The sequence below is a fragment of the Sitodiplosis mosellana genome, unplaced genomic scaffold (genome assembly GCF_009176505.1).
Source record: "Sitodiplosis mosellana isolate CC-2019 unplaced genomic scaffold, AAFC_SMos_1.0 Smas_scaffold_18, whole genome shotgun sequence".
Lineage (NCBI taxonomy): Eukaryota > Metazoa > Arthropoda > Insecta > Diptera > Cecidomyiidae > Sitodiplosis > Sitodiplosis mosellana.
This window is the reverse complement of record NW_022595260.1, coordinates 1,835,799-1,979,977: the sequence shown is the minus strand read 5'-3', so window position 1 is coordinate 1,979,977 and position 144,179 is coordinate 1,835,799. Positions and strand designations below refer to the sequence as shown.

At 37.4% G+C, this 144,179-nt stretch overlaps 1 protein-coding gene across 3 annotated transcripts; it reads right to left on the bottom strand.

Annotated features, from left to right (window-relative positions):
• Positions 1-53,195: 53,195 nt before the first annotated feature.
• On the bottom strand, positions 53,196-118,494 carry LOC129568281 (B-cell lymphoma/leukemia 11B). 3 transcript variants are annotated; one of them, XM_055445955.1, is made up of 5 exons: positions 117,280-118,494; positions 68,642-68,797; positions 68,343-68,540; positions 68,027-68,230; positions 53,196-57,035 (listed from the first exon to the last, which is right to left on the bottom strand). In XM_055445955.1, the coding sequence occupies exons 1-5, from the start codon at positions 117,314-117,316 to the stop codon at positions 54,751-54,753; spliced, it is 2,880 nt and encodes a 959-aa protein (XP_055301930.1). In that variant the 5' UTR covers positions 117,317-118,494; the 3' UTR covers positions 53,196-54,750. The 3 variants fall into 3 exon arrangements, with proteins under 3 accessions (XP_055301930.1, XP_055301931.1, XP_055301929.1); XM_055445956.1 differs by having other exon boundaries at positions 68,642-68,794; XM_055445954.1 differs by lacking the exon at positions 117,280-118,494 and adding an exon at positions 81,569-81,869.
• Positions 118,495-144,179: the final 25,685 nt, after the last annotated feature.

Genomic DNA, 144,179 nt, shown 5'->3' with positions numbered 1-144,179 from the left:
TAATCAAAGTAATTGGCATTATAGAAGGACGTAATTTTTTACCAAATTCAGAATCAAATAGTGGTTGTTTTGTAAGAACTTTGATCTTCTTAAACTTTTGATACGCTGTTAATATCCATATGAACCTTTAACCTGTCTCCCTTACAAAAAAGTTACATTTTATTTTCTTGAAGATTGAAATTTGTCTTTTTTCAACTAGATTTTGTAATTCTTCTTCAGTAATACTTGCCTTTTAGCTGCGTAATACAGATGTTCTTAAGCATATAGAGGAGAGCGTGCTTGTTCTCTTGCACCATTTAATACGTAGACCTTAAAGTGAGTAAGTGAGTGAGTTCAGTTCATGTGTGCGCGTGCATATGGCAAGAAAGATCAGTGTGTAATAGATGACCGGCTTGCCGCTACATTAATTCTAAATCATGTTTCGATACATGGGCATGCATGTGAATGGCTTGGCATGGCTTGGCTTCACCCTTTGCTATCGTTCCACATAGTTTGCATTTTACACACACTCTGTACCCATGATATATGTGGCGATTTTGATGAAATGCCGCACCAAAACGACTTAGATTTTTTCTCAGTTTATTTAAAGCTTGTTTTCGTATAACTAAATAAATGCAGGACATTTAGGTTCATCTCTTAAGTTGGGTGTGCTGTGCGCGCTGACATTCGAACATTTTTCTTTCCATTTTCATCCAATTTCGTTAGGAAAAGGGCAGCACATGGAATGAGGAAAGTGGTCCGTTTCGTCTTCGAATACAATGAAATCGGTAATGTGTGTGAGTGTGGTAAAGGTATGGGATTTAGTGATTTAGCTCAGTTAAAATATGTGATATATTAACTGGATCGAGTAAATAACGGCATTGGCTGGCATCGGTGATGGCGTTGATGGTTGATGGCATCACATTCGAATCGGCTCGGGCCTCAACCAAAATACCATGCTCACATATTTTATTCGGTGGGGACAGTTCGAATAATGCTTTTTTCATTTTCGTTTCGCACACTTCGATTTGTTTTGTTTTGCTCGTCGATGGCTGCCAACATTTCCCAATATTTAAATGGACGAGCGTCCCTCCTCCCGACAATATCTGTATTTTTGTACGTTCATTCGCATGCAGAACATCATCGGTCCTCACACAATAGATGCTATTTAGTTTTTATATCTGCTTAAGTGTGTTCGGCAAAGAGTAGAGCTAAAGAGACATTTATTTATTATCCATGAGATGGTTGTGTTGTTTTAGGTTCGACCGAACTGTGTGCACTGTGCAGTGTTTTGAAAACCCTTTCTTTTTCTTCCAACGTGCATGCTTTTCCGCCAAATAACGACCAACGTAGCCATCGACCGATCTCTTTTTCAATGTCAAATAAATTTTCTAATAGACAAACACTTTTATACAATGCGCAAACACATCGGAATCGAGCGCGTCAACCAGGCCACACAATTTATTTGCAACGGATAAACTTTAACATTACGCTCACGTCTAATCAATGATGATGGATTGAAATGGTCCGATGAATATTGGTCGCTTGTATCTATCTTCTCATCATGAATGCGATGGAGTGACGACGCTGGTGCCATCAAAATGAGGCATTTAAATACCAAGCAGAACCGTAAAACACAGAATACACTTCGTGAAGAAGAGAGAGAAAAATGACCCATAGCATGAGTTCATTTGCATTTGTTTTCTTTTCTACTTATGTCGTGTCCTTCTTTAGCCAGCAATCAAATATGCTCCATGGTGTGTGTATGTGTGCATGTGACAAGCACTGACACAATGCTGAAAAAGGGGTTATTTATTTTGATTGGACCTACGTTTCAAAAGCGTCTCCCAAATTAATTATGCGGATTAAGGAAATTAGTTTCTATGCACAAAAACAAAATGGACCAAAACTACAGCATGAGCAATTTTCCCAAATCAAAATCGAATCCATGAGCGAAAAATCACGTAAACTGAACTCAGAATGTCGTTGTGCAGAGGAAAAAAAGGACTCGGTGGATAAAACTACAAATAAACTACCGCGAAATCCACCAGCTATAAACAAAAATTTTATTCGGATTTTATTCAGTATCAGGCTTATCGTATTGTTGTGGTTATGCACATCTGATTCGCGATGGTGGCGGTTTGATGTGCGATGACGGCCATTGAATGATAATTCGATGTGGATGCGAGTAGTGTGTTTGTGTTGGCGGGCTCTAAGTGAGCTCGCGACCAAGAAGCAAGTGTACGCGACACTTCGATCTGAGATTGCATTTTACACCGAAATACGATGACTCTGTCTTTTATTGTTATTATGGAATTTTATTACATCGATTGAAGTGCCAACCACGCGCGTTTCTCTGAGCGCGAGACTCCGGTAATCATTGTTTATCCGAGAAAGCAACCGAATAAAAGTCGCTCAATGCGATGCACATAGCCAATTCGCCGAAGGATACACACAAAATGGGCAACACCAAACACACCGTCTTCGATTCGCTCCCGCAGAAAATCCAATTCATAAAATACAAAATAAAGCTTTGTTCTGTTAACCAATCGCGCATTTTTATGGGCAGAAGAGCGAATCAGTGTTTTTCTGTTCGAACCAAAAGTAGAGGAAAAAAATCATATGAAAAATCGCCATAACAATGGCGCTCAGCTACACGGAATTTTAGAACGGAAAAAGTGCGAAATCATCATTTTTATGTTCGCATTCTATGTACTCCGATGGGGATATGTGTTCGGTGCTCGCATATGGCATGGACCTCTGCGAATGATGAAACATCATGTACGGTTAGTAATTTTCCTACGTGATTTGCGTATGAAAATTGCCATTGAATTTTTTTCTCTCTCGTTTGTCGCGGTCGGTGTCATGTTTGGATGCATGGTGGTAGACACTACAGTGGTGGTGGTGTTGGTATCAGATTGTTTTCTTGTTGTTTCCATGCCAAACACCGAAAACGCTTATGATCATATTGAGCTGTTATTGGCAACAATATTTATATTCAAAAATCTATTGTAAAACAAGCAGAAAAATCGCTTTGCCATATCAAAGATTCCACTCCTCCACATTGGAATTACCACAAAAAAAGTTGTAAAAGAAATATATTATACATAAAACGAATACCACACTCTAATCGTAATACCGTGAGTTCATTTCTCGATGAAGTCGCATGAAGAAAAAGGCGAATCAAGTACGATTTTACAATTGACTCGCTCACGTCTTTGGTTTGCTCCTATCACTGTTTACTAAACATATATTTTATTAACGGATTTATAGAACCGATGGGTTATTCATCATTTCCATTTGATATCTTCAAATTTGAAATGAAAGGAGTCATGACTATCTACCAAAGATTATACCACTGTAATCCAACCATAAAAAACTGCGTTCGATTTGGTTTATTTATTAATCTAATCTTTTTTTATTTGGTTAGTTTTTTTATCTGTGATTTCCGCGATATTTTTTGTTCATAACTCGGCTGACATGCATCACGGGGTCTCATTTGAACGACTTCAACTGGAAAGAAAAAAAATGACTTGAATCTGTGGAACAGGAAATAAAACGAAAAAAAACTGTGATTCTTCTTCGTTCAATTTAGTTCAAGCTGACCTTTTGATTTTTTAAATGACATTTTTATTTCATTTCTCAGTCAAAATTTCCCATTTCCGTTACATGAAATTGAAAATTCTAAGGAAGCGTATGCTATTGAAAAGAAGAGAAAAAAGCAATAGGGGGGAACGAGTACATCAAGAAAACATTTACAAAAAATTGAAACGGTAAAATTTAATATCATCTTTCTGGTTGTCGCGATGCGAACAGATTTACCAAGTATGGGAAGCGAACCTAAGAGTAAGAACGTTTACATGATTTAATTGAAACCGAAATAAATATTTTTGAGAATATGTGGCATTTGAGGAAGTTTTGAAGAAAAAAATGAACAGGGACAAAGCTACTTACTTTTAATTAATAGAAATAATAAAAAATTAATGAAAAATGTATCTAAAATACGTAATAGATCAAGCAAATGAAATGATCTTTTCAAAGAACTTTTACCAGATGGCTGTAGAATATTAGTCCAATGATTCCCTACCGTACTCAATGTAACTACACACTCAATATAAAATTCTAGAATGTAACTGAAAAATTCTTCGTACAAATTGTAATGAAATTCTTACATGACATTCACAAAATCCTTTATAAATGTACTACTACTCAAAACATGTTTCTAAATAAATCAAGTGTAAATCAATAAAGAATGTATTATAATTAACGCATTTCACCAGTTATACATTCTGAAAATAATTATTTTCAGTGCGATAATATTATTGATAGCTTCCAATGGGTTGAGACTAGATCAGTATTTTTGAACAAAATTAATCAATATTTGGCGCTTATTTAATAATAGTTCATTTATTTATCTGAATGGAGTGTTTTGAATACCGAGTGCGAGGGCAGCGAAAAATTTGATTGATCATGCTAATAATAAAATGAAGCCTGTATTCGGCGGTTTTCTGAAATGGAAATAAAAATAACAATTATCAACGTCTTTTGAATTCACAGGCTCATAAGTGCTATAGATTTATTCTTTGCAATAAATTCATTGCAACGAGTATTTACGAAACAATTTATTGCAACTTCCAAGACGTATTCACGTACGGTGATATTTCGTGACTACGAAATTGGTTAACGTTTCAATTCTATGGACGCTGCCATATTGTAAATTTACGTGCGATATGGTGCACGCACTCAATAGTTCCACCTATTTTAATAAGGAATCTATATAGGTGGCGCTGCCACATCGTCATTTACATTGACTCAAATATCGTCAAATATAATAACATTGTTTATATAGGCTTTTAGCGCAGTACGCTTATTCAAGTAGCAAATGTTTTCGTGATAGTTTTCGCTTGCAAAAGATGACAAGTTCGTTCAAAGTCAAAGTATTGCTTAGATATTTAATTGTCAACGCACAAAATATTTCATATTTTATACAATAATCAATGTATATTATACATATGTGCGAGATATAAGCAACTAGCCCATTCAATATAGCATACACAAAATTCTTCTTACAAAAGAATCTTGTCTTTGGTTTTCAGATGGAACAACCGTTGCTGGGCTACTTTAATACTGAAAAGTGGCATATGGAATTGATCACTTGAAATTTGTTTGTGCGTATACTGCGATGCGGAAGGGCTCATCGTTCGCCATCGCATGGGTGAGGCCTGTTTTTTGTTCAAGATGTCTTGTCTGATTTCATGGTGCTTGAATGTTCTCTGCCAACATTTCGCCGAATATGAAATCCGTTCAATTTCGTAGCCATTTCATATACATCCATATTTATTATTTGTCTTGCAACCTGAAGAGAAGAAGAATTTCGTATTCAATATTTTTTGCAGCTTGCTTTGCTTCCACGTCGATTTATTCAATTTCATTTCATTTCATTTCATTTTTCGTTTGGCTCAAATATGAAATTTTGCACCCTTAAACTAGCCAAGCAGACATATACAACGATACAAAATATGAAAGTGTTTCTTCTTATTATTTTTTTTCTCACACTCATAACGACCACGCGATGCACAGTCTATTGAATAATATGAGAGAACAAATAAAGCAGAGAGTCGGAATGAACGGGAGCGAACAGAGGAAAGGAGGATAAAACGCGTCGAAGAACAGTTAGCATAAGTCAAGATGGTGAATGAAAATTCAAAATAGATTTCATGGTCCAGCGATGTGGATATGATGGCTTAGCTATTTCGATGCCATGCCATTTTCGCCAATTTTCTTCCGTACTTTTCAAGTTCCCTGGACTCGTTGTCATGGATGTTTTCCAACGAATGAAAAGCCATAAAACCTGTCTTTTCAATAGAACTCCTATCCATTATTACTCATCGTCTTAAACTTATAACAATGAGCAGCCAGCTCTGGCTCTAACTCTGGCTCTCGAATTAAGATCAGGGTGATGGTGAAGAGAAGAGCGGCATACGTCTACGTTTGCCAAAACACAAGGATATCGAAACTATAATATGAATGTCTTACACCATCTACAACTGTCAAATCAACGGCCGTTGATGCGAAAAATACATTTCATTCGAATGCACATTTTTCTTGTACAAAATTTTTTTTCTATACGCTCAGTCGCCGGCACATGTTCGAGATTTAACAATTCAAAGTTGAATCGCAAATCTTAAGATATTTTCAGGAAGGAAGAGATTGTGCTGTGCACCGTTCAATTCGAACATATGACGTATTCGGAATGAGATTCATGAACATGCTCACAATGAATATTAATTCCATATCATATGCCTCGATTTGATGGCACTGGCTTTCGAAACTTGTATCTGTTGTGGGTGCATCTGCATATTGAATAGCCGTTGATATATTGAAGTGAGCAATTTTTGATCAAATTGACAGGCCATTGATCTGAAGATGGACGAAAGACCCTCGACAAAAAATAATACTAAAAAAAATGGTCGCCTACTGCATTGACAGTAACTGCAATTATACAATTCTGTTACATTAATTCACCTCGTTTGCTACTTTCTCGCTCATGACGCACTTTCCACAGCTTGGCTTCAATGTTTCGATGAGGTTGGGCAACCATCGATTTTACGTCAACGGTTCAATATATCTCCTCCTGTACAAAAGGCGTATATTTTTTGCAGTCCATTATTATACCAATATTCCATAGCTAATGCGCGTTTTTTGTGTGTGCTGTGCATCGAAAAAATACCCTTCACTGGCCGTTATGATGCTGCAACAAAAAAGGGTGTATTCTTCTCGAACTGTGTCTATGTTAACAATAGCCCACAATACAGAATGAAAAAAAAAACGTGGAAGGATAAAAGAACACACCACTCACGCACATGGACGAAATCGGCATCACGAAAAAAATGATGCACACAAGAAATATGTCTCCCATTACTCAAATAAAAATGGTCAATTCATTCTGCGAAATGTACAAATATTGTGTATCATTTATATAACATTCTTGGCGTCCGCATTTTTTCCCTCCATCCCACTGCTGCCACACACACATTTTTTTATTATACACATATAAAACATGCATTACATTTTATTCATTCGTTTTCCTGCTTCGGCTCACCCTCGCAGCACATTTCACGGTACACATTCGGTGAAGATGATGCATATCGATGTGCGTGTTGTTTGTTATGTTTACAATTTTCTGTATTTTATGGAAAATGCAGAGAGAAAAAAAACCGAAATAAGACGCGCTTAAACACACACACGACGTAACATTGTCTCCTTTTATTTGCCTATTTTGTGCTGATGCATGGTCGCTGTGGCGGTTTCATTTTTCTTCAAATGGGTTTCGTTGCCATATTTGCTGGCTATCTTCCATTTGTCGTAAGCACAACCAAAGACATATATTCCACACATATTAAAATTGTGTACAACTCAGCATTTTCGCATGAGTGTTTGGCAAATGGAGTTTAAAACCAAGTGTCATGGAAACACGTGTAAATATTTTCGCTTCTCTTATTTTCTTTTTGGTGGAAAATGGATAAAATGCTGACACACGGTACGAAACCAAAAATTCACTCCACAGCAATTTCCAAGTACTAGCTTGAAATGTCAAATAATGAATTCCACGATCCGCGATGTGTTTGATAATTTGATTTCTGTATTTTCAACTGATTTTTTAGGATAATTTCAGCTACAAATTCAAATGAAAAACTTACAACAATTTCCAGTTGCGACTTACATCGATGAATCCCGAGCAATAACTGAAATCGAAAGTACACATTTTTCAATCTAATCCATCTGAGACAAAACCGATGATTTACTTACAAAATACGGCAAGGAACAGCTGCTGAAACTCTTTTTGTGCGTGAAAAAAAGGGCCGAAAGACAAATAAATATAATTTTAAAAGAAAGCAATGAACTATTGTTTGCGAAAAGAGCGTAATAAATAAAAGACGATATTATTATGATGAGAATCGTTAACCCTTCTTGTGTTAATTCCTGCAAGCATTTTCCTACATATTTCTATTGTCTTCGGTGCTTGGTTTCTTTCCGCATTCAATTAAATAAGTCGCGTCAGGTAGCATCAGCTTCCCCTCGGTCGAAATTTCTTTTAATGCTCTTCTTCTTTAAATTCAAGTTCGTCTTCGCGGGTAGACAAATTGCACATCCGCATAGCATGTTATATCTCGGGAAAAGTAACGGAATGAGGAGAACTTTTACGGCTACATTCATTCGCTTCGGGAAAAAATGCCGCTTCTCTTACCGTGTTTTTATTTATGCTTTCTTTAGTTACACACTACAAAAGATTCCTTTTTCTCTCGGTGAGAAATTGTTGCATTTTTAAAAGTGCAGGTAAACATTTTCATTGAAGTTCCCCTTTTTAGTATTTAGAAGCATCTCCGGCAAACCGTGCGCTATTCTGTCTCTCCGTCTGTTATTTTGATGCTGTGACTGACAATGTTTTATTAGCGATAACTTTGTGCAGTCTGAAGCGGTGATTTGTAAGGGTGAGGAGTTGTTCGTTTAACGGAGACGAAGTGTGAGATGATAATTTATTGGTTTTCAATCTTTGGCTCAATAGGAATCGAGTTCCTGGGAAAGTTTGAACTTCACCTCGAGTTCATTTATTTCTTTTGTCGTATTAAGCATTTGCAAAGCGAGGATTAGGCCGAATTTACAAAAGAGTTATGTCTAGCAGCGTTAAATTTCTGCTAAAAGCAGCCCGCAACTAATGTTGTGCGTATTTCAATCGAATTCTTGAAAGTAATCAAAAATAAGCATCTGCTTGTTTGCTTATTCCTCATAGTAGTCAATTCGTTTTTTTTTCTTTTTGCAAAAAGTCCACTGGACCATAACTTCAAACTCATCGACCACGAACGAGAAAAGAAAGTGTTTTTCAATGCAAGGGCCATTGATTCCGTCTGCCGTGTGTTCGACTCAATGATTCCGAATAAATTCGTCTATGTAAATTTCGAAGCAATGGAGATAAAAAAGAATAAAACTCGTACACAGCAAACAGAAAAGAAACCACAGCAAACGTTATCTGCACTCGCCACTCTCGCCAGACAACCAAACACATCAATCAACTACTTAAATTTAATACAGTTTTTTTCCCCATTTTCTCTCTAACTCGACCGCATGCAAAATATGCTACGCTCCTCGCATTTTTTCTTCTTCTCCGTTCACTGTTGGCTGTGCGCTCACAACGACCATTTATCCAAATTTATATTTATAGTTGTGTTTGATTTCTTCGTATGCGTATTTCGATTACTTCTTCCTTTGCTCGTGATATATTTCGTTCCGTATACACATCTCTTTGTGTCCACATCGCAAGAGGCAAAGTAAATAGTGCGGTTTCAACAAAATACACACATTTTTTGTCGTTCTTTTTCCTTTTCTCCGGGGTTGTCGGAAGAGTGAAGGTGAGTTTTGGTAAATAAAAGCTCTTTTCTTCCGTTACATCGCCACGGCCACCTAACAGGATTCGACCATGATCATTCCTCAGCAACATGAAATTTGTAGACTTCTCCAGCAATCGCTCTACTTCCCTTTCTAACGTTTGCGCTGCAAATTGCTTTATCGCTTAGAAAATATGATTTTTTTACTTTAGTGTTACTACATATATCCATGGCGGCTATAATGAGATGGCGTATTTGCATATGGTGTGGTTCATCTTTTACGGCACTCTGTGTGCGTGCGTGGTATTTTGGTTAAGGGACAAAATTCACCCGAAAAAAATAAGAAATGATTTTGGTCATAAATTTCGTTGATGTAACATCCATTTGGACTTTTCTTGTATCGTTTAGCTGCTTGCCTCGGCAAAACTTCGACGTTTTTATAATATGAATGGATATTTTCCATGTTGAATGAACCAATGGAAAGATCATCGTTTATGGTGGACAAAAGTGCACATGTCTTGGACGTTTGAGATTCGTTGAAGTTTTGTGAACTTTTTACGGAAAAAATTTCAACAATAGAATTCTGTTTACTAATTATAATTAGTACATATTAGTATAATTGATAATTATCAATGAACAATTTTTTTTGTTCAATGGAAGATTGGGACGAAGTGAAATATTTTTTTTTAATTTCATAGACAACTTGAATGAATTCACAGTTAAATGAAGAATATTCATTTCCGAACATTTTTGAACCAAAGAAGAAATTCCCACGATCACAGCGTTTCACTTGACATTGAATTATAGTTAATATAAAAGTTCACATATACAATGGATTTCTGAAAATGTTCGAAAAAATCTCGAAAGAGTGAGAAAATGCCACTGAGTGTTATTATCTTTTATAATCTACTAATGTTTTTAACCCCAAACAGCAGCATCAACCAAAAGAAAAAAAGCTGAATTTCCAAAAAAAACAACACAGAGTACAATTTCAAGGGTATAAATTACAGGTAATCACATAAATTGTCGATTGTTAGGTTCATTTTTTTGGTATTTGTTTGCTCTTCCGATACGGGTTGCGTTGCCACTTTTTTTTACACAATTTTGGCAAAAATCGATGCAGGAAAAATCCATTGTTAAATAGGAAACATAGAGAGAGAAAAAGTCAAAAGGGCGTTTTATTGTGTTATTGATTCAGTTGTCGAGTATCTTTGTTTACACATCTCACTTACTGCCGTAAGTCAGTAGTTTTTATGGATATTATTTACTGTATATTTTGACTTTTATGAGTATTATAGTTCTTTATCTGCCGGTTTTTGGGTGGAAATGGTTCAATTTGAAATCGATATTGAATTTATTTGTAATGCTGCGTATCAACGGTGACAAATTTGTGTGATGTCACATCAATTTGAAACACAAATTTGTAGAGGACAATGATCGTTTTTCGGGAATGTTTTTTTCCTTTTGTCAAGTGTTTTTCGAAGTAGTTTTATGTAACTGGAAAAGTTTTATACTAATAAAATTATGTAAAATAGAAAAAACGCTTTTTGGACAAATATTCAACAGATTTCGAATTTTTACGATATACATCTCACAAATCTCACCGATGTGTCGGTTGTGAAGGTAGGAAATGAACTGATTTGATGAATCGAAACTCTCGGTGACTTGAACGAAACTAGAAATGGAAAAAAATTAAAATACAACCAAACACCAAAATATGAATTGAGTTGAATACCTTCATTTAGAGCGCGACATGGGACATCTGATATTTTGCTTTTTACATTTGGTTCTTTATTAACAGTTGGCTGTTCATAGGCACGATGATTCCGTTCGTTCATTCGTTTGAGTTTGTTTCAGACATGGGATTACTTACCTGAGGTTGAAATTTATTATAATTTTTAAATGTATAATTCGATGTTCGAGTGAGAATGGAATAAAAAGAGCGAGCGTGTGCAAAAAGGGTTGAATTTCCGAGCAGTCAAACAGTTTTCTGTCTGTTAATGCACATTATAATTTTTTTCCTGTTCTGATAATAAATGAACGGCACACACATTACATTGCATCACATTTTTATTTTATTTGGTTGAAAGAAAAAGGAAACGCAGGTACAAAATTCGAATTATTCGCTATTGAATGTTGTGCGTTGAGCGCATATGTGCTCATGGCAAGGGTTCTATTGTGCTTTGCACGTTCTTCGTCTCACCGTTGTTCATGCTGCAACGTCACATGATCTTGTTTTCATTATAGGGCTGACAAATTCAGATGCGTTCATTAACAACAAAAACAGTGCCGAACGCACATTTAGACCCGTTCGCACACTAAATGTACGGACTCTGTTGTATGTGTGTGTGTCGAAAATTAAATTCAGTAAAGAGTTTAAAACGAAGTGGAAGGAAAATTGCATGTCAAACTCACAATAAATTTTATTCGTTTTTGTTTGGTTCTTTATTTGTCTCTCGGTTGGCTTTGCGAAGTGGATGCAAGACGACAACTGATCGTTTTTTTTGCCAAAATGAAATAGGTAGAAAACAAAACCATCGACATTTGTCGCATCCAAAGCCAATACGGACGTGTGTACTTCATCATCAAAAAATCATTGTGACATCCGCCGCTCACATTTTTCAACTCAAATATTACACGCTTATATGGCTTATCTCCGTCACTATGACAATTTAAAAGTTTTTTTTTCCAACAACCAATATCCCGATTTGCGATTACGAGCACAATTCTTTTCTATTTCGAAAAAATGCCTTTTATTTCTATTGTTATTTCGTTCGGTTGATGTATTTTTCGAGAGCTTCGGTATGGAGCGGTGAGAGATGGTGGTAAATTAGAGCCGGAATGATTTCGATTCAATATTTTGATAGCGATCATGCGGTGATTAAGTAGCTAATTCTCTAACCACAATTTAAAGCACTTTATCGTCTGATTTATTCAATTCTCAATGGACAATCACAAAAAGCGCACCGTTTTTTTGCCATCTTCTCAGCGGTTATCTCGTTGTTGTTCAAGTGCATTGAAGCACATTAAAATAAATAGTTATCTACAATCGTAATTAAGTGCTGTATTTTTTTCAGTTTTCAATGAGCTGATTGGGTTTTGATGAACAGATAAATGTGAAGTAGTTGACCTTTTTTGAGAATATTTATCAGATCGGTACAAACAATGGCCCGAAACAAACGAAGTGATTTCGCACTTGATTTTGATTTTCACAGCGACCTGCAGTCACTTCTTCATATTTTTTGTTTATGTCGAAATTGGGTAATATTCGATGAGGTCAATGTATCAATTTGAAACCAAGAATCAAAATGATTATTAAAATTTGAAGAAAGGACGTGTAGTTCTTATTGCTGAGTCGTGAGTCATAACCCTTATAGGAGTTACCATCTTCGAAATGTTATGACTTTTCGTCTTGTCCTTTTTCCGATTTGATAGGGTCGACAAGTATATGCATAAGATATGTATGTCTGAAGTGATCCCTTTGATGATTACACAAATGCGAATGAATGGAAAATTGAGAATGGAAAATATTTTTATTCGTTTATTACGATGCAAGTAGTCTGATCTGCATACATGCTACATTGAGCATTGGCCACAATAACATTATTCGTAATGATATTTGATGTTCTTTTTCGCATCCTTTGGCCCGTCTAATTCCAATGAAAAAGGAGCTACTCAAAATTCTTTTATGCTTGAAATGTCTTGCGTAGTAAATATTGCAGTGCTCGTTCTGTTTTTCTCCGTATTCTAATAAGGTCTTTTATTCAATTTGCATATCCCAATCTATCGTTTCTGTTGGTCGCATGTGCTCACAACTCATATGCTCTCCGAACCACACGAGTACATAATGGAAATTTGACCTTTGCATTGTAAAGATGAGATATTGCGCAGCGGTCACAAAAATGAGTACTTTCAATGGCAGATAAGATACCAGCAGCTTATTCGTTCATTTCAACGAAAAGGACGGCGGTTCGGGATCACAAAGAATTTACCATTTTTTGAATGAAAAATTTAATATTAAATTTTAAAGCTATTTTTGGATATGATTTGTCCATTTTTTTTCAGTAAAGTTAGGCTTTATCAATTGGCAAATAGCGGTTTGCTAGAATTCTTGGCTTGAAGTATTTCATTTTTTTGTAATGTAAGAAAAAATTAAACGCTAGAAAGTTAAGCCAATAAGAATATTATTTTTTATGAATGGGTCGAAAATAAAAATTCAGAGAAAAGTGGTTCAATTGCAATGTGATATAGAAATAGAAATAGTTCAAGTTTCCGACAAAGACTCGCTGGTCGAGCCTGGCATACGAAACACAATTCTAACCATCTATTTGACAGACATGCACGCACAGACAGTCTAATAAACGAAACAGGGAACTAAGGTATTTTAATGAATAGAATGACGACATGGTTCAAAATGCTTGTAGTCAAACGACGAAGATGGATGAGGGCGGAAATTATTTGTTACAAATACGTACGGCACAGGAATATGCAACATTACACACATACACTATTTCAGTGTTGACTGTGATGATGATAACACGAGAGCAGACCATCGCGTTACATTACACACAATATTCATCATCAGAAGAGAGAACATTTATTGTTCGCATTCGTTTTTGTTGCAATTGAAAAAGCGAAACGTTAAAATGGGAATTGAAGACTTATATGCAAATGTACCGGGGAGCCCAGCAACAATAATTGCGGCTATATGGTGGCATAACCGTTACAGAGGACGTCGAGGATCTCAAGTACAATCTGCTTTTGAAATTGTTTTTGCTGCACGCTTAGAATGTTACATGGTCCTTTAAAAGTGTATCGTCTCCCATTTCGTTGCATCCGTACTTCGGCTCTTTCACTCACTCACTCTCCAATTCTCTCGTTCTCATTGTGTGAGCTCGCCGACTATTTGCTGTTATTGTGATTGTTGTCGTACGATTTGTCAACAGCGTTGTCAGACCATGTAGAGCATCTATTCACGCTCACTCTGGTCGCATCAGTTTTTGTGCTCCGCAGCAATTAAGGGTAATTATAAAATTGATGACAACGAACAAAAAAGAATCCGCAAATAAAAAAGTAAAAAAGTTGGGGAAAAATAAAAAAAAAAACTTGATGTTTGGAGTGAATTCTCCAACTTTTTTTTCCCGTGTGCTGTTTGTCGAATCGACTTTGAAGTTTTGTGGACAAAACAAATGTCAGCAATGAGATACAAGTTTGTCATCGTCAATTCTGCTCAACTGACTTTTCATGGAATGTTTTGCATTGCATTCGCTACGGGAAAATTGCATTAGTAAATTGTTGTAAGATTGAAGGGCATTTTTTTTCTCGCTCATTGTTTGCTTCGAATAATTACTATGAAAAATCCACTGAAATTCGCAATCAACATTTCAAATCATCAAAAACAAACAAACAACTCAATTCATGCAGATAAATTACAAGTTTGGTCGTTATCTGTTCAAGCATCTCATTAGTTGCGAACATTGTTTGCTGCCCCGGAAAAAGTCAAAATATTCGGCTCCAGCCGACCCGAAGTGGTATAACTATCCTTCGATACTTTTGCTCGAAACTATATTGCAAGGAATCAAGATACAATCGATCATCAATAGAAAACCCCCACAAACTCTATAAACAAAACAAAAAGAAGGTATATCGCCGCTCCCATAAAGATCCATCGTGCAAAACCCATTTTACACCTAAATAAATAGCATTTCCTTTTCGAATGTTTCAGTTCCTCTGGAAAGAGCATGAGTAAAAACGACGGCTCAGTGGGCAACTAACAGCAAATGGCTATCAGTTTCCATTTCTTAGTTACTTTGCCACTTCATTTTTCATTGTGCGATAAATATATAAATGTGCCGTTTGATAACCGGGAAACGAAATCCGAAAAATGGTTGAACGCTTTTGTATCTATGCCATATCTTATAAGTTGGGAGCGTACGGTTGGGCAAAAAAACGAGCAAATGACATCGAGTATCCCTGCAAATGTGTGTTATCTCACCGTGAAGAGCGGGAGAGAAAAACTGTCAAAAGATAAAAATCAATTAAAGTAGACGTAAACAATTTTCCATTTGACTGCGGTGTCGTTGCTGCCAAGTCGCCGTCGTTAGAGCCATCAAATAGTGTGTTAGCATCACTATGCCCGTTGCACGCGCACATAATACATGTAGCGTCCATTTGGTTTTAGGTCGGCAAAACAAACAATTGTACAAAAGACATGGAAATACCCCCAATGAGATTTGTATCAAGTGTACGAATGGCAAACGCATGAAAAACACATAACTAAATTTTGGTATCTTTGAATCGTTGGGTAACATGGAAAAGGTTTCGCATCGCCAAGCCACACATGAAAGAAGTCGTAAAGAAAAATAACAAAACGAACCAAAGAAATGGGAGAAAAAGGCGAACGGCAAAAGAGCAATAGACCATTTGAAATTCGTCACACAAACACACAGACAGACAGAAAATTGGTGGTGAATAACACACCGGTTTCCGAAATAGTTATTCCATTCGACGATGACGACGACGACTACGGCGACCATTACATTGTGCCACATATGTATCTCTATCTCTATATGCAGCAAATGTATATGACTGTGGCTATCCCTCCTACATTTTGTGCTGCATAAAAACTTTGCAAACAAAACTTTTCGGAAAAAGGTTCGTTTTGCTCACTCACTCTCCACACATAAACACACACACATACACACATCCTCTACGTTTCGGTCGGTCGGTCGGCCGAACGACCTCATACCACCATCACATCACATCGCCCGTCCGTTATATATGGTTGTTACGGTCGCCTGTCACTGCTGTTCTATTATGTATTCGTCGTGCATGTCCAACGATGCTAGCGAGAACGTCGAGCAAAAAAGGAATGATGGAAACAAAAAAAAAGCAATCCCCTGTCATATCGTTTGCTACATTCGTTTCGTTTGGTCCTTTTGGGGCGAGTGTATGTGTGTGTGCGCTCACGAATCGACCAATTGTGTACGTATTATCTCGCATGGATGTATAGAGGTTCGCATTTAGGGTAGCGATAACAGTAGTAGGTAGCAGCAGTTAAAGTAGCCGTTTTCCATTTTGATGTGCTTTATATAAAATAGCCATTGCCATACGTTATTATGTAGGGCTTAGATCTCGGAGCTCTTGCTACCTCTCTCTTTCTCTATCGGTTTCTCTTGCGTTGGCTATGTACGTCAAATGTGCAGAACTTTATCTAAGAACGTTCGTTTCGCATCCAAGACTACGAAAACTTATCCTTCTACCGACCACACTTACACCATCATACACTACACTTTCGGCCAGAGCATACAATAAATGTTTTGGAAACTATGTAATTTCTGGTCATATTTTTACAATGGAAAACAACTGACTATCTCCGACCAACTTTTGGCTCTCATCCATGGCGATATTACGCAAGGCTCCAATTTTACGAATAACATATTGGATTTTGTACGACGTCATCGTGAACGACAAAGTGCCACAGTGAATAAGAGGGGAGCGAAAAAAACCCATAGCGAACAAGGTAAAAAAACATCGGCTCTTACCTTGTTGCAGTATAAAGAGAGGATGGGAGATAAAGGAAGAGAGCGTAGCAAACTACCAAAAGATTAGTGAAAATCTTTCTGGTAAATTTGAAGGGAATATATTTTCATATTATCTTAGTCGGTAAGTGCACAATGTCAGGATGATTAGTAGCCTCAAGTAATGCGCCTTCGTTCGACTGCAGTATCAATACACGCGACAGAGTTTCGGTCGAATATTGCAAGCATAAATCGAAATACAATCCACTGAATTCGAGGTTTGTACATGTGAATGCTTGGTATGGTCATTTCAAGAAACATCGTTACATACAGCAGAAAACCAATTTGAAACATAGTAAAAGAAGGGAATGATAAGAAAATGGTTGGATCAAAAGTATCGGTATGCCAGACTTGAGGAACAGACGACGGGCCACTCTCTATATCTGGATAGCGTCCGATGTGAACGCTGAATAAAATTGGAATTTCGGTAAAAAGAGAGAATGAGATATTCAACGGCCCATTTTATATATATACATTATGGCATCATCGACTTGAAAACATGGAAAATTGGATGAAATTGAAATTGCCACGGAGGAGGATAAGGAACAACGGTACTGAATTTGTATGTGAGTCCGTAGCCACACGTGTAACTGAGTTCGAATTGATGGCGGAATATTTGCATGGCCAGCAAAAATTATATCCTTTTTATGCGAAATATAAAAAAAATTCACATTCAAAACGGCATACGGACCGAGAGAAACATTCATGAATTACAAACACACAAGAACAAGTGAATTCATGAATACGGCATAATGTACGGCAGTGAAAGGACATTGATGTGATACCTACCCATTTATGGTGAAAAAAAAAGAAAAAAAAACTCTTGATAAAAATACAAACACACACGCATAAACTGTCAAGAGCTCAGAATATGTTACCTTCTTTACTGGCTATTGGTTGATATTCGGAAATGGGAAAGAAAATAAAATAGAAATGGCGCAACCTTCGTCTGACCATCCGATGATGAAAAGTACAATTTTACCAAAGCCTTTCTTTAATATATAGGTTGAACACTCTTCGTTTTCCTTTTTATCTCGGACCATTTTCCCAGCTTTCAGAATACTTGACGGGGGCCCTTGTCAATGCAAAACTTCCGAAATGTATTCAATAACAAAATTGCGGAACATTAAAATTATGTAAATTCGGTCTTTAGTTTTTCTGTAACGAGCCACATTTTTGTATCAATTTTCGATGGCACATTGTTTCGTCGCATTACACGTTTAAACTTTTCCTTAAACTCGCTCACGAATTTGAATAAAATAGGTTGTGCCAAACTTGTTTATGGTGAATTAATAGACACGCATGTCTCCAAAATCCGATGGCCGAACATTCCGCTTCGATAGACAACGAATAAATTATGTTATTGGTATTGGCATTGGCATTGGGACAAAGAAGAATCCATCCAAAGAACTTTGTTTCTCGTATTTGTCTGTTGTTGTTCAAAGAGCTGTGCGTAAATGGGCTTTTAAACACGCATTCGCACTAATCGTGCGTTACGTTGTACGTTTATGACAAAATGTGTATACTCTATATGCATAGGAAAATGACTATCCTTTCTTTTGTGGTGTTTTCGATTGTTATGAAACTTTTGTGGATCTTCTAACGGCGATTATTTGCTGAGCTGTGCGATTCCGGTGAAAATGGCCTGAATGACAACGATGATCAATCGAATGTTGTGCATTCATTCGGAAAAATGCTCATTTAATTGCTTTCGCTTTAGAAACCACAGTGATTCACGTGCAAAATAAATGCGAATGAGTAGCCATACCACGCCGTTGGTATTGCAAGCCGAACGATGAAAAAAAACGTGGAAAATTAAATGACACTTTGACAATGACTGACAAACCGTAACAATACCGAATTCCATATTCAAATTGACGCCTTCAAAGAAACTTAAATGTAGATTAATCTATACACCGTTCACATTCACTCATTCCGACGAGCATCGAGAAATGATATAAATATATAGACTGTATTAGCGAAGCGAAAATTCATGCAAATTAAATCGTAATGTATCGCCAGGCGAGTGGTGTTTTGCAACTGATAGGGGTTCCGAAAAAAACTGCCAGTGCAAATAATAGTACGATACATCGTCATTTGGCCTGTTGGTGATTAAATTTATTGCGGCAAAATATCATAGCCAACTCGTTAGCATACTCTTTTTCCATCGAAAATTCCATTGAAAATTCACACAATGGCGAACATGTGTCGCACATCTTTCGAAATATCACTCGCAATGCACGGCTCGCAAATCGATTTCATGTGGCTCACCCTCGGCCACGCTGTCATCGCATATCTATTCAAATTGATACAAGTTACCAGAAATACACGCACGCACCACATAAATGGCTTCATTTCCAAAGAGCGACATGGAGCTGATCTGAAGGAACATTAAAGAATCGTTTTGTATTTATACAAATGCGAATAAAACATATTTTCTTCCAAAAAGAAACATATTCATTTGAGCAAATCAATCGATATTTCCCTCCCGGTTCGAATTCAACAAAGAGAAAGAAAGCGAATGCTTGTTTTATGGTTTGAGTTTGAAAAGTGCATGGAAATCGGCAACATTGAAACGAAGGCGACCGCATGTTTTACATTGAAGCGTATGTAAAGTTGGTTCGATTTGTGTGTTCTGCCTGAGTTGAAAGCAAACCAGCGGCTCTGCCATATCGAATTACCGAATGATCAAATGGACCGTACATCCGAGCAAAAATAATATAAAAAACAACAGCCAAAAACTTTTCGCCATATGTAAACCATGATGGTGCGCTGTATTCTTAGTCCATTTTTGCTGCCTCCGCCAATTTTCCTTTCAAACTGTACACGAAATTCAAACAAGATGTGCAAAGTGAATGGCAATATTTTCCCTTTTTTTAGAATTCCCAGTGTACAATAGACTTCGAAGACGAAGGAAAATCGAAAATGTCCAACTTTTGTCGTCGACATTGGCAATTTCGAATGGTTTTTACGGGTGTTTTTCTCTTTGTTTGCAATGGATTGTTGGTCGGTCGACTTATTTGGTTCGTTGCCGCATCCAAGGCGAGAGTGGGCATCATATATGTTTAATGGTGTATTGTGCATACATTTATATTTATTGTTATTGTTATTGTCCGCGCTGGAGAAGAGACGCATTGAATATTTGCAGCGTTCTCGTTTGCCGTTACCATTTCAATGGCATTTTATCTATACTGTTTGGTTCGTTCGTTCGTCCTTTTTTTCCCATCATACTCGGGCAGCACTTTCAATTTGCTGTCTCCGAACCGACTCCTTTATACCATATTTATAGCCATTGAATAAAGAGCTTACTTCTGTTAGCCATCAACAAATATCATTCTATAAATACACGTAATGAAAGCAATGAAACGACACAAGCACTTCCACCAGCTTTTCATCGTCAAAATCGCTTCCATTTGAATGTCGTCATGTCTTTTATTAGGCACATTTCATTTCTGCATTGCTCAATGTTTTCCGCATATGATGTGTAGATTTTGTCTTTCACTTGCTCGCATCGAATGAATGCGCTCAATGTGTGTGAGCGGAGTGAAACGCAATTGGCACGGAGCTGGCTAGCACGAACACACATATTGTCCATCCATTTCCATTTTCTTATATTTGTTGAGCATTTTCCATTAGGAAAATCTCCATTCAGACTTTTGTAAATAACCACTTGCTTGCAAACCAACTACACGTCTTTCGATCTATTTATAACGTTGCTAACAATACGCTAATAGGATTCCATTCAGACATTCTGTTTGCGTGTAGTTTATTTGCGAACAAACGAAAACATATGTAATGCAGAATGGAATGTGCTCACCATTTGAATTTGGGTTCGGGGCACACAAAAGCCGAGATGGAACTCTTGTGTTTTGTGGGTTTGTCGCGCTCACTCAACAATGAAAACAAAAGAAGAAGAAGAGGAGCGCACATTTGAAATGCGAAGGAAAATATTTTAAAACAAAAATTGGAAAAGGACATGAAAGGGACGATGAGTTTCATTTTACAAATGCAAAAGAGCTCCGGAGTGAGCATGAATGGTCGAAACTCGTTTTGCAATAGCGATTGGCACCATTTATAAATCGGCGAAAATTGGAATTGTTGCCGTCAAAAGACTTTGTCACTATTCACCGTTTCGCTACCTTATTTTAATCGAGTGCCATGGTTCCATACAGTTCTCCAAACTAAACCAATTTCCGTGGTCTCTAGAATGGTTTCTCGTCTTTCCACACTCCGCACTGACAATTCCAAGTGGTTTACTTTAATTCGGTTGAATAGTCAGGACATTGTCAGTTCAGAACAAAAAAAATGAATACAGACAAAAAGCGATACAGTCGAAATGATGATGACGATGCAAATTTTTAGTTTATAAATGCGACCCAGATTGGAACAGCTATTCCGTTTGGGAAAAATCTCCGAAAGGGAGATACAATTTGAAGTAGTCGGGCCAGAGCAGCAAAAAAATAAGTGAATTCGGCGACCCTCATGATTTTTATTCTGAAATCATAAGCCAAATGCTTAGAATGTGACTCTCCAACGGTCTTAATCTCCTTTTCTCATAACTTCCAAACCGATAAAGCCAACGACTTCATAATTTCGATGGGCAAAAAATAGAGATAGAATTTGCCTGCTGTTGTTGGTGGTGGTGTTGAAATCCTTTCGCCAATAGCCATTGCTGAAAATATTCGACGCATGCCAATAATCTTAGAATCTTACCCTTGCTATGTTTTGCCCTCCATGTGTATTTTTGCAAGTAACAGCCAAAAAATTATTTCATTTTATTTTCTTTTTAGGTCCGCTTTCGTTATCTAACTTAAACAAACTTATAGAGTCGCTCGTCTCACCACAATATACAAATGCAATCAAACAACGTCGCCATTCGCCAAGCCACTCAAAATGCGGTGACTAGAGAAAAAAACAGAATCCGTCGTTTTAATCTTCTTTTCCACATTTTCGACTATCTCTTTCCCAAATAAAATGAAGAAATTGTACACATATTGGGATAGTAAAAGAGACCATTTTGTTAAGTGGGTTGTATGGATTCATCTTTCGTCGAAATATAATATTTTGCGCGTGAATGTCAGTATTGACGCAGAGAAAAGAACGAGAGAAAAAGGAGTCCGCCTAAGCAAATACGATACATAAACAGCACAGAGACGTAAATCTGATACGAATCGAAGAGTTGAGAGTAAAAATTGGCCCCGCATGTGCCAAAATGACAAAGAGACAAGAAATCGGCACAAAGTGAACGGGGAGCAAACTGTGGCTAGAGAAGAAAAAAAAACATGGCAAATAAATATTTGAAAGACACTTCACCAATGGCAAGAGATCCGCACTTGAGTTTTTCTTTTGAACTTGGCTCATAGCTTCATATGGAATCGAATCTCGAGGCTGGGCCGGTGAAGTAGCGCGCCATTCTTTCATTGCCCCGATTCCATTTTTGCTGACTACTAGAATTTGTTCGAATGACCCTTTTATTATCGCATATGTGTTTATCGCGATAAAGCCACCATTTATCAGAAACAGAAAGAAAACACCGTTGCTCCATTGCTGCCAGAGTTTGTTTATCATGTCATATAAATTTTCGCAAATCAAGCAATTCCATGCTATATCAAATGATATTAGCATTCCATTATAATCCGCGCGTGTGTGTGTGGGTGTCGTATATGTGGGCCATAGCAAAAGCGCACCATCCACTCTCATATTCACTGGATGAATCTGCACATTACATTTCGTTTTGGTGTGAGCGCCCTGTCGACCAAAGCAACATTGATGAGCTGCCATTCGATTTTTTTCTGCCAGCGTATTCATATTTCTGATGTTTGTTTGCGTGTTAGCGATTCAATCTCGATTCAATTTAAACAGAATTTTAAGTGGTTCTTTGTTATTGTCGCTGCCATTGTCGCCATTGTCGATGCTCTTGATATCATAAAATACGAGTGCTACGCTAGCACATCTCCACCGAAAACCGAAAAAAGCAAACTTATGATTACACGAAAACGGAGACACTTCTTCCTTTGGATGCTCAAAGAGGAGGACAAAATGTTTTGCAAGGAAAAAACCAACTTTTTCAACCAGATTTTATTTTCATCTTTTGAAAGTTCTTCTTTTTATTGTAACTTGGGCTGTCTCCATCGTTTGTCAATAGAAAGAAAAATGGTCTTAAATGGTATAAATATTTATCAAGATGTGAAATATGAATCGTTCATTTTATTCGAATTGAATCGGGCAATGGGAAAAAAACGTCGGGCGTAGCTAATCGCAGGCGACTCTTGATCTCTTATACTCTTTTACTTCTCTTTCAATTTTATCTTTCGTATAAATTTCAGTATTTCCATTGAAGCGCGCGTACAATTCCACTCATTGCAAGTAGATAACAAAAGAGAAATAAAATCTCAAACGCACAATAGTTTCGAATTTCATTGAGTAAAATGCCTGGTACGAAAGCCGAAATCAATATCCACACTATATTTTTTATGTTATTGAATAAGTTCGGCAAAGCTGCAATAGAAAATGGTTGCATCAATGAAAAAAAATCTCATTGATTTGAAGGTCTTCTTTTTGTGTTTGTGTACTACATACAAATTGAATGCCCGCCCCGATCGAGTTAAACATTTAAACAAAATATTTCGATCGTTTATCAGAAATCTGTGCGAACTAATGTTGTCGTGTGTGTGTGTCGTTTTTCTTTCGTTAATCCGTTGAGCGATGAGGACAAGTGGTAACGGTCATACGTGTATCATGTCTCGTTTTCGCCGTAGCAACCGAATCATCGATGCATGTGGTAACCATGTTCGGCGTATCAATTGAAATGTCTTGCGAATTATTTATAAAGAGCATACGAGCGTTTTACATGAGTTCAACAACATCACCATTGGCAACAAATCCTATCTTCCGCATTCGCATCGAGCGAATGCCGAAAACATCAATCGATTTATCATCACATTTGCAATTGAACAACTGAAATCGAATCTGTTTAGCATTTTCACTGTGAAATCAAATTAGTGCATCACATTGCCACTGCCATTGCCATATTGCTCCTTCACACAAAACGCAGCAAATGTTTTATTTACTTTTGCAATGTCCTTCCGCTAAAGTCGTTTCAATTAAATTAAATGTTCGAAACGGTTGCTATAGTTATTCTGTACCATGCAAGTGGAAAATGTGCGTCGAAGGTGAGTAACTGCTGCTGACACAAACACGGACAGTATGCGAATGCTGTTCTTTTGTTGAATTATGGGTGGTTCTCCAACATTATTATTACTTCTGACACTTTCAGTTTGATTGAATTTACTTGCGTCGATCAATTCAACGGCACTCGTATCGTGCCGTTCACATGTCGTTCGAAAAAAAAAATCGGGCGATTTGTCTACTTGCGTGTGATTTGTGAATGAAACCAGCCGCTTTCTTGTTTATTCTTTGAATTTTTTTTCATTCCAATTTTAATTTGTGTGAAATTGAACACCGTAGGGAGTCTGTCATTCCTCCTCTTTCATTCGTCACTTATTACCGGCACGATGTCGAGCATCGATTTGTGCAAACAAACCAACAACACACGTATTATTGTTTGGAGAAAAGTCAAAACCGAAATGTTTATTCAATTTATATATTTTTTTTTCAAATTGAATGATAAAATTCGTTAGAAAAAAAACCATTCGTGAGGGTTGCATCTATAGTTGTTTTTGCGTTGATATTTGTTTATTTGGTATTGTTTTTGTTGTTTATAATTGCAGGTAAAATGGCAGTACTACAATCTATTTGCACTTTAACCTCAACAAACCAAATGAAAGTTAAAAAAATGCTCTATTTACTCACCCTATTTACGGAATCATCTTGTTTTCATGGAAATGAGATCAAATCGCATCAGAACAGAATCTCTAAAATCCACTTTTGACCTAAAAACGAACTCTGTATAAACGATTTCGATTAACGTATTCATTGGCTTAAGTCGATCTTCAAACAGAATGCAATTCAACGATGTGGTTTCCATGAAACCGAGGAAAAAGTTGAAAAAAAAGCAGCAGCATCAATGATCTAGTTATTCATGCAAATTGATGTATTCCAAACAATTGAACAGCATCCCTTATTATTTTTCCCTGTATTTACGTTAAAACTGACCAATGCTGACCTCGCACACGCTTCAACATCATTGTCAATCTCCTGTCCATTTTTCTCGTGCCTGTTGACAATGTAGATTCAATAAACACAGAGAAAACGAGAGGATGCAAGAGGTCAATAGGTAAAAAGTGTGGCGAAAAAATGGAATGAATACGTGGAAAAAAGCCAACCAAATAATATCCTCATAAAAATGTTAAAATATTAGGGCAGTTTTTTAAATGTTTATGCAACAATTTTTTTTCCACTTCCTCAAACTACGATCATTATGGCGTATGTAATCCGTTTATAATGGGAATTTTGTGGATTGACCAGTTTGATGTGATGAATTTGAGAAAAAGGAAGCAACTTCTTTTGGAAAGTGTTGAAGTGTGTACTGGACGTCTGATGATGAATAAGTGAATTCTTCGAGGAAAATCATAAAGTTCGTAAGATCTTCTTCGGTGTCACGATGAGCGTGCGCATTTCACTTGGAATGGGTTCGGTAATGAGAGTCATTGTCAAACCAGTTTTCAGCGTGATGGGTTGAACTCAAGGGGAAGCAAATGACTACAGTTTCGACATGAACATAGAATTTTTGAGAGATAGCACATTTTGTGTTTTAGACAAATTTTTTTCGTTCATCATTTTTTCCTAATTTCATGGTAAATATTTGCCGGCAATAACAATCAGGCCGCATCAAATTTAAAATTGAGCATTCATTAGAAGCAACACTTCATGCCGTTTGCAGAGCGTGTAACATAGCTGTAGCGGAAGAGTTGAAATAATGTAAAGGGGTTTATAAAAAATGTATCGATGTAAGCGATACGTTTTCAGCGTCAATATGTTCAATCGGAGATAGAGGAAACGGTCTCGTGTTTAAAGCGGAATTGAAAATCGATTTTAAAACCACGTTCGATGATAATGCCGTAATTCCGTCGAGAGACCAGTTGCAGCACGTAGACATGTACGCACATTAGAAAAAAGTATCAAGCCATCACAGTCAAAAAGGGATTTTTTGATTAATGTGCAAAAACTAAATGCAACAAAACGGTACGACGTGTGTTGTTCCGTTTGTGTTGGTCGTTTTTTTTTTGCACTAACTTTGAAAGTGAATCGCATTTTCTATTCGAAAAAAGGGTGTTTTATTTATCGTCACTCTTTTCTTTGTTGCTGGATTTTGTAGTGTCAATACTTTTGTTTGGGATGACACAAAATATCGACTTGCCAATGTCATTGTCACACGGAAAGCATCACATTGCAAAAAAAACGATTCGGAAGAATGGAAGCAATGCAATGGAAACAACTCGATATACGATAGAACAGTCTTTCTCTCAGACTTGAGCTACTTTTTCCCATCTCAAATCATTTTCGCTTCATTTCATCCATAAATCCATCAAAAATAAAAAGAAAATCCGCACTTTTTTCCATTGAAAAAGAAAGTTTCGATTGATCGAGTTTAAACAATGTGGCAAAAAATGAATAATTACCGCGAAACGAGTTCACAAAAATAGATGTGTGCCGCACCAGAGTCAGTTAACCGAGCGCAACGACAATTAATGCAATTGAATGAGAATCGTAATTCATTACATAGGAAAAGGATAACATGGCGTTGTATTGATGTAGCGCCAACACTGGAATCAACTTTCTATCAACAAATGGTTTAAAAATATCGAACAATATTTTTGTGTGACATACGAAAAAAGGGTTAAATAAAAAATAGAACCCGACGTCTTCCTTTTTGTGAAATGCCATCGATGTATTTTTTCCATTTATTTATTTTGTTTTGAGTTGTAACGACTTTTTATTGCCGCTTCGATAGACTTTTGGTGCTTGTTAAACAAACAGAACAACCAGAATGGTATGACCGGCGCCTAGAACATTGTTGTCTCTTCCATCGACGGAATGGTGCATTTGTGTTGTCATTTTTTTTATTGCCTTCATGAAACGAAAATGGGAAAAGGGTAAAATGGTTTCGGATAATCGCAATAAATATTTGAGTTATGAGCGCAATTTAACACTTTCAAATGACATCGATACGCTGGTTCATCTGTGAATGGCCAAACGAAACTATCGTACTCTGTCCATAGAACCGAAACATCTGAAATGAACACCACTCTATTTTATTTGTGCTCGTCAAAACTTCACTTGGAAACTGAGCGAAAGAGAAAACGGCAAAGAAAACATCGCCCATTCTACCTTTTGCCGGTTTTGGCAAATTCATTTGAATTTGAGGTTTTCGTCGTGCTGTTTTTTTCTCTCTCTTCCAATCCATTTTCACTTGGAACGCGGTCTCGGATCGGTTGGTTTGCTCGCTCACTTTCAAGTGGTTTTAAGTCCACGATGCGGACGCTATATGCAAAAAAACGTCACGGTAATTTATAGCATTCCAATCGAAGCGAAGTTGAAAATAAAAAATGATACATTTTCCGACGACGAGAGCAATTTATGTGTTCGATTTGGTTTCCATACTTAGAAAGAAAAAAAAATGTTAACAATCGTTGAGAAAAAACGACCACATTTCTTTTTGAGAGCGACCAACGTATTTGTTACCTAGCTCCTGTTTATTGCCGCAAATTTAGTTTTTTGTCAACAGCACCGAGAGCGTCTCCGTGCAAATAAAAGGGAAAAGGAGAAAAATAAATAAATTGAACATGCCAATTCCATAATATTCGCATCAATATTCTTTCATTTGGCTAAAAGCAATCATTCAGTTGATGGCGAGCGTGCAGCTGAATTGTTGAAATGAGCTTCCATCAAGAGCAGCAGCACCGATCGGTGTTGGATCGATCGATTGAAATGGGTCCATTTGCTTGCATGCTCAATGTGACCTATCGAATTTCCCGTTAATTTGTTAATGCATTAACGGATAATGCACAACGCAACCGAATCGGCCAGCCAATCCATTGATTTTCTACTTTGGGCCCTTTTTTCTCATCTGCTCGTTTTTCTTTCCCATCGCTGAGCGGCCGCGTTCGAATGCATCACAAGGAATTACATTTACTAATAATCCGCCTGTCTTTGATTTTATGTTTCAAGAAACCGATTCGAAATAGGAAACACGAAGAAAAAAAACATTTATCTACGTTTGACCCTTTTTAAATGCAATAAAAATAAAAGAAAGTAGCAAAGTTAGACAAACAGAGATAGAACAAAATTGAATGGAAGAAAAAAAAACGAATAACGGCAAAATAGAAACCATCAAACCGACTATGTTATGCGTCGTAGATTTGTTCAGGGTAGCGAAAAAAAATCGAGGAAGAAATTGCGTCGAAGACGCTGGCATGGGAAAGGGGTTGATCGGTATTGAATTTCCGTGTTGCTTTTGGCTCGTTACACTGTTGCCGTTTGCAATCGAGTGTGTTTCAATGTACCGTTGTCTAATTCCATTTGACCGGATTTCGGGTCCAACAGCAGCAGCTATCTGTTGCAGCACAGCCATTATTCACCGTCGCACAGGGAATTGAAAAGTATTCGATTGCAAAACTATGGATTTCGGTTGTATTTTTTTTATAGATTTTAAATTATGATTTACCGTGTTAAATGACCGAAATAGAGAATCAGTCTGACGTTGTCAGGGAGTATCGAATGGATGGCGTTACATTGACACTTTTCCATTTAAATCAATCACAATCAAACACACAATGAAAATGAATCACATGTTCCATTTTTGAGCGTATATCGTGAACATTAGTAGGTCATAGTTATAATAGTGTCAAATGAACTGTTAATTTTTCACTTTTTTGGGAAGACTTCGAATAATTTCAAGGCATTCATGTGTTTTGGACGTATAACATTTAACTTCGCTGCCAGAAACTCAATCTGCCTTAGAAAATAAGGAACATTTAAATATTTATCAAGTTATGGTTCACTTTTTCGAAATGCTTTGTCAAAAACACACACACGCATACATACATATATGAAACCCTCATGCGCGGTAGAAGGATAAACTGAACCAATTCGAATTTAAAATTAAAAATAAATGCAACCTCGAATAAAACCCTTCGGACGATTTGGGAAGCGAGTTTTCTGCCATGTGTTCCAAAATCGGATGGTAAAATGAAGTACGCATATGCGATGAGCGTCGAACGAAAAGGTTCAAACGCGATTATTTTATTTGGCCCATTTTCCGATTAATGGTAAAACATTCATTTCATCCATTTGACGGCGATTCAAACAACATTTTCGGATTTGTTTTTTTTTGGTCGAAGTCTGGTGCTGACCAAGCGAATAAAAATATGCTAATAAGGATATACTTCTATTAACAGAGCGACGAGGCGCTTTTTCCTTTGCTGACCTGAACACGTGCATTCAATGTTTTTTCCAGAACCGGCGGCTATTTTCTACATTTTTAATTTCCTCCACACTCAACAGTGTCGAATATTTCATTTGTACACATTCTGCATTCAACAAGCAATTAGCATACCTAAAAAATAGCTTAGGAAACAAAGCTAAACTATGTAATCACTTGAAATAGCCACCAACCGCGAAATATTGAAATTCAAGAATCAATAAAATATGCAAAAAACATAACTTATTTTGCTTCACATAGAAATTCGTATCAGTCTCAAGATGTTCAACACAACAAAATGTTTGCAAAAAAATTATGCTCTCAATCTAGCGATTTCGAATGAAAGTGAAAAAAAAACGTATACACCAACTTTTTCAATGCTCATCGAAAAGTATCAAATACCATTTTGGATTCGATTTATGGCTTTCATATGCAATAATTTGTGCCATTCTCGACGTGAACATGTTAAAACCATCACACATTTCTGATGAAACCGACTCTTAACAATTTTTGGCAAAATCGTTTTTTTTTTCGATTGCTAAACGAGTCTCACGTATGCGTCTACTTACCATAAACGTTGAAATAGCCATGAAATATTAAGAAGCACTTTAATATCCATCCGTCGGACGTCTCATAAAAGAGCAATTGCGTTCGTTGACGGTTGATGGCAAGTGGAGTTTTCTTTGAGAAATTCCATTCATCTGGTTTAGTGCATACAAATCCAAGTCGGCTACATAACAACGCAGCATACTCCACGCGAAAGCGTATGTTTGCATTTGAATTTTATTACATTTCAACGCAATCCACACTCTCTTCTTCTCTCCATCTCATGTTTCGCGCATCGCGCGTTCCACATTAAATCAGCGATATGCAAATTGGATGTCGTCGTAGGTCAGGCATCATGACATTCTCCATAATTTCGATACGAAACACACAGTACCTGTTGTAATTTAGAGCATCTCAGCCCGAAACTGAGTTTAGTATCTCATTTCTACAGATGATGTTCACCACGACCGTGTCTCTCATTTAATTAAAAGTGTTTTCTGTGGCCATTCTAATGTCATATTTTGGATGATAGATTTCAAAAATCTACATTTTCGACGAAAAGTAAAAAAAAAAACAGTAAAATAAACCAAAAATAATGGTCATTGAGTTACGTTCATAACAAAACAAAAAATACGGTAAAAGTCTGCTTTTGAAACCATCCGATTGAAAACAAAATGAGACTGTTTGAAGTAGCCTACAGAGAACCACCCCTCTTGCAGTATTTGGCCTGAACAAAAAAATTCACTCATCCCTCTTTTTCGGCTTATGTGCCCATTTATCGTTCTATTTGCTGCAATACGTGTTCATGCTCACAAAACGATAACCGTTTCAACATTTCGAAGTAGCAATAACAACTGTTCACCTATACAATCGCTCTGTGTCCATTGAACTACTATGAGAAAAAATACAATAGAAATTACGTCCTTTATTCATTGTTCACTGGCTTTTGTTCCTCGTACAAATACACACACACTCACAGATTGTACTTTCATATTGGATGTGAAATGCCAATTGGAATCGCTTCATTTTATGTCTATATACGTCGTAGACGCATCATGTATATAACCATCGCATAGGGATTTGCCATCGCGGCGCAAAGTACCGCATTTCAGGGCTTAAGAATCGCACAGAGTGAGCCCTGTGAGTAGCGCAGTTCACAAGTTCTCAAATACAAATGAGTTTACCACTGTCCGTTCAATGTGCGCTCAAATACTCACAGCAGACACGCAGAGTAAAAAACATGTTTTTGCCTATATTTCGGCTATGTTGGACATACTACTACCACTATTACTTCTTCTTCTTCTTATTTTTCTTCGACCAAACGAAGATCCGCACAAAGCAGAGGAGAAGTAGGTGCGCGGTGCGCACACAACTATGTTGTTACTAAAAAGACCATCGCACACGAGCGCTGTGGCTCTCACTGAAATGAGTTGTACTGTGAACTGAACGTGCGATTCTTAAGCCCTGCCGCATTTCGAGTTGTATTTTACCTAGTGGTCGTTTCGTTAAACTCTCTATGCAAATCTATTGGACACATTTCAATTCCAATGAATTTTTGAATATAAAATATCTGTTCCTACGCGTATACAAAAACCATTATGAATATTTAAATTTAAGGCATTTTAACTTTGGATGACCAATTCCAATTAAACAAATTATGTAACGTCAATCATGTTTCAAATTAATTGCTAGTTCAAAGAACTATCCGATTCAGAATTTTCCACTCTCTTAAGCATTAAATTACATTAGCTCGAAATTGACTCGAAATTTTGTGAGTTGATTGATTTGCCGAAATTGATTATGACAGAGTTTGATCGAATGTAACTTGGCATTTCGAAAATTTAGTTTTCATTTGAATTGAAAATGAGGGAATACTCTTGAAACGGAACTAAATACACCAATCGAATGCTCAAGATGGATCAAAAGACTTGAAACGTTTCAGTTTAAAACAAACAACCAAACACAAACTTGATTCACAAAATAAGACAAAAGGCCATATTCATTTCAAATGGTTGAAAGAGAAGATTGGGTTGGTAAAGTTGAATTTGAACAAAAAAAATGTCTTCTTAAAATAGAAAGGCATTTTTTGGATGTAACAATGAAATCGTTTGAAGTGAACAATGAATATATTTTGTTCTAAATTTGTGTATATTTTGTGTCTGGTGAAAACTATGACGAACTATTTGTAATATTAAAAATGTGTCGCTCAATAATGCTATCGTTAGATATTCGTCGGAATGGAAAATGTTCTGTGAGTAGACAATCAAGTTCAAACAAGAAGTGGCTTCTTGTGCGTCTATTACCGAGCTTCAAAAGTTCGTATGCAAAGCCTCACGTTAATTAAATCATCGTTGATTGTCAATTTAATTTGCTTGAAAAGTGGTCGGGAGAGTTGGCGTAAAATACACGGAACGGATGCGATGTGAAGTGGAAAAGAGTTTCAAAGCACTGGAGATGCTATATCAATCGCATTGAACGGAAGACCGCTCGAAACAGGCGAAAACTCGCAGCTGATTCGATTAGAATTTAAAATCTTCATTCCGTCCAATTGGAGGCGGTTTCAAAAGTCATACCGCCACCCAGCCAGTCGTCGTACAAATTATGCTCGGTGCTGCTTGATTTTTGTTCTATTGATTTCGATTTCGATTTCCGAAAATTGTGTTGAAGAGCCCCAACAATTGTATGCATAAATTTTCAATTCTAAACTTTCTCAAAAGTCAACAGAGGAACATTGGCCAAGTAGTGCACCGCACAGCACCGCTAATGCAAGCGTCCCGAAAATATCCATTATAATATGTTTGCTGCATGAAAAGCTGTCTTAGCCATTGCTCAGCTATAACATAGAGAAATGCTTAAAATGCACTTTGGATATATATGTATATATCTCTGTGCTCGTTCGCTTAGTCGCTCGCTCGCCGAATGCATATTCTATTGAACTTATTACCTACAAAACGTTGAAATTGCATGAAATGAAGTCGCCGCAACCAAAGCATGTTCGGTTCGTAGCGAAAACTTTTTGTTCGCCGGGCCCGAATGTATTTTATTCGACGAGCTCCGTCTTAGTGTGGTACTTGTTCGTGTCTTTCGGTTTGTTTAAATTACAGTTTATTATTTGAATTTCTCTTTTGTTCGAAATTTGGTGCATTTGCAAGAGTCCACCCTTTGGCTAGTTGTGTTTGTTTACCCGTATTTCGTAAATGTGTGGCCCATACTCTTGCCAAACTCATACAGATGAAGACGAGAAAAAAAAACTTTTCCACAAACTTGTACTCAATGTAGTGTAGCATGCCGCCTTCTCCTCGATCTCTTTTCAAACCAACTTCCCTTATTCGTTGGCACTTACATTTACTGTGTATTCCTGAATTGCATGGCATAAGAAGAAAAAGTTTTTGGTTCGACTCGGTTTCTCGGAGGAAAATTAGGAAAATTTGCTTGTGCGCTATAGAGATAGACTGAGATAGACAGACATATTCAAGAGTATATTTGCAATAGTTGCGTTTCTTTGTGCGAGAGAAAATTTACTGATTTTAATGATATCATGGGCATGGGCATCTCAGGCGTGTATTGCAAATTCGAGACGGTATTTTGTGCTTGAACAATAACAAAGTTTCGAAACTTCTTCATAAACTAGACTATGTTTTAAGTCGAACCACATTTTAAACGCCATCCGTTTTGTCTTTTGCCTCATTTTTTTCCACGTTTGTCTTAATTTATCTCTGTATATTGGATGAAATCTCTGCACACTATACTGCGCTGCTCACATTTCGCAAATTTCATGGATTCCAAAAGTAGAAAAAAGCTACCAACATTTTTTCTCCAGCAATTGACTTCCTGACAAAAATTATTTTATTGAAATTGATTTCCTAAATAATTAACGAAAAACACGTGTCCAATTTTTGTGTAACACCACAACAAATGTCGCGGCAAAATGAAAAAAAAATCCAATTCAATTGGATTGAATTCACGGTAATCGAATGTAACATGTGTATTTAGGACGAATTTGTGTACATTTTGCGTTGTAGTCAACTAAAATGGTATTTGCACCGCGCACTCCCCATCAAACACACAAAAATGAAACTAATCAAATATTTGTCTTTTTCCTTTCTTCGCAATTCGTCGGAAAGTGTTTCCAACATTGACACCATTTCAAAGAAGCACGAGATACGCGCGACGCGATGAGTTTGTGTGCTTTCTGCTGCTGGTGCTACTCGCAATGAATGTACATCGACAATGGACACAAACAAGAACGCTTTCCATTTTAACGAATGTCTTACAAAACTTTCGAACACGAACCCGATCCCATGTCTCATTTTCAATGGAAAATAGAATAAAAACAAACAACACTGCCAAGTAACTGTGTTCCGTGCATTTTGTAAAATGTATCAAATAGTATTCGCTTACCTGCTTTCGCCATACAATGTTTTGCCATTCGAATTACGTTCATGCGATACCTTCCAGCTTGGCGTAGAATGTAGTTTGACCACTAAACAAACAGTCAGCAATGGATCTTGTCAATTCATACGCCTCGTTGAATTTTGTTTACACTTTTCAAATGACAACCGAAATGGAATTGGTCGAATTTGTTCGGTTTTTGTTATGGACACGAATTTTATATACACAATTTCATACATTTTCCGGAAAGTTTTCTTCATAGAAAACCACGTAAAAAAAATTCGTTGTCCAAGTAAAGTCATTCGAATAAGAATTCTTGTGTATGAGTGTATATGCGACAGAGAAAAAATCCGGTGTAAATAACAACGGAAGCCGACGTGAATAAACCCTCAAGAGTGCGACATTTGTTTGTACACAATTTATGTACAGAGAGTATGTACTCTCCATGTGAATGCAGTTACGTCGAACAGCCGTAGTAGATAAGCGCGTCGCCTATATAAGTCTTATGTATTTCAACCGTCTGATGGTCATTCCGAGGGGAAATCCATGCGTTTGCACACTTCTCCTTCAATGTGGTTGCGTTCGAATGCGTTACTTCAGCTGATACATACCAGTTGAATAGCTGATTTGACCATCTACATTTAGATGGCGCTGTTCAACTATGCAATTTTCCACTATCGAAACAACATTCGAAACATAAACGAAGAAAGTTCAAAATCGAACAAACGATTCGCTGTTCTCATTTGAATCGTCCTATTTATTAATTATTCGATGGAAAAAATTAAAGTTAATGCCAATCAAATACAACTCAATTTCCATCTCCGGTTTGTCCCGAAAATCAATAAATCATTAAGAGAGAGTTTTGGGAAAACTTTGTGAATATGGGCAGCACCTTACGTAGAACCACCAATTATTCTGGTCATGTCCAAATCATTTATAAAATACACAATTTTCCCTAACATTTGTAAAATGAGCCTCTCCTTTCGAATGGATACACTGAGTCGTGCCGGCCGCTCAACCGACTCGCTGAAGGTGGAAAAGAATGTACGTCGAATCTGTATATCGCGCGTACAATCAAACGACGAAGGTGTGAGGTTCAACAGTCAAACAGTTCTTCACATTGGCACAACAAAGTCGGGTCAATCCATCTCAATCAAATCATTCGACGCTGTGCAATTGTTTTGGCCGCAGAATACCGAACAAACGGCATCGCTCGTACGATTGTGCATAAAATTAAATATCAAACTCAATTCAGTTGAAATGGTTTTGTTATTCTGCTTCGTTATTTTTATTTTTCAACGGGGTTTTGTGTGGTCTTTTTTCTATTTCTGGCAGCAATACCACAATTTGTTGTGCCCGTTTCGTATTTTGTGCGCTTCAAAAGTAAATTAAAGAAACAAAAGTGGCTGTAAAACACAAAAATACTCAATGGTTTTGGTGTAGTCGTTCCATGCAAACAGCATTCCAATCCAGGCGAATAATAAATGTGGAGCATTCAAGAGCAAACGAAGTCGAATGGAGAGCATGCTTAGCCACATGTACAATAGATTCACCGCATCCATATTTTTAAGCGGGCGATACACCATCATCTCGCCGCTCTCACAAGCTACAACAACACAGCACCCAGCTCAGCATAGCACAGCACAGCACAGAGCATATACACAACGCCTCGCCTCTCTGCCGTGAAACATGCCATATGAAATAGCAAAGAATCCAAAATGCTCATTTATCATTGCCAATGCTACCGGACATTGTGTAACTACAGCCTCGTTGTTCCATTTCTATATGGCATCGAGCTATACGTATCTATTTGCGTTTTGGAGTGTTGGAAACAAAAGAACACACAGCCATCGCTCGTCCACAATATACCGTCGACATTCGCTTTTGTATTTCGCATAGAAGTGTGTATTCTTAACTCTCGGGCACGAATTTCTACCGCAGCAGCGAAAAATGAAATGTATTCGAGCGAGATATAGCACGCCGAGAGGCGAGCGAGAGCAAAGGCAAGAGAAAGATCCATTTCATAGGGTTCACCATTCGCCCGGTGTATGTGGTTGGTTTTTGTTTTGTGACGTACATACACATGCACACAATTTTCGATTTATAAATAGCACTTGGGCACTAGAAAGCAGCATTTTATCTTAAGCCAACCATTTGCTCTGGTTGTTATTCGCACTGCCATTCGGAGGTAGCAAAAGCAAACTCATTTATTTTCGATGGTTTTTCAGGCCATACAGTGTGTGCGCGCAAGAGGGAAAGAGCGTGAGTTCCATGTGCGCCAATCTCTATTGCGCTCAAATGTATTGGTCATGCTGGAACGAAACGGAACCACTGCCACACTGGTGGTGTATACTTGTGATTGCGATTGCGATTTGCTGATGTGTGAGTTTTACGACCTTTTTGATGGTGACTTATTGTACACAATCCATTCAGATATTAGTGGATAATGCAATGGACTACGTTGCCATTCGAAATGCGTTTTAATGTTACTTTTTCCATCATCAGCAATAGCAGCTACGGTGGCGACGGCGGAGGCAACGGCAGCATCGAGGCGTTGGGGTGACAATGGAACAAAAAGTTTTTTTTCGTCCGTATTGAATTACATCGTCAAGCAAACGGGGAATCGTAATATATCGTTTCATGCGGAATATGTATAATTACTTAATCCAAAATGGCCGAATGGATGGTCCTTGATCCCTTTTTTCTCTCACACTCACTACGTGATGCAATTACAATAGCGAATCTCACACAGTTCCGCATCGATTACTTCCATTGCTGATACTAATGATGCAGTGGAACTTCAACGAAACTCCAACCATTTTTAGGATCGCTGAGAAAAAAAAACAACAAAACTAAACATTGAAATTGTATTAGCTGGCAAACGTTTTGAATAAAAAGCGTTTAATTCGGTTTCAAAATACGGCCGGCAAATGATTTTATGAGCAACAAGCTCGCAAAAAACTGCCGAAATCAGAAAACCGCAGTGAAAATTTGGCATATAGTCAAGATGAACCGTAGTCAAACCACTGTTGACTTGAAGTGTTCGGTCTATGAAATTTTCACAACTCGAAAACAGCAATATCCTGTTATGGGCGGATTCATTGAAAATTGAAAAAAATTGCAATTTTTTTTGCTTTTCATATTGCTATGAAATGGCGAATGCGAAAGCCAACGAAAGTTTAAACAAAACGTCCGTACTATAACGAGTACGAGACTCCATTTAGTTTTCATCAATATATAATTGATGAGCGGAAAATTGATGCATTTGGTTCAAATGTAATGACATAAAATCCGTTTCGAGCGCGATTTGAAATTAATCCACGCCCTGAAGCTAAATTGAAAATTTCGCAAATTGGAAATTCAAAAGATCAATATCCTAACTGCATATCCAATGCAAATTGAAAACACAAAACTAATGATGTACATGAATGGATTTTTAGGAAGTAATTTAAATTAGAGAGCATCAATCGAGCAACAATGTATCATTTTCAATGGAAAACTAGATTTGGTATAAAACAGAGTTATTTAAAAAGTGAACCACGAATCACGGTCAATGAATAAAAAGCAAACGGCACTTGGGTTTTATTTCATTTTTTGTACACATTTCACTAGGAAATCGTACCCAGACCGTTTGAAGTAAATTACCTAACATCTTTTGGTCAGATGTTTTAAAATTGTTCTGAATGAAGTGTTTCATGTTTGACATATTTTCGGGGTGTTTGGCAGTTTATGGAGAAAAGTTCGTCAAGTATTCTTTGTTGAGGCCTATAGCTGCACAGTTAATAATATATTATTAATAATTATTAATACTATATTATTAACTAGGCGGTATTAACAACTGATACGTTATTAACATCGCCTGTTAATATCGCTATTACTTACTAGTTAATACCAGTTAATACCGGTATTATCATACTAATATATTATTAACATACGATGTTAATACCGATAGTATGATCATACTATTACTTTACCGCAAACTTTGTTTGTTAGGTAAAGTATCGGTTTTACTAGCCAAAATTTCATGACATCTCCTCTTTCGGACCACTATAACGTCACGCCAAACTTGAAAAAGCACATATCTGTACACTAGGCAATGTAGATGGGATGAAATCCTATCGATCAAGACCTATCTACCCCCAAAAACATGTTGTTTACTATGAAATATGTGCAAAATAGCGATGTGCGTATGGCGTCGTCCGCGTTCGCGTCCGCGTCCGAGCTTTTTGTTCGCCGATTATCTCAAAAAGTTGACAAGATAATTGAGATCTGTAAAAGCCAAAAGTTTTGGCATGTCGAGACAAAGCTTCGGATTGATTTTGAGCCCATTCTGATATACCAATTTCGTACCATAAGCCTCCGACTGAGGACCTGAAAAACCTTGAAAAATGACACTTTTGTACGGGAAGTACCCGAAAAAGGCATTTTTTTATTATGATTTTCATGATAATATTTTATTAACATCCATGTTAATAATTATTAACATTTCTGATGATATTTATTAACATCGCTGTTAATAATATGTTATTAACAGCCCATAATAATATCGCAAATTTTCCCATTTTTTGTCGCGGTTTTTCACGGTTTCCGCGAAACTGATAAGAGATATCAAGTTGGTGTCTTCGGCAAAAAATCGCAATTGTACAACAAAATTCGTGTTTTTCGCTAAACGGATAAGAGAAAACGACTTGGCGTCTGCAGCAAATTTATAGTACTCGAGACCTTCCGCAACTTTGCTTCAGACAGTTCTCACTTATCTCCCATGAGTTTTGCAGAAAACGCGTAGGATGATAAGAAAAAAAAACATGCCATAGGCCGATGTTTTTGATTTGCGCCCAACTGATAAGAGATAAGAGATAATTGTCTTCAGCAATGTGATAGAGGACCTCGAGTACTACAACTTTTCCAAAGACACCAAGTTGATATCTCTTATATGTTCCGCGGAAGCCGTGAAAAACCGCGACAAAAAATGGGGAAATTTGCGATATTATTATGGGCTGTTAATAACATATTATTAACAGCGATGTTTATAAATATCATCAAAAATGTTAATAATTATTAACATGGATGTTAACAAAATATTATCATGAAAATCATAATAATATAGTATGATCATACTATCGGTATTAACTGATACGTTATTAACATCGCCTATTAATATCGCTATTACTTACTAGTTAATACCAGTTAATACCAGTATTATCATACTAATATATTATTAACATGCAATGTTAATACTGATAGTATAATTAATAATATATTATTAACTGTGCAGTTATATTGAGGCCTAAAGACGCTTGAATGAGGTAGCTGGATAATTGCTTCAACTGTGTGGCGAGTGCAAATTATTTTCTTCTCTGATTATTGAATTTCCACCGGCAGCACCATTAAACACGAATACTATACACTTATAGACACTTGTAGATGAATGAATGCATAAAATGTGTTAAGCCGCTTAGCAAGAAAACGGGAGCTATACAGAAGATCGTTCAACATTGACTTCTTATATAGAGGTCGATGGAATTCGTACTTTCAAACATTCACAAAATAACTACGATTCCCATTTTTTATCCTTTCTTCACTCAAACGGTCCAGTGTATGACTCACCATGCGCATTATTGATTTATACCGTAAAATGACTCAATTAGACCGAACCAAGACATTGAAGACGCGAGAAAAATGGTTAAAGCCATCATTCATTATCCATCCAATTAATTTCTACGAAATTGAATTAAAAACCCATGTTTTGATGCACAAGTGTCATGACTGCGAGTCTCAGTTCACACTTCACACAATACCGAATCACAGTTGAATGCTCGAAAATAAAAACAACAACAATAGCTTTATTTTTCAAAATACACTGTGGTTCACTTTATTATGGAAACGAAATGACAAGTTGTTTCTATTTCAGAGCATCCAGTTTTGCAACAAAAATGTGATGATGTTAATTCGTTGACCCGAATCTGTTCTCCAGATTATTTGTTTGCATTGTCTGCTGTTTTTTCTAAAAAAAAAATCCCTCTGAATTTGTACAGCATCTCTATTTAATCAGTCATAAAATAGCCAGTGACATATAAGTTCAAATGTTAAAAGTGTTGCAAATTATGCGTACGACATTCATCAGTCTGATCACACTGCTGCATCACACAGAAGCATCATTGCTTCTGAATTGTAGTGAATGCATGATCTCTATAGGTTTTAGAAATAGGGCCAAAACCAGAAATTCGGTCCAAAATCCAGTTTGACTGCTCTGAAATGTACTAATACTGTATATTTCTGGTCAAACTGAATGAAATATCAGATGAAGAGGTTAATCGATGTTGCAACCTATTTGGCCACTTTCATGGAAGAATTTTCAATTGGAACTTTGGATATAAGATTCGGATCGGGAAGATTTCCTGACAATTATTCCCACATTTATTTCAGTTGATCATACGACAATGATTGCATCAAAACAAGAAATGACGAAGTTTTCGTCGCAACTTCGAATTCGTATCCATTTTGTGTAGTTGCAATAACGACGATTCAATAGAATTACTCGCAGATATTCTAAACGGCTTGCAGCTATTTCGGATGTTCGTATTTTTGTACAAACGGTGGGCTGCGCGCTTCAATTGGTTTCAAGCAAACGTTCGAGTAGCACCAGCAGGCACAACCAGAGCGACATCCACAAAATTTACATAGAAAGCGGACGCAATTATCTATTTATGTTTTTGTCGATATGTGAGCGTATTGAGCATCATCGCCAGCGGCCACTTTCCAAAGAAAGACCTTTGTTATGCTGGCAAATAAATATTTCTTTTAGCGTTGGCTTCGCAATTCATTCAATGCAAAAGAATTCATATCCAATGCAAATTCACTGTTTACTTTTCGGTTTCGTTCGTTGAAATTTGCCTTTCAGCGAATCAATTTAATTTCGATACAAAATGCTAATGGAAAACCGCAAATTCTGACCTAAATGAAATTCATTTGGACGTAAACTTGGAGAATTGAGATGCATTGTCAGCAAATTGTAATTGAATGCCGAAATTTTCGAGCACAAATGAAAATTTCAATTCAATTTTCAATTGGACGATTATCTTGGAATTTCATCCCAACACATTTTATGTGTTGGATTGAAAGAGTTGTGTGAGTGTGGCGAATGTGAGCTCATGGTTGGTTTGGACTATTTGGATTCGTCCGTTGTCGCGAGCGAGCGAGATAGCGAGTAAGAGAGTATAAGAGAGAAAGTGAGACAAAAACAGCATAGGGCACATAATAAAAAGGTCCCGTAATATGAGTTTTATTTCCGTTTTCTGTCATGCGTGCCGCATTATGGTCGTAACTTTGAAAAGTATTTTAAACTCATGCTCTAGGTATAAATTTCGGTTGGATTTTGAATGCGAATGGTTGGTTGTCTAGCACAGGACAAAACATCGCCCCGTCGAATGAAAGATATCTTTTGTTTGGGAAAACAATTTTGTGAAATTGTTATTATTCAAATATTCACGTAGATGGTCGGTCGGATAGGAAAATGTGTTGCGAAATACATAATGTCGGGCAAAAACATACAGATTCAATGGGAAAACATGGTAAATTCCGAAATTTTATTTAATGCGTGTGCTGTGTGTGTGTGTGTGTCTGTGGTGGTATCTCGATGCTTGGTCCGTTGGCCTTTCAAAACCGACGTGGAGAGTGAGAGAGCGCATAACAATGACAACGACATGCATGTGTTATGGATGTTAAAATAGGAATGGTCGTCACTGACTGAAAACGACGGTAACCATTATGTAAAATTAATATGTAGAAGGAATGCATGTTGGATATTAAAATCCAGTGTACATTTGTGCGCCTACCCAGCGGTGCTGGCTGAGGAAAGACAAAAAAGGACGAAAAAAACATTTTATTTGATATTCACCAGGCTCTCGTCGACAGTCTTTCCATTAGTCCGAGTCGAGCTGTGCTATTATACATGGTCTCAGCGGCCACGGAACGCGTACGCTCAATATTTTATTCGGTGATTTGTTTTTTTTCCTTTTCTTTTCGTTTCACTATTACACATTCGCACATCTACATCCACATCCACATCCCAAATTCCCAATCCAAAAGGGTCGATACACAAAATAGCTGACACATTGTGCAAAGCGAGCACATTCAAACCGTAGCTTTCTACCTTCTTTTCGGTTGGGTAAAGTTTTCCAAAATCCAACCGTGGATGTGGCTTGTTTATTCAACTATCAAAATTAATATGAAACAAACTACGAAGACGCTCGAGATGATTACTTGAGCGAATAAACTGTTTTATCACTAAAAGTCAGTCATTCGAGTCAATTTGTCCAGTCGATAATGGTGATGACGATGATGATGATGTGATGATGTGAGAGAGATACATACATTGTGACATCATGTAAGTAAATATGCAAATCGGTCATTGAAATTTGTTCCATTCTGCATATTTAATTACGTCTGTCTAGCACGAACAACGAGAACTAGTGGATTTGTTAATATATAGCAAAATGATTCCTTTTATACACATCACGTCACAAAAATGCGTACCTCCGGGGCAAATGGCTATCGTTTGAAGATTTTGCATATGTGCGATGAATGTGTGAATGTTTAACGAGCATCGCTGACGCACCGAAAAATGAAAATTACTTGTTGTATCTCAATGCTCAACGAATATTTAATTCATTTAACTGGCACTCGTCGCACATTTGCCAGCGTCCATAGCATGTAATTCGGCTCTTTCAATGCCCATTACATAATGTAATCACGGTTTATGTTTGATTTCTACTGCCAAACCTCCGGCGATGCGTTCATCCATTTTAATGCTGCTATTTACTTGATTCGTGTGTGCAGCAACCGACCGACCGACCGACCTACCGTTATGTGTAAATGTATCGAAAACATTTGACCGAACCCTTTCATTTCACATCTCTTACTTATTTGGCATAGCTGACATTTTTAACCATTCTGCAATTATTTACTTTTGTCACTTGTCGACTGACGCGCTTAAGCGCCTCCACACGACATTCGTTCCCTCATTTTCGATGCGATGTGTATTGTTGTGCGGGAGAACACATGAAAATGGTCTTCTTCCATATTTGTTGAAAGCCAACACCACAGTCTCATTCATGGCCGACGAGCGTTTCTCTCGTGCTACTGACTTTGGTTCGGCACAGGCAATTTATAACTGATAAAATATTGTTATTACAGCAAATGTTAAGTGCGAACTTCAGATGAGTGTTTAGATTATAATGCCTGAATTCAAGCCGTATCGTACTGGGATGAGTGTATCGGCTTCAAAATAGCATCATGTTTGGTCAAATTTAACTTGAATGTTCGGTACAAAACATTAGTTGTCCAATGCTATACGATCTTACTCTGTTGTCTACTTTTTCTCCCTGTTAAATATATCAGAAAAGCATACTATAATTCGAAGAATTCTGGACGAATTTGTTTAAATAAAGAATGTCTAGTCTATCGAATGCATGAAATTTAGTTAAAATTTCATTTTTTCCATGTTTCCGTTGCCAACCAATTTTATTGCAGGAACAATATTGCCGCTTAAAGAAAGAAAAACCAATGAATCGATTATTCACGCACAAAATGGATCGAAACGCGTGCTTCTTTCGCGTTCAATGGTAAATTAACCACGAAAACAACCGCCGAATTGACATTAAACAGTAGTAGTAGTAGCAGATGATAATTTATAATCGTTGTTTTACATACAAAAGTGTTAACCCTTTTGCCATTGAACGTCCGCTAAGCGCGTCACAATAAATACATGGAACATTGGATTCTTTTGGCAATAAAGTGTTTCGGAGTGAGTACGAAGTCGTAACCGAAATAAATGACGACATCACAACGCAATGAAGAACAACTGATGCAAAGAAGCGCCACACACGATGACACCAACAGCAGCAGCAGCAACATTAAAAACAACACTACGAAAAGTTTTCATCATTTTCACTTTTATGACATATTTCTGTCAACTCGGCATGAAATCATAGAAAAATGGCATAAAACAGCCAATAAACCATCGTTACGAATGTATGTAGGCTTATCAAATGACAAAAGTTCATTTATGATTTTGTTTCGCCGACGACAACATAAAATTACTGTGAATGTTTTGCATGAGTTGTTGTGGCTAAAGTTAGTTTAAACAAAGTGAGGACAAAAATGAAACAGCGTTCGGCGACATCACCAATTTGTATGCTATAAACGTTAAATCAATAAACTGACAAAAAAATGAAAAAAACAACTTCCCAGCGACTTTTCTTTTTCGTGCACACACTCACACACGTACACTGCCACACACGCACACGTGTATACTGTAGATAATATGAAATAACAATTTCAGAATAATGGATTTACATAATTGGTCATACCGCACTAATTCCAAGAAAAGGTTATGTTGAATAACCTCAAACACGGACACACCGAACTCACAACAAAACTGGAAATAAAGTTTTTCACAGCATGACGAACGCACAGGGATCAACGTGAACACATTTGTTTTGCACCGTATCGACAAAAAGTACACGACTTTGAATGGCGTGATGACAAACTAGTTTCACTCGCTGTCCGCAAAGTTTTGAGTCGAGTCGCCAGTTTCCAACCGGATTTCAACAAATGTTATTCAATCACGAATATTATTTATAGACTCTCCAAATGAAATGTGCAGCATAAATTATTAAAAACTAGTAAATCATATATATATGAAAGGTGCTGAAAAACCCAGAGTTCATCGGAAAATGCTTAAATCTCGAGCGTAATAAATGGCTTGTGCTACGCATATTCGAATCGCGAACGCAAAAGAAAGTCTTCTGCTGGAGAATTGCGTCGAGGGAACGGGTTTGTTCTTGTTTGTATATCGTATAACTCAGTTGGATAAATATTGGGTGTGAACTTGTGAGCGTCTCTGCAACTTTTCGACAAACAATAAGTAGTTTTCAGAAAAAAAAATCTCTGCCAACAGACTTGTTTTCAAGTATTGCTCTCAAAGTCATTTCAAAACGGTTTTCTTGGCCTTTTGACTGGCTCACGCACATAGGCGAAATTGTGATTAATTGTCAATTTGCGGGTAAATTTCCATAAAATATTTAGAAATAACAAGACACATGTGCTTTAACCTTGTGTAAAACTATTAAAAATTAATTATCCTCGCAAGAAAGTCTAAGTTACTGTTAAAATTGAATTTGGATTCGATTTGGTGGTTTCAATCGCGGTTATTGATTGGGAGAAAAAAAACTTGAAAGCAACTTTTCTAACATTGACTTTTTGGTCAAGTTGAAATTGACGAAGTTCGTGTTCTTCGAATATGCAATAGCATTTCAAAATTGCCCGCCCTAAATAAGATCTTTCTCAAGATATGAACAGATGTTGTCAGCATACTGCCATAAATCACGATATTTTGCCATCAACTAATTACTATTTGTGGGATGATTTTCGCTTTTATTCGCATTAAAATTCACGCTGGTTTCGTCATTAGTGGAAGCGACACCCGAATTCACCTCATTGGTGTTATAAAAAAACGTACGACGATATGTTGGATGTTCAGACCAATCACACCGTTAACTGCTGTGGCTTTCCGATTGATATTCAGAAGAAAACGTGAAATTAGTTTTAAGACTTCAGCACCATCGAACCAAAGAAAAAGATGTGAGGCAAATGGTTATGCCCAAATCGAACTGGCTTCTTGTTTCGAATCACAGAAGCGAAATAAATCTGTAGGAAGCTATGAAAAGGGTGCCGTCTTGTATGCCTTTCCATTTACTAACGGCTAAGAAATAGTTAAAATAGCATTTTATAAGAGATTTGTCATTTACTCACGCGCGTACACACAGTTTAGTTAGATTCGAAAGCCAATACATTACCAGGCAGTATGTTGGGCACCCAAACTACCGTGCTAATGATTGGCAAGAGCACCATCGTTGCCACGAAGCATATGTTTGATGAAATTATAGTCGTTTGCTCGAATCAGATTCGAGCATAAACAAACGCCATGTATCGCCACATCATCAGCAATGGAAATACCCGGTGCGAGTAACATGCTTGCTAAAGTCCAACCGATTTCGATCGTAATTATTGTCTCGACACTTCTTGAAAAGTGTGAGACGAGCGGAAGAGGGTGTAGACAACAGCGGCCAAATCTTTCTATCGTTTAGACATAAAATCACCACGAATGTCGTTGGCTGAGCAAGTGCGAAAGAGAGGGAGAGTGCGCGCGTTGGCAGGCGAAAAACATGTGGAACATATGAATGCTCGTGTGTGTTGTGAATGTGCGATCAAGCAAACTGGTGGGTATTAACAGGCGACAAAGTTTCATTCAAAAAAACTTTCCATCACACAAAAACGAGGTAGCCAACCACTTTGGCGCGTGTAAAACTTGCTGCTAATTTATCCGAATAAATGACGATAACAAATAGAATGTGCGCGTGTGTATCCGCGCCAAAAGATAAATTCATTGTCAGCGCTTCGGATGCGAGACAAGCAGTAATCATATAATCAGATTGTTTTGAAGCATTATCTTATGTAAAATATTAATGTCATTAAGCAAATTTGTTATTATGTTATGTCACTATCCAGCGATTTTAGGCTCGCCCATCCTCTTCTTAATGACGCACTCACACTAGCACACATGAATGTGGATTATAATTGGCAACTCATCGTCGTGTCAAGTTTACGAAGACTGAAAAAATGGCATGGAAAATCAACAAAAGCCAGAAATTGACATAATTCTTTTCGTTCGTTCAACGCTTGGCAGAAACGATCATTTCATTTATACAGCGTAACCTTTCATCCTTTTGCATCAACGTTGAAGTGTTGTGGCATAAACAAATTAATAACATGTGTAACTTGAGCAAACTTCGGCCATTCTTCATTTTTAAATTTGGATCGGCTTCCTTTACCATCGCCATACTGGAAATTAGACGACGATCTTTGCGAAAAATAATTAATTACGGCGACACACATTAGCAAATGTTAGTTACGTACGAAACATACGTTTCATATCAAAGCTTAATTACTTTTTCAAACAATACCGTGATTTTCTAAGCGGTTTCGTCTGAAAGGTCACCCAAAACTTCGATTTTCCCATTAACAAAATCCGCCGCTGATTCAGCTTCAACAAATATATAAACTTTTCCCTGGTTAAAGGACACATTCAACACACAAAACCAATCGAAATTAAATTGCTGCACCAAGTTCATTTCAAAACAATATGTTGCCGTAACCAGTTTACAAGTTGAGCGAATACAATTTTGCTTGCACAAACACTCCAAAGTGGTGCACATGCACTTTGATTGAAAGAATTTGACGAAGTGCAATTGTCTCAAAACTGCTAGAATTAATGCACCAATTGTAAGCTGTTTCGATTCAACTCACTCGCTCGACAAGATAACTTGAAATAGTTGCTTTTAGCCTCTGGTGGTTGTGGCTGAATAGTTTTGGAGAGTAACTTTAATCGCAACAATATCTTGAGGAGAAAAAAAAATGGCAAAAATTGTGCCGAAAATCGTCAACGCACGGATTGAGCAAAAATGTTTAGAGAGCAAGAGATCCGTTTTAATTTTCCGTTTTCCATGAAATTAAAAAAATCGGTCAACGAATAAAATCCTCCAAATACAATTTCGACAAAATTGAATCAGATCCAAGGAAAATGTTCTGCGGCGTCCAACAGAATTATTGCTTTTCGCATATTCGATGTATTTTTATTCGAACAAAAATTTTGATTTGTAAAATATTCCTGCCAAATTCTTTATGCTCGATGGAAATGTATGGATTTGAACGGTGAATGGTTTGAAAGGCGCAAGGCAGCCAATTTATCTGTTGCCAGGACAGAGTGGCCATTGTTTCAACAAATCCTATTCATTTGAGCGCGGTGCAATAAAGGGTCGAACACATTTATTTTTCCCATACATTCATCGGTGGAGCGTCGACGTAACGAGAGACCATTATTAATATCTTTGGATCGTGTATGCTTGTGCTGTCATTTTGGTGCGCTATTTGCTTCAAGTTTTTGTTGATTCGCTATTGTTTTAGCAAATTTAAAGGCGCCCATTGTTTATTTGTATTGACTGCGATGTATGTACGATTAATTGTCAGCATGAATACGCAAAATGTTCGGGGCACCGACACTCGATGAAATGCCACGTCCATTGGTGTGCATTGAATATCGTGTGTGTGTTTGTTTGTTGTGTGGATGGATGATGGAAGAGAAAAAAAAAGAAATTCTGTGAGCTAGACCACTTATCAAAAATGTCATCCGGATGTGACATACAGTACACTCAGTGAGTCAAACAAAAGCACCGTTATATGTCTGTTCATTGTGTATGCTCTCTTTCACTCGAACTCTCACACATGCGGATCAGATCGCGTGTGCAATTGTCGTTGGGCCGTTTTTCTAACACTTGGAACTCGCCGTAGACGTGTTCGTTCAATTAAAAATCGAGGCGGAAGGGTCCTAACAAAGACAAAACAGCATTACATACGCACAAATGATGGCAATACACAGGCGCATTCACATTGGAGATTTTCTAACCCTTTTAAATTTAATGATAAATGCTTTCCGTTTCGGTCGCTTCCGTAGTTGCTTACTTGCGCAATGTATGGATTTGATGGCGATGGTTCTATTTTGCATTTCTCGGCATCTCCTCTCTTTTTATTCATTCTCTCTCTCTCTTACTCTCTCGAGCTCTTTCATATAGTATATCATTGTGTGCTACGGCCTGCGAGTGTAATACGGATAATCACCAACGCCACTTTCATCCTATTCAATTCATATTTGCTCTTTGCTAATTTGCCCGAATAAATAATGTGCAAACGGAAACAACTATGGTGATCACATATCGCTCTAACTACAAATATCCCACCGAACTAAATGCATAAATCATATCAAGTCTGCGCCCGAACAAACATGGCCGAAACTTTACATTATTTATGAAAATGTAGAAATAGTCATAATTTCGGTTGAAAATTAAAGGAATTGCATAGTAAAAAATAAGAATAATTTCTGCGTCGACTGCACATTTTAATTGAGAGGTTTAAGTTTGATTGAGCTGAGTTCTATCGTTTGAGTATTCGAATCGTTTGCACAAATTTTCAAGTAAACACAGGTTGAAGTGCTTGGCTTCTGCCTTCATTATTTAATTACTTGAAAGCCATACATCAGAGTTTAATAACACGAAATGAAACAGTGTTCAGCAATTATTTCGTAATTTCAATACTGGAAACAAATTACTTTTGGCCAATTTGTATCTCAGTGTTTTGAAAAATTACAGAAACGTTCTTGGCAGCTGAATGAAGAGCGACCGTTGAAACTAGTTCCGCTACAACTATGTTGACTGCCTATAATTATGCAGAATGTTATTATGATATCGAGTTTAATATGAAGCAAAGAGTAATTTGAATAGAATCCCGAAAAAAAACTTTTACCTGACTTATATCTAACAGAAATTTGAATATGAAAAAGGTTCCAATATTCAGTGTAATTGTCTGTATGGAAAAAATTTACCTGAGATCAAAATAATGTTGTATAACTCGATACCTTGAAACCAATTTTCTTGTTAAGATATTTTAAGTCAAGTTTTAGTTTAAAATCATTGTTCAAAATCAAAACTTACTCTATCAATAAAATATTTGAAGAATCGAACGTCACACATATGCACGAAACCGCTTGAATGGTATTGACATCCCCACTCTTACCGAGTTGAGCCGGTAAACAACGATTACAAACGAACTGAGTCAATGTGAATGGTCAGTCGGTTTCTTTTTGTTTCGCTGTTCGTATCAATTGAAACTGCACGTTTGCCTGCGGCGTTGTATCAATAATAAATAGTTCGTACAGTAGGGGACAAACAATCGTTCTCATTGGTCAGCGGAATACACTGCTGATTGCTGTCGAACACAATAAAACGCACAACGATTCGGTATCGGATTTCAGTGCGTTGAATTATGTAAACGACAGGAAACGGCTTAGACACATACGTTTACCGCACATACATACATAAACGCACGCATTGCAAAGTAGAAGGGGAACGTGTCGACAGGCTTATTGTGAGATACACAGTAATCGTATAAGAATTAGTGTTGCCAAAAACTTATAACTTATTTGGTGGGACTTTGTTTAACTTTTGGAAGAATAACTTTTTTTGAATAAAAAACCAAAGAAAAAAAAATAATTTGAAGAAACAGGGTATTGAATCGACTAGTAGTCTGAATCGGACCAAAACATCGCAAAACTCACTGAAAACGCAGAAGATTCTCCAAAGTCATGGCTAAATTGCAATTTAAGATTGAAACTTACCACAGAATCAATATCGAATGGAAATTATGTGATGGCGTGCATTTTGCACATTTCGCTAGTTTTCTAAGCCGCTTTTATCGGAGCATTGTGTGCTATTTAATTATGAAACCATTGGGGCAGAAATGAAATTGAATTTCTTTTTCTGCGAATTTGGTATGCATTCATTTGGCGAGCGGGTGTGTTTGGATACCAAGTGCATTTGAAGCCGATGATTTTTGCAAGTGCAAAAACTCTCAAAATCTGCGTCTGTTTCAGTGAGCAATATTGTGCAAGTGTTGTCTGATAAAGTGCCGACTCAAAAACCAATATGCGTCGTTCGCCAGAAGAGCCACGACCGAAAAATAAACTCGAATGTGGCATCATAAAACGTCTCTAGCAGCAGTGGCGGCAGCATCGGCAGCAGCAGAACCCTTGTTCTCGCATTGGTTTGCATGCATCAATAACCGGAACACTACAGATGCGTTCGATGGTGCAATTTCGTTAAAATTCACCATTTCGGTGGTTACAAAATCCATTTTAGCGTAAAATAATGATAAGAAATTTATTTGTATGGCACGAAGGCAGTGAATTGCAAGCACTAGCACATACACTTGCACAAATAAGCGATGAACTCTTCTTGCCAGTGGTTATTCTCTGCGAATTGCCAAAACACAACAGCAACAACGGCAGCGAAAACAGTGACGGCCAATGCGAGACAGATGCGCTAAAAGTGCTCTTTATATGCGCTAATTTATTTCGATTTGGTTTAGACTTTTTCCGATTCTGTTGTGTAAAAGGAAAACAATTGAATTGCTTTTCATGACTTCACTCCAGCGTTTCATTAATCAGATTCATCTATTGATTCATGTTCAATGTGGTTATTCACTTGGCAAATATGTTCGAAAAGCTTCGTTCATTTCGAATTGTGGTATCAATTTTGAATTGGCTCAGTCGATTGGCTTTTTCGACAATATTGAATTGAAAATCCAATGAACCGATTGAACGCTGATAATATCGTTTAATTCATTATAAACATGAATAAACTAAGCATTCTAAAATGCGCCCGAATTTATGCTACAACAGATATAGTCATTTACCTTTCTTACCTGGAAATCTAATTGGAAAAATTCCATCACATACCTGGAAATAGACTGCATTTAACATAACACGAAGCCCCTGAAATTATGCAATGTGATACACAATGAAATTTCCAGCCGGATGATTCTAATATGATAGAATTGCAGAATGTTCAATGAAGTGGAAATCAGTGTGATTACATTATGATCAGTAAAATGTTTATTTTGTTTTTATACCATGTTTTGTGAGTAACAATCAAAATTGCAATGAAAATTAAGTAAATATGATTTGGTCACTTAAAACTTGTTTTCCTATTAGTTTTCTCGTTGTTGCAATAGCCAGTTTTGTTCCAGTGTTTTTCTTTAACGAAACATGTTCGTAATCCTCAATTAAAGAGTGGAGAAATTATAGGTAGAAGTTTTCGGCAAATCCAAGAAATGATCGTTTTCGTTATAGAGAATATTCGGCATTTTAGTTAGTTTATTTGGAATGTGATATTCTATTAGATTGGTATATTTTCTTCCTAGAGATTAGATAAACAATATCTTCACGTATATATGTATTTGATTTCGTTTTTATTAATGTCAAAAGTACCCTGTCTTATTTTGTAGTTTGTCATTTAATGGCTATGACTATTACCTTTTCCTCTTAAAATTTTTGCATAATATAGATTTGCCTCGTTTTGTTTGTTCGGAACAATGTGTTCAGCGGTAGCGTTCCCGAATGAGTGTTCAAACACCCCTAATTCATGTCAATTTGTTCTTTTACCTGAAATGTAATATCAAATTCAGCCAATGTGATCAAATGGAAATGAACCAAAACCAAAAGGTGTTTAAATTTTTCCGAAAATTTATTTAAATGATCTGTTTTGCATATTTTTTTTCACATTTTTTTTGTCTCTCTCTCATTAATACGTCTAATTGTTATTGAATCTACGTTTATCATGTAGTATTCAATGGGATTATCTTGTTGTTTGAATTGATTACTGCATTTTATGTCTAACAAAATTGTACACAGATTCAAATACACTATAGGTGTCGGTGTCTACATCATTCATTGTTACTTATCAATTAGTGATATATAATTTCATTTGTCGATAATCTTAATTCCATTTGTTTTTTTAAGAAGAACGTCTATTTATTGTTTGTTTTCTTGCCTTTTCTTTTCTTTTAAACTTCTATTGGGACTGTTTGTGGTGAATTGAATACCACAACATGAAGTCATCTTATCGATTTTCCTCGTCAAAATTGATCCGTTTCAAAACTGCAATCTATCGAATCGCATAGTTTTGTAATCAATGCGTATAAACTGCAGGCTCAAAAGTGATCGAATATCATTAAGTGAATAACAGGAATAAAAATAAGTAAATAAAGAGATTTTTGGTAAAAACTATTTTAAGAAATCAAACAATTAAGATTTATCTTGCGTGCAGTTGCTTACTGTATCAACGAAATAACTTTGAATAGCGAATGAAATCATAAAACAAGTTAATTTGTTGTTGTTCAAAGTTGTATCAGTCTTAAAAAAATACAATGAAACGAACAAAATCAAAAAGTCACACGCAAGTGAAATACCATTCTTTGTTTCAATTTTTAAATACCTTTAACTTTTCTATCCAAGTATTCCTTTCACCATTTCTTTCTATCAAATAGACAACGATACATTCGCATTCTTAATTTTCCAGGTTGCTTAATTGTTGTGAACGTAAAAACAACATCATTTGCTCCTTATTTCTTACTTAACTGTATGCGTTTACCTTTCGTTCAAGTGTACGGTTTAACTAAAACACGAATAAATAAAACTTGCAACATTAAAACTAATCAAAAAGAAACTATGAGGTGTCGCAAAGGCAAAGTGAAAACAATATTCGATGGGGAAAATCGAGGAAAGGACTTCATAGTAAGTAAGTGCATTCTTGGAATCGCATTTTTTTCTGCGTGTGTGTCTATTAATATGCCAAGCAAATCTCGTGCATTTGGATTCCGAAAACGTTATCATCAAAAAATAAAAAAATAAAAAGAAATTAAGCCAACCGAATGGAGGAGGAGAAAAATGAAACGAAAGCAAACAAATAAATTGAATGGGAAAACGGTGATTTTCAATGATTCAAATACTTTATGTGTGATTTTTATTAAAAATCCATCTTTTTTTTTATACAGAATACACTACGATTAAGAATACGATCTAAATTAGATTTAAAATTGCTAGTAGAATAGATACGAACAAGTGGTTTTGAAACTGCTTTCTTTTTGTATAGGGTGAAAAGGAGTGAAAAGGGCAAAGTGAAACGTTTTCTCTCGCAAAATGAACTAATTGTTTTCTCCAGTGGATGTGTATGTGTGGTTTTCATACAATTGACACTACGTTTAATATTGAATTCGTCTTACGTTCAAGTTTTTCTTTACATATACAGACATGAGAATGTTGATTTTCTTTTTTCTTCTTTTTTTTTCATTAAATTGGATTCATTAATTTAAAAAGTTGTCTTGAACTTTCATTTGTTTAAAATGTTGTTTGTGTGTGTGTGTGTGTTGATCTGCAAATGCAGAATGCATTGAAATCATATCAATGTATCGAATTATAATCAAATGCCTTATCTAGATTATATTGGATTTAATATTTACAGTACGTACCTAGTGATGCTTAATTTCTGCCCGCTAAATGTTTTATCATTTCAATTAACTATGTATTTAATATGTCTTTTTAAAATTACGTTTCTTTTGCATGATTCCTCTCGATTTACTGTCGTAATCATCATTAAATTATTAAAATGGAGATGTGCCTCATTTCTTTGACTTTGGTATTAATGCCTCTGTATTTCATTTCTTTTTTTCTCTTCAATTCAGCTGGTGATTTTTGCTTTTTCTTAAAACGAATTCAACTAAAAAAATACTTGATTACTGAAAATAATAATGATAATAATAATTATAATGATAAAAATGATTCATTTTGTTTTTCTCAAAGTGCACACGAATTATAAATATCTAATAACCGATGTGTATTGCCGCATTTGCAAGGGATTGATTGTGTTTTTTTTTCCTTTCAAAATAAATAACGTTTATGTTCAGTTTTCGATCGTTAGAAGATGCTTGACATCATTCGATTTGGAGGCAAACGATAAGCAGCTGCCCAATTGGAATAAAGTCAAGCTTCCTCTTTGATAGACATCGGTTGCTGTTGATGGTGCTGAGGTAATAGTGATGACAATGACGGCGATGAAAGTGCTGACGTCGGCAGCGATACTGGCGTCGATAGACTGGATGAGGCATGGGCCGATAAATTCGTTACACCGTCGTCATCGTTGATGCTTGGAACGCTGTTGCATAGGCTGGCATTCATTGCGGCCAGCGTTGGAAGTGGAGGCATTGGGAAGTGTGGATTCAATCCACTGGCCGCTGACATATTTTTCAAATGCTTGTTCTGATTCACAACACATTTGCGCATATGTTTCTCTAGCGTTGATGGAACACTGAATGGCATATCACAGAATCGGCAGCGATAAACGTCCTTACCCGAACGACCATGTGTCTTCATGTGACGCGTTAGTTTGCTGCTCTGAGCACATGCATACGAGCATAATTCACATTTGTACGGCTTTTCGCCGGTGTGACTACGACGATGTACTGTCAAGTTTGAGCAATTTTTGAACACTTTGCCACAGTATTCGCACGTATCATTTCGTTTGTGTTCTTTTTTCATCAACGGATTGTGCATGAGATTGGCCGTCGACGTTGGGATGATGTTGTGCGTTTTTGCCTTGAGATTTTCGAAGAACGGATCGTTGCGGTGCAATCCGGGCAATGACCACCATTCGTTGTTGTCGAGTTTCATTCGTTTGGCCGAATCGAACGGGCTTTCAAATGGATTCGGATTGTACATTGGTACTTGGTTTGGTGTTTGTGCTTGTTGCGATTGTAGCATATTCTTTGCGAATTCTTCGCGTAAGCGCAATGCGGCCGGCAAACCGTTAAGTTTGTCGGAAAGTGGAGCCATTGCACTGCTATTGTTATTGTCACGATCTTTAATTGATAATTGCATTTGAAGTGCTTTGTTGGATTCTTGCCATGCCTGTTTCAATGCTTCCGAATACTGTGGAATGTTCGACAAACCGAACTTATCCATGAGCTCACCAACCAACGATGATGGTGGATGTCCCATGAGCAAATCACGTTTCATATCGAATTGCTTCTCGCTCTTGCTGCCAACGCTCAAGTCCTCAGCCTCATATTCCATTTCTTCATTTTCATCTTCTTCGTCGTCGATCTCTTCGACATCTTCTTCATCTTCGGGATTCGATTCGTCTCCGTCAAATGTCTCAACTGAACCAGCGTTGCTGGTACGATCCTCTGGTGTTGCGTGCACTTTCAAGTGTTGCTTTAATTTCGATGCTTGGAAACAGGTAAAATCACAGCTGTTGCATTTGTACGATTTGTCGTCGCTGTGAGAGCGTCGATGTATCAATAAGTTGGCTTGGAATCGGAATTTCTTTCCGCAAAATTCGCAAGCGTGCACACCATCGTTCGATTGCGATTCCTTTGGTGGTGTGGATGCCGAACGTGGTGTTGTGATGATAGTACGAGCTTCATCGTTGTTTACATCAGTTGTGTGTTTTTCGGGTGGCGTCAAACTCTGCGGCCGTGAGTTATTTGTCAACGGAGTCGGTGGCAATTGCGATGGTGATGGGCTAGCAAACGTTGGTGATTGCTGTTTTTGTGGGCTTGGTGAGCTTGCGTTTGCTAAATTGTTTCCTGGACTCGTTGTGCCGGCCAATTGGCGCAATCGTTGTGAATAAAAATCGATTTGTGGTTCAATTGAGAGATTCGGATTTGAAGCTGATGCAGAGACTCGGCCGCCAGTCGATGCTGGTCGCTCACTTCCAGGCGATTGAAACCCCGCATTGTGTGGAGCAAGGGAATTGGCTGCAGCAACTGCGGCTGCTGCCAAATTGAGACCATGATGACGGAATTGTTCGCTGACGAGTTGTTCCATGCGGAAATCATGATGTGATCGTGACAAGAATGGACCAACTGGCGGTGGCGGCAATGGCATGCGCAGCAAACCGAATGGATTGCCGTGCATGTCTGGTGGCGGCAACAACGGGTGGTGTCTTAAAAGCGCTGCATTTTGTTGGTCGTTTGGTTTCTGATTCGATATCGAATTCGATTGATTGCTTGCATTGCTCAAATCGGACGATGAGCTGGAATTCTTTGAACATTTGTCTTTTTCTTTGTCTTGTAGTTGCTGCTGTTGCTGTTGTTGTTGTTGTTGTTGTTGTTGTTGTTGTTGTTGTTGCAATTGGGCTTCAATCAAATGCTTATTCGATGATTCTACGTAGATTTTAACGCCGTGCGCATGTTGAACATGTTGCACGAGACGCCATGCTGAACTCAATTTTGTTTTGCATGTCGAACAGACGTAGTTGATGGGTTCTGAAAAGAATAAAAGGATTAAAGTTTAAAATATTGATTCTAAATAGAATTTCGACGGAAGAAAAAATTTAGATGACCACAAAAAATATTCAAAAAAAGCGGGATTGAAACCATTCGATTAGAAACAGTTATTTAACCCTTTCGGCATACAGTTCAGTGCAAACGAGCGAGTAAAATAACGATTGGAAAATCGAACCATATGGAAAAGCTAGAGCGCAAGATGAACGCATCTAAACTTAATTATTATTCCGTGGACGTAATAAGGTTTGAGCGTTCGAGTGCAACTGCGACTTTCATTTCATTATCCACGCGCATCTAATTTGATATTCATTTCCACATTTCTTTTCACCTCATTCTATATAGACAGGGCGTCACTGGCGACTGTTTGTACAGTGGATAATAACTACATTTTCGAAATTATTATTTCGTGGATGTGTTTTTCTAGCTGCGCGAGCATGCATTTAGCGCGATAATATAGCGTTTTTTTTTCGATATGAAATGATGGTATTCAAAATAATAAAGAACCATTGTGCTTGAGTCCATATGATACGAAAGGATGCACAACAATACATTTCACTCTATCCTGGTGAGTTTTTTTCTATCTCTCTCTCTCCCTCTTTCACTGTATTGATGTGCACCAGCAGCCGGCAAACAGTTGATATATCACAACAGAGAAAAGGGTGTGCATCATAAAAATCGTAAAGTTTTTAAAATGAGCACGCGCGCGCGAGCGACTCGATAGATCCACAAACGCAGTTAAGCTGACGAAATGTGTTCTAAGAACGGTTTTCGTCTTTTTACCTCCACTCCGGAGAAAGGAGAGACAAACGAAATAAAAAAAGGGAAATAATAGATAACATTCAATAAATGCGTTGCCTACATCCGTCGACGATTGAAAGCTGATCAGCATCGTGTGCTCAAAAATTAAACAAAGACTGTAGAAAAAACAACGAACAAGAGACAAACAGTTTTTTCTTTGGTTTCTCTTAACAGATCGCCCATTTGGTGTAAACGACGTGTAGGTAACTATCAAAATTGTACACTCTTCAAGTCTGACGCATTTGACGAATTCGAACGAGAGAGAACGAGGGATATAGAGAAAAAAAAAGTCGTGAAAAAACGGAAGCACGATCGTCACGCGCATTTAGAATTATTAATTGAGGGTAATATTTATGTTGGGATCAACATTCGTGTGCACAGCAACAGGCCTCTCGATTACAAGTCATTACATAAAACAACGTCAGAAGGAAATAAGAAAAAAAGGTAGAAATCGAAGGAGCAAACAATAAAATGAAATCAAACTTTCGCCGCTCAACATATTTCCATTGGAAAAAGTGATGACATCCGAAAAGGATATTCAAAACTATTTTTTCTCGTTTCACTTTTGTTGAAAAGAACCCATAATTTCGAGCACACTTTTGCTTTTCGACTATGACAGTTGCTAACAATGAACATTTCTATAGGAGATTTTGAACAGGCAACAACAGAAAAAATTTATGGCATTAAACCGTCAATCGGGTCTATCGTTAATCAACTCGGATCGCAAATGCACGGAATAGCTTTTGAATTTATTTTTTGTTTTATTAAAATTGTTAAATTTAATAAAACGAAGCAAATGATGGTTTGTGTTTGGCTGTGGTCACAAAATGGCAACTATCAATGGATTATGTGGTGAACATGTTGCAAAGTCATTAACACCCTCGAGGAAAATGCGTTTCGCCAACAGCAAAACCGTGAAGAGTGCGAGGGTGATTCGATAGAGTAGCATGCATTTTTCACACGCTTTCACCAAACACACATACAACACTACACCAAATTTCGATTTTCCATTTTGAATTTAAAATATTTTTTGCCAATGGGTGTAACACATGCGAAGCTAAAACAATGTTGCAACGGGTGTTATTCTGGCCATTTTTATTGGTTTGCGCACATATATAGAACAACAGCATCCATATATTCACCATAATGATTTATCTTTTGCATCGAAAGGACATGGATATTTGATGTCAAACATGCACGAGATGACAAAAAAGAAACAAGATGTTATTGGCTTTACCATCGGTCGTATATTCGAAATGTTAGTTTTACTCTGGTATTATTGTCACAAATGTCCGATATTTTCAGATTTCTCATTTTGTCAATTTAAAAAAAGTGCTCTCATTTCGGTGATATTGCTTGTGCAAAGAAAAGAGAAATCGTAAAAATATGCTGTGTTAAACGACACCATCTGCTTGCAGCGGCCACATATTTGAATTTGAATTTGTAACGGAACCGAAATATTTTCTTGAAAAATTCATATCGCCACAAAGCAAAGCACACAATGCTCGGCAATGGCAACGTGGACGTGACTCAGATATGGAATCGATATTGTGATTTGGCTGGATGAAATCGAATATTGGACCGTTGTCCCTAGCAGTCAGTGTCTCTTCACAAAACTGAGATTAGATATCGCTTTTTTGGAGGGATGATTTCAAATATTAATGCCGTCAATATTTTATCGAAATTTTTTTAGCGTATCAAACGCGTATTCGCGATGTCCGATTCAAAACTGTACGAGCATTTGTTCAGCAAACGGTAAAACTTTCCATCTGTCAGTTACATTCGGATTTTTCAATCACTTTTTACAAAGTTTTTCGGTTCCGTTATGAATATTACCGTCGGAACTAGGTTAACTGGTACTCTGTAATTTTCCGACCCACACGCGTTTCAATGCACATTTGAACGTGCGGACCAATTTCTTTTGTTGAACGCATTATTAGTGCTCATCGAAGCGATTTACCATTTCAATCAATTGCTCTGATATCCTCCAACTCTCAATCCAATTCAAACGATATGTACGCTTTGCTTACGTTTCATTTAACATATTTACGGTAATAAATACATTTCACAGCTTTTGCTTTACATAAACAAACCAAGCAATGAATAGTAAGCATGTCGCAGTGTACAATTGAAAAGAAAAATTGTTGATGGAATACATTCCTTTTGGTTTTGTTGTTGAATCAAATGCAATTCAACAAGTAGTCCTTGGCATACTATTTGGGGTAAGTTTCACTCGGCGAGCGATTTCTTTTCAGTTAGCCAAATAAGGCAAATGTGATTATAAACTGTGTTCAACACAATGCTATTCAATATACATATAATCGATCAACCCCAAGTTTTCTGCTGTTTTTTTATGACTACTTTCCTTTTTTTCTGTCCAGTTAGCCATCGAAGTTGATTCATATCGCACGATATACATTTTTTATGGGCATTATCACTCACATAATAAATATGTTATCGTATCCATTTGATTGGCGTATGGATGTTGATTTTTTCGAACATGGTTTTTATGATCAAATTTACATAACACTAGAAGTTACATGCAATTTTCGACATTTTTCCCCTCCCCAATTTTGCGGTCAATCATAAACAAATCCATCAAAGTTTCGCATAGATGTTTGTGTATTGGATCATGTTGAGAGCTACTTATTGTCACCCGATCAAAAGATGTTGCAACGAAGTTTGACCCTTCCGGCCAAGTGAATTTCTTCACGGACTCTTTTTTTTCAATCAAAGTCACCCTTTTCCATATCATCTTTCATCTTGTGTCCGCTTACTGTTAAATCTCATGTTTATTCACATTTCAACAGACTTTTTTTCAGTTCGTTAGAGAGCCGTAACCCGTATCGGATATTCTTTCGCATTAAAATAAATAAGATGAAAAATGTGAAAAAGATCTGTTTAGTGGTTTGAACACCATGGAAAATAGCATCAGTTTTGAGACGAGATAAAGAGAGCGAAAGACCACCGCAATCGATTATCGTAAGGAAATCCAGGAGTGACATGGCCACACATTCGATGCATGCATTTTTTTCCAAATGGGGTCGATTTGCTCTCATGTGACATATTCATTGTTTTTTTTCTTATATTTTTTCTGCTTTATATAAATTGAGTGTGTATGGAGTAAAAGAGATTTTTGGGCACTGACATATCAGTAGCATGCAACTTATCAGATTCCAGCTGCTCGCCCCTTCAATGAAAATCAGGAAGAGACCACTGAAGGAAATCAGTGCTTATTGTTTCAATTGCTATAGGAAATTGCCTATAAAATATTCGCTTCGATCTTTTTTTCTACATATCGAACGTTCTACATAGTTTGTATTTGCATTTGTTGGCCGATTGTGTTGGGCGCCTTCATGCAGAATGTTTCCGTTGTGAAAATAGAAAATGTTAAAAAGCTGATTACTTCGCATAGAACCGAGAGCCATTCTGTGTGTTGTTGTCATATTTGTTGAAAATTACTGCGGGCGGTAGACAATTTCGTATTTATTACACACAAACACAAAACCAAGCGAGAAAAAAGTTTTTCCTTGTTTTCTTATTTATTTATTTTTTTCTTTCATATCTCATTTTTTATGCGTTCGCAGTTACATTGCTTCTGACCATTTTCGGTCATTCAAACAGTGTGTGTTTTTGTGTTGTTGAAGAGAATGCGCGGCGTTTGCATGCCGCTGCCAACATTCCTTTTTTGTGCATGACGCGTCTGTTTGGATTTAGGGTTAGCTGTTGCTGCTGCCGTTGCTGTGAAATGCAAAACCATTGTTAGATTCTTATCGCCGAATCATTTTTCGTTTTGCGGTTTTACTAACCAAGTTCTTCTATTATTGCATAATAATGCATTTTATGCGGACGTTGTGCAGACGATAAGGAAATGTGACAAGAGAAAAAGAGAATGAGAGGAAGACCACTTGCTTTTATGACTACAGCATGCATGCCGGAAAAAAACACACAGACACACACCGAGAGAGACGAGAGACTAGCGCACTGAATTTCCCATTCACAATGCAGTGGCGCAATAAAAATGCTGAACATTAAAATGTCATATCCATAAAATTGTCCAGGCCATCGAGCCAACAACAGCGACCATGGTCGTGCCTCATTCACCAAACAAAATATGATATGATATTTTCTTCCCGCATGTTGTGCACTTTTGCATTGGGTCATTTTTGTGACTGGCACAAAATATCACATTTCAATTAGACATTATTTTGAATTCTGACGAAATCCAATAGTTAAATTGCAACCGGATGAAATTAAATCGTTCTATTGATAAATTGATTTCCTTTTTTTCGGGAAAAAAAATTAATCGAATTGGTGTCAATTGCATTGAATCTACAGATGGACTTCTCCGTATCAAGCGCCACCTGGAAATTTTTGCTGATTTCATTTCGATAGAGGCACTTCACTTAATTTTTGAACGTGTCAATCAAAAATTGCTCAGGATAAAAACAAAAGTTTTTTTGTACGTTTACATGAGGTGTACATGTTCTTTTGTTGTGTAAAGCGACCACTGCACGCTTTATTGTCACGATAAATCATTGAGATGTGAATCTTGATGCGCATTACCATCGGCCAAAAATGTATTCGTCTCTCTTTTAAATTGAGGCAATTAAACCCTTTTGTCTCTGGTTCAGCCGTACACACATGCCGAGAGAGAGTGAGAGAGAGAAATGCGAATTCACGAGTTTTTGCGTCTGGGGCTTTTGAGGACGAGGTTTATCATCGGATTAACGCACATTTGACTAGAAGAAAATCAGCCAAAGTATTACATGCGCATATTCCTTGAAACAAAAATTGAGTCCACATTTGTTTGAGCTCATTTCGAAAATGCTGTGACGAATACACGACTGCATTCACACTAAATAACTGAGGGTGCACACAGTATGATGAATATGTTGAATAATTGCTGCTAATAACTCGACTGCACTTCATATTTGTTGTTGCATAAGCCGTCCGCACTTACGTAAGGGCATTGTGATTGCGAAATCCATAAACGAGAACGAGACGGAACACAAAGTAGAGAGAAAAAAAAGAAACGTAAACGTGGAAGCGAAGCGCGTTGGAAAAGGCCCACGTATTCAGCATATTTATGTCGGATAGCCATTGAATGATGAGAGACTATGTAAGAGCGGACCTTTTGTATTCTTTGCTTTGTATGCACGTTGCATTTATCGATTCAAATGGCCTTTAGAAAAAGCCGTTCTATTTAAAAGGCAATGCAGCCGACCGACCGACCGACCGAACAAGCGAGTGTGCGAGTGAGAGCCAGCACGAGAAAGAGAATATCGACGAACTTTGCATGAGTTTGTTTATGAGGGTGAAAAGATACCACAATTCCGTTCGAATTTTTTCAATGTTCATTGTCACTTTTTCCATTCGAATGTGAAACAAAAGCCATCAAAAGTGCCAAGAAGGAAAGGGAAAAAAACTGTCATCGGCGACGTCAACGAATGCAGTTTCACACAATGGAATTATGGTGGTGGTATGATGTGCCGTTTTCTTTGTACTTTGAAATGCGAAAAACAATGCAAAAAATTATCCGCTTTTGTGATAAACATTTTTTTTTCTTCATTTTACTGGGCTTTCTGTTTGTATGTGCAGCGAAAAAAAGGTGACTGAACAAGAGGATTGGCGCTTCAGTGCAGCGCAAAGTCGAAGTTATGAAAATAGACTCGAAAACCGGAACAAATAAGTGGCCACTAAAGATTAAACCGCATGAATGACCCTTTTCTTTGGCGTTGGCACATCGCAGAAGCTGCTCATATCTTGCACACAGGGCTGCCTTTTATCCGCGCTTTTCTTTTCAATCCATTCACACAGACACACACTCACTCACAGAGGCGCAAAGGCACAAAGGCCGTTCGGAATCCGGCCGTTTGAGTCGCGCTCGCTCTTTTTTTCTTCGACATTTTGAACTGATTTTCTTTTTCGATAAGTTTCTTTTCTTCAAAATGCGCTTGAAACATTTCTTTTGATTGAATTTCGGCCCATTCGACAATTGTGCAGCGTAGCTCATTCGGCGAATCAAGAATGTCACATTATTGCGTGAAATCGAATAATTTACGAAGTTCCACCATGAAAAGAGGAGAAAAAATAACTGCAAAATAGAACACACATTTGATTTGCACCGACAACGTGTTAACGCGTGATTAATTTATAAGCGATTGACAAATGAGCAAATGACGGCAATTAAAGTGACTGTAAACAACGCCTCAATGATGTAAGTGCTAATTATTTACAAGTCGTTCAGAATCACTTTTCCTTTGTAATGCACGACAGGGCATAAATCAAAAAAAGTCAGCCGCACATTTATCTTGTGTGACCAGTGCAGCTATAACACACTAAATAGACTTCGCACCGCAAAATATTATTTCAATAAATCGCTTCGGCATTTTTTTTTTTCATGTCAATTTTTCCTTTTGAACAAATAAAAAGTACGCGGAATTTGAATAAATATTCACGCTTCGAGCCGCGAATTCAATGCATGCAAATTGTTTATGTAAGGCGCACAAGAACACCGAGACCATTTGAGCTGGTGTGTGTGTATGTGTGCAATGTTTCTCTTTCTGGATAAATTATGTGTGCGACACATTCTAAAGCATATATGTATGAGCGCACCGATCACCGGCAATCACTCTTCCATTCGGTAATAACCATAATTTCAGCATCGATGCACATTCGGCAATGTTTGCCTAAGAAGAACCGCATGTCAATCGACATGGCGATATATTATGTAGTGCATTACATTGATTGTGTGTCGGCTTGACGCGTCTCGCTGCAATCGCATGAAGAAGATTTAAGCGATCATCGCGAGAGCCAACGAGAAGAGAAAAAAAATGCAAATCAAGTGTGTTTCGGTGTAGCTACACTTTATACGGTGCCATTAATACCATTTTTATGCACTCGATTTTGAGCACTTTATTTACTTGTAACGTTGGTTGCATTGCTCAAGCCACAAGAAGATCATCGATTTATCCATTCTCCGTGCCAACAATAAATTCAACAGGCAATGTGAGCGTTGACATCATCATCGTATTTTTCCATTTAATACGAATTAACATACAAAGCGATCATAAATTTTCGTGTAAATTTGAATTAGGCTCTCACTTGTGTGAGTGCGCTCGTTGCCTTTTATTTGCGCTTCGCCATTGGCGTTGCGTTCGGATCGTTCGATGAATGGTACTAGTTTTTGTTTTGTTTTCATTTTCGGTTAAACAATAATATACGTGTAAAAAACAATCAACAAACACACTTGGTCTATTTGGCAGTGAGAATGCAATCTCCTAACCGAAAAAGAAAGCAAAATGTCTTCACCAAAATGATCTTCTATCAACACGTAGTACGTTCACATTTTGCATTGATTTCTCAATGGCTCGGCATCGGCTTGTTTCTATTGCCATTTAATTTGCATATTTAGACACGCCGAATAAGAAAAATTTGCTTTGAACTATTGTAATGAAAAGAGGCCGTTTTGTTGTTGTTTTTTTCTTTTTCGGCCGTCGCCATTCACCGAACGCGATTAATAACGTAACAGTGGTAAGTGTTTGAGTTGCATGCAATTTCTTCTCTTCGTGAATGCGCACGCTGACATTAAACAAATAGTAGAAAATGATTGAGGCTGCACGGATTGAACGAGGTTCTGTCATCGGAATCGATCGTTTTGGTCAACATATATTGTTATTAAACGAGGCTGAATGAGCCGCGATATGCAAAGTGAACGTGGTCGGTAATGACGATTCGATGCAAATACTTCACAAAATCGTTCATCTCATTTAAAATTCATCACAAAATAAAACCAAGCGGTCGCGCTCACTCCAAACAATGAGCGTGCGCTCGTATGCTCGCTCGCTCCCAAGAAACAAACAATATGACCGCAAAATAATGGAAAAAACATGAAATTATTTCCAACGAATTTATCATTTATCGATATATTATACAAATAGCCTGTATTTATAACTGTGAAACACGTAAAATCGAAATGTGCGCCGGTATGTGCAGGCGGGTAGATTCAAATTGTGTGCGCGGTGCATTGCCATCGAAAACCGAATGACACCAGATCGGTCAAAAGAGAAGACAATAATGTAATCTTGATTTGAACTCCTTTTGCCGCATAAATGAACCAAATAATGAAATTCAATTGTGCTATTGTAAAATGTCTGTATTTACACTAGCACACACACCTCGTCATCTCTTATAATCAAGAGCACTGCAATCGATGATGAAGGGAATTGCAGCGCGTTGCCCATGCGAATGACTACAAAAAATATAAATACACTCATCTCGCTCACTCTGCGGGCAAAAAATGCTATGAACAAAAAAAATTGGATAAATTCTGTTGAATTATTAATATTTGCGTCGTTTCTTTTTCTATATTTCACTTCTATTTGGTGTGTGAGTGGATGTTCGACGCGTAGATTTTGCGATGCCGACTGTTTGGTTTGCCTGTATAATTTTACATGATTTAGATTGAGTCATTACATTTAATGTTTGAACGGAGTGTTTATGAGATACATTACAATGGAATCGATGCGAGAGACCAGTCGAAAATGTTGCTGCGTATGTGTTTCCGACGCAGTCAATAGCCGTGAACATTGAGTGGGTTTTTTGAATGTAGCCGCACATCGACTTTAATTATTGGTTGAAAGAGAAACACATTTAACCGAGACAATTGGGAAAATTGATTCCAAGGTGTGCGAATTACGAACGCAACGAATGTGTATTAAATGATAAAATGTGTAATTTTGTTTCATTTTTTTCCTCTCTTGTTGCGTTCTCCATTCGAATTGATTACACGTTTAATGTGCGGCATCGATGCAGCAAGTCTCCTCGAGTAAGAGGTGGTCGAGCATAAAATCACGGGTTAACCAAGCGATTTTATCATTTACTTCAACTTAATTTGTTATTTTGACGGCAAATTATTTGTCTGACACTCGAAATCTTCCGACACATCCGCCTTCCTTATCTCTTCTACATTTATAGAAATAGCTTCAGTTTGAACATTTTCTTTCTTTCTGGGCGTCGAGTGTTTCTTTATTGTATGGACAGACACTACGCGCATAACGCACTGAATTTTAATGACACAATCTTAAGGAGATTAAGAAAAAATCGTGTGGTTAGAAAAAACTTTGTGAGCGTGCGCTTCTCCCTTGAGTTTTAAATTTCCAGGAAGAAAAAAGAAGGAATAATTTAACGTTTTTATTTTAACGTTTTCCATCGTAAATGGTATGCCTAAGAAGTTCTTAGATTTTTTATTCGGATTTCACTTTCTTTGGAGCATTTGGTTCTGACGAGAAAAAATACGATGATTGCTTCGACAGTAGCAGATGTGCAGCGATACTAATGACATATATTTCCGTTTTTTTTTCTGTGTGCCGTAACCGCAGCATTGAAAATTGTCGGTTTTTTATTTTTCATTTAAATTCAATCAAAACAGAATGCTGTCATATGTTCAATGCAAAAAAAAAATACGTTTTAAATAATTAGGCTCAAAGTATCGACGGAAAAATATGAATTTTGTTCAAGTAACTCCGGTTTGCTTATGGTCACTGAATAGATTCATATTTCGCTTACGTGCTTCGCTACAAAGAGAATATCATGTCATGCTTCAATTACCCGCCAACAATGGCACTGTCAGAGATTCAAATCGTTTCAGCACCTTTGTGAATATTTAATTCGCAGTAATTGGTCGCCGTTGCCGTGCAAAGTCGGCAAATGGACAAAGGCTACTTTGTGAACCCTTTGCCATCCATTCAAATTGTAACACGAAAAGTTCTATTTTCTTTTCTTTGAATAGTCACGAGCCAACTAGACGTGCGTTTCGTAACTGATGCAACCAAAGGGGTTGCGTCACAAATGACCACTTTCAAAGAAACACTGTGAAACTGTTGTCTCTTTTGTAGCAACTGTCTGGTGGAATTCTTCAAAAGAACTTTGAGCTACAAAAACACTGTGTCGCACGTCTATTTGTCATATTCTTTATGTGTTAGGGGAATCGAAAGATCAAAGGGAATGATTTATTTTTCTCAAACACCAAACAAAAGTGGTCACTCTTTTGCCACGGTCAATTCGTCTTCGTTGAATATTTATGTGCTCGTTAGAAGGAGAACAAAAATGTTGTCGTATATTTTTCGTTCTCGAAAGATATAGAGAAAAAAGCATCATGTTTGACTTACCATTGTTTACTGTGTTGGTTTCACCGTCGTTTCCATCGATTTTTGTGCTGCTGTTTTCGTTTCGTTCGCGTTTGATTTCTAAACTGTTACTGCTGTCTGCGCTATTTCCACGCTTTTGTTCATCATCTGAGTTGCTGTTGTTTTCTAACGAATTGAGTTCCGATTGTTTTGATTCGGAATTTTCATTTTCGTTTTCGTTTTCATCTGCGGTTGATGAATTGAATAGAAAAAAAAATCGGTATAAAAATAACTGTTCCTCGAATACGGGTGCGTATAATAGCTTAACCTAGAGATGCCATAGAAAATTGATGCTCACCATCAGGTGTTAGTCTTTTTGGTGTGCTCGATGCACCGTCACCACTCAAGAAACCAGGACTAGCTAGAGGTGGTGTGTGAACGCGTGACGATGAACTGGATGGTTTTCGTGTGGAAATTGGCGCTGAAATCGACGGCCGTCGATTTACAAGACTCAACGGTCTACCATCTTCTGAGTCTCTGTCACCGGTTGTACCACCTTTGAAAATTAAGTGAAATGAATTTGTTAAAATCAATAGTTGAAAACGTTTTTATTCTTTTCCATGTAGGTGACCGAATGTGAGAGTGATGAATTCTTACCTTGTGGGAAGCACTGGCCATAATTTTCTTTGTTGCACTGCAAAACTTTGTGCTGAATGAATTTAACGATGTCGCCGAGTGCAAATGTTTTTTGACACGAGCCACATGTTAGTATATCCTGTATAGCTCCAGGTTCTGCTGTTGATTCAGATTCTGCTGCAAAATGGAAAAGAAGGAGAACGAGAGCGGGCGTTAGTGATGTCATTGGATTGGTATCGATTGAGAATAACTACACATAGGCGAATCAAATGCGTTTGTTAAATGCACACGAGAATAAGCCAATCAAATATTTATTCAATATGTACGGGGCAAATGTGACACAGGGATAAAATGAGAACAGTCGTCTCTCTTTCTCCCTCTCTCTCTCTCTCTCACTCTCTCACTTATTCTCAACTGGTGTTGCGACCAATTGCACAAATAAACAAAATGTGAGGATGTGGATAACCTCGCGGATTTTAATAAAATATAAATACATATCCAATAAAATACAGACGCTCACTGGTCCATATGTCTAAATGTAACATTTATGGAATTTTCCAGGCGATGCAAGCATCGACAGAAGCACACAGCAGTATAATCTCTTTAAGTACTACCCTTTGGCCGTTAGTGTCAGAAACCGTATGTCAAAATTTATACGGGTGCACAGGCGAAGTGAGGGCATCGAGAAAGCGAAGCATTTACGTTCATTTTCACACATTCGACGATAATTTTGCTTGCGGCTAAGCAATGTATCGTGTGAGTGCGAGTGCGAGTGCGAGTGAACACTTTGCAACTAGTAAAATACAATCGCAGCAACCAACCAAACCACCTCCGAATTCGGTAGTTTTGTGTTCCGTTTCGCTTTTGTGGTCGTTGTTCGTTCGAAAGCGATATTCCTAATAAAAGTCCTTTTTGCTAAGTGCTACTTTGGCACAAATTCACTGCGAGATTATAATTATTACCCCAAAATAACCATTTTGGTATTTCGTCGCATGCATGGACTTGCGATACCAGTCGCCTAAATACATGGATATAAACAGCGATGAAGAAATTAATGGTGCAATTCATTAGAAGCATTTCGATGGTTTTTATTTTCGCACCAAGCGAAGAAAAATCACTTCAAGTGTCTTAAGTGATTCGGTTTTTCTCGCACCCATTTGCAGTGAATTATTCGTACAGTTTTTCCGATTAATTGAAAACTATTGGCTGGGCGCGCTTGTGCCGTGGCATCGAATGCAGCAATAAAAACCAAAACCAAAAATATAAACTGTGCTGAATAAATTATGAACGGATTTCTGTTTGTTATCGATGGATTCGACGGTCGGCATTATGTAATTCGATTATGTGCGCTGATGGCCAGAAACTCGCACAACAGTATCAATGAAGAGGATTGCCATCCGAAGGAAACCGAACGCTATGCGCTTTTATAACAGTATTAATAAATCCCTGACGTCGAATACTTATCAAATTATCGTCGGCCCCAGTCTGTGAGCCACCAACCAACATATCTCCAGATGTATTTGCGTAAGCAATAGAAGAGGAAAAAAAACGCATTAAATTGGCCACTGTTGAGGTAGAAGAAAAACTTTCCACTGATGATATATTTGGTGGTGAGGGATTTGATTCATTTGGAGACTGTGTATTTGTGTGTGTGCACGGACACCGAACTTGTAATTCAATAAAAAATACGACGTCTGGGAGATGCGTATTGGCACTTCGACGTCAGCAAACTACGTATTCCATCGAATTGATTTGCCACGCAAAACGAAGCTGGTCCTTGATCCGCAAATGAACACCTTGACAAATGACATACTTCAAAATCAAAAGGACGTTTTTTTTCATAGAATTCATACACTTTGCTTACTTCGAACATATTGAAAAACTGGTACACACATTGCAATTCCAAATATTGGATAATATTGAGTTATTTTTTCTTCATATCTGTCAATGTTTGGTGTGTGTGCCTGCATAAAAATGTCGTATGGTCTGGTCTGCCTGTGCGGCTGTTTACCCCTTTTTCCGAGCATTCATTTTTATTGAATGTGAAATGGATATTGACGGCATTACATCAAATCGATGCACTAATGCAATTGACACATTTCGCTTTGGTTTGGGCAAAACTGTCAAAATCAATGGGAAATACATCTGATACACAAAAAACAATTCAGTCATGAATAAATAGAATCGTCTCACTCGCTCGTTGCATATACTTTCAGACATCGGATCAATCCACCCTTTCCCGGCAAAAGGATTAATAGATACGGTATTTTTCGATATGGCCATTGGTTTTTCCATATTTCTACCACATTATGATGGCTTCGAAGCGAATCGATTGAATTGATTGCAAGCGGTTTACGTCACATTGCGATTCGCTATGCAGATAAAATCGAACGCATTCGCCAATGAATATCAATGGCAGCTAATTGTAATTTCTATATTAATTGCCACGAGAATCTTAATGAAGGCTATTAAATAAAACCATCAATTTATGGAGTAATGTCGCGACCGAGAAAATATTATGCTGATTTCTGTTGTTTCGAAGCAGATAAATGTGTGATTGGTATAATTTTCGGTGCTATGAACTATTAAATTATGATTTTAATCAGAAGAAAAGTAATAATCAAAGTCATAAAGTTCGAATCTATGGCGATCTTTGCTTGATTCCAATCAAAATAGTTGCGCTACATAAGTATATTTTCATTTGATTGTAAAAAAAGTTTTTGTAGCAAATGAATTGTGAATCGTTGTGTTAGCTCAGCCATTTTCGATCATCAAAAAGGGTTTTAGCGCTAAAAGTATTAGCTCTAACTTCTGAATCATTCTAAACAAAACCAAATCAATTGTTGGATTTCGATTGTTATTTTAACGCGCACATCAGCTTCTGTTGGCTTAATACTTTTCACCCCACAGTTCGATTGTGCGCATTTCTATTAATTGATTGCTCAATATCGGACCTCCGTTCGGCTCGCAGCAATACTCACTCAACCGAAACTGCCCTTTTAACACATTTTTCCCATCCGAACATTTTTTTTCGTCTTTGTACGACAAAAAGAGCATTTTTACTCAGTTTAGATTTGCTATCAGCTTTAACTAACGAACCAAATAATTCACATTTGTTTGACTCAAAATGACTAAAATAACTGACCCGAAACACACAAACTGATTATTTCGGGTAGATGTGTGGATCAAACTCCAACAGTTTGTGGAAAATGTTTATACTGGAAAAAACAAGTTCGTTCCATTCGAAAAAAGCGCGAACGAAAATGATGAAAAAAATTGTGCGTCAAAAATAGTTTTTAAGCCACTGCACCGGAAAAACTAAAATAAACATTCAAGTACTCGAAGTGAGCCATTAACATCGACATATATGAAAAACAAGGGAAAAACGCACAAAACCAACACAGCCGATATAACTGGATCAAAGATAAACCGCTCCATTAAAACGGTAAACATAACCCAAATTCGCATTGCGTTCAGCTGAGAGAGTGCGTCGCGAGCGTTATTATACTTTTTTCTGTTATGAACTTCAGTTTTATTATTTCGCCTCGTTTACGATGTGATTGCTTGAAAAACAGTTTAAAGAATGTGTTTTTCTCTCTCGTTGTTGATCGTTTAAAAGGTATTTTCGCAACCCTAATTGCATTCCGGCAAAGGCAAATCTCAAATCTCGGTGAGTAATGTTTTGTAATTGAAGGTGAACCAGATTCGATGGATTTCTTTTTTCTCTTCACACATTTCGGAATGTGTGAGCATTTGTGTGTGTGCCTTATGCGTGAGTTGAAAAAATGCGGCACGGAAAATTGCATAACGCAACGACTCAAGCGACAATTATTAGAATGAATGGTGTATGTGTGTGTGCATCGTAGCCGAAACCCCGATTGAGATCGAAAAGGTGCAATACCGTTCAAACAATATCAACATTCTGTGCTTTAGTATTGTAATTGGAATCATTTTGCGTCAGGGTTTTCTTTCTGTATACCCATTCAAAAAATAAAATTTATTATATTGTTAGTGCTGCTATGAAAGTTTTGTTATTACTTTCTGTAGTTGACTTTGATTTTATGTGCATTTGGGTTTAAAGAGATGGGAACAAAAAGAGGAGAAAAAAAGAAGTGAACTCAACAGCTAGTACATGTTTGATGTAAACCGACATTTTGAAACAATTAGTAAATAATAATTTGAACAGAAACAATAACGATTTTTTGTAGCACACAATTTAATAAGAGCAAAACTTGTTTGGAGTCTCGTTCATTCGTTCAAACTGCTGTGTTCGGAATTGTTTGCTTTTTCTGTTTTTTTTTGATGGTCTAATATTTGAAATTTTCGGGCCCACAGTATTATCGAAAGCCACACAAGCAACATGTGTGATCACAAAATGACCCACCCTCATTTCGGCAACAATACAAAAAAGATATTCCATATTTTTGGCTGTGCGGCGAATTGCCTATCGCCAACCTTCCTTCCTTCAATTCAATTGAACTGAATCGAACCTGAAATACATCTGCGATTGTTCAGCAGCCAAAAATGAGAGGGAATGTCTGGCCATTCGTCACGTTAAATGAATCCATTCGGAAATTCATCGAAAATTGTAATAGGTTCGGTGCGTCATTACGGGATGCCACATGAATTTCGTCAATTGGAATAAATTCCCATTTTTCGTTTGAAAACATCTGCGGTCAAAAAAATATCATTCTATACCGAGCAAGCGAGTAATTTCGCAAAAATTTGCTGTAGAGAATTTCAGCCAAAGTGAGCGCACGACGAAATGAAGTCATCAATGATAAATGTTGCACTCAACAAGGAAATTCATTTGACTGCATGCCGTTTAATTCTCTGCTAAAAATAATTTGATTTCATTTGTGGAAATATCTAAAATAAATGCATTTCAACCAATTCAAACCGCCAAATTGAAAATGAAAATTTAAATGGAAACTACAATTCAGCAATTTGAAATGAAATCCTGCATTCCCAATTAAACACTGCTGTTACATTAGTGGTTTTTTGTGTAGCTTGCGTGGAAACTGCATTTTGAAATGGAACACTAAAAATGCGAGTTGCCATGAAAACACAACTTTGCCATTTCGTTGATAATGTTTAATATTAGCGCATTTGAAAGATCCGAATTAGCAGTATCTACCGTTTGCATTTTTTATTTTATCAAATAGACGCGGCGTATATATATACAATCATTTAGTCGCTCTGTCAATTTAAACTTTTCCGAAAAAAAAAGTTTTGGTATATCTCTATGACTCCGTTTTTTTCAGTGTCTCATTTTTTATGGCAGCATTTTTGGTTCAGTATCCAACTCACACGTGTATCCGTACGGTAAGTTTTTTTTTCACTTTGCTATTGATTTCTTTCGTCTGCAGCGTGTGGATGAGCGGAGCGAAGCAAGGGGGTAGGTACAAAAATCGCTTGGATGACGAAAAACATACATTCACATCCATACAATGAAACCAAATATCCAAGGGACACTCACAATACATACACGCCGCAGACATCAGTCGACTTTCGAAAACTAGCGACTGTGCAGTGTGCACACATATCCAATCCCATGCTCTATACTATGGAACGTTTTATAGCGGCTATACGCATTGGTCAGTAGAGGAGCAACACCAATACATTAATCCACGCTTTTTTCCAAGTAGTTTTCAAGGCTTAGGGCCGTTTGAAAATGCCATAGCAGCAGCAACAGTAGTAGTAGAAGCAGCGGCAGCGTTAGAGGTGTGGTGAGCGGAACGGATAATGTAGCAGTGAAGGAATAGACAAAATCGAAGCCACACTGTCCATGTGGTGGTGTGTATGCGTCGGTCATATGTGTATCTCGCCAGTGCTCGGTGTTTACATGAGCTGGTACAAGCGGTCAAAGGCAGAAAACAAGTGAATGGCAAGCGTTAGTCGGTGCTCGTATGCGTGTAGTTCGTTCATTGACCATTGGTCAGAGAAATGCGCATGTATAAGGGTTGGTAACGCCCTTCAACTATGTAAAAATCGATGCGTTATTGAAAACCTATTTCATCAACACTTTTATTTCAGCATTTTTTTAAAAATGTGATCTTTTACGGGTTTTTGTTCGCCATGGATTTGCACGTGTAATTTTCTACGTGTCAATGTAAACTTATAATTGAAATGAAAATCCCAAAGGACCATAGAAGCAGCTTAACTCTTTCTTGTTGTGCGCACGATACTGCCGTATTCATTTGCCGCGACAAAGGGATTATCAACACTTTGTGAGGATTTTCCAAAGTAAACTCTTCTGCTTCGGTTGAAGTCGTTAACTTATCGTTTTTTTTTCTTTGCAAAAACTTTTTTTTGACAAACTTTTGCATTGTTGAAAAAAAAATGCAGAGAGAAAAGTATCACAGTATCAATGGTACCAATTTTTATGCGATGAATAAATCCGCAAATGAAAAATAGTCCATGGTAAATTATACGAAATCGGCCTTGAATAAATCCATTTCCATACAAAAACTAACATCACGCCAATCATTTTCGGAGGGGTGCTAGCGATTTGTTTATATCGATCGAATGTATTGAGAACGTGCTGAACAAGTGCGAGCAATTTGCATTGCAAATGTTCGGCTTCCTCTATTTTATGTGAACCCGAAGAATGGGCCAAGAGTCAATGACAACCAAAACACACGAGACCGTTGCACCATCAGAGCACTATACGCAATTAAATCAAATCCGCCTAATCAAATTAATGGCAACTTCGAACTTCGACGGATAGGAAGTTTGACCACCAAACCAAATTTAATAAAGAAGACGCCAGATCAAAAGGGGCTGCATCAAATGCTAACAAGAACCGAAAAAAACCATAAAAATTAACAAATGCATGTGAAAATGATGCAGTTGATGTTGCTTCAGCAGCACAAGAAATATGATATTGATTGGGATTTCTAGCATTTCTCGTATTTGCCGCTACGAAATGGACCGCTCTGCGTCTGGTTATTTATGTTGTGGTTGAAATCAGATTCTCGAACAACAGCTAGCTGAGTACCAAGCCCATAAATTCAGAATTTCGCTTCAATTTATCCGAGTCTAGCATTATCGTGTGTACGCGGCTAATATTATCCAGCAATTTATGATGAAACCGCCAAATAAATGTACTCTCACTACTCGGAATGGATATAAGTTTTTCGATTTGAACCCAATAAAATTATGTGTTTGATAATAATAAATTTTTTCAAATGACTTCCCTCCGTTTACTACAGCAAATCGGTAATTGCAGCCACAAGCGGAATTTTCGGATTCATTGATATGTGAATGTGTGTGCGAGGCATAACATTTTACTGAAATAACGTAAAATCGACAATTGGCCTGTGAAAGCCATTTGAGTGTGAGACCATGCACAGTTTGTACGCGTAACAAAATGATGAAACCACGCACACCCTTGATATTTCCTCTTTTTCGGGTATGTCATTGGCAGTGTGCTACTAATTTAGCTACTCTCACTGGATTTAATCAAATTAGCAAACAGTTCGAAATAGGACAATTTTTGTTAAATTCGATTAAAAATCCAAAAAATTGGTTCGATTTTTTTTATACCAATGCAATGTTTTCAAGGCTCATTTGAAGTTTTAGTTTTTATGGAAAACGGAAGTTATATATCATGAAATATGACAACCAAATCAGACAAAAATGGATCTAAGACAAGAGCGACCGAATAGCAGTGCCGCTCTGATTTCAATATGTGTCGCGCACGTTTCAGAAAGTGGAAAATAAGAAAAGAAGAAAAAAAACTCGATGGTATTGACATCAATTCAGTTTTCCCATGCAATATCAGAGAATCTGCGTCCTGATTTTCAACGTTGTCGGGTTTTTTATTTCATTTTCTCTCCCTCTCCCCCTTCTCGCTCACCATAACGCGCATCCTATTCTAATATCCGCTCAAATGTGAGATATCTTTCACACATGTATGTTCTTGGCGCATGGCGAACCAGAAACAATTTCGACCATAAAATTAAATTCCGTATGTGTTTCAGTGTTTGATGTACTGTCTCACTTATTCGGATCACATACAGCACAGCAATCGCCATCGCAAGGAAGTAGTTAATATTACATAATGTAATGGACTTGTCTTCCTCTCTCGGCGATGGCTAATGACTCTTCGCTTTTGCCGTTGCCGATTCCTTCGCATCGCATCATATTGATGGTTTTTCAATTGCGACCATATTTTCCGGATATCTTGTCTTTTTTTCCGAATCGAAGACACCGAATCGACTCAATAACAAGACGTCGGATATCAATATGGACGCATCCAAATGGGTTTTCATTTGCCCGTCCACATTTCGACTGTACGACGTAATGTTAGCAATTTAGAAGCAATTTTTCGTGTTCTCTCCATCTCACACCATCAAAACCATCGCAAATCGAATCATACGGTCTTTGGAATTGGTTTTGTTACCCGTTGTCTTTGGCGAAAAATACAAAAGAATATCAAAAATGGGAAAAAATATTGCCGACCTCTGCGACTGATACTATCATCGAAACAAGTATATACATCACTTGTGACAGTAACGGAATAAGAGTTGCCGACGAAACAATCACAGCAAAACGCAAGCACATCGTTCATTGCTATTCGATCGAATCCATTTTCCATAACCAGCACATCAAAAGCCGAAATACTTGTCAACACACAACCACACACACACATACTGCGTTTACATTTCCATCGTCGTAAATTGGTTTCGCTGCTAGCACTATTGTTTCGTATTTCGCTACGCGAGTTTCATCAATTTGGTTTTTATGCTAATGAAAATTCACAAAATAATTTGTATTTCATTTCGAGATTCCTATCAAAACTCGAAACGTTTGCCAATTCTGTCAAGAGTTTGCCACAACAAAGATATGGCTCGACTACTCGCTCTTTACATAATATTAACTTTAGTGGCTTATTTACTGGTTTTCCATACAAATACATGGGCAAGTAATGAAGTCAACTATCGATTGAAATGGATCGCAATAATTTGCAGAAGAAAAATTAATGCATGCCAAAATGTAGCTAGAGAGACAAGAGCATTGTGAATGTGAGAGGCCTGCGTCATTGCACCGCTACTTCGCCTTTATGATAACATGATGAGTGGCATTTTCCAATAAAATGCAATTCGTTGGCTAATAAGACGGGAGTAGCGCCTAATTATTTCGATGCGCAATAGAATGACTCTTACTTCAACCGCAACGAATATTAAATCAAAGATTTTTACGAGGCTTTTTTGTGCTTCTCGTTTGAGTTGCAACGTGAATGATGCGAATAATTGGCGACGATAACAAATTGGAAGGCATTGCATCGATTGTTGACAAATGACAATATCGATATCGCTCTCGCAGATTCCGTTTTATTGACAGTGAAATTGCCATTTACTTGTAAATTAGTTGCAATTACGGCTCTTGAACTAACTTCAATTTAATGGATTGCCGCCATAACGGGAAATTTCTCATAAAACTCAATTTGTGTCGTGAATTACAAAGAAAAGAAAATTATTTTCCGATTTTGGATTCGAATCGTTGAGTGGTTCAGCTGCGTTTCATGTCTATCAGTATCGAAGCCATTGTCGCTTGTGCTGATTTCGCCTGCATTTCGAATGCATTTATTTGAAGCACGTACTTTTTTCGTCATTGTTCTCTTTTTGTTCGGTATATATTTTTTTCGGTTTTACCCGACTCCGAAGAGATAAAGCGCCAATAAAATGTGTGCCCGTAAGCAAGAATGTTGAAGGCGTAATAAAGAACGCATGTATCGAAAATGCTGAATAAAATGTAGTTCAAGGTGCTTGTTTACAAACATTGATTCTATTTTCATTGTTTTTTTTTCTGTTGTTGTTTTTGTCAAATGCAATCTCCAAATGCGTAGAAGGGTTTAAGCATTGAATATTGAACACTCTGAATATCAAATGAAAAGGTGTTTGGATTTGGTGCTTTTTGTTATTCAAAATCAATTCTTTTTTTTCGTTGCATCAAAGGTCACGCCACCATTGAGTTGGAACAAATGTAAACAACAAGTAATAAATCAATGGGTTTGAATTGAAGCCACACACAAACTGGCAGACACAATTTTTATAAATGATTTTTGGACGCTTTTGTGGATTATCACGAAGGAACTGGCTTGAAACGTGACATCCAATCTAATTTTTTGCTTATCACTCCGAAGTTCGAACACACAAGGCAAAAGAAGAAGGTAAAAGAACGCATTCAACCCAAAAAGCACCAAATTGACATTGTAAACGGTGTCGACCATAATTAGGCATCCTGTATTCTGGGATTATGCCAAAAATATACTTGACAATCCACAAATTATGGCATCCAAAAAGAGTGTTGGAATTTTCCTTCCGTAAAATTGTGACCATGAGGTGCATAGCGTTGTTGAGACATAGCAAAAAGCAAATAAAGATATTACTTGGAAATTAATGTTTATTGTCTGTTTCGTGCGATACAATTAAATCTAAATCACCGCATTGCGGGACAGAAATCAAAGAACAAACAACCTTCTTTTCCAGCTTGTTTTTCTTTTTTGGGACAAGAAAAGCAAATGGACAAACAAAGCGAACGAAAAAAAAGAAGATTAATATGAATGGAAATCATAAAAAAAGAGTGGTGATGAATTGTTGTAACATCTTTATGGCGACTTGAATGATTTAATTGAACACAAACGGCCCTGTGTAGTACACGGCACACAATTGCCAGCGCGGCAAAAGCGAAGAGCACGAAACAGGAACAAATATTGGAATTAACGAAACGAGCTGTCGTCATTTTATGAATATGATAATTCATTGCATTGCAACGCGAGACACTTGGTTGTGTGTTTGCCAAGCCAGGATGTTTTTTCTTCAGTCGTTGCACTGTCGGCCTATATTACACTTTGTGATGGTATGCACAGAAGAATGATACGACGCACGCACGGTACCCCGTAACTCAGCAACAAGACAAGTCTTATGATACATTTCATTCTTGTTACAATTTATGTGGGTAATTGAGATCTTTGTGCAGAAGTGTGCGATCACCTTTGTGCCGCGCGTGAAGAATAACCGTTCATTTTCACTGGTTTTGCGGAATTCAGCATAATTATTTGCCTTGCATTTGAAAAAGAATTGTTTTTGAAATGTTCAGAGAATGAAAGGTTAAAAGACTCGAAGAAGATACAATCAAATTAATTTATTTCGCTCAGATTTTTCCCACACACACACATACATTGCTACTTGAAATGCACTTATTCCATCATCCGTTAGCAATTTTTAACGGATGCTTGAATACTTTTCTTGCTCTCGTTTCAGCTTCGTGTCTAATTTCGTTTTGAATGACGCAAATGATCTCCGCCAAACCAGTGACGGAACTTTGCGGAACTTTTTCGAAATAGCAAATTTGATTTTTGAGATTGGGCATTAAATTTTACGATTGTTCTTTATCACCGAATAAAAAGAATCAAGACATCGTGCTTTCGTCAAAAAGAGAGAATTTTTTTTTTTAAACCGCAAACAGAAAATGAACAATCATTTGAATTGCCCATCGTAAATATCACAGTTGTGCTACGATATGGCATTCACGTGGCGGCACCAAAAGACCAGAGTAACCACAACGGTCACATGAAAAAAAACGGCGCTGATTCTTTATCTTCATTTCTTATCGCATCGAATATTTAATATCCGATAAAAAGCGTATAATAGAAATGTTAAAAACAACGGTTGTGTTTGAGTTTTCCATTTTCGTAAATATGGAGCGATATTCATTCGAATAATAAGGTTTATTTTGTTTGGTTTTTGTCTAACTTATCAAAGTTTATCAGTTGTTGGCTATCATCGTTTGTCGTTTGTTGCTGTTCGGGATCGCATTTTCATATTTCATTTTTTTCCTCCTTCTTTCCATTCTGTTTTTTCCTTTCCAAATTCATTTGTTTTATTTTTGGATATTTATCCAAACAAATGTCGACGCGATCCGAATAAAACCAAAATTAAATAAAACTCCAGCCAACAACCAAAGATATGGCCGAAAAATGAGGTAGAGAAAAAAGTGAGACCGAAATGACAATCTGGACGTTTGGTTGTGCTCGGCACAGATGAAAACAAGCGTTACAATTTTGTGGTCATAAAAAGATATATAGATTGTGCGCTTGATGATTTTGTGAGTGTGTGTGTGTGTATGTGTTTTGGTGGCCGATGTAATTCAGTTAATCTAGTTTACGGATAGAAAATGACGCAGTGTCAAATCAAAACGCACGTATTGGGCAAATGATTGTGTTGTCTTGCTTTTTGTGTGATTTTATGATACAATTAAGATATAATATTCGCTCTCCGTTTGTCCCTATGATTTCGACGTACGTGTCATTTTACACAATATATTATTCACCACATAAATTCGCGTTTATCACATGCAAGACAACCGAACGCTAAACAAACACGACCGAGTAAAATGGATTACTCGGCGAATACAAAAATATGGAGCGAGGTGATGGACTTTATCTTTCCATATATATATTTCCCACTTTGTCACTTGGTCGTTTCATTATTCTCTTTTTTCTCTCTCAATTTTTCTAGTTCATTTAATACTTTTGTTCCACTATTTCACGCCAATCGATCGAATGCAATTCCATAATTTTTTTTTCAACGACATGAGATCGATTTCGCAATGCACGTCTAACACGAGCATATAAAAATCCAAATGATACTCAAATCAAAAACCGCAAAATCCGAGGCCTTCGAAGTTCTACATTATCGTGACGTTTTTTCTTGCGGTGGTGAGACTATTTCAATTGCTCAACGTGCGCTCCACGTTTTTGAGTTTAAATTTCACAGATCATATTCTCCACAAACACTTTGAACACAGTCGCTGGCCAACATTCGTTTCGACAATGTCGGGGAAATAAAACCAAAAACAGCAACACTGACGAAGATCGCCTTTTTTCACAGATCGCTTTCGAATTGGACTTCGTGGGGAAGAAATAAATTTGGAACTTACGCGTTATCGAACGAAATCCAGCATCTTCACTACTCGCGGACATCATCATTAATGTTTGCACTTGCGCCAAATGCTTCAACAAATACTCACTCAATTGATTATAAATCATAAATAACACTATTTAATTTCACTGTTTAGTTCGAAGAAATTACGACGTTTTCTGTCGTCGTTCGGGATTTTGTCAGATTCACGAAAAAATCCAACTCGTTTGAAATTTCAAGCGAAAAATTATGTGAAAATTTCGTGAAATGTTCAACAAATTGTTCGAAAAATTAACGAAAAAATAACGTATACAAAAAAATAAAAAATCACACAAAAAACTATAAAATTCGTTGGGTCGTTTTAAATCTGTTTGGATTATTCGAATTAAAAATAAAATGTTCAAATTTCATTTGATCGATGTTCTGAATATTATTTGTTTGTAAAATAATTCTTGTTTTTTAATGTTGCTGCTGCTGCTGACCTTTCACGTTTCAACATCTGAACAACACTGACGAGGAAAAAATCGTCCGTGGCCGGAGAAGGCCAACAAAAAATCGTTATCGAAATGTGAGTGTGATTTTTGTGGTCCGTCGCTCACTTAGAGTTGCAGCGATGCAATGCGTACGGTCGTTTTTTTTCTTTCTCCGAACGAGTAACGGCAGAGAGGGTCCGTGTGCGTATTCTGGGCTACAAATCCTTACTGAGGTCGACTGAAGCGTACGCATCTCGGCTACACGCACATCAGGATAAGCAACGGTACGAAAAAAGAGAAGAGGAAGAAATAACAGAAAAAACTAGCCGTTGATGCGTTCAACAAGCATACACACATAAATCGAAGCGTATTCAACAAACCCCAAAAAAAAGTTCAAGCAATATGAATTGTTTGGTTAGAGAAGGATGTGTCGAGTGTGTGAATGGGAAAAGTATATTCAACGGTCACGATCGGTTTCAGTATATGTCAGTATGCACAAACGACGTGCACATACTATTTAGCTGAGGGTAACACTCCGGCCGCATTACGCATAACCATTGGAATAGCGCATGTCCTTGCATCCGAGTTTTCCTGCTCAACGACCGAGTGCAGGTAAAATCTCGAAATGAAAAAGTCTGCGTACACATTTCGATTTCGACCCATGGCACTTTTTCTCCTATTACTACTGTGACTGCCAACATACGCATAATGTATGCATTCGAATGGGATGATGATGATGCGAGGATGACGGTGAAGAGACACGATCAAATTTATAATCTATTGTCGATGACGATGGGTTTGCATTTGGTAGAGAAAGAAAAGTAACGGACGTGAATTGGTGAGGCGAATGAGCGATGAATAAAAAGGTCCAGGTAATAAATTTCTTTCGATGTGTGTATTTTTTTAATGCGACTTTCGGTGAGAGCTATCTCATCTTTGTGTATGCCAAAGATGATCGAGGGAGAAAAAAAAAATCACGAGCAGATTTTTTTCCATTTAAATTTAAATTTTATTTATCGCATTGAATTGAAGGGCGAAAAAAACGCACACATAAGATCGAAATTAAGAAAGAGGAATGGAAAAAAACGTAGGGTATTAATTCCTTTTTTCGAGTTTGTTTTTTATTCATCTTGATTATGTGCGTTGTTGGTTTTAGTTTCCTTTGGCAGTGATTCTTATTTCAATAGGATTGATCATTGCATCTTATTGCACACGGGTAATTTTCTGTCGTTGATTTGTGCTGCTTATTTGCTTCCCTCAGCGGATGGTAATGCGATCTTCATTCAGCACAAGACAAGGAAAAAAGCAGCAATCGAAAGAAAAACAATGTTCATTTTCGCTTCGGCATATAAATTCTCGTATTTTCTTTGCAGTCGATTGTGATTGGTTTTTGTTTGGAAATTGTCTAGCTGTACCGTTGCTAGTTTGTCTTAACCCCAAAAAGCAGTCGAGTGTGAGTGTGCGATATTGGTGTGTGTAGTTTTTTATTTCATTATTCGTTTTTTATTTGTTTGCTTCACTTTTTGCTCTCTTCCGTCTTACGGTCGGAAAGTGTGTATGCACATTTTTTTTTCTTTGTTCGGGGTCGTTACTGTGTATCGCGAATGCCAGTTAGACCCTGGGAACGTTTTACGATGTAACGGTATTTTTTTATAAATCACTTCGAGCCGCATATGTATGTAAATCAATGTCATAATGATGGGTATGGGATTTTTTTTTTCTCACTCAATCGCATCTTTTTATGCACAAGCCTGTTTTTCTGACCGTTTTTTTTTCTTGGTTGGTTTTCACGATTGTTGTTAGTTAAGAAATACATTGTTTTCGACCCTCAGCACAAAAAAGAACTAACAAAGCCGTGCAATTTAAAAGTAAGATCTATAGCCCATGGTTTTTTCCGGTTGATGCATTCTGTGACTGTCGTCTATTTTTTCCGATGTTGTCCTTTTATTTGGCACATCAGAAAAACTCATTCATTACCTTTATCAAAATAGATGAGCGCTAAAATTAATAGGCAAATTGAAATGTGTTCCTCGCACGGAAGATGTATTCGCATCACATTTTTTTCACATGGATTTCTTAGGAACATAAAAAAGTAGCCCGTGACGAAGATGAAAAGAAGGAAAAAAACAGCACACACTCATCGTAGTGTGCTTACCCATCACCGTTCCTTATTAATATTAATTTTTATGTAATTTATTAAATCGGAAGAGCAACGAAAAAAACATGTGCAGACGCGCTAAAAACAATGTTAGTTAGAGTTTTGAAGAAGAAGAAATGTGTACAGAAATAACAATGGGAATACCAGATTCGTTAAATCAGCAGAAACAAGCACACTCATGTGCATGTTGAAACTTGATTTTGAGAAAATCTTTAAGTTTTCCTCTTGCGTGTTGGAATTCCATTTGCAAGCGCATCCGGGGAAACCCATTCTAACGGTCATTTTCCATCTCTTTCTATTGCAGATCTTAATAGATTTTACAGTGCTAACGGCAAAATTCCACTCGAGAATTAATTATTAGTACATGCAAGCACTCTTTGGCTTGAACCACGAACTAATTATAAATGAAATCTCTCATTATGGCTTCGTCTAACCCAAAAGGTTATACCAAAATCTTTAATAATAAAATCGAAAAATGGTGTGGGTTTCCTTTGAATAAATTTCAAAATTGATTTTTAGGCTTGGCCATTATCAGCAGTTTGAGGATAATGAATAGAAATCGATTGATTGTTTCTTTCTTTCGTTCGTTCTTAAGAAATGGTATTGGCTCAATTGTGTTATTACATAAATGTCAAAAGGTAAAATCAATCATAACTCTGAGCGGCTATGATTTGTGACGTGTCACTCGATGATGCACAGACCATACCGAATAAAAGAGAATGACGAGAGAAAATGTTTTATCTGGACTTCTCTTTCATTCTTCTCTGGTCGAAAAAAAACATTTAACAATCATTGTGCTGTGTCGTTTTGTATGTTGGACATCAAATTGCGTGTTAAATTAAATTCATTTGAATGTTTTCTCTTCTCTCGATTCGACATTGAACTGAAATTAGAATCCTCGTGAACAAATGAAGAGCCGAAGGAGATTTGAGATGGGCAAATGGACAATGCATTGTACATTATTTGATGTAATCATGCAGCTTTGTCATGTCATTCAACATTTTGATGGATTTTCTTCATTGTGTGCTGTGAAACACTTGGCTGTGTCCTTCTTCATTTTCATTCGAGTCTTGAGTCATCAAAAGAGCAGCTCAACAAAAAGACATTTCGTTTCGCTTCTACCAAAGCGAACGCTTTGGAATGTCTTTAAAATGACCAAAATATGATCAATGAATAGACCAAAAAAGTGAATGAATGCAATTTCGAGCTCACAATACCCGTGTTTTTGCCGATAATTTGAAGTGGTCACGTCGCATCAAAGACAATATGAACTGTATTCTGGCTTGTTGTCCATCATCAGATGAGCATCGTTCTGAAAGAAGTGCGGTAGTTATGCAAAGTATGAATTCATATTTCCATTCCAAAGATGCACTTTAGAAGGAAGTTTTGCCAACCTTCTGCCGCATGACAAAAATGTCTTTATAATTGTAGTCTTGCGTTGAAAGAGAATGATTTCTCTCCTATTCAGATAGCCTAAGACAACAAACAAATGACCGCCATAAAACACCAATCGCTCATGTCAGGATTCATGAATGGGATTTGTTGTGTGCATTGCTTTCGAAATGAATCGTAAACTTTGTTCCGTTGCTGGAATAGTTTTTTAAATGCTGTCCGCACTGTTTAGCATGTTTATGTGCTGATGTTGGACAGTTATTGCTTTGTATATTCGTCAATAAATTCATTCATATGGAAATTGTGTGCGAATTCTTTTGCACCTTTCTTGTGTAGCGCATTATTTATGGTGCGGTGTCGCTTGCACGATGGTTTTGCGTAAGTGCCGCAAGGGTCAGTTCGGCCGGAGATGACTGCATGCGAAACTGCTGCCGTTGCTGTTGCTGACAACATTCGCAAAGGTATGTGAATGGTGCGTTGCTGTTATGAATGGACTTTTGTTAAGACCAGAAGTAATAAAGCAGTACAACGATGCCCATATAATGACTTCGAATCTTGTGCCGTAAAACAAAAACGGACGAGAAGAAGATTAATCCCATTGAACGTTGCTTTTTTTCAAATTCTTCATTCTTTCTTCGTCGCTGTGATGGTTTTCGTTTTGTTTTTGTCTGGATCTTCTTGTCTGCTACTGCATTATGTTGTTTTGTTTATTTACCCAACATCTTAAATTCTCGATTCGGACGCAGTGCCACAATGATTGTGTCCGCACAATGAGTTTTGTTTAAAGTGCGTCACACATACAGATAGATGGAACTGCAGAAGCGATAACTTGAGAGCATTTGACAACAATGTCGACAATGAACGATGTCTTTGTTATTTTTGTGAACGGTTTTGGTTCGAGCTGGAGTCTTAGTTTTTTTACACATCAGGTTTCGGAAATAACTTCGCTCCATTTTTTCGGGTACGATAAGACGTGTAGAGACAATGCAGTTGAGTTTTATTACCTGTGTGTATGCAAGAGACTTCACTAATGTCATTCATACATTTCGTTTATTATCTCTAAGCAATTAGCAAATAGTATAAAATAAATAGGATTTGCTGCAATTAACAATTTGTTGTTATTCTTTCTTTCTTCTTTTCTGAACCTCAAAATTCATTCATACTTTTTCCCTATTCGTTTCGACTTCAAAAATAGATTTGTAATTAAAACTCGTTAAAATGTACATTCATGGGTGAATTGACAGAAAAAAAAGAACACTTAAACACGAAATGTCACTTGATCCACGATGCCATTTTAATTGATTAGTCGTTCTGTCTTACTCTCACGCCTATCTGAGCAATGCTTCAATCTGAACTGTGTGTGTGTTCATATTTAATTAACTCAAGCCATTTGGCAATTTTCTATTGCCTCAATAAAATCCGCGATTTGAAAACATTTGATGTCAACGATTCGCCGCAAAAACGGCGATTTATTCGCGTTCAACTTGAGCCGATCGCGTTTTTTCTTCCTTTTTTTTCTTTCTTCTTCAATGTATGCTTAACGAGAGCGACAATCGATCGACAAGCTGAAAAACAAATTGTGTTGGCTCAACCTAAGGCCCCAAAACCAATTCAATACGGTGAAAATGTGTCTTTGCGCGTATTTGGTGACAACAAACAACAAATGTGTGTATCGTTCGTGTTCGCCGCACGTACATGTGTTTCAATGGGGCCGGCATTTCGTTTTTATTGCCATCACATGTAATCAAGTGTGTCGATTATAAAGTCGTCGCGATTGACGATTCTAATGGTTTGGGTTGGCTGGCTGGCTGGCTGGTTTGCTTGTTGTGTGTGTTCGGTTTGATGTCTATTACTTTACAAACAGGACACTTTACAAACTGCCTGTTCCAGTGAAAATGTTAAAATTTCACATATTGCCTGTGTTCTGTTTACCTTTTCGTTTTGTGGCGTGCGCGTTCGCTTGCTTGCTGGCTAGTTTGTTGCCTAGCTTGATCACTCCATGCGCGATGCAATCCAATTCATTACTTTATTGTTGGCTGTTTGTGACTCTTTGATTTTGTCAACGGATTTTAAAATCGCGAAATGTATATTTCACTGGCTGCTTATCTTGTTCCACTTGAAAACCTTACAATTTTCGCGACACATGTAATTTATAATCGTTTACATTTAAACGATGTTCAATTTGAGCGTTTTGCTTTGTCCTTCTTTTCGTTGTCGTTCTCGCTTGGCTCCGGTTAATTTGGTGTATGTGTGCTTGTGCTTGTGTGCTTGTTGTCGAATGCAATGAAATGTACGATGGTCGACGGTTGCTGTCGTCGATTGCAAGAGATTAGCCGTGCATTTGCCATCGCAAATTGATGAAAATATCGATACGAAACGTTGATTACGAAATATCCGCTCCATTTTGGTGTAAATGGATTTCGTTCTTCTTGTTTTATGCCAAGCTACGGATGTGTTCCGATTATGTAACTGGCATTTTTGGCAATAAATTACGATTACAGTAAGAAAAAAAGCTGTTCGTATGCACAAAACGATGAGATAGTGTCATTCAATGCAGAATGCATTCTCGAATGTGGAACAGTCGACAGAATTTCGATCGTGCATAATCAGGTAGCGCCGCGCGACGATTCAAGAACATTCAGAAAGTGGTGAAGGCTCTTGTTTGCAAACGACAATGAACATTTAAAATGCAAATCACTGAAAATTGCTCAAACAACTGATAAAAGGCATTTTTACGACTTGTTATTGGATACATTCGAGCAGTGGATTGGTGGAACACGCTGTTGATATTGCGTACACTGCTTTTTTCCACTTTTGATGACTTTGTTTCCAGCGTTCGCTCAATTAAACGGTTCCCTGATGCTCAACGAAGACGGAATCGAGCAATTAAACGGCGCGTTGAATGCTTCGCATATGTAGGAATCCAACAATGGAATGAATTATAATGTGGTCTCCAGCCGAAACATTGTACATCTATGGGAGCGATTGATGTTTCTCCATTATCCGATTCGTTCCGTTCAATGAAATGCTTGAATGGACCAACAATGAGGGACACTATCATCGCACAAGCACACTCTTTCGATGTAGAGGCAAGAGAAAAAAAGAGAAAATTTTTAAATGGACGGTCGTGTTTAGCAGCATCGAATGATTTTGGATAATTTTCTATTTTTCCAATCAATTTGAACGATCGGAACGAATTGCAGCCACTATACACAACATTCTAATTCAAAATAACGAGAGATGAAGTAATTCGAAAAATTTGTGGCCATCAAACTAGAGCTGAACTGACTTGACGAAATGACGAAGCTTTTAAGCAACTTCCATTTCATTGAAGTGTGAGAATTGACTTTATCTGCAGTTAATTTGCATAGATTCATGGATATGCCAGGATTGGCGGTGGCTTTCCAGTTTTATTCTCCTTCTCTTTACCTGATGCGTTTGTGTGTGAGCCTTTGGTTTTTTTTGTCAAGTCTTATAACTGCTTTGGTAAGTGCTTGTCTTTGATCGTACAATGAATGTTCTTGTTCGGTTTGCTGGTCGGTTTTTTCCCATTCGATATGATGGCGATGAAATGGTTATGCGGTCAACCGCTGATCTTAATCTGCCCCTTCGTTTGGTACATGCACTTAAGACGCAAAAAAGGAGTACAAAGCATATGAACAGAACGTTAAATGATTGTGTTTAGTGTTTTGAATATTCCAATTGAAGAGAGATTTATGTGAACTGCAGCGGTAGCAGAAGACACAAAGCGGCAACGATGACATTGCCGGCGAAAAGTAAAAAAAAAGAATATCAATAAATGAAAAGAAATGTTATCGATAGACAGCACGAATGGGAAATGTTACAGCGACGAGAGAAAAAAAAACAACACGTCCACTCAATCTTCAGCGTGAAGCGCCGCATTGGAATGTATTAACATGTAATTGAAAACCCGCGTGCATTCACATAACGAAAGTAATAAAGGCATCGAGCGACAAAACAAAATAAATAAATGAATATTGGCGAACAATCTTCGGAGGGAATTAAAAGAGAGGCCCTGCATGTAAATTGGCATTTCTCAAATGAGATTGTGCGATGTGCTCATTCGCTCCGGTATTATTGGTAAACGACGAAACCAAAAAGAAATCGATAGATCGGCAAGATTGTCAAATGACCATACATCAATGACTTCTGCATTTTCCTAGAGAGGAGATTCTCTCTGTCTCGAAGATTGCCGGTTGTGTCGTCGCGCTATTGTTATGCTTCACGATTGCATGCTGAACGGTTTTTTTCCCTGTGCTCATCGGTTTTCTTGTACTGGATTGGATTTGTTGCTTTTGTGTGTGCGCGCGCCCGCGGTCGCTATCACCGACGCCGCCACGATTCGAATTGTTTATTGACCGACACAATCAATTTAATTCAATAAAATGTTCGTTAAAAAATGCACATGCGGCGACTTACTTATAATAATTGTTTTACATGTGACCAAGATCCGTTCTCTGATTGCACACTAACGATAAACCGAAGCGAAGCACACACAACACAACACAAAACCGTCAAATGAAGTTGCTCTCGAATTGCAAATCGCGCAAACTAATACCTATTGAAAATGCCACGACAACTCAGCCGTTTCGTTCGTCAGGATGATGAGACAGCCAAACGAAAAATAGCACATACAACAGAGAGGCGGGAGCCAAGAGTCGAGAGTGATTGAGAGAGAGAGGAAGATAAAGAACAACTCAAGCAAAATCCAGAACATTTGCTCAATTAATGTGAATTTCGTCAAAGTCACCGTGGTTTAATGTTACGTGGCATCGCTCTCAGATACAGTGCGCGATGCTTGATCGGTAACGAAACCACTAGCGAATGCATTTCATAAGTAAATGTGTTTCTATTGTTTTAATTGTGAGCGCGACTAACGATGGAAATATCGTTGTATCAGGCTTGAGTCTTCCGCCCGAACGCGACAGAGCTCGCTGTGCGCTGTTCGCCGTTGTCATCGGTTGGAGAATAATGCGGTCAATTAGAAACATAATATTATGAATAATGAGACATTTGACAATTTATCATCACACAAGCAGCGGACACAAGCGCTGTACATTTCGTTCACTCGCCAATGTGCGCTCGGGTGATGCAGCCCGGTAACTGGTAACGACGATTAATTTCAATCGATTTCTGTCATTAGTTGTGATGCGCAAATGGATTTTTATTTCAATAAGTGACTAACTGGATTGAGGAAATCAACATCTCTTCTCCGTTTGTATGCGGGTGTCATTCCGTCAACGAAGTTGCTAAAATTCTTTTCGAAATGGATAAATAGCCAACCGGCTGACAGATAAGCTCTGCATCGCCAAACAGTTTTTCAGTCGAGTTTCGGCAAATGCAGTATGTTTTTCTGTCCGTGAAGGGGAAAATATAATTCCTTTTACTTGTTAATTGAATTTTTGTGCGATTTCCTCATTACCAAAAGAAGCGAAAACATCCGCCGATGGAAATGTGTACATGAAAATATGTGTACATAACTCCTTTTATGTTCAGGCCGCGATCTTTTCTCTCGTACACCACACACCGACCGGGCGCGATAGTGCTAGGCTTGAGAAACCGAAAATACATAAATAATTTCGCCATTTTTCAAGCGGTTTTTTTCCGTATATGAGTTCTCTATTTAATGGCCGCATATTATATTTCATTATTTGCTGTGTGCGAAACCGACTTGAATCCATTGGATAGCGCGGAAAATAATAATATAATAAAAAATAACGTATGCGCAAAAAGTATCGAACTAATTGGCTTGTATGTTTTGCATTTACGTGATACGCCGATTGAGATTGAATCGCAGAGATAAAGTGTTGTTGTGAGTATGTGTGTTTTTGTTTGGTTTTGCTTTTGCTTTTGCCTGCCTTTGTGTGTTTGTGTTACGTCGATTTGAGTTGATAGACTCGACACAATGCGCAAACCATTGAAAACAAAGCAAAACCTAGCAGAATTACGAATTTCGAGTTGTGTGGTACATGGATCACCTACACTTCCCCTTTTCGCGCAGGTAGCAGCAACTAAGCAAATGAAATCAGACCGTTGATTGTAATCAACGGCACCAAACGCCAAATTAATACATTTTTGCAAGTCAACATCGGACCCATGTAAATTAAATTTTATTATTTCCATTATTCGAGGAAAAAAAAGACACGAAAAACGAAACGAAAGAGAGAAAAAGTGAAACATAAGAATTGCATTGCATCTTATTGGATTTCGCTATCCATTGAAAATGCCAGCCCATGGTATAGAGATAGATTCAATGCACCTCAAATTCACAGCAAACACACACATGGCGAACAAGTTCATTTTATAGATAAATACGCCGCATTGGCTTAATTAATAATAAGTTGGATCGATTGAGAATCGAAACCGATTCGAAATGAACGCGACACAAACAAAAGAAAATGCACCCGCAAAACAAGCGACAGTATTTGCAATCGCAATCGCATCCGCGGGTATCTGTGATTCGATTACGAAACAAGTCAAACAAACGCCATTCGAAGGAAAGCAGAACGACAATAAAAAAAGAGCGAACAGAGAGACAGAAACAGAAACACACATTCGAACAAGGAGACAGAAACAAGTACAATTAACGATCACAACCGTGATACAATTTGCTGCTGATTTTTATCCAAACCATAATAAAACTGAATTTGCGTAACGATCAACTCACCAATATGATTCAATGGAAGGAGATCGCAGTTTCGTGTAGCACAAAATTTTCGCATTTTTCGACTGGAACATTTCCAAATCGCTTTTTCGATGCCAGTACACCGATTCTTACATTGACATCGATGGAAAATCGGCGATAAAAAGGCATTTCTTTTCTAGCAACGCTTTTGTCTATGCAACGGTCTTTATTTACGAGGTGAAAAAAACGGCTTCATTTACAATTTTCGCACAAGCAAACCAACAAGCCAAGCTAGAAGAAAAAATATCGAGCACTCAGGCGACTCAAAGTAAAGTCTCTTATTGCCCGCTCTACTTTCAGTATTGCTGTGTGGTGTTCTAATCGGCATCATCACACAATCTGTGCATTCAAATCGATATTCGCGTACACACACACACAAAAAACCACCGTCTGCAGTCAAAGGGAAAAAACTATGAGAAAGCGGTACATTTTGTGTGCTTGCAAGGAGATGAACGGTTTTTTACGAGGTTGGTCACCATTTATCGGCTTGTTCTTTCGCAAACCGTGAGAAAATGCGGTTCTATTTTGCATATGCTCAAAAAGTGTGCCAGTGGAATGTGCGCAAATGAGCGATTTTCACACTTTGCCCCAACAAAGAAACCACAACATCTCTGAAAAGTCGCGAGTTCAATTTACAATACATTAAGAATGGTTAATTTGCAGCCAATTCAAAGAATCGCCTTGAAAGCCGTTCCGACCAAATGCCAAACTGTGCTCTTGACCGGCGCAAGATAGCGGTGGCGCCTATTCGCAATTCGCGGAATTTTTAAGAACTATCAATACTTGTTGTTGTTGTCATGAATTTCGCAACAACAAGAAGTATTGATAGTTCCTTAAGTTGCCGCAGATCCTATTTAGGCGCTACCGCTATTCATTGTCACGTCAAATACATTGGTTCTTATGGGAGAGAAGCACAGGTTGCCAAATGCCGATACAAACTTTAATGATAATAACTAATTAGCGTCTTTCTTCAGCATTGCGGTCAATCGAAAGTTTCCCATGATCTGGTATTTTACCAAAATATTAAAAGATAAGTGCATCTACTTAGCATTCGGAAATGTGTCCGATTGAGCGGTATTCTCTCACGCAAGCTGAGAAATGCATTCCGACAGAGGAGAATTCGAGATGAAAAGAAACCACAAAATATAGTTTTCCATAACAAAAACCCTCATTCAAAAATTTCCGACCGAAATATAACGACAGATATGTAATTTAGAATTGGTCCGCAGTAAAGATGATTGTTTGGTTGTCTGTTTTCCTGTGTCTCTCTTTGAGAGGAAGGGTTAAGGCGAACGAAAATAATATGTTCCCATCATACTGACAATTGTGTATCGATCGAGAGAAATTGATTCACCAAATCACATTCGCTAGGAAATATTTTCACATTTTCACCATTTGTCATTAATCAGATCAAGCCGATTGTACACAGGTAAACTACCGTTGCTTTGTACATACTGGACTCGATATCGAATGTGTCACGACAACGTAGAATGACACGAAAACAATGACGCTCGACCGCAAACAAAGGAAACACAGTACGATGTTTGCTTCAGAGCAACAATCGAACTCGGTGATGTCTTCTTCTCTTTTCTCTCTCACTCTTCTTTTTGGTGTCTTCCTTTGTCGTGTGAATGTGTCGGCGTGTGTGTGTGTGTGCGTTTGGTTGTCGCATTGTCATGCGAAATATCACATGAAAAATGGACAATAAAAACTGAGAAAATTCAAATAACAACGACCAAAGGAATAATATTCAAAGGGCCTTTTCAGAACAATCAGATGGCTTTGTATTTTTATTATGCTGCTTACAAGTACACATAGCTAATGCTTTCGAAGAGATCGAGTGTTTGTGTGAAGGAAAAAACAACTCATAATAAAGTGCGTATGATCTCTGGTTGGTCGTGAAAACCGATGGCTCGGACAATGTACGATTCAAAAGCGAAATGAAATAATGAACGCTGAGCACAATATGGACTCGGTGACTCATTTGTCGAGATTAATGCCCATTTCAATCCGATCGAAATGTGTAACTCTTTGAAATTTGTGCATTTTCCCATGGATCGGCTAATCGATTTTTTTTTCTCTTCTTTTTCTTTCTGTCACTCCATACAAAAGCAAGATCGCTGCTTAATTTTATGCTCTTCATTCCAAAGAAAGGAATGACTATTGTGAAAGCGTCATTTGACTTCTCCATTTGTGGTGTTTCGTGATCTATGAAAAATGGTCCATTCAACGACCATACGGTTTTGTCACTTTGCCGGCCGCGTTTTAAGTTATGCGAACACTTAAAAGAGTTCACATGATTTATCCATCAACGTTCAAAATTTTGTTGCCATCGTTTTTGTATCAATTAAAAATAAGAAAACTCCTTTTATTCGGCCAAGCGAATGGGATCTTTTGAGTTGTGGCCGCGTCGTGTACGCGAAAATGAATACGATGTTTGCTTTATCGCCTTTTGTGAATCACAAATATACCTGACCAATTCACACTTTGCCAGAAACTGGTATCATCTCGTTCGAGCCATTTTCAACACGGGAGAAAAACGCGAAGACACGAATTCTTTTAAAATAGCGGATATGAGCATTTTTGAGCGAGCGAACGAGCGCGCACGTTCGCCATCCACCAAACGATCCAACTGAACAACGAACCGAATCAGTGTCTAATTCGAATGGAAACCAAAAACGTGCTTCCTCCTATGCTTGTGTGAAATTCGCCGAACTCGTCTCTGTTGTTTTCGAAAATAAATGTACACTTTCTTTGTACTTCAAGTGGATAGTGTGTTGGTTTCGGGTGTAAATGCTCCACTGTATGCGTTGTTAGATTTTGATTTGGATACATGTGAAGCGTTGTGTGAAGTATTACATATGTAGATCGTGAGAAAAATAGAAAATAATTAGCAGTTCAATGGTGCAACGGGCATTATTTGTTTGTAAGTGAGTGCGCGCTAGCTTGCTCGCTCACTCGCCATTCACAATTTACACTCACTGTAGCACAGAAAGAAAAAACAACAACAACAACAACAACAACAGCAGCAGCAGCAGTGGTAGCACATGAACGGAACACCATCAACAATGCAATTCATAGCATTTGCAAAACAGCGGTACATTTTTCTTGTGAATATGTCAATGCATTTACTTACTCCACGATTCTATGTTGCAAGTACGCATCGCGCGCGCTCGCGATAAATCGACACACTGAGTAGAAAAAAGGCATCGAGCACTCGACTGCTTCGATTCGTTTTGATGTGAGTGAAGAGAGAAAAGGCAGCGGATTGAAATAAGACTAAACGGTAAAAACACACCAATAGAAACAAAAATTACGGAATTGATCCCATCAGAGTAATAAAACTAGTCAAATGTTTACATAAAATAGTGTAAAAAGAATAAAGAAAATGAACTGCAGCTAACCAAACTCTTTGAGTTCAGTTTACTTTGAGCAAATGGAGTATATGTTATTGCAAACTCTGATTGTGATGCGATACATTTTGAATCCCGTGGCCGATCGAATTAATACATTGATTTGCGCATTTTAAAGCGACAATTTTAAAACACGCTCGGTTTCTTTACTTTTCGGTGTGTGTTTGTCTTCTTTTTATCCCTCTTCTTCTTCTTTTTCTTTTCATCGTCAGCTGCGCGCAACTGCACTTTTATCCATTTAAATTCGTTATGTATTGCACCATTTCGATCGTTTGTTTGTAATTGAAACGAACACGTTGCATTAAATGGAATTGGAAATGAATTGATTTGGGATTTTTGTTCGCGTTTTCTAGCGATGGCTTTCAGATTTGGAGACAAAATTGCACTTGCTTTTTCCTCGCTCTATCTCTCCAGATGCAATGACGGATTATTGCGGTGCTATTTTCATGTGCTTGGTTCTCCTGTGTGTGAGAGCGCTCACGGTCTCTGAATAAAGTCAGTGAGACGAGAGAGCCAGTGATCTTTAACAATTTTCACATAATATATCTTGCAGTGAGACAATTTTTTTCCATTTCGTCCACAAGACCTACAAAGAGCCAAAGAAATTGTAGCATAAGCAAAACTAGGCTATTTTATTCACTGGCAAATATATCACTCTGCGGTTGTGCATCGTTGTCGTCGATACGCGCTATTATATCGTCCGCATTTGTAGCCAAATATGGCTTTTGTATGCACAATAAATATTTTCCATTTTGTTGCGATAATTTTGGTCAATGTTTTCGACATTTTTGGATCACAATGCAGGTTTTTACAAATTTTATATGAATTGATAAAATGTCACCCGATGAAAATCGACACGTATTTTAGCTAATTGCTTAGGTGGTTGGCCGATTTGGAAAATGGCAGTGCCATGTGTAATTGAACAATGAGACGAGCGAAAACCGTTAGGTTTATTTCTCTCTAATCCACAAACATTACAAATGGAGAGAAAGACCACAGAGAGTGTGATAAGCTGTAGCGCACTGGATTTCAAATGAAACTAATTCTCATTACCTCATGCGTTAGTTCCATGAATAGAGTTTGAAAAAAAAGCGGTTGATGTTTTTTTTTCCTTCAAAAAATGAACTTTTCTTCCGCATTCATTACTAATATTTGTCTTAGCGGCTCTTTATTTATTAGAATATGCACAAACGGAAAGGAATAACTGTATCCATTATGTTATTGTTACAATTTTTTTTTCGTTTTTTTCTTTCTTTGCCGCTCTCTGTATGCGATATTTGTTTTGAACAGAGAGAAAAAATTTCAATTTTAATGAACACGCACCCACATAAATATTGCATTCTATTAACATATTTGATAACAATAATTTATATGTGTGGCGGTCGATGAAAACATGCCGTAAAAAACAATATAACGAAAACAGTAGCAACAAACCAAACCAAACAATGTTTAATTGCACACGCGAATGTAAGTTTTGAAAGAGAGAAGAAGAAGAAAAGAGATGTACGTCGAGTAATGGGTTCGCTTTTCTCTCGAGCGACGAGATGGAGGAAAAATGAATGCGGTGATGTGAGATTGCCGATGTGACGATTGGCAATGTGTGTCTTCGCATCGTAATTTTACACAGCGTCACCATTTATTCCGCTCCTTCTCATAATATAAATCTAATGGCACTTGCAATCGCATGCGAACAGTGGCAACCGAGGTGCTAAGAGAAATGAGGCCCACAATCCATTCAAAATGCGCACAGCCTCGCAAAATTCCAAAAGTTCAGAAGAATTGCTTAGAAACAGCAGCACGATTCTATTCGCTTCCTCTGGGCCACTTGAAAGTACAATAACTTGAAAATTTGCAGTTATAATCAAATAATCGTATTTCTCGGTGCATTCGTCAGCTACAACGGGAGCAATTAAAAAATGCAATGTGTTTTTTTCTCCATTATTTTTTTTTAAATGGTCTATGCTATCGACGAATATACTTTGTATATATGATGTGAATATTCTCACAATTGTTGCTCTGATTTGATTCTTCTTTTTTCGTAGCCGTTGTCGTCGTCGTTACTCGATTTTTGTGTCGAATTCACGCGAGTGCAGGTTTGCTTACACCGCATTCAAAGTGTTTTGTGTAACATTTGAAATGGACTTTGTGCGAATGGAAAATGATGGAAAAAATATATGCAATAAACCCGTCGCCACTATCATGTCTACACACGAACACCTTCCAACTGCATCACATAATAATCGCATTGAATGGTGCACTCTTCAAGCAAATGCAACTCGCGAGCTACGACTCGCACATTCACGCGCGGCTGTACGTATTTTTGTGCATTTTTCACTTGATTCTCATTTTCTTTTTTTTTTCGTTTGTTCGTTCGTTCGTTCGTTCGTTCGTTCGCTCGCTCGTTCGTCGTCGTCTCTTCTTTTCGCATCCAATTTCTTTATGTTCTCGTTCGTTGTTTTCCGTATTACGTCGACAGTCTTTCAGTGTTACAACTCTCGAACTGTTGCTTTTCTGCATTTTAATGTCGCTTATTCTGTCTTTTTGCGCTCGCTCCATGTGACTACTGACAGTGTAACTTGTTACTGTTTTGGCTCAAGATTCGTTTCATGACCAAATTAAGACAAATGAATAAGTTCGCCACGGGAAACCGATGCAATGTATTGCTTGCACTATTGGATAATTATAATGCGCAGATCTTTTTCGCGCTCACACAAACTACGGGCCTTTGTTTTTTTTCGCTTTGCACTTTTTTTCCCTATGCTGGCGAATGCATCGATCCTTTCGTTGCTAGCAATAATTTAACACCCGCTAATTTTAACGTTACACTCATTATCATCGCGCTGGCAGAAGGCAGGCCTCTTCGCCGGTGCCTCGGTGTTTGTGTGTGAGGTTGCATTTCTTTTCCCATCATGTAAACGATACAATGATTTGTTTATTAATGATTTTATGAATGCAAGCGCCGTAGACACAAATTAAGCGCAAATTTAAATGCGATTGCATGTTGACGCTGCATCGACCATCGTGTAGCGGCATCAAAGTTCAAACAAAACATTTCTGACTTAATGACCGCACAACGTACATGCACTGGATCATTTCAATTTGCATTAGATGAGAACACCCAATCTTTTTTAATCGCTGATGAACCAGCGAACAAGACTATTGTGTTTTTGCGCGACCGACTAACAGTAAAACGGGGAATCATGCTTGCAATGCGCAAGAAATGATTTACATGCATTTTTTTCTTCAAATTTCGTTGTTCTTCCACACGCATGATCACTGTCTTGTCGACATTTTGTGTTTTCTTCTTCTTTAGTTTTCCTTTGTCTTTGAACGCGCTTTGATTGAAATTAGCTCGTTTTATGCATTGTCTTTGCAGGTAGTCTAAATCAATTCATAATTTAATTTAATTGCAACTTGCACGAGGCATTTTCTCACTGTTCATCATCTTCACACGGCCACATTTTGTTTTACATGCAGTTGTGTAACATGGAAACGTGCACTCAATTCGCACGCAATAAACGGCTGTCCTATTGGAGAGGATAAAAACATGTCGAAAAGCAATTCCAAAATAATGTTTACACATCTTTGGACATGTATATATATGACTAATCAAATCTGTATTTCGTTGGGACATGAGCATCATTCGTTTTTATTTCCAATACACATCATGATTTAAAATATTTTCGTGTATGACATAAGCGTTCGCATTTTATGAGCTGAAAAATGCTTAGTAGAAAGAAGTAACGTTGATGAATATCGGGTTCAAGTGCCCAAAAATGTTTCCTTTTAAAACGAAAAACAAATGGGCCAGAAAATAATGACCAAGAAGATTAAATGAATGGTTTGGAGTGAAAATGTAATACAGAAAAGTTGAGCGGAAAAATGTCGATGATGAATGGACGGAAAAGGGATAGCTATGTAGTAAACTGTATAGTAAACTATAGTGAACTATATAGCTATCCCTTTTCATTTGACATTTTTCCGCTCAACTTTTCTGTATTACATTTTCGCTCCAAACCATTCAAATATCCTATCTTATTCACTCACAAACATCAAAAGTGATTATTTCAATTCGATATGGTATGTCATTTTTTCGGTTTTGTTCTGCTCTTTGTTGTTCGGTTCTGTTTTGTGCAGCTCGGTTTTGATGTGTATAAATTGTATGTACCAAAGCGACGTTTGTTTCTTTAACCAGACAAAAAAATCTCATTAAATTTGATCCATATTTGGTTTCTCAATTTGTCTCGGGAATTCGGACGATAGAATGAGGGAGGATAGTAAAAAAACACGAGTAACATACTATATCTAAGAATGAAGAGAGAAAAAACTGAAAATATAACTGGATGATGCGAAAACAGAGAGACAAGGATAAAAAAAATCGTGTGTGTTTTGGTGAGAAAACAAGCTAAAACAGGTCAAAAATGACCCTAGTTCACTTTATTTTGTAGTTTCTTGTACTTGTCTCGTCCAACATGAGATCAATATCGGTGCATTGGGACGAAAAATTGAATAAATAAATATTCTCACACCGAAAAAACATGTAATTCAAGTATTTTTATGATGAAGTGCAAAAGAGCGTTTTGTTTGTCGCATAGCCGCTCGTCCGTCCGTTCGTTCGACTGCTTGTCATCTATCTACTATCACTACATTTTATGCATTTTTGTGTTGCCCTTTGAAGTGGTCATAAAATTGTGTGGTTTATATGAACGAAAAATTCAAGCGCTTTGCGTATTTCTTTTCGGATATCCAAATGAAATCTTTCACATCGATCATGATTGAAATGAGAACCATATGGCCATGTCTAGTTGATTTAGCGTTGTTTTATAGACCGAAAATGGAATTTCAAGTTCGAACAAATCCACTGGAATTGTACAAATCTGTTTTCGGTGAGTGTCTCACTGCACTCTCTTCCTTTTTACCACACATTTTTTCTCCCTATCTCTGTCTTTCTTCTTGCCTTTCATTTGCCCTCAACGCAGCAAAACAGTACGGTTTTTGATTTGGCATTTGATTCCGTTTTTCAGGTCAATTGCGGCTAAGCCGAAAATGAATATAATGACGAACCATTTTAGAACGATTCATGCTTCTGTGTCGATTCACAGTTGCACGTCCGACCATGGGAACTTTTAACAGGTGCTGCATCCATTTTTCTTCTCTGTTTTTCCTTTTTGTTGCTCTTCAAATATCATCTCTCGTTGATGTTGATGTTGGTGTTGTTGAATCGAACGGAAAAGCACATATTCACAACCATATCACATTTACCGTTAAATTGACTCGGATCTCTTTCGAAACGATCTATTTGGTCGATTCACTCTTGTGTTTTCGGTTGCAAACAAAAGGACTATGATGAACTCCTTTTAACTCGGTCTTTCTGCTTTGTGCAAATGGGACCACTGACCAAATTGATTTATTGAATTTCGGGTAGAGATTGTTTGAGGAAGTATTTAAAATGAAATAAATCAAATTCTCTGAATTCGATGCGGAATATCAATCCTTTTGGTTATTTGGCTCTTTGTTGAGTTGCTTTCTCACGTCGGAAACATTTTTATGGTCACACCGTCAATTGATCTATTCAGCGTACACATGAATGCGACAAAAGCAACAATGGCTAGCAAAAGAGTCGGTGGTTTGTTGTCGCTAATCTTTTGAATATTGTTCAAATAAATTGTGTTGATGCTCCAAAAACAAACAAGAACGAGCAACCGGAATGGAGCACATTCGCTGTCTGCTCATTTGATTGTGATAGCAAAAGAGAGTGCATCAATGGTGAAAAATCTCAAGAGCAAACCAAACTCAACGGCAACGCCATGTCATACGAACGGTTCTCAGGTATAAATTAATGTGATAAAGTCTGTGTGCTCCTCGCTTTGGTCATACTGAACGATTTACGATACAAAACGGTATAACAATACCCCAAGAAAGAGAGATATGAGTGGCGATAATAATAATCGAAATCTAGAACCTTTCCTTTGTCGTTATTTGCATAAATGGCAACGGTGACGCCACACACTGATCGCAGCTGATGGGTACACATGTATACGGTGTACAAGCGGGGCATCGGCCACACAAAAAAAAGACGAGCGACAACAGTGAACAGTGCGACATTGATAATGGTGACTTTCAGTTGTTCAGCAGAGAGAGATAGATAGAGACCATTGTGTATCGGAGCGGACGATCGAATTAACTGGATACTCGATCGTTTATATTTCATTCTCTGCGTTATTTATTACATAATTTTCAAGTTTTCTATAGTATTTATATGATAATATTTCATTCTGCGCACACCGAGCGAAAAGTGAGCTGAACAGTCCGACAGCAGTGGCGAAGTTTGGCCAAGAAAAATATACAATAATTTATAAAGCGGTTGTGATGTGATTATTTTAATTTGTTTTTTCGTATGTACATTTGTGAAAATGAGCGAGAAAGCGGGAAATGGCGAGCTGTAAACTCCGCTTTGCATCGTTTTTCTATGCCATTTCATTGAAAAAGAGCTTAAGTAGCTGCGCTGATGCTGCCACGATGAATATGTGTCTCGTATTCATTCTGAATCATGCAAATGCTGTGTGTATTTGTCTTTGTCTTTGATTTGGCCACGTTTTTCACTCTTTCTCTATTGCCGCGCGCGTCTTTTCATTCTCCTTGTCTATTTTCCATATAAATTTCTGGTGGTTTTTTGTTTTGCCATTCGCAAGAGGTTAACACACAATCGATGCCTGGGCCTTGGCTTGAACGGTGCGAAGCTTGTCGAATAAACCGATGTGAAATCGATAACTATCTCATTGCATCTAGTTCTCACGAACTATTTTTGCTCGTCGTCGTCGTCGGCGTCATTCGATTCGATAAATTGTGTGTATGGGTTTGTTTGTGAGGATTGTAGATGTTTACCACACGACATACCGTCATTTGAACGCGCTAACCGAGAATACACAAAATTGGTTTCTTGTCAACTGATGCGGATTTCTTTTCTTGTTTTATTCTATGGTTGCGTTGTCTTCCGCAGAAAGAAACCAGAGCAACTGTAAACAGGCAGACCAATATTCGATCGAGGTTGGAATACACGTTTTTTTAACCTGTGTGATCATGTGGTGCACAGTGATATATATCGGCTCCTTTTCTCTCAAAGAGGAAGGATAAACAAAAGGATGTCGCTCTTTAGCGGGTCATTTTGGTTGCAACGTCAACAGAACAAAGGCCAAAATCATCAAATAAAAATACCATTTTGAGTGGGTAAATAAAATCGCGCCCAGACCAAAAGACCTAAATCAATCGAAATTCGTAATTTATTTTGGTTGGTCGCATTTCTATAAAAATATAAACAACGGTAAAATATTTATATATTTCTTTTCAATGACAACTGGTAAACGGGGGCGCTACACCACAAATTCATATAAATCCAAACAAATTGTTTTCTTTCGATGAATGTTATTCTTTCATTTCTGTCTCGTGTGTGTGTGTGTCGAAAAAATCCACCAACATTTATAAATTATTATCGGATTTAATTCACTGGATTTGATTCCATGAAGCACGCTATGTCAAAGTTGAAATTTGTGGAGTGCACGGCAATGCCATAAATCCAATTGGACATGGAAATATGAAATGTGATTATTGAGTGAAACCAGTGGTACCGATCTAATGTGGAAAAAAACAATGGCAAGGAAAATTTATTTTGTTTATGCGCTAATTTTACATAGCAACACACACACACCAATAAAGCAACCAGCGAACCAACCAACCCACCACTTGGTTTTGTACATTGATGGGCCATCAGCGCGCGTGCAACACAGTCAGCTGAGGGTAAACTAACCGTAACATTGGTCAGACATTTCAATTCACCTGCTTTTATTTATTTTCATTCGATCAAACAAACTTTTTTCGGCACAATAATTGAACCATACTCCAATTTACCATTTGAACTCAAATTAATTACTTTTATTTCGGCAAATAAACAATCAGCCCATTTCTTTTCTTTCTCTTTTGCTTTCCCCATTTAACATGATCATTTAGCTCTTGTTAATTCATTCCGAAATAGTATCAACAAAATAGTTATGCAAATAAAAATTTGCTTTTAATGGAACGCATGTGAAGTAGAGAAAAATGTGATGATAATAAATATAGACATGTGTAGCGAACGCAGGGTTTCGCTTCACTTCGCCTATCGTGAATAATCTCCTTTTTATACACAAACCTCACTGTTGAACATTAAGACTGTCGGTATATTGTTGGCAATTCAGTGATACATTCGATTATACAAACGCTCAATACCGGATGACTAATGAGAGGCTTACCTGTGAACGAGAGGGAGGAAAAAGTAAGATTAATTAGTAAAATCAACGGTGATTTTTGAATTTACAAGTTTAAAATTGCATGCAAGAGGAATTTGTGTACAATATGACTGCTTCGGTGCAGTTGTGTTATTCATCGTCGCGTCACACTGGAAATTTAAATACTTGAGCAATACGATTTCTTAATAAAACGAATGACATAATGCCAAAGCACATGAATGGAATTGAAACGCCATAAAAATGTACTAACTGGTAAGATAAAGTAATTAAATGGTTTCCGGAAACATTCCGATTTGTCTCAGTCCAATTCGAGAAAAAAGATCTCAATTGACAATTTCTCGATTGAAGCACGTCTCAAAAATACTTTGTTGATTCCATTCGAATAGAACTTTCGAGGAAAGAAAACAGTTCGAATTCAGGCGAATTGTTCTCGTGACAAAATCGCAAATTAGAACAAAAGCTGATTAACTGCGACGGAGAGCGCAATTCCAGTTGGTAGCCATTCGACAATAATGCTTTGTGTAATTCGAAAACCAGTTTTTAATTTCTCTTCTCTCAATACATTTTTGTTGTCTTTGTTCATTCTTTTTATTTTCTTTCGTGTTTTGCCGTCATTTTGAGTTTTATTTGTGTATTTCGAATGTGGTATTAGTTTGACTTGGTTCGCATTATTCATACGATTTCGGCTATTTATTACGCTTTATATACCTGGAGAAAACGAGAACATTTTTCGGCTATGTAAAAATGTGTAAATTCGTTTTGCAGCTTATTTATTCAACTCTTCGCCTATACATGTCATGTTGGTGATTACTATTCCAAAATACTGGTGTTCGATTGGTCCAGGCGTGAACGAATGCGCGGCGGGAGAATTTTTTGTCGTCGTTATTTCATCGTATCGCTCGCTCTTTTTTTACATTCTCTCTTCGTTTTGTTTCGCTTTTTTTCTTTTCTTCTTCATCACATTTCACAATTCACGGCGATTCATTTAAATCAATGTTACTTAAAAGAAACCGACTGAAAAGAAAAGGTGTGTTGATGCTGATTGCTTTCATGTTTTCTGTTCGCGCCGAGATTGGCAAGAGAAAGAAACATTCGTAGTTTTGACTTTTCATTTGATTTCATGTGATCGCCGTATGTCAGTCGCTTTGTTTCGATTGAATGAAATTACTTTTGTTTCGAATGGCCACCAATCGCAAACTAAATGAAATTCGACTACGAGTTGATGTGAATCGTGGTTGGCAATGTGCTACTTTGCACACACGTCTCCCATTGGTCGAAGTGCGAAATATTCGGCGACATTGTGAATCATCACCGCTTCGCCAAAAAAAACTGACTTTGGAATGGACATGCGGAAAACAAATGGCTGTGAGGCTAGAAAAAAGTCAATAAGAACATTTTTCTATTCGAAATTATTCAAAGGAAAAATTCATATTGTTTCAGGTTATTGTACGCGCGATCCGTTTGCAAACGCAACTGGTCAGCGTCAACATTTCATCAAATTGGAATAGAAAGCGGAATGAAAACAACGAATTGACACTCACCACATATGGTTCGGTTTTATTTTTAAAATTATTCTCAAACATCGGCCGAAAACAACTTCATTAGACCTTCTGGCTTCTAATGAAAGGTTGATTCGGTCTGTTTCTAGGCGAATGCAAATAAAAATAATCTATTCGGATCACTCTCTTTTTTTCGAATTCCAGTGTTTGTTATTCGCTCGTCACTCATACACTAGAAATGTGATCATGTCGTCATAACAAACAGTCTGCAACCAAAATTCTTACTGCATCGAAAGTATTTTCATGCAAGCAAATAACAATGTTCTCAAGTCGATTTCAAACATGTGTTTGACAATATTTACCAATTTGAGTTTCTATCAAATCAATGAAAAATAAGTTTTCATTTGACGGTAACAAATGAAGCAAGTTTTGAAAGCCGAATGAAATCGAAACAACTTAATTTAGAGTTAAACAATAGAAAATTAAGTAATTTTGTTTGTCCACCAAAATTCTGAGTGGAATCCATGAGAATTTCTCGATTAATACTAAGGGACTATCGATGGAGGTGGTTTGTTTGATATGATAATAAAATTCTGGGCAATTCAAACTTTAAGCGAAAGCTGTCGACTTCTTCGTCAGCATTAGTATCTACATTTCGTTTTTTTTTTCGTTTTTGTTCTGCGTCATTATTCCTATCTGTTCTTTGAAAACGCTCGCGGTTCCATTCGTAATAAAGTAAACAATGTGAAATTGGAACAGAAACGCCGTGACTATCTTTATGGAATAACAAAAGGTGTCCAACGCAAAAATTCACATATCTCGCTTCGGAACGACATGAAACCGACCACACACACGCAACTAAACAAGTGAATTCATTTTGTTTGACATTTGCAGTGATAACGCGCGCCGCTCTTTTCATGAATTCATTCGACTCTGGTCGACCGCACATTCATAATGAACAATTTTATCTTCGTTTTTTTTCTACTCATTTGCAAACGTCAACACACACATACGTCACGTCACGTCATGTATGTAGTTTTTCTCGGTCGCCTGACAACGTATTTCAATTATTTCGCTTTTTTCCACAAATGGAATTCATGCTAAAATGCACATTGTAGTCCAACATACATATATGAAAATATTGGGCATGAAATAAAAATGAAATTGTTTGAAATCCTCCTGAATAATTGATGGCCGTTAGAGGGGAGAGAGAGAGTTCTAGTAATCAGAACTGTTGTATAAATCAGAAACTAATATTTAATTGAGTTCAAAAACAAGCGCTCAAAATAGAAAACCGTGTACATGATTTGAATTTTGTTAAAGTTTGACATGAGCGTATGCGATAACTCATACTCGGTCAAATTTTTCCTCGTTTTTCTATTCTCACCGGGAAAATATTCATGCTGAAAATTCGATTGCCATTTGAAAGCGTCATGTCTCGATATTGAAGTTTTTAATATGCAAGGCAAAAGAGTTTGAGTCCTTTTTTCACGCAGTTGGACGTTTTAATTGCTGTGAACTAATGAGACACAGGTCAATACAATTAATGCGTTTCACGCGGGGAAAAACTTTTACCAACAACAATAAAAATAAATCTATGCACCGCGCGTTGTTCATTTGAAAAAAAGAGAATACATTCATCCATACACAGCCTCACCGTACAAACGACTTATAAATTTTTAATGGGCACTAACTCATTTCAACATGACAATGAGATGTTTGCCACTCGAGCATCTCATTCATTCGCAACCAGTTTTTGTGTGTGTTCACAGCCTGCAATTACCATGCGACCGTGGATAGAAAGAGAGAGAGAGCGCGAACACAGCGCAGAATAGCGGGTGAATGTTATGTTTTGAAAAACTGAAATGAACTAGCCAATTTATGCTGGCCCATTCAAAGGTTAAACCGCATAAATGAGTGAAGAGCTGTGTACCTGATTTGTGTTGTCAACGAGCCAAAAATATTCAACGTGTTTTGATGTGATTCTCATGTTAAACCATGGCGAAACATATTGGATTAACTAGATCCCTAATACTCGTCAGCCATTCGACATAAAAAAAAACTTGTTACACACTGCTATTGATGCTCATGGAGAATTGTTTGGCTGGTCTTTTTTTTCAACATGTTCCACATTAGTAAAACATCGTTCGTATGCATTTTCCTACCATTGTCATCAATTTGTCTATTGACATTCCCTGTCGAGTATCGTTAGCCATTTGAATGGTGGTGTAAATTTGAATTTTGTCGTAGCTGTTTGTGTGTGCGGCCAACTTCTATTTTTCAGCCGTCCATTATCAACGGGACCTCGATGTCAACCGTATGATAACAACCGGCTTTTGCGAATAATTGAAAAACAATGAACAATCGCCACAATAACCGCAATCACATCCAAAGTCATACAATGTGTGTATGCAATGAAAACTCGCATCATGGTTTTCGGACAATTCCAAAATGCAAATATCGGTACCATTGTTGGCAATCGAATCTGCATCGTGGTTTTATGAATGATGAAACCAATATAAATTTGTCGATTCGAATGTTTAACTCAACAATGTTAAGTGTTTTATTAAAATAAGACCTTTTTGAATGGCTCTGGTTTGGAGTGCAAACCATTTGGGGGATGATGGAATCCAGATCTGAAATCGTGTGGTGCAGTTTTTGTTTGACTTTGCCTTTGCAAACAACTGACACACTGGACTAACGACAAAAGTTGATTTTAATTGGAATTGAAATTGAATCGGCACGGATGAAATAAACACGCCGTAAATCGGTGCACATAAATCAAGAGACTGTGAACATTTGCTTGAAATTCACCGCATCATAAATTAACACCAGGCGCTGAGTTGATAATAAATCAACGTAAAACATCCGAAAACATGTTGACTGGGTGTTTTGATATGGTTTTTAATTAGACTTTTCCATACAGGTGATTGAAAAACTACTGTGGGTCGATGTAGCAAGCTATTTTTTGCCATTTCCGCTATTCTCAACATATTTGGTTTCATATGAAAAACCAGAACGCGAAAAATTCATGCCACAAACTTTTCTAATAAATTTTATTGTAATAACACTATTTTTTAGCATCGAAAATTGTCAATTAGTGATATTGTTTCAAGATATTTTGGGTTGATGTTGGGTCGCTCATCATTTTTTGTCTGTCACGCCAGCGTGCACAAATGGACTCATAGGAATTTGAAAAAAATAAATAAATTCAATGCATAATGAGAAAATAAAGAGAGCTTCTACTGCGGCTGTCGCTACCGAATGATGACGCATAAATTTATAAAAGAAGTAGAAATAAAATACGGTATGGTCTTCGAATATGACTTTTGTACACGGTTTAGTCAAACGAACGCAGAACAATAGATTGTCGTGTTTGTATGACAGTTTGTGTAAGATGTGATGATGGTTTTTTTTGTGTGTTAACCCTTTGACGACCAAAACTGAACGGCTGGGAATTTTGCAATTCTGATTGCAGATTCGTGCTCAGCGACCCCAAAAATATTAACAAAAGTGTTATCAAAAATTAATTTTTTCAATTGCAAATATGAAAAAAATGATGGGACATATGTGTCCCATTGGTCGGTAAAGGTAACTATTTATCTTTATTTTTCTATGAAAAAAACATGTCTCCCATAAGAACGACGTGTAAAATCTTTTCCATTTTTAAAATTTATAGAATCTTTTTAAACCAAAAATGGTTTGAATCATGCTTTGTTGTGCCCATTTAATCACGAATTTAACGATCTTTTTGTAAATTTGTGTGTTTCAAAATTCGCGAAAAGTGGTTGAAATACAGGGAAATCAGTGGTAATTATTTACCTTTACCGACCAATGGGACACATATGTCCCATCACGCCAAAAGCAATAAAAATTTGAAACAAATTTTTTTGTAGAAAAGGCGATTATCCTTGGAAAGTAACAGACACTCCGTACAACATTTCCAATTTTCAGCTTTAAAAGTTGTACCCTTCAAATTATATAGGGTTTGGCGGAATTTGAAAAAAAAGTCAAGATTTTTCGACTTTGAAGTGTTCTATTTGAGCACAGTGATGTAAAATATCCAATATTATGGTACTTTCTGGTATCTACATTCATTCTCTTTCAAAAGAAACCAATTTTATCGAAATCGGTCTAAAAATGTGGAAATTATTGACGAAAAACAAAATGGGACATATGTGTCCCAAAGGTCGTCAAAGGGTTAAATGCTGAGCTTGAACTCGACTGATTTTCTCTCCCCTTTTGAATGTGAATCTTGAGTGCGTTGCGTCTAACGAATGACTCCAACCATAAAACACTTTATCGACAACCTCAACCGTGAAGTCCATAGGAACTTTCTTAGTGTCGTATGCATTGTTATTTGCTTTGATTGAGTTTTGATTCTGCGTCTTAGAGTTGAACGCATCGAAGTATGAGCACCGTTTTCCATTGCGTTTTGGTCGGTCACATATGGCTCTTGACGCTATTAATTCGGGAGAGCGATTAATAGACTTTAAATGAATTGGAAATAATAATTTGATGCATTGAATGGCGATGGATAATTTTGAGGCGCTTGAGTGATAAATAATTGAAATCACGGCTCGAGTCGATTGAGAAGATTTTCTCTCGATTTGGACACAAACCAATTACTCAAAGGCGGTAATTGAACAGATCATTACTTAAAAGCCATTTGACGCATTATTAGTGTTGGCGTTTGATTGATTGATTACCATTTGCAAAACGGTTTTTTATGTGGCGGGTTAAACTACTTGCAAACACAAAGAGCGCAAAAATACGAGGGAACTATCGATTGCATATAGAATGAATTTTTGTACGCACACACAGACACACATACATAGACACGTGTGAGAACGGTCTGACTTCTCCTACTTTGAAAACCCTTTTCTATCATGCTGGTCAACGGTGCTCACTCTCCGAACCCATTGTTATAAATATATCAAAATTGTAATCGATTCCCGAGTATCTGATGCGTGTGTGTAACAGCAGCAAGATCCGTTGATAGCCACTACATTTGCATTAAATGCTCTGTTTTTGTTTTTTTCCCTCCGAATGCACTCATTCATTTCATTGAGATCATCGCTTTTGTGTCGTGGTTGACATATAATTTCATCATGAACATACTTTTGGAAAAGCCCGAGCATTTTATGTCGTTAGCACGCCGAATATATTTTTTTTCGCAGCGCATGATTAACGAAGAGTGACCCTTTGAACAGTACCCTCATAAACATTTGTTCGTTCGGCTTCTTTAAATTTCGTTTACATTCAAAATTGATTTGCATAATTTTACGTTGGTTATTCAAACAAACCGAATGTCCAACGAATTCTAAAGACGACAATTGGAAAAGAAAACGAATTGAGTCTGATTCTGTGCAAACACAAAAGTAATCCGAGTAAAAGGAGAGAGAGAAAGATGAAGAGTGGAAAAAAGGCCAGGAGAAAACCAACGGCGGCCAAACCCTTCTGTTTGTAACGTTTCCTTTTGTTTTGTCTCGTTTCGTTTTCTTCGCTTCGTTTTAAAGTGAATGCAACACACTAAACAGGAGACTAAACTGCCGTGGAATGTGCATAGAAGTCGCTTCCTTTGTTACGACGATTCGACGACGTAAATAATTTACGAAAGGCCAAATGATGGCCATAGCAGCAGCATCAATGTGATGTGAATGCCGCTGTGCTCTTCATTTTTTGTCCGTACCTCTCTCTGTGAACGGACATCGTCATCGACCTGAACAAAAGCGATTTCCACCGAACCATCTCGTAATTATGCTGGTTTTTTCTTCTCTCTCTGTCTCTCTGTCTCGATGTTGTTTGCGCAATAGAAATAATAAATATCGGAAACATTAAGATGGACTTTGCTTGACGCATAAGGGTTGCGATTTCCATATGCATTGCACCACGTTCCCTCGCCACACCTTTACAAAAAACAAGAAAAAAAGAATCAAGGTGGCTGTCTTTCAGCTCAAAAGCAGTCTTCATCAATGGCAACAACGTTTGTGTGTGCGCAATTGTTCGGAACAAACAGTGTAATGAATGCTGCCGTTTTGTTCGGTGTTTCAGTGCAAAGTTTTCATTTTAATTGAGCAATGTTCTTGACGCAAATAAACAAGAACCCGTCATCGGAGAAGGAGACGGCACTGTTTTTTTTTACTTCGCAAAATAACCGGTGTCCCGATGCAAACTTGCGTCGAGTGGTTATTCAGTTGACTTTCTGTTGCGCGTTGCCATTCATACGTGTAATCTTTTGATCTGTGGATAATTACCGAAGAGGTCAAGCGGTCATCGCAGTGAATGGGCTAGTGCCTTCGGACACTTGCGCCAGCCCAGTCCATTTTCTTTGTTATGAATAATTGGAATCAAATGAACACTTCAATCGGTTTTGGTGTACCTTTTCATTTGACGATGACCACATGACGACTTGATGACTAGTTTTATTATCGTTTTCTGTTCATCGGCGCAAGAAATGTGTATGAATTATGCAAATGAAACCACGTGAGCATGTAAGCGGCGCGAGTAAATTTGTCCAGTTTAATAGCCGTTTTGTCGCTGAACATTTAACACTTGGTGATTTGATATTGTTTACTTTTTGTTCTTTACCATTAATATCCTGTAATTGTATTCGACTTGGAATTGCCCTTTCCGGTGGCGGCCAATTTTCACACGCATGACTCGCATTTCAAATGGCTTTGAAAACATATGCGTTTTGGTGGCATTTTAGTGGATAACCATCAACTCTTTTTTTTAAATGAAAAAACAGAATTTTTTTACATTTTCACTGGCCCTCTATTTCGAGGGTACGGAATAAAAATACTCAAGTCATATTGTGATCGCATATTGTTTGTAGTTTTTTATGCAAAGTTACAAGACACAAGCAAACAAAACCGACCGAAATAATCGTTACTCGTTCTTTCAAAATATGCCGAAATAAATGGGAAAAAAAGCAGTACAGAACAAATTGACTTTATCAAGCGAACGACAACATTGCCTCAAATAAACAATACTTTAACTGTGTGTCTAACAGCGTCCATTTGTTTGAATGCATGCAACGAGAATGGATTTGGCGCTGGCGCAACTATTGTTAGTCACCGTGTCTTTTGGCTCGCTTATCGCTTCATTTGGTGCATATGCGTAATGGTGTTAAATTCAAGCTTGTGTCGGCTTGTTTCTCTTTCGCTTACAGTTTTTATTTGTTATTCAAACACCGTTCGTTCTCTCTTTCGGTTCATTTCGAATGCTATCGTTTTTATCACCTGTTCCAAATAAATAAATAATTAGTACTTGAGTTAAACGGCATGGTTTTTCTGTCACGAAGTGCCGAAAAAGTTCTCATTTGGTGTACGAAGAAGCCTCAAGAAACGACAATGTGTTATTTGATTTTGGTTTTCGGACCATTTTTACGGTGTTTCTTTTTCTCGCTTGGGTTAAAGCCTTATCCAACTTTTTTTTATCTATTACAAATTTCCGTTTCGACACATTGCGATAAGGAATCCCGGTTGTGAATTTAGTAAGCTGGTCAATTGCACCGATTTGAACACCGGGTCCGTTTTATTTTTTATTTTCTTTCATTTCCTGGGAATTTATCGACGACTGTGATAAAAGGTTGTTCAGCGTTTGTCACGCTGCTTTCAGAAACAATATTCATGTGGGTGTGGTGCATATTGCTTTTTGAGCAACGTATCAATTTATGATCAATACTTCGCCACACGCTTTTCAATTGACATTTATATGAAAGAAAAAATAATCCAAATAAACACACATTTTGTTTGCTATTCGATATTATACACGAACCAAGATGTCCTTTTGCCTTGTGTATTCAGTTATACATTGGTTGATTGGCGATAAAAAAAAACTCTATACTCATTTTCATCGAACACCTTCGGCTGAGATTTTTTCTACACTTTTTTTTTATTCGAGGTAAATCATCATTGATCAAACAAAGCATAGGTTTTTTGTTTAAAAGCATTGGCTCGCGCTGCACACAAAATATCCGATTTGTGTGAAACTGAAACGAGCGAAAGATGGGAGAAATATTTCCAGTGGGCAATAATTTTTTTTTTTTAAATTTGCACAATGAAAAATTCACATGCGATGATTCAAAATTTATTCAGAATATGAAAATCAATTTGGTGAAATCATTTCTTTGTAAAACTGTAATTTTTCAAAGCGAGCAGGACGCAAGTGAAATGGCATACAAGGCCTAACGAACATACTTAATTGCAGTAAAATCAATGTGCATTTGCTCCAAATTGAAATGCATTAAAAACCGAAATGCGATATAACATTTTTATAGCGTTTTGTCAGCCGCAAGGCCCCTGCTCGTTTCTTTTTTGTTTTTCCGTTCGATGGCTGTGGCGAAACCGAGTGAAAGAAAGAGAACAAAACGCCAAAAGAAGCTCAAAATATTTAAAAATGGGCAAAGCAACGCAATACAACAACTGGATACACAAAAGTCGGTCAATAACAACAATATGCGGGTGGTCAAAGAACATTCAACCAAACCGACGCCGATATACTGCTGCATGTGGTTGATATACATATATACATGTATTTTGTGTGTTGCTTCATTCTTTTTCTCCATGCAAAATGAAATGGAAAAAATTTAAATAGCATTCGGGTCTTTTGGGTGACGAATGCGTATAATCGCGCTCGAATAAACGGGCAATTAAAAAAAGGCTAAAAAGCAGCATTACTCTTTCGATTTTTATTTTCTGTTTCGTGTCGTCAATGTAGCTAAAGTAAATTGACGTGGATTTCATGGAAACGGATAAAATATCCGATGAAATACGAAAAAAATCTGTTTGGTGTGTGTGTGTGTGTGTATGTGAGTTTTTTTTATCATTTTGACTTCATTTCATAGTTGGCGCACGTACATGAGCAAAGAAAGCCTTTAGATCGAACCATTCGAATGATTCTGATGAATAGGATTTTTTATTTGGACTACATTTCCATTCGAAGCAATGACAATTGTCTTATTCCAATAACATGAAGGTCCGCAAACATTGTAGAACAATTCCCAATCAAATATTTATGACAAACCGAACGCACACCTAAGCAGAAGTGCGCCGAAATTTTGGCATCGGCCAAATGAAGCAAACGCTCCCAAATATGTGTACTACTAAAGCGCTAGCCCGTGTGTTTCGTGTAACAATTTAATATTTTTTATAGTTTACATAATTAAATAGCCGTTATTTAATTTTGATAATTCGACTTTTTCTACGAATCGACAAGTAGGTACAAAATTGTGTACTTTTTCATAGAAACCAGCACACCTTTTTGTAGCGGGCAAAGAATAAAAACAAAAACTACTAAAATACGGACAAATATGCCAGTCAACAATAAGAATTTGACAAAAGTAAACATCTCACAGTTAGAAAAAGGTATTTAAATATTGAAATGAAAGCAGAACTGTGTTGGAGCGTACAGTTTTATTGGAGAGCAATTAGCAAAATATTTAGATAGCGACTGTAAAGCACTCGGCATTCAGCCACATGTTTCTATGGTCCGATTAATTATGTGCATAAAATGAATTGAATAATTTGTTCGACTGTATTTTGGTGGTTTTTTCGTCCATTTTTTTGCTCTGAAATGTTTGTCTCAACCATTTTTTATGGATGACGAATGGGCGCGCAGTTTCAAACCACAACAAAAAAAAACACAACATTATTCAAAATAAGAAAACGGAGCGATGCAGCCAATGCCCAACTTCATATGACGGATCCACAAAGAAGATGAGGCAAAAAAATATTTATACGCAAAATTAAACAACGATCGAATTCATTAAAGAACTTATTTGGGACACAAAGTGAAGCGTAACGAAAATGCATTAATTTGTGAATAAATTAAATGGGCTCAGGCAAAACGCCGAGGAACGCCGTTCGGAAGATAGGCCATATGTTTGCTCGTTCGGCGGTGAACAATTCAACGAGCATTGAATTTAAATATGAATTCAAATGCTCATCACCGACTCCAAAAAGGCGTCCACTGTGCAAATTTCAAGACAAAATATCGTTTTGATACGCAATTTCGCGACGATTAATGATTCGAAAAATGATTCTGGATGATGATAAATGTGGCAAATGTTTCCAAAAAGGCGAGGGAGCATCTAAATTTGTGGTCAACTTTAATTTAATGCCATTTCCCACTCATGAAATCGTTCCCAATAACATTCAGATTCTGGAATTGGATTTGGATTTGAATAATGAGAGACCAAGTTTTTGACCAAAAAAGTTAATTTTCTTTCATGGCTCAACGGCAATGCTTGATACATGTGCCGAAACGAATTTTCGTCCGCAAAATTTGGCGCATTTCCTGGGTTTGTTTGTTGAATGTTGTTATCGTCGTGCATCGCAATCGATGCACTACCGACCACATTTCGTTGAAATTTGTGTGCACACAAAAAGCACGGTGTCACATGGAAACCAAAATGTATATACACGCAAGATAAATGTCGAAAGCGCGATACCACGGCTTTTCAGTGTACATAATGTAAGAGAAACGCGCGACCCGCGAATTTAACTTTTCTATCCAACCGAAAATATACATATAAATTTCCATGTAACGGAGACAAAAAGAGCAATACCAATGAAAAACGCAGCCAATTTTCTTTTCACTTTTCCTTGTCGCTGGATGCGGGTGCATAAAATGTGCCAACATTGAAAGCAAGAAGAAATTATCCTTACTATTTCATCTCCCCTTCTTGCCGAAAATCACCGACACAGAAAGCAACGAGTCGCTCTAGTTTGTTGCTCTGCTTTTAAATCGACCGTCCGCGACGACAATAAATTGTGAAATGGTGATAAGTTTTTTGCTTTTATTTCTCGACAGAAGCCGAAAAAATGATTCATCTTTTGAACTTTGGGTGCAAGCGGGCGCCCGATAAAAATACACACGAAAATTGACTGCGATCATCTTCGGCTGATAATATTAATGAATATATCACACACGAATTCACACAAAGTCGCGCGCTGCGAACGAAACAGTACCAAACAGCATCGAACAATGGTCATTTTTGTGTTTGGCAGCAACGGGGAAAAGTCTCCCTTTGTCTTCATCTTTGACTTATCGTTTTCTTCTTGGCTTGCTTAATGTTTGCTTTGTTTTCACTTGCCGATTAAGTTAATTAAAAGTTGTTGATTTTATATTTGAATTGGTGGTTTGTTTTTCTCTCTCAAGCTACTATTGTGACAACAAGATATAATTTTTTGGCAAGAAATTCAACTACTCTCATAAAAGTGCATGCCAAATCTTTGTAATTTGCAAACACATAAAATCATGTTTGAACATATAGCACGTGAAACACACGAGCTAAACTAGTTCCGTTCAAACAGCAAATCTAATTTCCGAAACGACGTTACGTTGAATTCTTTTATACCTGAAACTTATACTTATAGACGAAAACAGAAAGGGGTTCAAGACGACACAAACTTTGCAATGTATCAGTACTCAAAATAAACGAACATCAAAACGAAATCCAGCAGTTATGGAGAGTAAAATAAAACAAGACAAAAGAAAAGGATGCTTCCGTCACACACACACACACACACACACACGAACACACACAAAAACTAGCTAAACTAAAATCAAACTGCGAAAAAGGTGTTTGATAGATTTTGAGTGTAAAATAAGAATTAACCGAAACCGTGGTGACAAACACGAGCAACGATGATGTAATGAGCAGAACCTCATGCGTTTGAGTAATTTTCGTTTCGAAACGTATTGGGTCTGTTTCATCTGAATCTTTTTTTCTTTTTTTTTTCAACACAAAACTTATCATTGAATACACAGAAAAAAGAGTTTTGGAAAATTTCTCTCACCTTGAGCAATTCGAACGGCTGGCATTTTGATTCTCATTTTGGAAATTTTTAATCAGACACTTCACAGCCACGAAAAAAAATGTCAATTTATTTTGTTTAAGATAAAAACTCTGATGATTCACTACTTCATGGAATCTAGCATTCGGTCGTATTGTCTTTTATCTGCACTGCATACATTTCAGTTAATTATGTGTCGGTGGCTCAATGTTTGTATCTTTATTCACTTCTCGAAATGATTCATATTTGGTTAATTCGTGTCGGTTTTATAAAATAGATTCTTATTAGATTGTTTCTAAAGCAGAAATTAATCCTAGAATACTGGCCAATGTCCTCAAATTGTTGTATGTTCACTGCACTAAATCATTTTCCTTCACCAATTTTGCGTGTATGTTTTCCGAACCATACAAACAGTTCTCAGATAAATTGAAAGTGTTGAATTCAAACAATCGCTAAAAATTAATTCCAGTCCTTCAATTATATTTTTCCTCTTTGAAATATTGTTTGTATTTGGTTTTTCTTCTTTTTGAATCAGTTCAAATCATTTATTTTCACCATTTTTTTTGTTATCATAATCCGAAAGTCGATAAAAAAAATAATTTAATAATCCAAATTTAAAAATAATTGCACAAAGATTTTTTTTTCAAATAAATTCAACGCCTTCAAATTTCAAAATAAAAACAAAACAATTGTTCAGCTCTTCTCAAGTTGTGTATCACTTGTTTTTTTTTGACGGCGGTAATTTTTTATTTCGCTAAATTTGCAGAAGTTCAAATGTTTATGCGAAATTTGATGCAGAAAATAGTTGATTTTTGATGATGATCCACTTTTTGCAAGCACTTGGTTTTTTGGGCACTGTCACCTCGACTGGTGATTAGCGGTCGGTTCAATTATTTTTCCCGAAAGGATCGAATAAATTGATGAGCGCACAACAGAAGTTTTTGAATTTGTTGAACGAAAAAAACACCAACGATCCAGTTTGCATTGACAACTACTTCGATGCACGTTACACACTTCACACACAGCGAGAGAAACACACTGAGATACACAAGAGATAATAATAAAAAATTGAATAGCCGACAACACGTCGCAACGTCCTTACTACGCGACAGTCCGTTTACATCTAATATGATGGGCCAAACAAAATACGTTATATCACATTCACGAGCTTCGAGTCGCTGGTCACCGGTCCCACCATCAAAATTGTAAATATACTACAACTCCACACTCAGCCAGTCAGCCAGCGAGCGAGTACAATATCATCTCTCTCTCGGTGCCTGTTGTAAAAAAAAACGCCAGCCACTACATACACTCATGTGCATGTACAAAATGTGTACATAAACAACAGCAAAATCAGTCACTATATAGACCGCGGGTGCCGTAGATGGAAATGATATGAAACACACAGCGCGCAAAATATATAATCGTATGGAGAATTGGATGAAACGCGTGATGCACACACCAAATTATGTACATATACACTCGTGCGCGCGGACCACAGATCTCTCTACACGGTTACGACGACGACGGAGGCGGCAGCAGCAATTGCGAGCGGCAAGAAGAGAACGCGATTCAAACGACGGCACAAACAAAAACAAAAATTGTGCACAGAGAGCGAGAACCCGACAATCGTGTATATGTGTGCGCTCACCACGAACAGCAATAGCTAAGTAAACATGCACACAGCACATCAGAGTAGAAAAGAGTACTAGAATGCTTGCAGAGATGTTGTAAGCAACAAAAATAATAATAAAAGCGGCCGCATTAGGAAGCAAAAAAAACGACGACAACAACAACAAACCATACCAGAAACATATGAACTAAAGTGGAAATAGGCAAGAGTGCTGGGCTATTGAAGCAAGTAAGCAGTCGTCTCTGCCGTTATTATTGTCGCTTCAGTATATTTTTCGTTGTCGACTCATGTACTCGGCTGATATCTTGAATGTGTGAAAGCGCCTCTCTGCACCTTCGTTCAGTTCATATATAACAAAAACCGATTGAATTTAAACCCTCTGCTTTGCAGCGATACTCACACACACACAAGCGCACACACCGAAAGCAATCACACCAACGACTACAACAACGACAACGACATCGATGTCGTCAATTCAGTTCGAAATGACGAGTGTTCTGTACGTTTTACTGTAAACACACTTGCGCGCTTATGAACTTAACAAATGAACCAAGTAGTAGTACGAAAAACCCGAATCCAAAACGTAGGGAAAGAGTGTATCGAATACACAGAGCTCAATGGAACACATTGAATGAATTGGTTTCGATTGCGTTCGGTTGGTGTATGGGATCTTCATCTCATCTCGATTGTCTCATCCACCGACAGTATAACACGAGAATCGCTCCGTTGTGCAAATACATAGACGACAAAAGACAACAATTGCTATTTATGGAAATTTCGGACCATTTCGTACAAACTGAAACTACACAAACGACGCTTCTCCGGCGATCCGCTCATCGAATGGAAATAGTTATTTCGAATTGAAAACGGTCGCTATTTATTTGATCACTTGCACACACACAAACACACACGCAGACATACAGACATACTTCGTGCAGGAGCCGTGCGATGAAGGCGGAGGAGAGGAGTCGAAGTGGTTAGTAGCCGAAATACATAAGTGCGTGCGCGATATTTTGCGGTTTGTCGTCGGAGTTGATGTTGGAATATTGTATAGCTAGTTCGTTATGTACTCATATGGACTCTACGGTCGTCAAATAGAATTACAGTAAATGCTGGAGAAACAACTGTACGATACATTCACGTGAGCAATACCAAACGCATATGTGTAACGTATTCAACGTTAGCTATTCTTTCTGCTCTTGTGTTCATGTCAGAACTTCTTTCAACGTTTTAATTTTTTGATTTCTCAACTGGGATATGTCTTCATTTTTCAAACAATCCATTTTATCAGAACACGATTGAAATTGGTGTTTGGGCAAAATTCGAGCATATATGCAAATGGAGGAGAAGAGAGGTGAAAGGGGCGAACACATATCGCATCGTTTTGCGCACAAAGTCAATGTATAAAGCTCACGTGTGTGGAGAAATTGACCGAGACTTATATAATCGTTCGTGTGTGGAAATTGATACATACGAGCTCTTATCAGGCGTATGAATACGGCTGTTTCATCGTCATTACATATGCGCGCGCGTCACTGCCAAATAGCCATTTATCCCTTCCTACTCGAAACCAGCGCTTATTCAAACAAACACACATGCAACTACTCGCATATGTGAGCTTTTGGAGAAGTAGGCAGAAAGAGATGAACGAATACACGAATAAACGAACAATGAAAATTTGCACACACAAAACGAATTGGCCAACTCAACTGAAGTGGTGGTGATGTCAAATATCAGCAGAATTCAATAAATCACTCCACAGTCGACACCATCCACAAAATAAATTAATTAGTTTGAATTTAAATTTTAAACGTAAAAAAATGACATTCCGAAAAAAAATTTACAATTTTTTCATTTCTTTCTTTAAGATACTGCTTCTTCTATGGCAGATATCATACACTTTGAAAATGTTTAAAATGTTTACGTTCATACCTTACTCACGTTGCGTCCTCTAATTCGATTGTCTTGCGGCTTCCCTTCATTGCCATTCATTTGATTTCAATGCTACTGAACAAAGGAGTTTGGTCGCAAAAATGAGCGCAAAATGAGTGATTTCAATCAAGACAGTTGATCATATCACAACCATGCTATTAATGACCTTGCGTGTGTTTTGCTTGTCAACTTCAAATTACTTTTCTATGACTCTTTGATAAGCATTCTTCCACGACGTCACTGAATTTGATAAACGATGAAAGCCCATGTTTCATTGTTTGAATCATGTTTTTTTGTTTGAATTTCCCGTGTAAATTTCAAGAAGTAACCTATAACATAATAATCAAAGAAGGAAGAGAACGAGAGGGAGGAAAATAGTTTTTATCGTCCTCTGCGATTATATTGCCTTTGGTTTGGTTTGGCTAACAAAAAAGAAATCCAACGCCAAACACATTAATTATCCCTTCAACGGTGAGACCAATAGTCTCAGTGAATGCTTCAATTCAATACCATTTGGCAAAACGATCAACGTAAAATTGGGGCACGACAGCAAATTATTGTTGAACAAACAAGAAAGAAGAAGAAGAAGTAAAATATTACGCGTAAACGAAACTGAAGCAGCGCATCAGCGAAAAACAACGAAAGAAATTTCGGCATCGGAACAAAGTAAAAGTGAAATAAAACGACGAAAAAAAGCCACATAAACATAAATAAAAGAGGCGCACCATGGAACGGTACGAATCAGATGCAATGCCGGTATAGAACTAATGTAGAGCACGCGGAACGTAAAACGTATCGAAAAAGTGCCACAAAAAATACTTACTTTTTTGGTGTGTAGAAGTAAGAATGGCAAAAAAAAGATCGAGCGCAAGATGGTTCACAAGAAAATATGTAAACAACAAACGCGGAAAAATTGAAGAACAAGAAGAAATAATGAGCGAAAAAATAAGCAACACCATCCAGCTGTTTCGCGATACACCAATTCACGAAGAAGAAACTGAAATCGTTTTCGCTGTGTGGTGGTGGCGATTGCGACGGCGGCGAACCAAGGAGTGCAAATACACAGAACGTTGATGATGACGACATCAATAGAAGCGGCAACGAATAACATCGTGTGCACAATACGCGTTTGAGATTCGCATTTCATCCCTCATCGTGTCGTTTTTTCGCCAGCCACGGCGTGAATGTATGAAGAAAAAAAACGTCGGAATAATCAGTCATTAAATCAAAACGAATCCGAATTAATTACAACGAAGAGGGAAGAAATGTTGCGCTTTCCGCTGAATGAATGCAAATTCCATTAATTGAATGGTTTATCACATTAATATATTAACGGTGATTCGAGTTTTCCGGCCAAACGAGTTAGTATGTTTCGGTAGAATGCAGCGTCAAAGTCAGCTGACTTTTCCAAACAGCTACTTTTTTTAACCGGTTTAACCGAACAGATTTTAATCTCATTCTTTCTCTTGCAGCCAGAAGTTCAAGGCGAAAAGAAAACCAAAGTGCAAACAAAGAACCTTCTTTCTTTGGTAGTCAAATCGTTGTTTTAAAATTATGAATGGAATTCCTTTTTACTGTTGCTACTGCTGTTGCTGCTACTTAGCTAGAGTTCAAATCGCTGAGTGAGAGAGAGAGAGAGCAAGAGCGGGAGAAGAAAAAAAGCATCAAGCCGAAAGTCATTAACCACTGGCACATTAATGTTTCAATATTTATTCTGTGTCTGTTTGCGTGTAGCACTTTCCTTTTTCGAGGCATTTTTGTTCATTAGCATTCTCCAATTCCTTGTTTCTCTTCCGCTGCTGCTCGTCCAAATTCAAGATTTCGTTGGAACAGCGACGAGAGAGAAAGAAAAAGAACAATAAGCAAAACAACGAACGCGACAAAATGAAATTCAGCGTGTACAAATTGTATAACGGAGTAGGTCTGACGGATTATATAATATTCATACTGCGCGCACTTGTTTACATTGAAGCGAAGACGAAAAAAAAGGAACGTGGAAAAATGGAGCTCTGGATGAAATAAAAAGTGGAAAAAGTTACTCATAATGCATAGTAAACAGCAAATAGACGAAAGACAAAAAAATACGCTGAAGCGGAAGGTCGTCGCAACAGTTAGTCGAAATCGTCGGAGTGCCAAGAAAAAATGAGAAGAAAAAAAAACTTTCAATTCGCGCGAGACGCATTAATTGAACTTTTCCCTCCGTTCTCTTTGGATCCTGCGCTGGCACATTCACTTGTTTTCATTTTCTTGCTGCAGTGCCTTCCATTCAAGGCGTCCTGATTTTTCGACGTGTATTGTTCTCGTTGAAAAGTTTTTGTGAGTGCAAGAACAAGTGATGGTTTTGAATGACTCGAGTCATTTAAAATAGTCGAACCATCGATTTTTTTTGTCATCGCGAAATCCACCTGTCGAAAACTATTAGCTCACAGATGGCCTTGGCTTGCCATTTATCCTTTCAATTGAACGGAGGGATGCTTGTGTCATCCTTATCAATCGTGTGTATTGACTTTTATCCCCCACGCGTGAGCATCACTCTAGCTGGGCCGCTATTCAATGTATCGCGTGTATGGCAAACTGCATGCAATCAAGTGGATACGTGAGCTTTCTACAGCGGATACAAATGTAATATTTGTGGTAAGTAGATGCCAACGACTTCGGAGAGCGTATGTGCAGTGTAGCATTTAAGTTTTTTGGTTACCACCCACCGAAAATACAAACATCCATTCGCAAATCGTATTCGTGTACCGTTATATTTCACATGCAAAGAACCCATACACTCACACGGCCAACAGCATGTATCGTCGTCGGTCGATGCGATTGCTGTGTTTTCGTCTCTCGTCTCTCGTCTGGAATGCCAAAATGAAGTAACTTCAAATTGGCGGAAGCCTTTCAAAAGGACGAAAAACTTTCAATGATCAAAAGCCAATTTGTGAATTCTCAAACATCGATGAATTTACTTGATTCCAACGTGTTTGCACGCGATTAACTATTTTACCATCGTTTGCTTCATAATCAAGACCGTTCAGTGTTTTACTAGGGCCGATTCTCGTCATTTTCACAACTCATTCATATCGCGCAAACGAAAGCAAGCGAACAGATATTTTGCCGTCGTGTATCTCCCTCGCCAGTATGATCTGTATTTTTGTTATTTATTAAATTAAGTCAAAGGTCTTGCACGTGAAACGCGAATAAAATTAATAAAATGTTTTGCGATGTTGGAAGAAACAGCGAACGGAGAATTCATAATCGCTTAGGATTCGGATGTCTTTTTTTCCTGCTACGAGTGTGAGTGAGGCTTGGTCTTTGGTTCTCGTGCACCCAGCTAATGTTAAACACGGAACATGACAAAATTCCTCACACCATATTTTCAACCACCGTCATATTGCCAAATGCTCGTCGCTAAAGCACGCTCGCTCGCTCGCGCACACTAAACTGAATCAATTTGGTACTTCATAACAACAATTCACACAAACAATTACAGCTCACACTTTGCGCTCTTTCTCTCTTGGGCTGCAGTTTTTTTTCTTTTTTTTCCATGCCATCGTAGCCGTTGTTTAAATATCACGTACGTGTGAGCCTAAATATGCGCACAGATAACGAACTAGGAACATGGCAACCGTATGGAGGAAACGCTCAAAACGATTTTATAATACCAGCGAGTCGACTTCTTTGTTCCTCTTCATTTGTGATAGCGGTGCCAAAGAGAGCGCTATGCAATTAGGCTAATTTTTTTCTGTTTTTTGCTCGATGTGTGTAACTTAAAGTTCAGGAAGAGGTGAGTGAATTCTCACATTCTCATCGGATTTGAATGCGTGCAGTGCAGTACATTGACTGTCGGTGTCTTATTTGCTTCAGCTGCTTGCTCGGGTGGCAATCAAAATGGAATAAGTCTTTTGTAAAAAAAAGTGTGTGTGAGTTTGAATTATGGTGAATGGATGGCTCTGTGGTATCCGCAGCGTGTGCAATATCATAATTTATATCTAACACCTTCAAATTATTGAAATTTATCACAATTTTCGCCATTTTAAGCAATTTGCTGCACTGGATTCTGGGATCCATTGATCCGAAGACGGTATTCAGTTCCTCGAATGAAAATGTAAAAGTTTATCCAGCACCACTTCGACTCTAAATACCTATACGTAGATTGTTTGAGTAGATGATCGACTGAAAAGTGCAGTGAATTGTAGCGCAAACTCTTCAGTGCTTTGCGATCTGTTGCAAAATGATTTAAAGTTCATATCAAATAAATCTTTTGGGCTATGTGTAGTTGTTGCCGTTTCTTTTTCTTTTATTTTGCTCGTTTTCGACTTGTTTATCTTTTCTCCTTTGGCCCATGTTCACATGTATCGAAAGGCACATGTGTAATCATCCGTTTTGTTCCAGAGTCGTAATGCTGCAGCCAAAATGTGCTGTGTGCTAAAAATGAATGAACGGAATAAAGACCGCTGAAAATTGTGTATGCAAGCGAATTCGTGACTATAAATTAACTGAGATGCCCGCATCAGGAGTACGTGTGAGTCGCGAGACGAGCCAACGAGCAAACGAACGAGTGACAGAGACACATAGAGAGTGAGTGTGTGGTTGAGTGTAGCTCGTCACAGATCTGCTGTCTGGCCACATTATCTAGTGTAAAATGTCTTTCTCTCTTTCACAAAATGAATTCTTCTGAAACCGAACTACTCATTTAATTTTTTTAATGCCATTTTTTCTCTATTAAGTACTCCAACTCAGTGCTGCTGCTATCAATTGAGCAACAAAACCGACCATAAAGTAATCGATGTTTACTATTGCATAAAATGAACGAATTTCATTTCAATTTACTACATTCACTGCAACATAATAACCACAGCAATGATTGCTGAGCAATCTAAAAATCATTTTAATTATAATATTTATGCCTCCTGTAAGTGAATCTCTCTAACGCGCTTTATATGAAGCGCGTCATCATCGATGATCGTCTGCGTGCAATCGGTTTCGTTGGCATTCCTTTATGCTGTTGTTCATGAATCGCGCGATTTACTTACACAACCTGTCACACACAATGATCTATGGTTGATATCTTTGATGCTACACGATTGCGATAATTGATAATCAACGATAATAGCGTGATGCGGTCGCACCTCATCCAATCAAATGCACACTTTTTTTCGTTGATAAATAAATTATTTTATCAAATTGTTTTGATGCGTGATCGGTTGGTATAAGTAATGTGCCGGAAGCAGTGGAACGTATGAATTCATCGACACATTTGCCCAAATAACAGTTATGTTTGCTTGCGCTTGTGGAAATGTGCCAGATCTTTTGGAATAAATTGGAAGTTCTGTGAACAAAATTTTGTAACACATTATATCATATTGCTGTGCAAAAACAGACGATTCGGAAGTTATAATACATATTAATGAACCTCTAACACGGTTTGGAATTCAATTGAATTTCCATAATTTTTTCTCTTTGAGCTTTGTAGCATTGCCATAGATGTACTAACACGAAAATGTAATATCATAATTTCCGTTGTGTGCCTCACGACAAATTCTTCCTCTTCCTCGGCAATTGCATAATTTTGTTTTATCGATTTTTGTAATTTTCATTCAAATTCAGAGACAAAGTGAATTTTTAAACATTAAATGTTCGTCTGTGTCTAGTGGAAAGATATAGTTAGAGAATAACGATAATACGAACAAATATGGTCATCATCAAAGAAAAAGAAAAATGAAATCTTAAAGCTGGAATAGGTTCTTGAAACCCTTCGTCTTTGTTCAAACTCTTTCATTTCATATCGTTGAACAAAAAACAGATGGCCCGCATTTTTTTCATCTTCACTTATCTGAAAGATTGCGGCATTTGTTGCTTTAATTTAAATTTTCCGTTTGTTCTCGTTCTCTCTTCAAAAAGGACACTTCTCAAATAATACTATCAAAAATCATACAAAGCGTGCGTTGAATGCTGTCGTTGTTTTCAAATCTCTTTTTGTCTCTCCTCCGCTCACTACGCATCCACCGTCTCTGAACGGAAAGTTGATAAAGAAAGGCTGAGATAAAAATAAAATAAAGTCAAGCATATGTTTCGGTATTGTGCATGTAGAAGACGTCGATTTCGGTTCGGGCTGACTGAATTTGGATGAAATATGAATTTGTGGCAGTCAATATGAGTTTGGCCATATTACTACTGAAAATCTTGTCAGCCTTCTCCTTTCGACTGTAATACATCACAGAAAAAAAACCGTTGGTTGCGTCCATTGAACCATCTCCAAGGCAAACGAAATATCTTCCGTGTGGTGTTTTCTCGAAAAACTGAGTAAAATAATTAGTACAGACTGTTGTCGACACAAAGGAAAATATTGAAACGGATTGAGAGTCACGGTGTTTCAGTTTTATTCGGATAGTTTTCATGCATTTAACATGCAACATCATTTTGTCTCATATTTCACATGTGTGACTGCAAATGCAAACGAAGGAACGAAAGTGCATCGACGAAATGTTGTGTGGAAAAACTCGAACCGAAAAAAAATGCATAATTAATTTGATGTCCGTTTATTTATACACGACGGTCTGGCTTATAGACGCACATGTGGCATCGTATTTTTATGTTGTGCACCCAAATCGCGGCATTTTTTCAATGTCAAAATGCATTTTTATCCGTTTGCTTTTCCCGACGAGCTCTCTTTGGAAACATCATTCTTTGTGGGGAAACGGATTTACTAGATAAAAAGTACGGTTATGATAATACTTCATCTCGATGATGACTACGATAGTTTCTGAAAGCAATTCATTTTATTCGGCATTTCATTTCATAATCTTTTTGTTGTTTCCGTATACGTGACATTGACTTGCTGGGAGTAAAAGTGGTCTCTTTACCATGACGAGATATTGAGTAAACTGTTCAACTTTCCGTTTCACACGGGAAATGAGGTTGTGTGTTGTAACATTTCTACCAATTAAACTACTATCAAATACTCCGCTGTAAAAATCTGTTGACAAATGCATTTCAACGAAAGATTTAGTGATTTTCCCTATTGCATTTAAGAATCCTATAAGAATAAGACGGGGGCTGTCGCTGCCACATAATTCAAATAGTCGTCATTTTCGATGCGGTAATTAGCGTATACGAAAATTCACCCTCAATAGAAAAAACAACAAGCGATTACTTTTAATGGAGCAATTTTCCCAAACATGTTATTGAGACGTGGAAAGCCAATGCACTCTCTTTTCTCTTCGTTCACAAGAGAAGCCATGTCTATCTCGGAAATGAACACGGATTTCTCGTGAGAGCCAATCGAAGCGATGAACTTAAACACACAAAACGCTGAAAATGGATGTCAATCAATGAAAAAGGGGGAGAGAATTGATTATTTGTATGAAGATGATCTATTTTTGGATCACAAGTCTTGGAAAACTTGGAAATATTAGGATCTTTTAGTTAATTTTTATGTCGGTTCGTGTTTATGCGAGCGAAAAACCAATAAAAAACGGGAAAAAAGATTTCATTCTAAATCTTGTGGTTTCATCTCGAACCAAACGACAAACCGTCATAAACATAGATTTTTTTGGAGTTTTTTTCTCCTTCGACCAACAAACAATCAAAGATTTCCCTTTTTACTTCGCACATACACCATTTATCCTTTCTGTGTGCACTACATGTTCTCTGTAAATTTGTTTTGTGTGTGATGTTATTGATGCCTTTTTTGTGTTTAACCATTTTCGTTTGATTTCGTTCTAATGTGCTTGAGTTTCCGACTCAATGCGATTGTTTACATAATCGTGCAGACATTTTTCAAAAAATGTTAAAATGTATTCATTTACGTATTCAACGTTTACCGTTATTCGATATTATTTATCGTCTTGAACACTAACGAAATGAATGCAGTGGAAGACGAAGACACGAACAAGACGATTTTTTCAAGAGCCATATGTGAGCCGCGCGTCGAGTTTGTGTGTGTCCAACCGCTACCAACGAACAAACGGTTATGCACATTAATGCGGCCTGTTGCTATTTATGCTGCAGACGAGTCAAGTACTTTTGCTTGTATTTTTTCAACGTTCACTTTCGATTTTAAGTTCGAAATTCAAGTCATGTCCAAATAACAACGCATTGAAATATGCTGTTCGATTTTCCACTTAACTTAAATTACCCAAAAAAGGATGAAATGTCTTGTTTGCAGATGAAAAAAAAACATTTTCTTGTTTTTCATGAATCGATCGTGTTCCTGTGAGACTACTTCATGACGGTTACCATCATTTGTCCCGTTCAACTTTTTTAAGTGAGCAATGCATTTAAGACAGAAAAAATGAGATCGTTTTCGACCGAGTTCAAGGTTTTTTCAGTTGATACAGGCGACGTTCGGCGAGATGCACTCATTTACATTTTTCAATGTCTCGTGTTCCAAGTGCAACGCGATTTATTTTCATTCTAGATGATGAACCAAATGAAAAATAGGTGACGGTCGCTATGCTGTTCGCTCTGTCTGTACTTTACGGTTATATTTTCTCTCATTCCCGATATTTAATTGCTTTGGCATTGCGTTCGAATTTAACCGTTTCCATTTCAGAGCAAATGCGGGCCACAACATGCTCTTTCTCTCAACCGAGAAAGTGTACACTGTACACACACACACACACAACACATATTTTCCATTCTTAAAATAACATCACGTTTTTCCATTCTTGTCTCTCCTTTTCGCATCCGATGAACGAGCGAGCGACTGGCGTGAATGCCAAAGGGAAGAGTCCTGAAGATAAACTAATAAGCGCGCACACACAACAAACAAAACCCATACACACCGAATATATAAATAGACAAAAACTATACGATGCACAATCATAAAAACGATGCGCGCTTCAGGTCATTCAGTTTGCAACTCTCACCATCGATCGTCAGAAGGCATTAGTCGCACGATAATTGCTCGTTCGCTGTAACGAACGAAGAAAAATCATTCCTTTTACATAAAATTGTTATGCTTTCGAAATCAATTTGCTGTTTTCACCTAGGAACTGCTGACTGTTCGACTCAATTCTAATGTTCGCTGTCATGATCAATGATCATATTCTTGGAATTGATTTCATTTACACTTGCCGTCGATCTTCAACCGAACACATACACATTTTTGGAATAAATAAAATGCAAATGCAATGCTCAACTGAATGCGACGATAAAGCACACACACACACACTCGCACGCACCATACCCAGCCAGATAAAATTAACCGTCGTAACGCGATCCTTTGACCACATTTATTACGTTGTGCTTCTCGTGAAATCACGCTACATACATAAATGGCCGGCATTTTTCTCTCGATGCCGAGTGAGTCGGTAGCGTTTTGTTATTATTACATTCGAATGGATTTGTCAGAAAACATGTGTGACGCATATGTTTTCGGCGTGTCTGGTCATAACGGAAAGCGCATCGCTTGTACTAACCATCGTTGAGATGCACAAAAATAAATTGTATCCCATGACTGTGTTCTGTGTTGTTGTTGTTATTTTTTTGTTCGTATTCACAAGAGGTCACCAAGCCGCTGTAAAAATGCTCGAAGGATTCGAATAAGAATAGATGAAGAAGTAAAATGGGGAAAATAAATCTCGCGTCCAAATGGAAACTCAAATGGAAGTCGACAAAAGTCGGTTCGACTGCCGCAGCTCAAGTTCAGCGATACACATTCCGTTTTATCATTCACATGCAATATGCATTTCAGTTTGTTTAATTTAACATACTCGTTATTTATTTTACATTGCACGGCCGTCGTACAAACATTTTTCCACACTTTTCAACGGAAAAACGGAGCGAATGAAAATATTTACATTTTTTTGTGTTTTATTGTTGAATGGCGTTGATTGTCACGTCTGCGATTTGTGTACATTTGTTATGTTCCGTATTGCAGTGAGGGTCTGTGCAGTTAGTCAGTCAAGTTTTTTTAAGGATTTAATTTTTTAAATGACCATTTTTTTTATCTCTCGTAAGACCGGATACGGGATGCATAAATATTATCATTGCTGCTACCATGCATCTATAGCATCATTTTTTTTTATTGAATTTCCCTAATGAGATCCAGACTCGACACTCAAATCGCCCTCGTCAATATAATTGATGGAAAACAGACAGATTTGCGACACAATCCGGTATAATAGTTTGTGTTTCGACGAATATAAAAAGTGGCACGTTGAATGATTGGGCGTTGATTTTTTTCTTGTCTGTCTCTTGATCCGATCGATTAAAATGCTTATTATGAGTTTTCATAAATGTCGCACACACTCAGCCATGCTGAATGAATATTTCGAACAAAAGTGATTCATCTGAGAAATGAGTAATTCGACGCGCCTTCGCCTCATTTAATAACGTAAAATGATCGGCCCTATTTGGTTCTATCGTTAGCAAACCAACTCATATCGAGAGACGATCTCTCTGTGTTTCTGTGGCTCTCACTTGCAACAAATAGACAACGAGACACATTCAGCTCGGTTCACAATGGCTTTTGCATGAAGTAGAAAAAAATCTCAGTGAACACACACACATCGGAGAGGCGAAGAGAAACTCGCTCAAGGTGTGTCATGTTTCCCATTTGGGCACAAAAAACCGTCCATACTTCCTTTTGTTCCACAAAATACAATGTTCTGTCTACTTTTTTTGTCGTCATCCTCATTGTATCGATCAACATCGATGCTTTTTAAAATATTACAATTGATTTGAAATTGCGTTAAATTCGTCGTTTCGTGCCATATTTAATTTTTAATGTCACTTTTTCCAGGAAAAAAAACACACACGCTCTTTGAATTGATTAGGAAATGTATATTAAGTTACGAAAAGAAAGGGGAGATTTCGGAGTGATTATGACGAATAATTATGCGGCAAGACATCGGAGGTTTATGATCGATCGATAGAGTACCAATAATTCTATTGTTTGATCAAAATCAAGCGAAAACGATGGCGACGACGACGACGACGACGTCTTTCCATCGATTTTCACGGTCTATTATTAAAAATTTTGGTCGATACATTAGATTTTCCCTGAAATTTGTGAATGGATTTGATGCTCATCTTTGTCTATCGCCGTTCAAATCAAGCCACAACTACTTGACACATGCATTAGAACGAGTCTCGCATATGAAAAATATTCTTCAAAGTAAAAGCGATTTATTGATTGAAATCTATCGTCTTGTTTCAATTTAATCTTCTGTAAACATACAAATCAAGTAACACCTCACATCCGTTCCAATTTTTCAAAGAGAACAATTTCCGCGGCCCAAAAATCATCGGATTTTCATCAATACAAACATTACATAACACGAGCCATTTCAAAAGTGACTGTAAATGTGCGGCAATGTTTTGTGTGCTCTTTCGTGTGAAAATCAAATTTGACGAAAAACTTTCGCACAACCACGGATAAAAAATCCATGAAAAAATCATGGTGTGGATTTGAGAGAGTCTGATCCGAATCAGCATAAAACACATGTCTGCATGCGAAAACAATGCAAAACGTTGAACACGGAGCACTGGACAAAAACGTGTCTTTGCGTTCGTCGTTAATTGTTTTCAAAGTTTTCAGTGGCACAACATCTTCGAGTGGGCTTATTGGTTGGCGAACAACAACGCAAATAATTAAGTTTTGATAAGAGTCACCAAGTTTTTGTCTCAAGAAAGTTGGTTTGCGTCCTTTGTTCCGTTTTTGCAAAGCGCGATGATAACACTGGTCTATGAGCTCCAAAGTCCTGGGCAATCGTTATTTAACACCGTTCGCGATGGTTTGAGTGGAGTGAATGTTCAAAAGGAAATATTGGTAAAATTGCTAGCCAGTATCGATCCACGAAATCTTTAATTGTCTTTCGCCAGCATACTATTTTGCCGTGGATTTTTCTTGCCTTTGAACTCTCTCCCATTTTACACACTTATTTGAATACTTTAACAACCGCCATATCATTGCCATACCCGTGAGCAAACTTTTTCCACCGTTACCATTCAGTGGAACGATGAGTGACGCATAAACTTTTACGACAAACACGGGCGATTTTCCATTCCAGGTCCACCCTTGTGGATATTAATTTAATTTTGTCGTTTTCAAGAAAACAGAACAAGTGTACAGCATCGGAACATTCAAATGTTATCTGTTTCAGAATATCTCGAACTTTTCGAAATGTTTGACGTTCTCATTTGAAATTCAAAAATTGTTTTGAAAAAGAAAAAAAAACACTTGCTGTGAATGTGTTCGCGAGTCCATTCATTCGCCACATGGAAATTGGATTATGGCGTTGAATCGGATGTACAACAACTTTGTAATCACATTATTATTCGAAAATGAAGAACATTTAATGCCTACACTCTCAAAGTGAAATATCATCGATGTTCTGGTAATTGAATTGAGCGTGCGGTGCGTATTACATCAATCATTTGGTATTGTAATCGTGTCGGTGTCGCCAGATCTCTTTTTGTGCCCATTCTGAAAATGATTAACAGAAATGAAAACAAAAAAGTGTGTGTTCTGTATATTGAGATCAAGAGAAAGAGAGTGCTACAGAATGAGGTAATGTGATAATATAACGATGCAAACGTAGTCGCCGAGTCCGATCGAACAGAGCACACACCTTAAAATGTATCGTGAAGTGAAGGAACAACAGCGAAAACAACGAAATTATGTTACATGTAATAAAAATGCATGTAATGATCATAATATCAACACAAAATAAAATCAAAACATTTTGTACGGGCAAGAAAAAAGAGTGGAGAAAAGAAAACCATGAATGAACGCACTGCACAGTTAAAGCAAAAGGTGAACACAACCATGAAACGAAATATCATATTCGAAGAGGTGATCGGAGTGCGAGCCGAGTGTTGAGAATAACAAGGAAGAAAAGGGGAACTAAAAGCAAGCAAAAGATGAAGCGAGAGTGAGGTAAGAAGCATTTCGTCTGCGTTTGGTCGGATCTTCGGATCATTTGTGTCTTTCGCGTACTGAAGCACGATGAACTGAGCGCTGAATTGTGTTGCTTATGGTAATAAAATTGGTGGTGTTTATTTGCCCGTGCGCTCACTTATGCAAACGAGTAGGTATGTAAGATTATGTTGCGCGTGTGATGGAATGAAGCGAGCGCGCACGTCAGTTAAGCACTCGGTCGCGGTCTGCATCTACCTTCGTTCTTCTTTTTTTTCTCTTTCTTATTTTGGCATTATTCAGTGCGATTAGCAAAATAAAGAACTGAAACCCAAGCAACAAGCAAATAAAAACGGAAATGAAATTAAATGTACACGAGTGCTGGCACTCGGGCGCACACGACTCACTGAACCGAATAAAAGACACAGTTCAAAGTTTTCTCGAACATTTTGATCATTTAATTAATCGAATCGGCTAAGCTTGGTTTGGCTGCAGCCCAATGCGAACGGCTTAAACGATTATTGATTCGCCCACTCAATTAAAAGGCCAACATGCATTTACTGTGATTTTGTCGTATTTTTTTCCTCTCTCGAATGGTACAACTTGCATCTCCAATAGAATTGCACTTATCTTCGTTTGTTCATCGGCTTACGCATATGAGTTGTGTGTGTGTTTCTTTTTCACCTCGTACAGACGATTTATTCCGTGCTTTTGTGATGTATTTCGTGGTGTTATTGAACGTAATCGCTTTGCGCGCTGCAGAACATCAATGAATGATGTAGCGTAGTGTCTATAATTCAATGAATCGCTCGTACCCAACCTATTTCGAGAACGCAGGAAAAGGTGCATCTTGGCTCGCGACCAACGATCCATTCATTCAAGCCGAGGGACGGTATGGATCGCGATGTATACATTGGTGAGACTCAAACAAACATGATTTGATGTTTAATCAATGAAAAAGATTACGTCTTGAATTTACATTCTAGCCGTTCCTAGGAAATCATCGATACACTTATATATTTTGCATACAATGGACATGGAAAATGATTGCCATGGCCGCTTATGAGCCAGAAATCAAGACGCATCATAAACAATGAAACAACCCGAAACAATAACTCTACCGATAGCCATCATCATTTCGTTTTATTTCAATTTCGTTGTATTCGAGGCCGGTTCAATCTTTGTTTGTTGTTGTTTTTGTTTTTTCTGCCTTCGCCGATGCATCTCGCAACAAATTATAATGGAAAAGAAACAAATTCATTACACTCTCAGCTGTGCAAAATGATAATGAAAAAAATTGCACATGACAGATCGAAATGGCCATTTGACTAATTGCACTTCGGTTCAAGACATTGCCAACGGCGCTCGGTTTGTTGTTTCCATAAAGCCGCCAATTAATGCTCTATTCAAAGAAATAATCAAATACACGTCAAAATCATATCGTCTACAGCGCCTACTCGCGCTTGACTTGTTTGCTGCGTTCAACTGGACGTTTAATCAATGAAGCATTAATATTGATCTTCATAATTTTCTATTTGTTTCACTGTTTTTTTGATGTCTTGCTAACATTACCAGCACATTGTGTGTGCGCTCAGAATCTACCCACACCCATTTTTTCTTTCGTTCGTTTGTTCGCTCGGTTGTTGAAGTTGTTACTTTTTTTTCGACTATCGAAAACCATTTAACATAAATGCACGTGATTGTTGTTGTTGTTGTTGTTTGTTGGCGATAGTTTTTTTCCCTATGTCTTTATAATCGCCTTCAATCATTTTATTGGTAAAGCAGCAAGGAAATGCAAATAAGTCCAGTGTAGAAAAAAATACTATGTAACAACCGATACAATCGATTCGTATTCAAAGTTCATTGGAACACACCATTGGAAAATTCCCTGAAAAATTACCGAAAACTGTATTTGGGTTGAATTCAGTTCACAAAGAAAAACCTACGCTTGATGAAAAAAAGAGAATGAGACCCCGCAAAATCTTCTGTGTTGTCAGTCGCGTTATGGTCTTGCAAGCTGTGTTTTTTCTTGTCTACCGAATAAAAGAATAACGGCTACAGTTTTCTTTTCGATTCATTCATGTCGGTTTGTTGCATATTGGAATTGAAGCATCGTTGTTGTCATCGACACGCGAAGTTCGTGTTGTTGTTGTTGTTTTGTGGCAATTCACTCTTCATCGGAGCTGTTATGAGCTGTTTTCATCGATCAAACGTGGTTTTTGCCGTTGATGATTTGGTGTTTCGGTTTCCAACATAATGCATTCGACCCTTTTTTCCCGCTCGCTCACTTCACCAATCGACACTGATTGCTGTGGTCAGACACTTAAAGTTTATCGATTTCATTGCGAACCGAAACGGCACATCAAACGCATTCGCACATCAATACCTCTTTTTGCCGTTGAACGTTTTGTTACAAAACACCACATATAATTCACGGCATTTTATCGCTATTTTGGCGTTTCACGTCTTCTTTCACATTTTCGCACTGCCGTTGCGATTAGCGCGAAAAAATGCAATATCCATGGAAACTGCGGCGGCGGTGCAGAAAAAAACGGTTGAATCAAATTTTGCATTGCAAGTGACATACGCATTTCAATTGAATGGTTTTTGTGGCTACAGCGCACATTCGAATTTATGACAAAGATGATATATTTTAATGTTTACACCGCCAACTGTCACTTTTTTCCTTCATGTACCGGCTTTTATTTGCTGTTGCTGGAACAAATCAAATATCCGCTAACATTTCCTCGAGGAGAAAAATGTCAGGCATCTGGTTGATCTGTTAACAATACTCCTATTTAAATTTATAAATTTTATTATGCTAACCAGCATTTAGACAATCATCGGCAATGTGCGTTTAACACTTGTTTTTTTTTCGATGGCATTTCCATGCGGTAAACGAAACTATGTGGTAGCGATTTCTGATTTATATTTATTGAATAAATGCTTGGCTAACTTTTTACGAAGCACCGCGCATTATAGGCCGGCATTCAATGCAAGTAAATTAAAGTATCAGGCTATCCGGTTGGATGACAAAACAAAGACATCAGCATTTTTTATAGCCGTAAACGTCGATTTGATGATGAATCGTGTGGATTTAGTTCCATTCTGTTTTCGATTCCATTTCATTGAATGTTTCTTCTCCGTTTTTTCTTGTTCATTTTTTTTCGTTGATCCAAAGAAGATACTATTTTGTTTGCATCGAATGTTCGGGTACAAGCTGAACAAACAAAAACAATGACCTTTTGTATCGATAATAATAATTGTAATTGGCATTGATGAAACCAATTTTGAAATTCAATTTGCGTTACACGTTTTATGCCAACTCAAATATTCGCTTGGTAATAGGTGTATATACAGAAACACCCAACTTAAAAATGAATGACCAACGGCGGTATTCATAGAAACGAAAATTTCTAGTGATTTACAATGATGTAGTTCAAGTGGAGCGAAGAATTGTACAAGGATGTTACAGAACTTAATCCAATTAGGCGATAAAAATGTGCTTGGACTATTTCAACAAGTTTCGATTTGAGTTGTGCATTTGTCTGAAATGATACTTATGTCTGAAGGGCATACGGATGCGAGCCAATGTAACACAGAGCCGTTACTCAATGCTGTTCGGATCAAAAGCCAATGGGCATTTTCTATTGTTACCTTGAAACTGTTCTACATTCCTGCTGGTAGCTACAAATCAAGCACATCAATGTAACGAATAAACGATTGCCTGCGATTGTGTTCGACAAATCGAAATAATATTTTCTTTGTATGAAATAGTTTGAGGAAAAGTGCAATTCATCGGTGTCTTACCGACTGGCCCAAAGAATTTGAATCGAACATTTGATAAAATCATTCGGTGATTCTGATAGCTTTAACATATTTTTTCACACAAATTGACCGTTTTTACGTGAATTCGATGGAAAAAAAATAGGAGTCAGAATTAAATGATCTAAAATGCGCCAACTCATTCCGACAACGCAATCTATTGATTGAATGGAAATTTTATTGTAATTAATCAAACTGAGAAACGATTATGATCATCGATAAAGAAGACCGCTGTTCCATTGTGCATGCGATACACAGTGACCAATCGTCGCTTGGCAAACAACTGCGCTTTGAATCCAAAGGATGCAGTCGCATATAAATGAACTAATAATAATCATAACACAATGGAGAGAATGGAGCTCGAAATGCACATAGGAGCATTGTGAACCCAACAGTCGAACGATGGTCAGCCGATGCATTTCATCAATTTCATTTAGTTTCACCCTGTTGTCGGCAACAATTGTGCAATGAATTATGTGACTAAATTCGGTCGACTCTGTTAGATGTAAAAGGACAAAAGTATTGTGTAAAATGATTACGAACGAAGGAACGAAATTATATGCGCAAAATATAGAAGAATTATTTTGCAAATCACGATCAATTGTACAACAATCTCCCGAAAAAATGTGTTCAATTTTTGAGCTTAGGAAATGAAAGAATGGGAAAAGAAGAAGAAAAAGGAGAATGGTGAACCGAATAAAAGAAAATGTCCATTTTGTCTCTAGATCCTTGTTCGCAAGTAGTTAGACAAGATAAAATCAGTGTCATTTTCGGGTCAATATTTTTTTTCTTCATTCTAGCGTTTTTTCCTCTGCAGCTTTCATTTTTTTCTCTTTTTACGATTTCAATTTTCGATGCATGTCAAATGTGTGACACCTTTGCAGAACCATACATAAGTAAAGTAAACGGAATTGAGTAAAAGGTATTTCAGAAAAAAAACTGTTTTCTCTCCGAGTAAATCGGCGTAACGTTACATGTTACCGTGAAAGTTGCTAAATAATTCAATTTCCATTTTTTCGGACACCAATACGGATTTGTGATTGTTTGTTCTTTGCCTCAAAAATCATCATCAATCACTGTATCGATTTTTGAATTTAACGAATGTCAAGAATTGAGTGTAACGCCAAAAAACAACGTGAATGAATGACATCAAAATGCCAAATATCACCGCTTACACGTATTGTACGCAAATGTCCGCTTGACACAATTTTCAGACGACACTTCGCGTATGCCAATTCGAAATGGTACAAGTGGCCTTTTCTTTTTCAAACTGACAGTTTATCGCAAAGAAATCGATTCAGCGTCGTTTTGTTTTGTTGCTTATTCATCTGGTTCGCATTGAACACTCCCAAAATCGAGTGAATAACATTTGCCCGACCACAACCAATAAGACTAGTCATACAGTTGAGAATTGAAAAAAAAGAAATCCCAGTTGAACTGGAGAATTTGAAAAATGTTGCTCAGCCATCGAATGGATTACATCACTAGAGTGCTGCCGCATTGTCATCGGTTTCATATTCCCATTTTCACGATTTTGCCGAGTTGCGCCAAGATTCGATTGATCAAAGAAAAGATATGGCATTTAATAACTCTTAGCTATTGAACCGAAACAAAGAAATGCTCGCGCTGCGCGAATATGACACAAAAATTTAATTTCCCTACCACGTGACATGACTCCGAAATTTATTCACATATGATTTATTCACACAATCGCTTCATTGGCATTTAATCGAACTTAACTTTCAACTATGATCTCTCCGTTGAGCAAATGAAAATACCTACCTATTCGAAATATCGCATCGATAATAAACGCGCCAGATCAAATCGGATTTATCGAGACAAATCCGAAATGCATCCCTAATGTGTAAAGGAATTTGATGAAAAACCAAAACATTTTTAGTTTTTTTTGTTCTAGTGCGAATTTTTCATCAATAACAGATAAATAGTATGAAGTGTTTTAGAAACTGCCCATCAGGATTCCGATTTTGTGCCGATGGTTTAATTCGGACTTTATTACAAAAAGTTTCAGTCGTGAATTTTCAATCGAGATAAAATTATTGTGGAATCGGAGCTTCGGATATAATTTTCCGCAAATTGGATTGATTGTTATCAGCTTTTTTATCACCATTGCAGATAGCACAGGTCTGCTTTCGAGAAGCGTGCTTGCTGCTCATGAGTGGGATGAAAATACGACTGCTTCGCATTTGTTAGGATTTCGCGGAAGCAAACTTTATAATTGGATAATCATTCAGCACAGCTGATTTTCAGCAACCAGTAGAATGCGCATAAAGAAACCATCCTGCGTATTGCCCAGCGCAGATAAAAATGGTTCGTTTTTTTTAAGCTTTCATAATAATCATCATTACCAATGTGAAGATCGTAGAGTGGCGATAAAGATGACTTTGTGTGTTTGATTTAGATCTGATTCGTCGTATTCATAGTTATAGTTCCATTCGGATACTTAATCGGCTGTTTTATTGTGCTGGTCCATTTAATCGAAGCAAAATTGACGATTGTTTGTGTGCCAGTTAGATTCAACGAGATTTGTCTTAAATGTCTCGTTAAATCATTACATCTATTACAATCAACTGGGGAAAGGCACAACTCGAAATGCCTATTTTTGCTCGTCGCTAGTGGTGTATCATCATTGTTCTTTGGACGTGTATTGTGTATGTGTATGTCATTTGATGTTGTTAGTAATTTTTTGTGTGCTTATTATGTGACGCGCGCGCAGTGATTGAAGCATTTAGTTCCGAATGAAGGTGTGCCCATCCAACCAAAAATTAAAAAGAAGAAGAAAAGAGAAAAAGAAACGGCACATACGTAGCAACGGAGTTGATTCATTTTATTCGGTCGATCCGTTTCTTTGTGCTGGCAAAGGCTTTCTATTTTAACAAGTTGATGTTGAAACTAAAGGTTCGATTATCGTTTCATCAATTTATGCACAATATGTGATTCGTCGCCATTCCAACACACAATGTTGTGCTTGTGCTCACTGGAGACGCGCCGCATTTTTTTTTTCTTGATGCAAACAGATAAAGAACGTTCAAATTAAACGAACCGCAAGCGGAAAATGTCTCACAAATGTCTGTTCATCGAATGTCATTTGCGTTTGAAATCACCACCAGCCTAAAAGATTGAAACGATTTGAGATTGCATGAAATCGCTCTCCAGTAGTCCATAGAATTTTGCATTCAAATTCAGAGAAAAACTTGGTTCAAACGAATAAAACATTGTTTCATATGACGCAATTTACCTGTTGCATTGAAAAAAACGCTGTACCTAATTCATTCGGAATTCCACTAGCCATTTAATCTGAATTCTTTTATCATGCTTTTCTGTGTTCACTTCCAAATTTTCCAACAGAAAAATAAACAAAAACATCGAGGAAAGAATTCACATGCTCCATATAATATCTCAAATGTCAATATTTGTATTTCACATTAAATTAAGAGATCGGTTGCAACCTGAAAAAAACATTTTCGTGTCTCGTCTTCATCGTACGGAATAATCTAAACCGTACACATTTCAACACATTACCATCACAATGGGCAATTCAGTCCGGATGTGTATTGAAAGTACAAATTGTCATCCATTTCAAATGCAATGCTGTTGGATTTGGTCGAAAAAACGAAGTTTATTCGAAGACATTGGAATGAAATTGGAGTACATGCAATAATTCCCGATTTCGTTTTCAATTCAAATTGTACATCCTGTTTTTCTCATCGGTCAGAACAAAATAGTGGGAAAATGTTATCAAATAACAAAATCAGGAGAAATTGTTTGCTTTTTCGTTTAATACCCATGCAAAAAAAAACTGTGCATCGTCATGCGAGGTGTCATTTTTCATGGGCTGTTGAAAAACATATATACACAAAGTGGACAAATTTGGAACAGTGAGTGAAACAGCAATCTATAATCATGTTGAAAAATAGCTAAAAAGTAAGCAAGAAGTGAATTGGCCATATAATTTACTTCGCACAAACAATGATTGCGATGCATTGCTGTAGAAATAGTCGACTTTCAACCTGAATGCAACAACTTACACAGGAGAAGAAAAAAACGTATCGATCCTCCTCGGATGCATTGATGCATTGCTGCTTTTGTCGTTGTATATGATACATATGTATACCTTGGCTCGACTCTATTCTATCGTCTGTTTTTCATTCAATCACGCGTTACGCTTGAATGTGTTTATGATTTAAAGCCGAGATATTCTGTACGCCCGACGTATATGATGACTAGCCTTAAATAAACAAAGGTGGCAAACAAGCGACAAACGCAAGATAAGAAAAAAAACAAGAATGAAAAATTGCGTTCGTCCGGAATAAACTCATGAAATGGAGAAAAATCCATTTCACACGTATGCACAGAGTAACAGCCCGTTCGAATGGTCCGAAACACACACGAGTATGCAATGAAGCCAATAGTGTGAGAGAGAGAAACGTTGCAGTTCTTGTGTGGTGCAGGCGCAAGAAGAGCGAAACAGGCACTGTGCTGTATTTGTATGCCATGGAAATGAAAAAGATCAAAGAGAATACGTGAATGTTGTGAGTGAAAAGAAACAGAAAAACAAATGACGATACGTTGCGGCTATCTCACATTAATCGCTATTCGAACTTTTTTAATGAAAACGTTGCGTTCAATTTTCGTTGAACGGCGTTGACGTTAAAGCCCCATAAGTCTACATGTGATATTTCAACTTGTGTGTTGGAGTATTTATTCCGTTTGATCCTGGTGCGATACGTGCCTGTGTCTTTGTTTATCTATTTATTGCCGAGTCGCCTTTTGAACTTGCACAAACCTACTAAAACCTACTCATAGCTTGCCATTCAACAACAGTAACATTTCCTCTCTGCGCAAAGTCGATGCGCCAAACAATGCTCTCTGCCACACATGCACACGTCGCAATTCGGATGATATGGTCAAAATCAGAATTGGATTAAATGTTGAATTGAAAAGTTGCTACTTTGTGGTCGGCAGTCGATTTAGTTTCAATCGCTTATTCATGCCACACAAAACACTTCCGACTTTAGACAGGCGATTTTTGTTCGCCATTCCATCTTCTATTCGCTTCGTATAAATTCTATTAAACTTTGAAACTTTCTGAAAGTGCTAATGCCATTTCGTCCAGATGATTTTAACGCCAGATTCGATTAGGTGAAAGACTTTTTTTCTATTTTAAAGAGAAACAATGTGTCTTATGTACCGAAACGTTGAATCCAAAAAGTTCCAAAGCGGCAAATACGATTATAACGGTTTTATTTGTTGTACGAAATGCTGGCATGCATGACTGTGGCGCAAAATGTTTGTGTATTCGTCACCGTTTGAAGAAATGGTTAATCCATCGCTGGCTGCAGATGCGATAGGTGACTGTTTTTTTTCTTTTAAAGTGTCATCATTTGTATTGCATCACTTCACGCCATCGGATTTTCGATTCGAAGACCAAGAGTTGAACTTCCGTCGCGTTCCGCGTTGTGTGCATCGTATTCGCAGCTACTGTCAGCAGTCAATTAAATATTTCAAATTGATTATTTTTCGTGGCGACGTGGGCAGAATCAATGCAGTTACGATGCAACCAATATTGGTCTTTGGCACGAATGCGTTACACCAACTCCAAATGGGAAACCATAGAACCCATCGTCTTGGGCAATGTACGGCTTACAATTTTCGTTGATTTTCTGCTTATTATAATTTGAATGAACGTGAACGTGAACGTACACTAAATTCATTAGCGTTTAACAAACGAGCACTGCGTTGTTTTGTTATGTGCTGTTTTTCGTCTACACACATCGTCTTCGTCTCGTCAATGAACGAGTGCACCTCAGCGATGGTCCTACGTAAAATTAATTAAATTCATATTGTTTTGTGCCCATGCGATTGTGATCGCAACGAGTTCGTCGTCTCTTCATTTGCCAACAATTTTGATTTTGATTGTTTGCCGAGCGAAACCGAATCCTACGCAATCGTCGTCTCTTCGAAATAAACGGCATCAAGCTAGCAGACTCGACCATTACGTGAGGCGAGAGACAGAGAAAAACACACGAAAAATTAATGATAATTGCGAAATTTCATCTTAAAATCGTCAATTTTGATAATGATGTGTTGAATTGTTGTTTCGTTTTATGATTTAGACATGGGCTTGGCATTGTTGTGGTGAGGCAAAATGCGAACCAGACATTACGGCTTATTTTCAGCAATGACTTGAGTTACCGACCACATTACTCATTTCCATGCATATATTTTACATATATTCAATTGAATTTGTGCACACTGGTTCCTTCTTTTTTGCTCTGAACGTCCATTTGATAGTTGACTGAGTTCGATTTCATTTGCCGAATAAATAAAGGTGCAATCAAATTTTTGGCGCGGCAACATCAAAGCTGCAATGGAGTGCAGCAGAACATATTTTCGTCTGTCATTGTTTTCTCAATAACAACAATATTGGCACTTAAGAACGTCAATTCTCAACAGAAAAGAAACAAATACTTCAGATTTTTGCATTCTTCCAATGATCCTTTGTCAAAATACATTTCGTTTCTCTCATTCTTATGTATGGATTGCATAAATACTCTAGATGCATTTTTCCAAACTTGCATTTATACAATTTCAATCAAAGCAATGCGACACTCAATAAGGCTTATCGCAATCTGCATC

What these genes read in the sequence shown, in the direction of transcription:
- LOC129568281 (XM_055445954.1), bottom strand. Translation starts at nt 81,677, where the DNA reads ATGATTTATAATCAATTGAGTGAGTATTTGTTGAAGCATTTGGCGCAA. An exon ending in TGGCCAGTGCTTCCCACAAG is followed by an intron (nt 68,541 to 68,641) that starts GTAAGAATTCAT and finishes TAATTTTCAAAG; the next exon opens with GTGGTACAACCGGTGACAGA. An exon ending in AACCAACACAGTAAACAATG is followed by an intron (nt 57,036 to 68,026) that starts GTAAGTCAAACA and finishes TATTCTTTTCAG; the next exon opens with AACCCATCAACTACGTCTGT.